The sequence below is a fragment of the Vulpes vulpes genome, chromosome X, assembly GCF_048418805.1.
Source record: "Vulpes vulpes isolate BD-2025 chromosome X, VulVul3, whole genome shotgun sequence".
NCBI classification, from domain to species: Eukaryota; Metazoa; Chordata; class Mammalia; order Carnivora; family Canidae; genus Vulpes; species Vulpes vulpes.
In genome coordinates this window covers 71,569,585-71,713,763 of record NC_132796.1, presented here as the reverse complement: position 1 = coordinate 71,713,763, position 144,179 = coordinate 71,569,585, and the positions used below count along the sequence as shown (strand labels likewise).

The following is a 144,179-nucleotide window of genomic DNA, read 5'->3' as shown; positions in this document are numbered from 1 at the left end:
CCGAGGCTCCTTCCACAGTTTGGCTATTGTGGACATTGCTGCTATAAATATCAGGGTGCAGGTGTCCCGGCGTTTCACTGCATCTGTATCTTTGGAGTAAATCTCCAGCAGTGCAATTGCTGGGTCGTAGGGCAGGTCTATTTTTAACTCTTTGAGAAACCTCCACACAGTTTTCTAGAGTGGCTGCACCAGTTCACATTCCCACCAACATTGCAAGAGGGTTCCCCTTTCTCCACATCCTCTCCAACATTTGTGGTTTCCTGCCTTGTTAATTTTCCTCATTTTCACTGGTGTGAGGTGGTATCTCATTGCGGTTTTGATTTGTATTTCCCTGATACCAGGTGATGCAAAGCATTTTCTCATGTGCTTGTTGGCCATGTCCATGTCTTCCTCTGTGAGATTTCTGTTCATGTCTTTTGCCCATTTCATGATTGGATTGTTTGTTTCTTTGGTGTTGACTTTAAGAAGTTAGTTATAGATCTTGAATACTAGCCTTTTATCTGATAGGTCATTTGCAAATATCTTCTCCCATTCTGTAGGTTGTCTTTTAGTTTTGTTGACTGTTTCTTTTGCTGTGCAAAAGCTTCTTATTTTGATGAAGTCCCAATAGTTCACTTTTGCTTTTGTTTATCTTGCCTTCATGGATGTATCTTGCAAGAAGTTACTGTGGCCAAGTTCAAAAAGGGTGTTGCCTGTGTTCTCCTCTAGGATTTTGATGGAATCTTGTCTCACATTAAGATCTTTCATCCATTTTGAATTTATCTTTGTGTATGGTGAAAGAGAGTGGTCTAGTTTCATTCTTCTGCATGTGGATGTCCAATTTTCTCAGCACCATTTATTGAAGAGACTGTCTTTTTTTCCAGTGGATAGTCTCCTCCTTTGTCGAATATTAATTGACCATAAAGTTGAGGGTCCACTTCTGGATTCTGTTCCATTGATCTACGTGTCTGTTTTTGTGCCAGTACCACACTGTCTTGATGACCACAGCTTTGTAGTAAAACCTGAAATCTGGCATTGTGATGCCCCCAGCTATGGTTTTCTTTTTTCATATTCCCCTGGCTATGCAAGGTGTTTTCTGACTCCACACAAATCTTAAAATAATTTGTTCCAACTCTGTGAAGAAAGTCCATGGTATTTTGATAGGGATTGCATTAAACGTGTAAATTGCCCTGGGTAACATTGACATTTTCACAATATTAATTCTTCCAATCCATGAGCATGGAATATTTTTCCATCTCTTTGTGTTTTCCTCATTTTCTTTCAGAAGTGTTCTGTAGCTTTTAGGGTATAGATCCTTTACCTCTTTGGTTAGGTTTATTCCTAGGTATCTTATGCTTTTGGGTGCAATTGTAAATGAGGGAGAGTTTGACTTCTTATTTGCCAATTTGAAGGCCTTTTATTTCTTTTTGTTGCCTGATTGCTGAGGCTAGGCCTTCTAGTACTATGTTGAATAGCAGTGGTGAGAGGGGACATTCCTCTCTTGTTCCTGATCTTAGGGGAAAGGCTCCCAGTGCTTCCCCATTGAGAATGATACTTGCTGTGGGCTTTTCGTAGACGGCTTTTAAGATGCTGAGGAATGTTCCCTCTATCCCTACATGCTGAAGAGTTTTGATCAGGAATGGATGCTGTATTTTGTCAAATGCTTTCTCTGCATCTATTGAATCATATGGTTCTTGTTTTTCCTCTTGCTGATATGATCAATCACATTGATTGTTTTACGAGTGTTGAACCAGCCTTGTGTCCCAGGGATAAATCCTACTTGGGCATGGTGAATAATCTTCTTAATATACTTTTGGATCCTATTGGCTAGTATCTTGTTGAGAATTTTTGCATCCATGTTCATCAGGGATAATACATTCTGTTTTAAGGCAAATGATTCCTCTAACACACCCTGGCCCCTACCAGTCCTGTTTTCCATCACATGACAAAGAGTAGGGCAGTGATTCTTTGGTACAAATCCTGGAACCTGACAAATCATTCCAACTTTCTTCTAGTAGCATTTTCCCCAGGATTAGCCCTGCAAGTTGGGGTACCTTAAGTGATCCCAAGAAAAGTCAAAACTGTGGCCAAGAGAGAAAATTTAACTGATGGGCCAACTGAAGACTGATTTAGGACTATCTTGACGGTCTTTTGCTGGGGCAAGGAACTAGGGAGGATATTGTTTTGACCAGGCTAATGGCTGTCAGGCAGGAATCTTTAACCCCATTCCTGGCTTTCATGTTTATCAAGCAACTACTCTGTACACAGTAGTGCTAAGCTTCAGATGACACACCACGGAAGCAACAAATGGGCTGCCTGTTTCCAAACTGCGATGAAGCAGAAATGGGGAAAATATTCTGCATTTTCTGCCTGTAACTGGATTCCAGACTGAGGAGCACCATGATAACAGCCTCACTAACTGATTTTATTTTACACAGAGTACTTGGAGTTAGGGCCTCTTGAACTAAATTCAGAGAGTGACATACAACCAGGCGTGGGCACTTCTGTTTGTTACAGGCTTATAGCCAAAACTGTATAATATTCTATGTTTATGTTCTCTCATTGGACGGGCATCCCATAGTCTTTATTTAAAAAAAAAAGATTTTATTTATTCATGAAAGACACACACACACAGAGGCAGAGACGGAGGCAGGGGGAGAAGCAGGCTCCATGCAGGGAGCCCTATATGGGACTCGATCCTGGGATCACGGGATCACGACCCCAGCCGAAGGCAGATGCTCAACCGCTGAACCACCGAGGCATCCCTCCCATAGTCTTTAAACGACAACCAACCCAGTGAAACATCTCTAGTCCTTTCCAGGGAAGGGCTGGAGGGCCCAAGGGCATACACACAGTGGGTTAACATCATTGGGCATTCCTGTGCTAGCTCTGCTGTTTTCTCTTAAGTCCTTTTGCCATTGGAGGCTCTGTTTTTGTTTTCCACTCCTGATGGGCTGAGCCTCAGAAACAGTGGGCTGATGAGCAACCATTTGTGAACAATCTAATTGTGAGGGAACCAGGGCAATAGCAGACTGAGCATAATGACCCCTAAGCATCAACAAACTACCCACCTACACACTGATACGCTCTCCAGATTCCTGTGTCCAAGTTCCTCATGCCTCCCACTTAGGGTAAGAAAGTTAACAGTGAGGGGAGGTACCAGACAAGGCAAGTAGTTTTCTATGATTATTTTTCTCTCCTATAAGACGTTCTCAAAAAGTTCTCCTTTGCTAGTTTGGGGTGGGTTTGGTGCAGTTCTGCCGAAAGCAAAGAGACCATTTATTTCTTCCAGCTATGTGAATCTCTGGATTTAAATCTCCTGACTCCCACAAGAGATGAGCCAGGGTTAGCACCCACACTGTCTAGTCTTTTCTGCTGTTCAAACCCAACAAGGCCAAACTATTCAAAAGATTTCTGCTTATTGAAATCTTGCTGCTACTGCCAGTACTACTACTTTTATCAGTGTTTCTCCTCTCAGGGAATTTCAGCCTGATAGCACAGATTGAGAAATTAATTCTGACCTCAAGGAGTCACTGTGAGACTTCCAAGAGGGGCTGATATTTAGACAGGTCACCAGACACAGAAGGGTGTTCCAGGCTAAGGGAGCAGCATGAGTAAGGATGCAGAGGTATGTAAGTGCATGGTATGTTCAAGAAATTGAATAGCAGGGCGGCTGGGTGGCTCAGTCAGTTAAGCATCCGACTCTTGGTTTTGGCACAGGTCATGCATGATTTCAGAATAGCCAGATCAAGCCCCACATCGGGCAACACGCTGGGTGTGGACCCTACTTAAGATTCTCTCTCTTCTTTCTCTGCACTTCACTACTCCTGCTTGCGTGCACATGCACTCTTTCTGTGTGTCTGAGAAAAACCAAAAAATTTAAATTAAAAAAAAAGAAAGTGAATAGTTGAGTGGAGTAACAGTGGATGGTATCAGAGCAGTGAGAGTGATGTCCAAGAGACTGGATCAAGGTGGGGTGCGGGCAGATTGTAAAGAGCACTGAATGCCACGTTTAGGAGGAGGTGTACTTACTCCTTTGGAAATGGGGTGTTCTAAGCAGATGAAACACAATCCGATACACATTTACAAAATAAGCTCTGGTGGCAGTATAGAGGTTTGATAGGCAAAGGTAAGACCATTTAGGAGGTTCTAGCAAAGGGCTACTTGAGAAAGAAGAGCCAGGAGCACCTGGGTGGTTCAGTTGGTTAAGCATCTGCCTTTGGCTCAGGTCATAATATCAGGGGTCCTGAGATAGAGCACTGTGTTGGGCTCCCTGCTCAGTGGGGAGTCTACTTCTCCCTCTCCCTCTGACCCTTCCCCCACTCATTCTTTCTCTCTGTCTCAAATAAATAAATAAAGTCTTTGAAAAAAGGAAAGAAAGAAGAGCCAGGTGTAGGACAGTGGTAGTGGCAATTGAAAGGTAGCATATTTGAACAACACTAAGAAGGAGAAGTATGCTGGTAAACAACTGGCTCACCAGAAAAAAAAAAAAAGCCCTGATTTATAGTGTTTGCTGATTTCCACAGTGTAAATACTTCTCCAAGGCAGATTTCAAGCTACCAACTGGACATCACTGGACATAGAATTGAGAAGAGCTCAATCAGCTCTTTCAAGCCAGTGTGCCCCTAAGAAGTGACCAGGTAGATGTGGGTGAAAAGAGAAAAATCAAAGATGATGGATGTGTTTGCTTTGGATGACTCCTTAAATGTTAAAACAATAGGGAGAGGGAACTTCAGAGGAAAAACAGATTTTGTTTGTTTGTTTGTCTGGGATGGTGGACAACTAAGAGTTAAAAGGCATACCAGGAGGGTATTAACAATGTTGAGTTGGAATTACTAGTCCTGAAACTCAATTTTCAGTGAGGCTCTGACTTATAGCAATAACTCACATTATTGGAATACTAACACTGAGAACATTCTGTAATTTTTAAATGATTTTATTTATTTATTCATGAGAGACACAGAGAGAGGGAGAGACATAGGCAGAGGGAGAAATAGGCTCACTGTGGGGAGCCTGATGCAGGACTCAATCCCAGGACCCCACGATCAAGACCTGAGTCAAAGGCAGACACTCAACCACTGAGCCATGCAGGTGACCCTATTATGTATTTTTTTAGAGATTTTATTTATTTATCTGACAAAGAGAAGCAGGGGGAGTGGCAAATAGAGGGAGAGGGAGAAGCAGGCTCCCCACTGAGCAGGGAATCCAATGCAGGGCTCAATCCCAGGACCCTGGGATCATGTGAGATCATGACCTGAGCCAAAGGCAGATGCTTAATGGACTGAGCCACCCAGGCTCCCCGAACATTATATATTTTTATGTTCTTTCCCCCTCATAAGAACCCTATGGGTCTAGCAGAACAGTTGGCATATAGTAGTTGTTCAACAAATATCTATTAATGAATGAATTAGGCACTCTTGTTTTCTTCAGTTTATAAATAAGAGAAATGAAACACAAATTGGTGAAGTAACTTATACAAGAGCACACAGCTGGACTCAAGCCTTTGTGATTCCAAAGCCACTTTGCTAGTCTATACGTGTGTTGTGGAGACAAACCATGGCAGAGACTTTTTTATCTTTCTAACTCTAGCTTATCATAATGCCTATACCTATGCTATGGGCTGAATGTCTGTGTCTTCACAAAGTTCATATGTAGAAGCCCTACCTCCCAGTGTGACTGTATTTAGAGATAGGGCTTTTGTGGAGGTCAAGACTAGGTGAGATCATAAGGGTATGTCCCTGATCCAAGGGATTCCTGTCCCTGTAAGAAGAGTAAAAGAGACAGAGCACTCTCTTGCTCACTTGCACCCTCTTTCTTTTTCTCTCTCCTCTCCCCTACTCCCCTCCTCTCCTTTCCCCTCCTCTCCACACCCCTCTCCAACCACTCCTTCCACCTGCATTCACTGAGGGAAGGCTTCTAAGGACAGAGCAAGAAAAGAATGTAGCTGCAAACCAGGAAGAAAACTCATCAGCCAGCACCATGATTTTGGACTTTCCAGCCTTCAGAACTGCAAGAAAATAAATGTCTGTTGTTTAAGCCACCAAGTCTATGGTATTTTGCTATGGTAGCCTGAGCTGACTAATACACAAGTGTAGGATCATAATGTTTGTTGAATGAATGAGGACTGATCTTAACATTTATATTTGCAATACTATTTTTCAGAGATAAGACCTAGTAGGATATAAGGAAAAAAATAGGAGTTAAAGAAGGCTTCACATGAGAAATCTTTGATGGTGAATTTTTCTGAGGAAAGATTTTCTCTATAGGGAAAGTAAGGGGTTTCTTGCCAGGGTTTACAGTGTTATCATTAGCCAAGCCTGAAAAATATATTCTCCTGAGGATTTTCATACTGTTTCCTGCATTTTTTATTTACTTATGATACTGGAAATGCAATGGGAGAATTAGAAAAGTATTTGTTATTTACAAATATATATTGAGTATCTTATGTCCTATATAATAAGCCCACTATAGTATTCATTTTTTACTACAAGCCTTGGAGGTGGTTCATATTATAAGTGAAATCACACATATAAACTCATGTCTGACTTTTCAAAAAAAAAAAGGCTCTTTCTTTACCCTCACTAACCAGCAGGGGGCACCCTCTGCACAATAATCTTTTTTCTACCTCTTGGCTTCTGCTTATTTCCACTTGGGGGTACTGTGCTGCTATTTATGCATCTTCTTATTTCCTTCTCTCAACAACCCTAGGCATCTAGCCCAGTATCTTGAGCATAGTAAGTATTTGATAAATCCTTTTTGGAAGGACGGCCATGTAACAATAATAGGAAGCAACATTTATTGATTCTTCCATGGGTCAGCATCCATTCTAAAGACATGCAGTCACTTATTTAACTTCCACGACAACACAATGAGTTAGTGACTACTCTTTTACACCTTTTAAATACATCTACTGATGATAACTTTTTGGGTGTTCCACAGGCATCTCCAGTTCAACATGCTTAAAATTGAACACCTCTTCCTCATAGCTCGGGTCTATATAGCTCCCCCCCGCCCCCACAACATCCTCCTCTCCTGAGTAAACATCTGTCTGCCAAACATCCTGATGGCTCTACTTCTACAAAATGCAGGTATCAGGATGCTTGGATGGGCTTAGTGGCTGAGTGTCTGCCTTCCGCTCAGGTCAAGATCCCCATTCCCGGGATTAAGTCCTGCATCAATCCCCCACAGGAAGCCTGCTTCTCCCTCTGCCTATGTCTTTGCTTCTCTTTGTGTGTCTCTCATGAATGAATAAACAAAATCTTAAAAAAAAAAAAAAAGGCAGGGACTGGAGGGAGGTGCAAGATGGCGGAAGAGTAGGGGTCCTCAACTCACCTGGCCCCAAAAACTTACCTAGATAACTTTCAAAACATCCTGAACACTTATGAATTCGACCTGAGATTTAAAGAGAGAACAGCTGGAACGCTACAAAGAGAAAAGTTTTCACTTCTAACAAGGTAGGAAGGTAGGGAAAAAAAAGAATAAGTTGGGGAGGGGAACTGAGAGTAGCTAGGCTAAAGGGGAGCTGTGAAATCCTCCGGGGCAGAAAAGTCCAGGCCTAGACAAGTGGAACTTTAGAAATCTGCACTGGTATTTTCCCTGACAGAAAACTGCTTAGCAGGGAAATTGGGCAGAATCCCAGGAGGGGCAGTGAAGCCTCAGGATTCCAGGAGTCTAGAAGAGGAGGGGCGCCCAGGGGAAATCTCACCACAAACCACAGTCGATATCTGACCAGCGATAGGTGGAGCCTAGGGCTGGAGCACCGCAGCCCTCCAGGGCATTTGGGAGAAGCCAGTCAGTTAGGCAGGCCAGCTCCAGATGGAGGTGGCTGTATCATGTTCCCAAGGAGAGGTGGTTCCCAGGAGCACGGGTACAGCAGGACAGGGCCCCAGATCCCAGGGCGCCCAAACGGACCAAGCCAGCGATCCTGGGTTCCCCCTGGAACAGGCGGAAGTGGGGATGGCACTGGAAAGCAAGAACTCTCCTGCCACTGGGCACCCCTGCAAGCTTTGCAGATCAGTGCACCTACACCTGCCTCGAGGAGCATCTAGACCAGTGAGGACTGGGAGACTGCGGTTAGTTACAGAGCTGGAAATCTGGCCGCCACTATTGTTGTATTTCCTCTTTGTTTCACCTTGTGCCTGGGGTGGGGGGGTAAGCGAGGGAACAGAGGCCTCACAGGATAAATAGCTCCCACTGAGTCTGGCACCTGACAGGGAGTAGGGCATCTCCACCCAGGCACAGACATCTGAGAATCAGCACAGCAGACCACTCCCCCAGAAGACTAGCTGGAAGAAAAAAGGAAGAAAAAGTTTATTGACCAATCAGTACTGGAAAGCTCCAGGAGACTGAGGGAAAATAGTACGTAGAACTAGAGGGTCCTTTTTTTTTTTCTTTTTCCATTATGACTCATTTTTATATCAAACTAAAAATTTCCAATATTTTTTCTCTTTTCCCACCTTAACTACAATATTTTACCAGCTCTTCCTTTTTAAGTTTTTTCCTTTTTGACTTTCACATTTCTACAATTACATGTCTTAGATATATTTCTCACTTCTGGATTCCATTCAACATATTCAATTTAATTTTGGTAGATATATGAGATATGGGTTTTTGTTTTTCATTTTTTATTTTTTCTGCCTCATTTTGTTTTACAATGCTGGAAGTTAGTACCTTGGAGAACACGACCAACATACACCCAGAACCAAGTGGAATACTGTATTGGTTCATTCTGTGAGATTATATTCTCTCTTCCTTCCCATTCTGCCTCCCTCTTTTATCTTGTTTATGTTTTGGTGGTCAAAGTTGGGGCTTTCTATAAGTATTGCTGGTTTATATAAATTTGGGACTGAGCATCGTCTAACAAACAGAACTTAATACACTCAGAACCAAGAGGATCACCCTCTAGGACCCCTCAGGTAGACTATATTCTCTCTCTACTACCACTTCCTCACCACAACCATCCCTCCTTTTTTTTTTTTTTTCATTTTCCTCATTTCTTTATTTTTTTTCTTTTTCTTTTTTCTTCTTTGTTTTTGGTTTTTTGCTTTTTATTTTACTACTTCGTTTTAAAATTTGTTTTTCACTTTAGTCGTCCTTTTGTTTTATTTTGTTCTGTTCTTTTTTTCCCATTATTTTCTGGTCTCTGATCTCTTCAGAATCATCTAGGGTGTATTTTACTTAGATCGTGGTTGATATTCTTGACTCAGCCTGCTCATACAGCCACTCTGCACTGGATAAAATTACTAGAAGGAAGAATTCACCACAAAAGAAAGAACCAGAAACAGTACTCTCTGCCACAGAGTTACAGAATTTGGATTTAAATATGATGTCAGAAATTCAATCCAGAAGTACAAATATAAAGCTACTGGTTCTGAAAAAAGAGTAAGGGTCTCTAGAGACTGTGTTATTGCAGAATTGAGATCTAATCGGGTCAAAATTAAAAACAGATTAAATGAGACACAATCCAAACTGGATGTTCTAACTGCTACGGTTAATGAAGTGGAAGAGTGACTGACATAGGAGACAAGCTGATGGTAAGGAAGGAAGCTGAGGAAAAAAGAGAAAAACAATTAAGAGCCCACAAGGAAAGGCTTAGGAAAATAAATGATAGCTTGAGAAGGAAGAATATACGTCTAATTGGAATTCCAAAACATGCCAAGAGAGAGAGGGGACCACAAAGTATATTTGAACAAATTATGGCCGAGAACTTCCCAAATCTGGGGAGAAACAGGCATTCAGACCCAAAAAATAGAGAGGACCCCTCCACAAAAAAATCAATAAAAACCATTCAACACCTTGATATTTAATAGTGAAACTTGCAAATTTCAGAGACAAAGAGAAAATTCTTAAAGCAGTGCAATACAAGAGATTCTTAACTTATACGGGGAGAAATGAGATTAACAGCAGACCTCTCCACAGAGACCTGACAGACCAGAAAGGGCTGGCATGATATATACCGGGTACTAAATGAGAAGAACATGTAGCCAAGAGTACTTTATTTAGCAAGGCTCTCATTCAGAATAGAAGGAGAGATAAAGAGCTTCCAGGATAAGCAGAAACTCAAAGAATATGTGAACACCAAACCGGCTCTGCAAGAAATATTAAGGGGTACCCTGTAAAAGAAAGAGGGAGCCCAAAGAAACAATCAACAAAAACAAGAACTGAATAGGTATTATGGTAACACTAAATTCATATCTTCAATAGTTACTCTGAATGTGAATGGGCTAAGTGATCCCATCAAAAGATACAGGGCAAGGGACTGGATAAAAAAGGGAGATCATCTATATACTGTCAACAAGAGACTCATTTTAGACCTAAGGACACCTACAGCCGGAAAATGAAGGGGTGGAAGACCATTTACCATTCAAATGGTCCTCAAAAGAAAGCTGGGGAAGGAATCCTCATATCAGATAAATTAGAGTTTATATCAAAGACTGTAGTAAGAGATGAAGAGGGATACTATATCATACTTAAAGGGTCTATCCAACAAGAAGACCTAACAATCATGAAGATTTATGCCCCTAATGTGGGAGCTGCCAAGTATATCAATCAATTAATCACTAAAGTAAAGAGATACTTAAATAATACTACACTAATAGTAGGAGACTTCCACAGGGCACTTTATGCAAATGACAGATCTTTTAAGCAGAACATCACCAAAGAAACAAGGGCCTTACATGATACACTGGACCAGATGGATTTCACAGATATTTACAGAACTTTCCATTCAAACGCAACTGAATACACATTCTTCTCAAGTGCACATGGAACTTTCTCCAGAATAGACCACATACTGGGCCACAAATCAGGTCTCAAACGATACCAAAATATTGGGATTATCCCCTGCATATTTTCAGACCATAATGCTTTGAAATTAGAACTCACTCACAAGAAGAAATTTGGAAGAAACTCCAACACATGCAGGTTAAAGAACACCCTACTAAAAGATGAATGGGACAACCAGAAAATTAGAGAAGAATTAGAAAGATTCATGGAAACTAATGAAAATGAAGATAAAACCATTCAAAATCTTTGGGATACAGCAAAAGCAGTCCTAAAAGGGAATTGCATCACAATACAAGCCTCCCTCAAAAAATTGGGAAAAACTCAAATACACAAGCTAACCTTGCACCTAAAGGAAATGGAGGAAGAACAGCAAGTAAAGCCTACACCAAGCAGAATAAGAGATAATAAAGATTCAAGCATAACTCAATGAAATAGAGACCAGAACAACTGTATAACAGACCAACAAAACCAGGAGTTCATTCTTTGACAGAATTAATAAGATAGGTAAACCCCCAGCCAGCCTTATTAAAAAGAAAAAAGACTCAAATTAATAAAATCACGAATGAAAGAGGAGAGATCAGACCCAACACCAAGGAAATGCAAATGATTTCAAAAACATATTATGAGCAGCTATATGCCAACAAATAGGCAATCTAAAAGAAATGGAAACCGCATTTCTGGAAACCCACAAATTACCAAAACTGGAACAGGAAGAAATAGAAAACCTGAACAGGCCAATAACCAGAGAGGAAATTGAAGCAGTCATGAAAAACCTTGCAAGACACAAAAATCCAGGGCCAGATGGCTTCCCAGGAGAATTCTATCAAATGTTTAAAGAAGAAATGTACCTATTCTACTAAAGTGGTTTCGAAGGATAAAAAGGGATGGAATACTTCCAAACTCGTTTAATGAGGGCAGCATTACCTTGATTACAAAACCAAAGTCCCCACCAAAAAGGAGAATTATAGACCAATATCTCTGATGAACACAGATGCAAAAATTCTCACCAAGATACTAGCCAATAGGATTATTCACCATGACCAAGTGGGATTTATCCCTGGGATGCAAGGTTGGTTCAATACTCGAAAAACAATCAACCTGATAGATCACATCAACAAGAGAAAAAACAAGAACCATATGATCCTCTCAATAGATGCAGAGAAAGCATTTGACAAAATACAGCATTCATTCCTCATCAAAACTCCTCAAAGTGTAGGGATAGAGGGAACATTCCTCAATATCTTAAAAGCCATATCTGAAAAGCCCCCAGCGAATATCATTCTTTTTTTTTATTTTTTATTTTTATTTTTTTCGAATATCATTCTTAATGGGGGAAAACTAAGAGCCTTTCCCCTAATATCAGGAACACGATAGGGATGTCCACTCTCACCACTAGCTATTCAACATAGTATTAGAAGTCCTAGCCTCAGCGATCAGACAACAAAAAGAAATAAAAGGCATTCAAATGGGCAAAGAAGTCTAACTCTCCCTCTTTGCAGATGACATGATACTGTATATAGAAAACCCCAAAAAAAAAAGAAACCCCAAAAGACTCCACTCCAGGATTGCTAGAACTCATACAGCAATTCAGCAATGTGGCAGGATACAAAATCAATGCCCAGAAATCAGTGGCATTTCTATACACTAACAATGAGACTGAAGAAAGAGAAATTAAGGAGTCAATCCCATTTACAGTTGCACCCAAAACCATAAGAATAAAGCTAGCCAAAGAGATAAGGGATCTATACCCGAACAACTACAGAACACTTCTGAAGGAAATTGAGGAAGACACAAAGAGATGGAAAAACATTCCATGCTCATGGATTGGAAGAATTAATATTGTGAAAATGTCAATGCTACCCAGGGCAATTTACACATTTAATGCAATCCCTATCAAAATACCATGGACTTTCTTCAGAGAGTTGGAACAAATAATCTTAAGATTATTGTATCTTAAGATTATTGATTGTATCGAATCAGGAAAGACCCTGAATAGCAAGAGGAATATTGAAAAAGAAAACCAATGCTGGGGGGAGTCACAATGCCAGATTTCAAGCTGCATTATAAAGCTGTGGTCATCAAGACAGTGTGGTACTGGCACAGAAACAGACACATAGATCAATGGAACTGAATCAAGAACCCAGAAATGGGCCCTCAACTCTATGGTCAACTGATATTTGACAAATCAGGAAAGACTATCCACTGGAAAAAGGACAGTCTCTTCAATAAATGGTGCAGGGAAAATTGGACAGCCATGTACAGAAGAATGAAAGAGAACCATTCTCTTACACCATACACAAAGATAAACTCAAAAAGGTTGAAAGCTCTAAATGTGAGACAGGAATCCATCAAAATCCTAGGGAAGAACACAGGCAACAACCTTTTTGAAATTGCAGTAAGTTCTTGCAAGATACATCTATGAAGGCAAAGGAAATAAAGGAAAAATGAACTATTATGACTTAATCAGGATAAAAAGCTTCTGCCCAGCAAAAGAAACAGTCCACAAAACTAAAAGACAACCTACAGAATGGGAGAAGATATTTGCAAATGACATATCAGATAAAGGGCTAGTATCCAAGATCTATAAAAAACTTATTAAACTCAATACCCAAGAAACAATCCAATCATGAAATGGGCAAAAGACCTGAACAGAAATTTCACCAAAGAAGACATACACATGACCAACAAGCTCATGAGAAAATGCTCCGCATCACTTGCCGTCAGGGAAATGCAAATCAAAACCACAATGAGATACGACCTCACACCAGTGAGAATGGGGAAAATTAACAAGACAGGAAAAAACAAATGTTGGAGAGGATGTGGAGAAAGGGCAATCCCCTTGCACTGTTGCTTGGGAATGCAAACTGGCACAGCCACTCTGGAAAACAGTGTGGCAGTTCCTCAAAAAGTTAAAAATAAAGCTACCCCATGACCCAGCAATTGCACTACTGGGTATTTACCCTAAAGATGTAGATGTAGTGAAACGCCAGGACACCTGCAAACCTGCTATAATGTTTATAGCAGGAATGTCCACAATAGTCACACTGTGGAAGGAGCCACGATGTCCTTTGACAGATGAATGGAGAAAGAAGATACGGTCTATATATACAATGGAATATTACTCAGCTGTCAGAAAGAACGAATACCCACCATCTGCATAGACGTGGATGGAACTGGAGGGTATTATTCTGAGTGAAGTGAGTCAGTCGGAGAAGAATAATCATCATATGGTTTCACTCATACAAGGAATATAAGAAATAGTGAAAAGAAATATAAGGGAAAGGAGGGGAACTGAGTGGGAAAAATTAGAGAGGGAGACAAACCATGAAAGACTCCTAACTCTGGGAAATGAACAAGGGGTTGTGGAAGGGGAGGTGGTCAGGGGATTGGGGTGACTGGGTGACAGGCACTGAGGAGCGCATTTCATGGGATGAGCACTGGGCGTTACTATATGTTGGCAAATCGAGCTTCAATAAAAATGAATGAAAAAAGAAAAATATTAAAAAAACAAACAGGTATCATTCTTTGGGGAAATTGGCCCTCCACCATTTCATTGGTCTTGTGGAATTATGGATACAGTACCTCCAACTTTCCACCACAGCAGTGGGCCTGTGATCCAAGCAAGATTGGATTCTCTTAGAACACTGAACCTCAGGATGCCTGGGTTGCTCAGTGGTTGAGTGTCTGCCTTTGTCTCAGGTGGTGATCCTGGGGTCCTGGGATCAAGTTCCACATCAGTCTCCCTATAGGGGAGCCTGCTTCTCCCTCTGCCTACATCTCTGCTTCTCTGTCTTTCATGAATAAATAAATAAAATCTTAAAAAAAAAGAAAAGAAAACTGAAATCTCAAGTGCATAGGGAGGTGAAAGTTGGCTAGGGTTTGGTTATCTAATATCAGCACCCTAAAGAGACATCCCTAATTTCCTGTTCTTGGAGAAACCCATAGTTGTTCTTATTCTGTCCTTTCTAAGGTCTGACCCAGCTCTTCCTTTAGTTGTGACCCATCCTTCCCATGAATTTGGTTTTTTGTTGTTTAAGTCAGAGTTTTTTCACTTTAAATTTAATTTCTTTTCTGTTTGCAACCAAAGGACTCTGATTAAGCCAAACTCAGTGAATGGTACCATTTTATATATCCAGTAGTTTAGGTTAGAAACCTGAGAATACTAGGCTGATGATACACACCTATATCATCAGTCACAGAGTCTAATATTGATTGTACCTTTCTTTCTCATCTATCTCTATATTCTTATTGCTATGGCCTCGTTTCAGGCCCTTGTCTTGCTTTGATGGCAGCAAATGTCATTGTTGGTCTTCCTGTTTCTAGCTTAGTCCCTTCCAATATATTCATGCTGTAGTGGATGCTTTCTAAAAACCCAAATCTGATAATGTTGCTCCACTATTTAATACCTTTTGTGGTTTCCCATGCCACTGAAGATGACTTTGAATTCCTTAGGTTAATGCAAAGGGCAACTTATGACTAAGCCCCTGCCCATAATTCTCCCTCTTGGATAAAAGAAAACAAAACCACTATTTGTGTAAGAAAATTCAATTGCCCTCCACCACATGGTACAAAGCATTAGGCATGAGATAGTTTCAAAATATCTCCCCAAAAGGCCTTAACTCCTGGAGGGCAATTTTATTCATCTTTGTAATCACAGTGCCTACTCATAGTTAGACACATGATAGTTAATTCCCTTCACTCTCTCCCATGCTAGATATTCTCCAACAATTCCTCAGTGGCATTATTTCATTCTATTTCTTTGTTGCTTTGACACTTCTATACAGGCCAAAATGTATACATTATTATCTTTTCTTTTTTTAAGATTTTATTTATTTATTCATGAGAAATGCACAGAGAGAGGCAGAGACATAGGCAGAGGGAGAAGCAGGCTCCCTGCAGGGAGCCCGATGCAGGACTCGATCCCAGGACCCCGGGATTACAACCTGAGCCAAAGTCAGATGCTCAACCACTGAGCCATCCAGGTGTCCCTATTTTCCTTTCTTCCCTCAGTCATCCCCCAGTGAGCCCATGCCTCTCCTATATTCATGCCCTATGGGACATATCCCATTTCCTTCCCTTTCCCTTGAATCTTGACTGGTCTTGTGACTTTTTTTAACAAATAGATAGAAGTAACTGTGTGAATGCTGAAGCAAGGTCATAAGAACCTTTACAGCTGGGGGCACCTGGGTGGCTCAGTAGTTGAGCATCTGCTTCTCCCTCTGCCTATGTCTCTGCCTCTTTTTGTGTCTCTCATTAATAAATAAATAAAAACTTTAAAAAAAGAAGCTTTACAGCTGTTACCTAAGCAACTTGGACCACTCCCTCTCAGAACCCAGCCATTACACTAAGCTCAGGACACATGGAAAAGGCACATGTTGCTGCTCCAGTTGACAGCCCCAGCTAGGTTCTCAGCCCACAGCTAGCTAGCATCAGCCACCAGTGATGTGAATGAGCTGTATCCAGCCCAATCAAGTCCTTCAATGAATCTAACTCTAGCCAAGCATAGCCCAGCTGAGCCTAGTCAGGTCACAAAAGTATGTGAGACAAAAATAGTTTGGACTTTGGGGTGGGTTCATTACACAACAAAAGATAATTAGAACACCTTTCTCATTCCACCCTGTATCTTTAAAAAATCCTCATAGGTAAACCAAGTCATGTTGTAAGACTGAACCTTCTTTCCTGGTTATACTATCATCCAGTCAAACAAGTTTTTCCTCCAAGGACAAGCACTCAGAGAAACTAACCTAGGTAATTCAGCTTTACTCTATATCTTCTACAGTTCTGAGTTTCTCTAAAAGAGGGAATATATTCATTGAGATTTTTATAGAATTAGGAATAGTACTGATTATAGAATTTCAGTAATTACAGGATTGTGATGAAGTATTCTGACATTTATCCTAAGTAATAGCCAAGAACTTTTTTCATCTCTGAATGTCTGCCCTAGAACTCATTTATTGGTAGCCATAGAGTCCACAGGCGTTTTTATCCCTATTTAACAAAAGTAGACCATTGACATCTCATTCTCACCTCCTTTCCAATGCTTCCCTTTCCTTTGTTTTCTTAGTAGGTAGTCACTGAATTGTCAATTGTATCTTGGTGCTTTTTTCTGACAATATATACCAACGGCAACCATTAATAAGAACCAAGTTAACTATTTTTCTCAATGTCACAACTTCTCCCTGCAAATCCTCAGTATCTTAAGATTCTCACTTCAGGGATCCCTGGGTGGTGCAGTGGTTTAGCACCTGCCTTTGGCCCAGGGCGCGATCCTGGAGACCGGGATCGAATCCCATGTCGGGCTCCGGTGCATGGAGCCTGCTTCTCCCTCTGCCTATGTCTCTGCCTCTCTATCTCTCTCTCTCTGTGTGACTATCATAAATAAATAAAAAATTAAAAAAAAAAAGATTCTCACTTCAAAGGAGAATTGCTAAAGAATCCTGAATCCATCAACACTATCATTTTAAGCAAAATGTTTCCTTAGGTATTTAATGTACTTAATGATGATAAATTGGGTAAAGAAGTAATAATAATAATGGTTAACATTCATCAGGTGATTATTATATACTAAACACTGTTCTAAGTGTCTTACATATATTAATTCATATAATTCTTGTCACAACCCCGAAAGGAAGGTGATATTATTATTTCTGTTTTATGGATAAGAAACTGAGACACAGAGAGATTAAATAACTTGCCCAAGGCCACATACCTAGAGTATAGCACAGTCTAGATTTGAACCTCGGCAATCTAGCTTCAGAGTCTACTCTCTTAACCACTATACTAAGTTTTTGTTCAAAGCTTTCAGATACTCAAACTTTAAAGAATGAAATAGAGAAAACAGAATTACCCAGTACCTACTTTTCTTCTATTTTCTCTGTGTTAGAAAAAGATTATTCATTGGTCTGGAAAGGGTAGAACAATTACTGGTATGAATCTTATATCCAAAAGTGAGTTAAGCAACTCTAAAGACATCTCAAAAATCTGTAAATTTAATTCTAGGACTTGTGCCAGTAATTTACCCTTGCCCTCAACTTTGCTCCTACTATTTTACACTTTGGTCTTCACGTTTACATTTGCCCTGTACATTTCCAAGGCTCTCTTACCAACTTAGCTTGCTCTTAGGGTCTGCCAGTAGGAGGCAGTAGTGGGAGATCAGAAGGCAAGTGGAAGAGAGGTGCTTCCTGCTTTTGGCTCTGGTCAGTGGCAGTTGCAGGCAGGACCTGTAGTGCCACCAACAGTAGAGTTTCTAGACCTGGTTAATGTGACACTGCTTTGGTAGATCTATACTTGATTGTAATAATGTCTCTAACAGTACAATAGTAGGTACAAGCTTCACTTCAGAAATATTAGTTTCTGATCTCTCTATCACCTTTTCCTCCTTTTTCCTCTCCTCCTTTTTGGTCTATCATTCTTTTAAAAATATTTGTAACTAATTTTTTTTTAGTAAATTTCCTGTTTGAAACACCAGGAATAATTTCTCTTTCTCTGCCTGGACCCTAGGACCCCAAAGAACTTACAGATGAGACTATTGGATCCCTATCAATGGTCTTTGAGAAAGTTACAATTATAGGAATAGCATCAGAAACCTGAAAGCAGTGAAACATTGTACTTTAAGAAACAATTTTTGTATTGTAAAGAATAAAATACAGAAAAATGAGAACATAGAAATATATAGCTCAATAGTTTATGAAGAATCAGCCATGCAACCAGCACCCAAGTCATGAAACAGAACATTACCAACACCCCCAAATCCCCCTGCCAATCACGAAGTCCTCTTTCTTCCACAAAGGCAACTATTAACCTGAGTTTTATGAAAATCATGTCATCTTTCTTTATAGCTTTATGCCTAAGCATTAGTTAATCATCAGGTAATGCCTAAACATTAATAGCTTAGTTTTTTTGTTGTTTTCTGAACCATTATGTACATGTAATCAAACAATATGTATACTTCTGTATCTGGCTTTTTTCACTCAACATTATTTTTCTTAGATTCATTCATTCTGGTGCAAAGAACTATAATTATCTTTTTAAGATTTTTGAATTGTATTTATTCATGAGAGACATAGAGAGAGAGCCAGAGACAGGCAGAGGGAGAAGCAGACGCCCTGCAGGGAGCTCGATGCAGGACTCATCCCAGGACCCCAGGACCACAACCTGAGCCAAAGGCAGATGCTCAACCACTGAGCCACCCAGGTGCCTCAGGAACTATAATTAATTCATGTTATTGCTTTATAATATTCTATTATATAAACAAACATCATTACCAAACAAGGTCTGATCTGAGGCTGTATTAATAAAGTAGATACCGTTTGGTATAATATCAATGAACTAGATAGTATGCTGTGAAGGATGACCAAGACAGTAAAGGTCTAATTGTTTATGCTGGTCTGGAAAAAAGAGAAGACTTAAGGTACAGAAGAAAAGGAGTCACAGCTGTCTTAAAATTTTTAAAGAGTTACCATGTTTAAGAGGAATTAAATTCATTCTCTGCACTTTCAGAGGGCAGAACTAGGACCAGTAGGTAGATGGTATAAATCTTTCAGCCATCTTAACACTATATTCTTGTCCTTGTTGTCCCAGAAAGTTCTTGGAGATAAATATAGATAAATTAAAATGGTCTGTATTGCTAGTTGCCTGAGCACAAGGTCTTTAAATGCAATAAAATAGTTACAGAAATAATCTATATCTCAATTTTCTCTGCAAGTTTTCTGTTGACAGAGACTTTTCAGCTGGAGCAAGCATATGCAAATCAATAGAAAAAATAAGCTAGAAACTGTAGTAGATACTGACCAATCATGAGAACTAAATGATGTGAAAAATTGGAAAATTGCCAGTTCATTTTGACACTGTTAAAAATCAATTCCTACACTTGGTAATGTTGGGAACTTTCTAACAAAAAGGTGATCTCAAATATTTAAAGTTAGAGGAAAGCCAGCAGAAATTTCTTGGAGCTTCTGTGTGTATATGTTTGTCTAACACTACCTCCCTTACCAAGTTCTAAAGTTCAAACAAGGTAAGGTAAATATAAGCACTTCATAAACTCCATGGTATATTCAACTAGAAGATGGCTTTAAAAAAACAAGATTCCAAAGAATGCTCAGAAGAATCAGCCTGAAGTTCCAAACCAGGGCTTAGTCTTAAATACAGAACCAGAGGTATTTCTTTTATAAGTTGGCCAAGGTACTAATAGAGTTGCTTAAGTGGCTATTAAGTTTTAAGTGGCAGAGATAACTAATAAATAGTGGTTTTTGCTAAAATGTATTCCCCTATTCTAAGCATGTTAAAGAAAGAGGTATGAAATCTGATATTATTGGGATGAAAAAGCTCTCTCAGAGCCTTCAAATTCTATCTTAAGATTTTTGGTGGAGAATTTCAGTCATCTGTAATGATCTCAGTTACACCTCTCTCAATTTACCATTAGCCATAGTATAATGCCTCATTGTACTTCTGTGTTGGGGGGTGGAGGAAATGGAGATAGAGAAAGAATACAATATTTAAGAAAAATTCATGTCTAACAGAAAAACTAAGTAAATGTGGTTTGATGTTTTTTGTTTTGTTTTCTTGAGATTAGCAAAAATGCTAGGACAAAATAGAAATAAAAGAATGTTATTTAAAAGTTACATAAGTCAGAAAATTACATAATATTGCTGAAGTTTTTTAAAAAACCTAAATAAATGGATTGATATACCATGGTTAGAAAACTCATTATTTTAATATGTTAATTTTCCCCAAATTGATATATATAGATTCAATACAATCACCCATGGATAATAGAGCCTTTGTGAAAGTCAAGGAGTCCAGTGAAGTTCCAGCATATCATTTAAGAAAAATTTTTTTTCTTTCTTTTTTTTTTTCTTGAACTTTATTTATTTATTTTTTTAATTAATTTTTATTGGTGTTCAATTTACCAACATACAGAAAAACACCCAGTGCTCATCCCGTCAAGTGTCCACCTCAGAAGAAAAATTTTTTTAAAAATTCGAGATTGAACACAGTGGAGAGAGTAAGATGAACAATAGGACTTTACCTGCATCATCCCTTCCTGAAGTCAGTATGGGTTAGAGCCAGGAAAGCACCCCTCAGTTTGTGATTTCTCCCACAAGGAAAAACAAAAGCATGTAAGCACTGAGCTTCCCTGGCTGTCAGGATACTGCAAAAGAGGCCCATTCCTTGCTTCCCTCACCCAGAGTACCAAGTTATGTGTTGCACAACTTGAAGTCAGTGAGTAGCTGGTAAAACAGCAGCCAGGGCTAAAAATGGAACATATCAAAGGGACATGGATCCTAATAACTATGTCAGGAGTCTGTCCCCAAACTGCTAAGGACCACTCACCTACAGATCACCCCAACTGTAAAACAGGCACCCCCATAGTTCCATGCACTCTACTCACATCTCTCCCTCACCCCGTAGCCAGCATCCTGCACAGGCTTCTGATGACAGTGAGATCAAGCTTTTGCAGACAGTGAGTGAGTACATGCAGGAAGCCAGCCTGAATCACAGAAAGACAATTCAACAAAATCAGGAAAATAACACATAAATAAAATGTGAAGTTCAACAAAGAGATAAAAATCAAAGAAAAGAACCAAATAAAAGTTCAGGAGCTAAAAAATACAATAAATGAAATGAAAACTGCAATAGAGAGCATTAACATTAGACTGGATCAAACAGAAGAATCTGTGATGTAGAAGAAAGGACCTTTGAAATTGTCCAGTCACATGAGAACAAAGAAAAAATGAAAAATTCTACTAGAACTACAGGATATCACCAAAAGAAACAATCTATGAATTATTGGAATCCCAGAAGGAGAGGAGAGGGAGAAGAGGGCACAAAGTTTATTCAAAGATCTGGGTAGACATTTGGTTATCCAAGTTCAAAAAGTACATAGGTCCTCAAATGAATTCAACTCAAAGAGATCTTCTCTAAGACACATTATAATAAAATTGTCAAAAGACAAAGACAAAATATTAAAATCATCAACAGAATAGAATTTTATCACTTATCAGAAAATCCCCATAACTCATTCAATGGATTTCTCCGTGGAAATCTTACAGGCCAGGAGAAAGAAGGATGATATATTCAAAGTGCTGGGAAAAAACCCTGCCAACTAAGAATATTTTATCTGGCAAAGTTATCCTGTAGAAATGAAGCATAGATAAGGATTTTAGCAGACAAACAAAAACTGAGGGAGTTCATCACCATTAGACCCACATTATAAGAAATGTTGAATGGATATCTTCAAGTTGAAATTAAAAGATACTAATAAGTAACATGAAAATATATGAAAACATAAAACACACTGGTATAGGCAAGTATATAGGCATATTTAAATACTCTCCTACGTTAATATGATGGTATGTTAACCACTTAATGCAAGTAAAAAGGTTAAAGGACAATAGTATTAAAAATTACTATAGCTATAATAATTTGTTAATAAATACACAGTATAGAAAGGGGTAAACTGTGACATCAAAAACAAAAATATGGGAAGGAATTTATGTAAAAATACTAACTCAAAAAGATATCTGCACCCTCATGTTCATAGCAGCATTATTAACAATAGCCAAGATATTGGACAAGACTTAGGAGACAACCTAAGTGTTCATCAATGGGTGGATGGATAAAGAAGTTATGGTAGGCATGTATATATGTGTGTGTGTGTGTGTGTGTGTGTGTGTGTGTGTGTGTGTAATTCAGCCATAAAAATGAGGAAATCTTACCATTTGCTACAACATGGATGGACCTTGGAGGCATTATGCTAAGTGAAATAAGTCAAATAGAGATGGGTGAAATAGTTGAAAGGGATTACGAGGTCCAAATTTCCAGTTATAAATCACAGAAGTAAGAAGTACAGCATAAGGAATATAGTCAACAGTATTGTAATAATGTTATATGGTGACAGATGGTGAATATACTTATCATGGTGAGCACTGAGTGATGTATATAATTGTTAAATCACTATGTTATACATCTGAAACTAATATAACATTGTATGTCAACTATATTTAAATAATAAGAAAAGGAGAAGATACAACAATCATTAATATATATGCACCCAACATTGGAACATCAAATATACTAAGAAAATACTAACAGATCTGAAGGGGAAAATAGACAATAGTACAGTAATAACAGGGGACTTCAATACCTCACTTTCAACAATGGATAAATCATGCAGACAAAAAAACAATTAGAGAACTTTGAATTTGAGCTATACTAAAGATCAAATGAACCTAAAAGACATAAAGAGAATATTATCCCACAACAGCAGAATATATATTCTTAAGTGCACATGGAACATTCTCCAGCATAGATTACATTATGGGATCTGAAACAAGTCTAAGCAAATTTAAGAAGGCTAAAATCATATGAAGTATCTTTCCCAACTACAATGATATGAAACTAGAAGCCAATTATAGAAGGAAAATTGGAAAATTCACAAATATGTGGAAATTAAAAAGCACATTCCTGAACAATCAATAGATCAAATAAAAACCGAAGGGAAAAATTTAAAATCTCACAACAAATGTAAATAAAAATACAATATAATAAAACTATGAGGTGCAGCAAAAGCAGTTCTTAGAGGGAAATAATAAATGCCTCCATTAGGAAAAGAAATGAAGGGATCCCTGAGTGGCGCAGCGGTTTGGCGCCTGCCTTTGGCCCAGGGCGCGATCCTGGAGACCCGGGATCGAATCCCACATCGGGCTCCTGGTGCATGGAGCCTGCTTCTCCCTCTGCCTGTGTCTCTGCCTCTCTCTCTCTCTCTCTCTGTGACTATCATAAATAAATAAATAAATAAATAAATTTAAAAAAAAAAAAAAGGAAAAGAAATGAAAATAATGTCCTAACCTTACACCTTGAAGAGGTAGAAAAGGAAGAACAAACTAAGCCCAAAGATAGCAAAAAGAAGGAAATAACAGAGATCAGGGCAGAAACAAATGAAATAGAGACCAGAAAAATAATAGAAAAGAGCAACAAAACTAAGAACTAGTTTTTTGAAAATAAATACAATTGACAAACCTTTAGCTACACTAAGCAAGAAAAAGAGGAGACACACACAAAAAAATAAAATCAGAAATGAAAGCAATGTTACAACTGATACCACAAAATATATAGTATCATTGGGACTATTATGAACAATTATATACCGATAAATTGGATAACTTAGAAGAAATGGATAAATTCCTAGGAACATACAACCTACCAAGAATGAATCTTGAAGAAGCAGAAAATTCTGAACAGACCAACAATGAATAAGGAGATTAAATCAGTAATCAAAACTCTCCCAACAAAGAAAAGCCCAGGACTAGATGGCTTCACTGGCAAATTCTAAAGTATTTAATAATTACATTTATTAAATTATTAAATTAAAATTATTAAATCAATTTAAAGAGTTAATGCCAGTATTTCACGAACTCTTCCAAAATATAAGAGAGAACACTTCTTAACTCATTTATGAAGCCAGTATTACCCCAATATCAAAACTAAAGACACCACAAAAAAAACTACAAACCAATATCACTCATGAATACAGATGTTGTAAATCTTCAACAAAATACTATCAAGTCGAATCCAGCCACATATAAAATACATTGCATTCCATGACCAAGTGGGATTTGCCCCAGGAATGTAATGTTGAGTAAACTACAAATATAACCAATGTAATTCATGGTATTAATAGAATAAAGAACAAAAACCAAACCATATGGTCATCTCAATAGAAGCAGAGAAACCATTTGACAAAATTCAACACCCTTTTATATAAAAGAACCCAGCAAATGAGGAATAGAGGGGAATTTCCTAAATTTTATAAAGAACATTACTAAATAGCCACAGCTAACATCATATTGAATTCTGAAAGAATGAAAGCTCTCCCCTTGAGTTCAGGAACAAGAAAAAGATGTGCACTCTCTCCATTTCCATTTACTATTGTACTAGAGGGTCTACTAGCCTAGATAATTAGTCAAGAAAATGAAATAAAAGGTATCCAGATTGGAAACAAAGTAATAAAAATATTTCTATCTGCGGATGGCATGATCTTGTGTATAGATAATCAAAATAAATCCTCTCATAGGGGTGCAGTCAATTAAACCTCTGACTTTTGATTTCGGCTCAGGTTGTGATCTCAGGGTCATGGGATCAAGTCCTGCATCAGGTGGAATCTGCTTGAGATTCTCTCTCCTTCTCCCTCTGCCCTTCTTTGCTTGTGCTCACTCTCAATCTCTCAAATAAATAAATAAACAAACAAACAAATATTTTAAAAACTATCTGAACCATTAAATAAGCTCAGCAAGGCTACAAGATACAAGATCAAAATACTAAAATCTGTTGTATTTCAAAACTGCTACAACTCAATATCAAGGAAACAAATAATCTAATTTTTTGAAAGGACAAAGAGGAACACCTGGGTGGTACAGTCAATTGAGCATCCAGCTCTTGGTTTTGACTCAAGTTGTAATCTTGGGGTCGTGGGATTGAGCCCTTTGTGGGGCTCCCCGCTCAGTGTGAGTCTGCTTGGGACTCTCTCTCCCTCTCCCTTTGCCCCTCGCCCCTCTCTAAAAATAAATAAATCTTAAAAAAATTAAAAGTAAGAAAGGATAAATAAACTGAATTGACATTTCTTTGAAAGATACACAAATGGCTAAGACGTATATGAAATGGTCATAACTAATCATTAGGGAAATACAAACCAAAATCATAATGAAATATCACCTTACACCTATACAAAAGCTATTATCAAAACAAAGGGACAAAAAAACCCAAGATAACAAGTGTTGTCAAGGATATGGAGAATTAAAAAAAGGATATGGAGAAAAAAAGAATCCTTATAAAGTGTTGGGAATATAAATTGGTGTTGCTACTATAAAAAATAGTATGGAGATTCTTCAAAAACTTAAAAATACTATATGATCCAGCAACCTCACTTCTGAGTATATATCTAGAGGAACTGAAATCAGGATCATGAAGAAATACATTCACTTCCATGTTCACTGCAGCATTATATACCATAGCCAAGACATGGAAACAACCTAAATGTCTATTGATGGATGAATTAATAAAGAAAATATGGCAAATACATACACTGGAATATTATTCAGCCTAAAAAAAATAAGAAAATTCTATCATTTGTGACAACATGGGTGAATGTAGAGGACATTATTCTAAGTGAAATAGCCAGACACAGGACAAATACTATATGATGCTTATATGAAAAAGCTAAAATAGTCAAACTTGTAGAAGCAGAAAGTAGAATGGTATTGTGAGGGGCTAGAGGGAGTGAGAATGGAAAAGCAATATTCTAAGTGTACAAAGTTTCAATTAAAAAATCAGTTGTATTTATACACACCTATAATGAACAATATAAAAATGAAATTAAGCAAACAATTCAAGAGGCGCCTGGGTGGTTCAGTATGTTAAGCATTTGCCTTTGGCTCAGGTCGTAATCCCAGGTTCCTGCGATCGAGTCCTACATCAGGCTTCCTGCAGGGAGCCTGCTTCTCTCTCTGCCTGTCTCTGTGTCTCTCATGAATTAAAAAAAAATCTTTAAAAAAATTTAATGTAAGAAGTACAAGACTTGTACACTCAAAACTATAAAACATTGTTGAAGTAAAGCATATGTAAATAGATGGAAACACATCTGGTGTTCATGAACTGAAAGATTTAAAATTGTTAAGATAGCACTACTCCCCCTTTCTTTTTTATTTTTTATTTTTTATTTATTTTTTTTTTACTCTTTTTTTTTTTTTTTTTACTCCCCCTTTCAATGCATTCTCTATGAAAATTCCAGTTGCATTTTGTTGCAAACACTAACAAGTTAATCCTATGGGACGCCTGGGTGACTCAGCGGTTGGGTGTCTGCCTGTGGCTCAGGGCATGATCCCAGGGTCCTGGGATTGAGTCCCACCCTGGGCTCCCTGCCTGGACCCTGCTTCTCCCTCTGCCTCTCTCTCTCTATGTCTCTCATGAATAAATAAATAAAATCTTAAAAAAAAACACAAGTTAATCCTAAAATCCATACGGAAATGCAAGGGACTTAGAATAGCCAAAACAACACCGAAAAAGAAGAACAAAGTTGGGGACACCTGGGTGGCTCAGTGGTTGAGCATCGGCCTTCAGCTCAGGGTGTGATCCCAGGGTCCTTGGATCAAGTCTCACATCGGGCTCCCTTTAGGGAGCCTGCTTCTCCCTCTGTCTGTGTCTCTGCCTCTCCCTATCTCTCATGAATAAATAAATAATACCTTGTAAAAAAAAGAACAAAGTTGGACTATCCATACTTCTCAATTTGAAAGCTTACCACTAAACTACACTAATCAAGACAGTGTGGTATTGACATAAGAACAAACATACAGATCATTAGAACAAAACTGGAAGTATAAACTCATACTTCCATAGCCAATTGGTTTTTGATAAGGATGCCAAGACAATTCAATGGGGGACAAAATAGCCTTTTTACTAAATGGTATTGAGACAAATGTATATCTTCATGGAAAAGAATGAATTTGTACCTATAACTCACACCATATAAAATAATTAACTCGGATGAAAGATCTAAAATAAAAGCTAAGAGGTTTATAAACTCTCAGAAAAAAACATTGATATAAATCTTCATAATCTTGGATTAGAAAATGTCTTAGACTTGATGCCTAAAGTATAAGCAACTAATGAAAAATAAATTAGACTTCATCAAAGTTTAAAAATTTTGAGCATCATGGGGCCCTGGGTGGTTCAGTCAGGTAAGCATCTGATTCTTGGTTTTGGCTCAGGTCATGATCTCAGGGTCCTGATATTGGGCCCCACATTCAGCTCTGAGCTGAGTGCAGAGTCTACTAAAGATTCTTTCCCTACCCCCTTCCTCTCCCTCCACCCCTCTTTCTCCCTTTATCCCCCATGTACCCCATTGCCCCTCTCCCACTTGTGCTCTCTAAAATAAATAAAATCTTTAAAAATTGTGTGCACTGAAGGGCACTACCAAGAAACTGTAAAGACAACCATTTGCAAATCATGTATTTTATAAGCATCTCATAATCCGAATATATACAGAAGTTTTACAACTCTACAACAAAAAGACTAACAACCCAATTTTTAAAAATGGGCAAAGGCCTCAAATAGGCATTTCTCCAAAAGATACATGTTGGCCAACAAGACACAAAGAGATGCTCAACATCATTAGTCATTAGGTAAATGAAAATCAAAGCCACAATGAGATAACACTTCACATCCACTAGCATGGCTATAATTTTTTTAAAAAGAAAAATAACAAGTGTTAGTGAGGATGTGGAACAAACGAAACCCTTGTACATTGCTAATGGGAATGTAAAATGGTGAAGACACTTTGGGAAACAGTTTGGAAATTCCTCAGTAAGTTAAACATAGAATTATCATATGATCTTGTAATTCTATTACTAGGTATATACTCCAAAGAACTGAAACACAAGTGTTCAAACAAAAATTTGAATATTCACAGCAGCACTATTCACAATAGCCAAAGGTGAAAACAACCTGAATGTCCATCAAATGATAAATGGATAATAAAATGTGGTATATCCTTACAATTGAATATTATTCAGCCATAAAAAGGAATGAAGTAGTGATACATGTTGCATAATATTGAAATCATTATGCTAAGTGAAAGAAAACAGACACAAAATGTCATATATTGTGTGATTCCATTTATATGAAATATCCAGCATATGCAAATCCATAGAAAGAGACACAGACTGGTGGTTGCCTAGAGCTGGGAAAAGAGGGAGAAATGAAGAGGAACCGCTTAAATGAGTACATTTTGGGGAGAGTGATGAAAAGGTTCTAAAATTAGATATTGGTGATAATTGTACAACATTGTAAATGTATTTAATGCCACTGAATTGTACACTTCAAAATGATTAAGATGGTAAATACTGTGTGTATATTACCAGGATAAAAAGTAGTAAAATGTAAAATAGTTGTCTTACCAAAACTAGCCTTAAAAAGTGATGAAAGAAACCTAATATAAAAAGCATATATAAAATATAAAATGATTAAGAAGTCAAAGTTAAACCTACTGGTGATAGAATAAGACAAAATGTTATGAAAAATATTTAATGTTCCTTAATGTCAAGGAAAAGTCTGAGACTTAGTTTAAAAAGGACTACCAAAAAAATAAATAAAATAAAATAAAATAAAATAATAAAATAAAATAAAATAAAATAAAATAAAATAAAATAAAATAAAATAAAATAAAATAAAATAAAAAGGACTACTGTAGTTATTAGCCAATACGTCTCCTCTTATGTAAATGGATGCTAGGGGTAGAGCTTTTTTATTTTAAAGATTTATTTATTTATTTGTTTATTTATGAGAAACAGAGAGAGAGGCAGAGAGACATAGAGGGAGAAGCAGGCTCCCCACTGAACAAGGAGCCCAATGTGGGACTTGATCCCAAGAACCCAGGATCATGACCTGAGCCAAAGGTAGATGCTCAACCACTGAGCCATCCAGGTGCCCCAGGGGTAGAGCTTCTCAAGTGTAGACCCCAGCAAGATTCAATTACTGTCTGACACCCTAGGACCGAAGTCATAGGCCAAGAATTCTCAAGTTCTTGCCTTCAGCTCAATTCACTTCCAAACACATGGGAAATGGCTTTTTGAAGTCAGGAAAAGCAGAAAACCATAACTGTCCTCTAGTTCCCCATTCAGCTAAATATATTAATTTTACCCTACTGTTAGCTTTCTCTGCACTTGTAGAAGCTAAGTTTCAGGGATTGAATTCTTATTTCCTTGTAGTGGGATAAATGTCCTGCCAGGGAGATTGGTAAATTATCCTAGATTCTGCAATAATACCATGGGATTCTAAACATGACTAAGGAATGTCTGAGTAGCTCAGTGGTTGAGCGTCTGCCTTTGGCTCATGGTGTGATCCTGGGGACCTGGGATCAAGTCCCGCATCTGGCTGTCTCTGCCTCTCTCTCTGTGTCTCTCATGAATAAATAAACAAAATCTTTGAAAAAATAAACAAGATTTTTTATACAGAGTATATTAAAAACTGGGTTAAGTTTTTAAAATAAGCCCAATTTTTATAATTCTCACCTGAAATTAAATATGTGTGTGTGTGTATTTTTTTCGATAATAATCAACCTAAAAAACCTGAGAGCTTCCCAATTCTGTTTAAAATATCATTCACTGGCTGTATCCTCATTCAGGATAGGGGAAATTAAACTATTAGAAATCTAGTTGTGCCTTATTTGTTTAAATATAGCCATTATGGCTATGTATTTTATTCTTGGTAGAAAAACGTCAGTGCCTCTATAGTTGATCAAAAACTTTCTTGAAGAGAAATAATACAATTATTTTTACCCACATGAGACCTCATAACCTACTCCTACTTATCTATCTGTATTTTAGAAAATTATCTCAGCATTATTTTTCTTGCTTACCCTAAAAAAATCTTATATAAATATGTAAATCTGATATTTACCCTAAAAATTCTTAAAAATTTGATAGTTCCACAATTCCCAAATGTAATTCTGTTTGCATATTCCTAATTTCCTAGACTGGAAGAGGACAAGGTATGAGAAGAGAAGCAAATAATAATTTTATGACTAAAATTTTTCTAAATTTTTATTATACAGTTAAGGTAATCATTATGCAAACACAATATATTAAAGACTACTCATCTCATCCTTTTCCAAAAGATTTGAAACAGTTCTTACTTGTTTTTTTTTATATTTTTTTTCCTTACATGTTTTTTAAACAGCTTTAGTGGTATAACCTAAAATTCATCCATTTAAAATTACATAAAATTAAGTGGTTTTTATTATATTTACAGAGTTAAGAGCACACTTCCATCATCCTAAAAAGAAAATCTACTCCCTATCTTAGTCTATTGGGGCTGCTAGAACAAAAACACTGTAGACTGGGTGGCATATAAGCAACAGAAATTTATCTCTCACATTTCTGGAGGCTAGGAAGTCCAAGATCAAGTTGCTGGCAGATTCAATGTCTGGTAAGGGCCCACTTCCTGGTTCATAGACAGGGAAATACAAATCAAAACCACAATGAGATACCACCTCACACCAGTGAGAATGGGGAAAATTAACAAGGCAGGAAACCACAAATGTTGGAGAGGATGCGGAGAAAAGGGAACCCTCTTACACTGTTGGTGGGAATGTGAACTGGTGCAGCCACTCTGGAAAACTGTGTGGAGGTTCCTCAAAGAGTTAAAAATAGACCTGCCCTACGACCCAGCAATTGCACTGTTGGGGATTTACCCCAAAGATTTCAGATGCAATGAAACGCCGGGACACCTGCACCCCGATGTTTCTAGCAGCAATGTCCACAATAGCCAAACTGTGGAAGGAGCATCGTTGTCCATCGAAAGATGAATGGATAAAGAAGATGTGGTTTATGTATACAATGGGATATTACTCAGCCATTAGAAACAACAAATACCCACCATTTGCTTCAACGTGGATGGAACTGGAGGGTATTATGCTGAGTGAAGTAAGTCAATCGGAGAAGGACAAACATTATATGTTCTCATTCATTTGGGGAATATAAATAATAGTGAAAGGGAATAGAAGGGAAGGGAGAAGAAATGTGTGGGAAATATCAGAAAGGGAGACAGAACATAAAGACTCCTAAAGACTCCTAACTCTGGGAAACGAACTAGGGGTGGTGGAAGGGGAGGAGGGTGGGGGGTGGGGGTGAATGGGTGATGGGCACTGAGGGGGGCACTTGACGGGATGAGCACTGGGTGTTATTCTGTATGTTGGTAAACTGAACACCAATAAAAAATAAATTAGAAAAAAACAATTTTGATATCGTGTATTACATTGATGTTAAACCAACCTTGCATGATTGAGATAGATCCCAGTTGGGTCATGGAGTATAATCCTTTTCATGTAGCCGGATTTGATTTGCTAGTATTTCCTTGAGCTTGTTGAATATATAGATTGTTTTCATCAAATTTGGCACATTATCATTATCAGCCATTATTTATTCTAATATTTATTCTGTCCCTTTCTCTTCTCCTGTGGTATATCTATTATGAATGTGTTTGTGTGCTTAATGGTGTACCAATTTCTATAAGGTTCTTTTCATTTTTCTTCACTCTTTTCAAGTCCAGCATTTTCATTTGGAGTGTCTCTGTATGCATTCTATTCTTTACTGATATTTTCTTTTTGATGTCATTATCATCATATATTCCTTTAATTATTTAAACATGGTTGAAGTTCCTTAGGCATAATTATAATACCTGCTTTGAAGTCCTTGTCCACCAAGTTCAACATCCGATGCCCTCAAAGGAAATTTCTACTTTTTTCCTTGTGTATGGGTTCCCGTTTCTTTGCTCCTTGAAACCAAAGAGTTCAGGTAATATATTGTAGCAGCTCTGGATACTGATTGTTCCTGCTCCTGGGTTTATTGCTGTTGTTTAATAACTTGGCTAGACTAATTCTGTGAAACCTGTTCCTTCACAGTGGGCAGCCTTTACTTTTTCTGTTTGGATTTTTCTTGGTTTTATCTTTAAACTTGGCATCCTAAGGGTCATCCCTGGTTCATTACAATTTAGTAGTCAGTCACTGATTGATCAGAGTTGTACTTAAGCCCCTGAGCTTAAAGGTTTTCATTTTTTTGCCATGTGATCTGTATGGCTTAGAGACTTCTTTCACATTACAGGGAGTTTAAAAATTTGTTCTACATTTAGCCAAGGACTAATAGTTTCCTCTCCAGTGGTTCCTAAGAGTGTGGCCTTACATAAATGCTGTCTCTTTTTGATCTCCCTGTTAAACTTCTGACTTGTCTCCACTAGTATCATACTATGTTTTTGGCCCCCAAAAAATGTTAGTTGATTTTTATTTTGAACAGTTCCTTGGAGGCATAAGTTGCTCCACTATCCAAATAAAGTCAGGCACCTCAGGCCAGGGCCAGCGTGTTGCCGGTCTTTGAGGTTTTCTCTGACCTCTCCCTGGCAGAACCTCTGTATTATAGAATAATATCTGGTACTGACAGGAGCTGCCACTTGGTTTCCAACCGTCCTAGAATACCTCTTCTGAAGGTATTATATATAGCCTCTACTTCAGATGTTACAGCCTCCTACTACTATTACTGAATTCTGTAGATTTTGAATAAATGGTTCTCAATTTGGTTTTTATTTTTTTATGGTTCTCAATTTGTTGTAAATCCTTTTATTATTCTCCAGAGATGTTGAATGATTACTCTTTGCTAATTTTGACCAATTAGACAAATACTTCTCTGGGGAGTTCCACTGAAGTCTTCACATTGCCATCCAGAAAACCTCTCCATTTTCATTTTTAACTGACTGTAGAAACTGGTGATCAATTTTGTGAATTTATCTACAAAGCTGATTATAAAAATGATCCATTTCTAATTTTTTGAAGCTAAAAGTAATATCCAATTTTAAAAATTATATACTATCTTCTCTCTCATTAGCCCAGGTAACAGAATGTTATCTACAAATAGATACAAGGGGAAAGTAAAGCATATAAAAATGGTAGCCATGTTCAATTTCAAGTAATATTAACTGGGTTATTGTATCCAGGATTGACCAGGATGTCAAACTTTTTTTATTTAAAAATTTGACCAGGATTACAAGTAATTACAATTTCAAGTAATATTAACTGGGTTATTGTATCCAGGATTGACCAGGATGTCAATTTTATTTAAAAATTTGACCAGGATGTCAAACTTTTAAATAAATGCTTATTCATATATTGAGCACTTTTTCCAGAAAGGCTCAGGCAACCTCTGTTCACACAGAAGGTGAAGTACAGAAAAATGCGTATTACTTCAGTAAACTACTACCTTCTGGGACAGGCTTCAATTGCATTTCTATTGTTATACTTTGAATAGACATACTTCAAAGGTAGGAAAAACTTTTATATCTTTTTCCCCTTCATGGATTTTCAATAAAATTTCACAGATTTCTATCATTTGTATACCAGACCTTTGAAAGATAGACATAAAATCTGAATTTTACCAAAGAGGGAATCAAGAGGCAAAATACTTAAGTGACTTCCAAGGTCACACAATTCATTAATGATAGATCTAAAACTAAAAGCAATGAAAGAATAAATAAATAAATAAATTAATTAATTAAATAAATAAATAAATAAAAGCAATGAAAGGACTCCTCAACATCCAGCCTCTGGCTCTGGAAAGCTGAAAATATTTGCTTTCTTCCTACATAACTTAAAAGTGGACTTTAATTCACAGGTATTTATTATGCTCCTTGGGAAGACATCCTTTTCTGAGTATGATAAAAATAAAGCATTGATGATTCAGGTCAACAATAGATTCTGTTAAACATTGCTGGCCATTGTCTTAGATCAGGTTGCTATAACAAAATACCATAGACTAAGTATCTTAAAAAACAAATTTATTTCTCACAATTCTGGAGCTGGAAGTCCAAAAGATAAGCGTGCCAACATGGACAGGTTCTGGTGAGAGCCCTCTTTCTAGCTTGTACATGGCTTGGTTATTGCTCTCTCCTCACATGGTAGAGAGAAAGATCGGTATCTCCCTGGTCTCTTCCTATAAAGGTATTAATCCCATTGATGAGGGCTCCACCTTCATGACTTAATTACCTCCAAAAGGCCCCACCTCCAATTACTATCACATTAGGGGTTAGGGCTTCAATGCCTAAATTTGGGAGAAATAAACACTCAGCCCATAGCATCCATCTTTATTGAAAATAGAATATTTTTACACAAGAAAAATACAGTCTTTTTATATTAAAGAAATAAATGAAGTAAAAATTTATATTAATTGAAAAGAGATTTTTAAAATATCAATTTTTATTTAAATATTTATTTATTTGAGAGAGTACCTGTGAAAAAGGGAAGGGGTAGAGGGGAAACAGAGGGAAGAGCAAAGGGAGAGGGAGGAGGAGAGAAGCAGACTCTCCGCAGAGTGGGGAGCCCAAGGCAGGACTCAATCTCATACCCCTGAAATCATGACCTGAGCCAAAATCAAGAGTCAGATATTCAACTAAGTCACTCAGGCATCCCAATATAATAACAATTTTAGAAAATAATTTTTATTTCTAGTAAGCCATTGTGTGATATAAAATGTATCTGATGTAAAATTTTAAGTGAGACACCACAGACATATCTACTTTCCTTTCTAGATTGTTCTCAAGACCAAGGGGAAGAAGTTATGATAAAAAGAAAAATAAAATGTTAGAAATCTAACAGTAGCTTTGTATTGAACATTATTAAGCCAATATTTATAACATCAACAATTTTACATAAATGATAGTAAAGAAAGTATTCTTTCTGTACAATTGGGATAATAAACCAAATTTTCTATTTTTCTTTTGTTGGCAACTTTTGCACTAAAGCAAAATAGCTATTCTTAAGTAATCTTGTTTTTGTTTGCCATAAACATCCTTCAAAAAGGTTTCCAAATAACTAGATTTGCACATTTAATCTTAACTGAGTTTTTTTTTTTTAAATGGATCAAGGGATGCCCGGGTGACTCAGTGGTTGAACTCAGGTCAGCCTTTGACTCAGGTCATGATCCTGGGGTCCTGGGATCAAGTCCCACATCAGGCTCCCCGCAGGGAGCCTGCTTCTCCCTCTGCCTATGTTTCTGCCTCTGTGTGTCTCTCAGGAATAAATAAATAAAATCTTTTAAAAAATGGATCAAGAGAAGAATATGAACAAAAAACGATACCTAGGGAATTATTACTAAACAAAAAGACAAACATAAGAGGAAAATGTTTTTTTTCTAGAACAAAAACTTAGGTTTAGAAACTTCTTCCATGACTGGAATATTTTTTGGGATTAAATTTCATGGAAAATAATAAAATCCCTTCTCACAAATGAAAGTTCCACATGATCTCAATGACTGAAATATCATATTCTAAATAACAATATAGAAAGTTATTCGGACTGCAAACTTAAAAACAAAAGAGAACTCTCTAAATGAGAAAGGTTATCTATTGGAGACACTGTCAAATTTACTTCAAAGCAGCTAAAACTTTTTTACCTGGGTATATAGGCAACATTCTACACCAAGAAGTACTCCCTCTCTTGTTTGAAACACTTTTTTCACTTGGCTTCTAGCATGCCAACCAGTCTCCTGACTTCCAGCCACTGGTTCATCCTTTTTTCTTCTACTTCTTAATGTTCACCTACACCACAGGGCTCAGTCTTTTGCTGTCTTTATCTTCTTTTTTCTAGCTGCACTAAATGATCTCATACAATTATCATGGCTATTCACTAATGATGTCTAAATTAATTTTGCCAGTCCCAACTTGTACCGTGAACTCTAGACCCAAATATCCACCTGCCTACTCAGCATCTCCAACCTAACATGGCCCAAACAGAACTTCTGATTCCACATTCCTCCAAATCTGTTCCTCCTCCAGGATGCCTCATCTCTGTATCCTAGAACTTATCCAGTTGCTCAGTCGAAAATCTAGGAATCATCCTTTACTTCTCTCTTTCCCTCTCTTCATATCCAAGCTAACAGCAGATCCTATCTTCTCTACCTTTAAAGTAGAGCCTAAATCCAGTATCTAACCACCTCCCCATCATCTACCACACTAGTCTAAGACTCTTTCCTGGAACTCTAATAACTTAACTGCTCTCTCTTTTAACCCTGAATCTTCTCCAGTCTAACTTTCAAACTACAGCTCCATACAGGTAAGTCAAAGTATATCACTCAGCTCTCAATTGTTTGAATAGCTTCCTTTTTTTAAAGATTTTATTTATTCATGAGAGACACAGAGAGAGAGAGAGACAGAGACACAGGCAGAGGGAGAAGCAAGCTCCATTCAGGGACTTGATCCCGGGTCTCCAAGATCACACCCCAGGCTGAAGGCGGTGCTAAACCGCTAAGCCACTGGGGCTGCCCTCAAATGGCTTCTTATTGTCTATCTCTAACACATTATAAGGGCCTTATGCTCTGGTTTCTCTATTTCATTTCTTACCACTCCTTTTTTATTTTTTTTAAAAGATTTTGTTTATTTATTTGACAGAGAGAGAGAGAGAGCACAAGTAGGCAGAGTGGCAGGCAGGGGGATAGGGAGAAGGGAGCTGGGAACAGGGAGCTGAGCAGGGGGCCCTATGTGGGGCTGGATCCCAGAACTCGGGATCATGACCTGAGCCAAAGGCAGATGGTTAACCTACTGAGCCACCCAGGCGCCCCATCACTCCTCCCCTTTAACTACTCTGTTGTAACCTTACTGGCCTCTCTGCTATTCCTCAAATGTGCTAAACCCAATTAATGTTTTTAAGCCTTTCACAACTTACCTTTACCTCTGCCCAGAATGCTCTTTCCCCAAATATTAACATGGCCCATACATTTATATCATTAGGGCTTCTGCATAGGTCACCTCCTCAAACAGGCCTTAAAGTAGCAACCATCTCAATACTCTGTCCCTACACCTGCACCCCGATGTTTATAGCAGCAATGTCCACAATAGCCAAACTGTGGAAGGAGCCTCGGTGTCCATCGAAAGATGAATGGATAAAGAAGATGTGGTCTATGTATACAATGGAATATTACTCAGCCATTAGAAATGACAAACACCCACCATTTGCTTCAACATGGATGGAACTGGAGGGTATTATACTGAGTGAAATAAGTCAATCGGAGAAGGACAAACATTATATGGTCTCATTCATTTGGGGAATATAAATAATAGTGAAAGGGAATAGAAGGGAAGGGAGAAGAAATGGGTAGGAAATATCAGAAAGGGAGACAGAACATGAAGACTCCTAACTCTGGGAAACGAACTAGGGGTGGTGGAAGGGGAGGAGGGCAAGGGGTGGGGGTGACTGGGTGACGGGCACTGAGGGGGGCACTTGACGGGATGAGCACTGGGTGTTATTCTGTATGTTGGCAAATTGAACACCAATAAAAAATAAATTTTTATTAAAAAAAATATTCTGTCCCTATTCTTTGCTTCTTCTTTATAGCACCTCATACTATATTTTTGCTTATATTTTTATTGTCTGCCTTCTCCAAAGGGATACAGTAAGTCCCACAAAAGCAGTACTTTATATTGGTCACAGCTATACAACCAACACAAAAAAATATCTGCCACATAGTAAGCAAGGTAAATATGTATTGAATCAAATAATGAATGGGATTCTAATCTGAACACTACCCAATAATATAGTTTTGTTTTGCTTTAAAGAAAAAAAACAAAAAAAAAGAAAAAACCCTCTAGAATATGCCCTTACAAACAAAAGTAAACTCAGCTTAATTTCTCTCAAATGATATGAATTTTATTAAAAGACAAAGTGATACTTAGTAGCAGTGAAGCTGAATTTTCAGCAAGATATTCTAGCTATTATAATTTTTTTTAAGTCTCAGAATTATCCCTGAAAATATAGTCTCAGTTTATTTGAGCCTGAACACTTACAAATGGGATATGTAACATATACATAATACACATACACAATATAGTACAGTTTTGTGAAATCAAACTAGTATAAATAGGAACATTTTAGATTATCCCACAATCCTTTCCACTGCCTTCTCTCTTCAAATTGCTACCAGTGAAGGCCCAGGCTCCTAATCTACCAATTAGTTAGAGCTAGCTTTCACAGTTAAACATGTTATATACAATTAACTTGATGGCTGACACTGTTGTTCACAATAAGGAAAATGGCAATATCACCAGAGGTTGCAGAGGCAGGGCATTTTACATGAGTATGTCTGTGGCTAAATTGCCACTATATATTATATATTACCTGCTCTCTTCCATCAACACAATTTACAGTCCACAAGAATGTGAAAAATCCCACCACATAACAGATGTATAATTTGGTAGAAGGCAGGGCTTGATGATGAAGTCATTATTCACTAGTGGGCTAAAGAATCTAGATCCTGAAAAATATAGTTAGCCACACTGAGGCTCTCTGGAGCCATGCATAGAAGGCCAGTTCAAGTACTCCCTGAGGATGACAGTCTATTGCTGAAAAGATTATGGAAACTCAAGTTGAGCCATTTGGCCTCTCTAGCAACAAGGAAAAGAATTTAGTCCAGTATGATCGGTTCATTTAAGTCTAAATTCATTTAATGTTGATGAGGTGGTTTATGCTCTCTGATCAGGGGACAGAAGAATGATGAATACTACTTCTTATGAAAAGTTTCAAGCCTTGTAACCCCTCTGAAAATAAATAGTCCAAATACCAGTTCCATTTCTTTCCCTGTAGGCACAAAAAAAGGGAAGATTACTTGTGAAATATTTACTGTGCTTATTCTGTCTTCTCTTCTTTCCCTAGTAAAAATTCCCAATGTCCTGAATGCACATACCAAGGGTTAGCTCAGAGGGGCCAGGTTCTTAACTGGAACTCAGGCCCTAAAGTAACATTCAAACCAGAAAGTACCCGAAGTTTAAAGGCTAAACATTCCTTTTACTTTATTGGCAAAAAGTTTTAGCTATCCAACTGAACACGTCCTATGAAATGGAAATGGGTCATCATTCCCTTGTTCTAGAAATTTAATATCTAAAATAGATAACATGGGAGCAGACATTGTTATATTACTGTCTAGATTAAATATGTACACAGCAGAGTTTCTATAATAATGAGACAACTATGTTAGGTTTTGTTAAATCAGCCTCATGGCAGTCACGCTTTGAATATATGCAACTGTACTATAAAATGAGACAATGCACAGATATAATGGCAAGAATCAAATTATGAGTAGTTCTACCTTAGAGAGGAAGTAGAGGGTAAATGCTAATAAATTCGCATAAAAGTCACTGGAATGAATTCAGGAGGCAAACATTTCACTTTGATTTTGTGGAGGCAGCAGGCTTAAGACTGGGAGAAAAGTAAAAGTACAAATTTTTCGATAAAATAAAGCTATAGTAAATTCCTGAAACATGATGAAAATAAATTTATTTACCCGAATAGAGCTCATGTTTACTGTTGTCCTTTCTTCTGGCCACTCCTTAAAAAACAAAAACAAAACAACAAAAAAAGTGGGGAGATAGGAGATAGAAATAAATATTTGGTTAGCAAAAATTACCAGAAAATTAAGATGGCTCTTCACTGACTCATTTGTTACATTTTATTCCTACTATCATTCTTGGATTCCTTTTAGGTAAACTTAACTCACTATAACCTTCCATATTTCTCCCTAATAGCACAAACAGAAGGAAAGTGAGATTACAGAGAATAAAGGGAGCTCCATTTTGCTAATTTATGGCTTCAAATCTGTGTTCAGCCACTGGAATGAAGATAGAAGATATTAGAGAAGGCATCTGCTAAGGTAAAGGACACCTGAACTGAGTTTTAAGGGATGAAGAGGAAGTCTAGTGAGGCAGTCTGTGTACACAGGAGATTCTATAAAAACTGATTATGAAAACTCAGACCTAGGCAATCCCACATATTTTCCTATCTTTAACTATCACCCACTGTACTTCAATGAAAAGTCATCAATTCTATAAAAAACATTTTTTATATATTACTAAGAAAAAACTATGCCTATTAAACTATGTATAGCACAATGTCTTCTTAACACTTAGAATTTTTCTTTTATGATGATTTTTAGATGTAGGCAGATTTTGATCATATATCATTTTTATAAACATGAAATGGTAAATATAAACAAAATTAAGTAGTGAAAAGTATTTCTAAAATTTTATATTTGGAGTCCTACTCTTCTGAATTACTTTTCTACTCAAGAGCTATAGATAACTATGTTTTTTCACACAGTATCATCTTCTGTGCCAAAGTGTTGGCAATGCAACGTTTCTCAAAAAACTAGTGTTGGGGTCCCAATTACATAAACATAACCTACTTTTGGTTCCTGCTTCAAAGGAAAGTCCATAACAAGTATGATATACTGCTTCCCTCCCCTCTTCCTCCAAGGCATTTGTTTTTTGGGGCTTAAAGGAGTGTTCCAATATTTCCTCCAAGTTATTTCCCCAACCTGCTAACAACCATCCTGCAAGGTCTGATTCTGGTAATCTGCCTGGACATACTCAAAAACAGTAAACGACAACTATATTTTCATTGCTGCCTGGCTGACATCAATTGCAAGACACGCCCTGATCTCTGAGAAGTTAAAAAGTGAAAAGAACATGTGTTTTTACTGATTAAATATACTGATTAAATATGCTGATGAATTCCATATTTATTTCTCTAATTCCAACTTTTCTCCTGAACTCCAAGCCTAGCTTCAAACTGCCTATACTTCCACTTCTTGTATGTCTACAGACATTTCAAACTTAGGTAGATCAAAACAGAATTTGAGTCTCAACTTGCCCTCCCCCCAAACCAAAATAACCTCTCTTGTTCTTTCACCAGTATTCCTATTATTAATAAATGGAACCACCATCAACTCAGTTGCTCAATTAAAAAAACCTCAAAACTGGGTGCCTGGGTGCTTAGTTGGTTAAATGTCTGCCTTCAGCTCAGGTCCATGATCCTGGAGTTCTGGGATCGAGTCCCGGGTCAGGCTCCCTGCTCAGTAGGGAGTCTGCTTCTTCCCCTACCCCTCCCCTCAACTTGTGTTCTCTCTCACTTGCTTTCTCTCAAATAAATAAAATCTTATTTAAAAAAAGAATTATATAGGGACATCTGAGTGGCTCAGTGGTTGAGCATCTGCCTTCTTTGGCTCAGAGTGTGATCCTAAGTTCCTAGGATAGAGTCCCACATCAGGTTCCCTGCAGAGAGCCTGCTTCTCCCTCTGCCTATGTCTCTCCCTCTCTCTCATGAATAAATAAAATTTGGGGATGCCTGGGTAGCTCCGCAGTTGATCGTCTGCTTTCAGCTCAGGGCGTGATCCCAGGTCCGGAGATCAAGTCCCGCATCAGACTCCCTGTGAGGAGCCTGCTTCTCCCTCTATGTCCGTCCCTGACTCTTTCTTTCTCTCTCTCTCTCTCTCTCCGTGTAACTCTCATGAATAAATAAATAAAATCTTTAAAAAAATATAGCTTGCAAAAAATATCTTCTTAAACTCAAAAGTCCTTTTCTTTCTCTCATTCCCACTTTTTAAAATTAGTTTCAGAGGTAGAATTTAGCTATTCATCAGTTGCATATAATACCCAGGGCTCAAAAAAAAAAAAAAAATACCCAGGGCTCATTATATCAAGTGCTCTCCTTAATGCCCATAACCCAGTTATCCCTTCCCTCCTCCCCCATTCCCTCCAGTAACCCTCAGTTGTTTCCTGGAGTTCAGTGTCTCTTACGGTTTGCCTCCCACTTCTAATGAAGCCATTCATCAAGTCCTGTCCAACTTTTGCAATATATCTCAAATCAATCCACTTCCATCCATTTCCACTACCATTACATGTACACAAATCTCTATCAGTATCTCTTGTCCAGACTCCACCAACAGCTTCCTAATTGGTGCCCCTGCAGCTACTTGGGCCTCTCATTATAACTCTATCCTCCACAAAATAGCCAAAGTAATCTCTGTCAATAAACATAAACTCAGGCTGTACTATGACTTTGCTTTAAAATTTTTCAATTGTTTCCCATGGCACTTCAAAGAGATCTGTAAAAGACACAGCCCCTGAATCTCTGCTCTTATTTCATTCCATTCTCACTCTTTTTCCTTAAGCTATAAACCATACCAGCCTTCCTTTTCTCCTTGAACCCCTTGAGCCAGTGTACTATTCTCACCACCTGGAATTCTCTTATTCCAGCTATTCCTAGGCCGGCTGATTCTCATCTTTTAGAAGAAATATTAGACCAAATGCCACCTCCGCAAAAAGCCTTCTTTGAACACCCATTCCTGACAATTCCCCAATCACTCTTTCTCTTACCCCACCCTGATTATGTCCTTCACAGCATTTCTCAAAATTCAAAATTATCATGTTTACTTATTTCATTACTTTTTTACTGTTCGTTCTCATTAGAACACAAACTCCATTTGGGCATAGATGGTTTCTGTCTTCTCAGGCACTATTTTCCCAGTATGAGAAGCATAGTGAACACAAAATAAGTATTTGTTGAATGAATAAAGAAACAACTACTGAGCAGCTAGGGTGGCACAGCAGTTTAGCGCCGCCTTCAGCCCAGGGCGTGATCCTGGAATCCCAGGATCAAGTCCCACATCGGGCTCCCTGCATGGAGCCTGCTTCTCCCTCTGCCTGTGTCTCTCTGACTCTCTCTCTCTCTCTCTGTCTCTCATGAATAAATAAATAAAATCTTTAAAAAATAAAAAATAATTTTAAAAAATTTAAAGAGAAACTACTGATTCAAAGGTAATTATGCTAATAAAATCTAGAGCTTCAGAATTTCCTGAAATGTAAGCTCTACAAATGTCCAAAATATTTGGACTCTTTGATACTGAGAACAGACTGGCCAAATTAAATTTACTAAATTATCTCTAAAACACTAATTTGAAATATTACAATTGTAAAATTCCATAAGATAAAACATCAGAATTAAATCATACTGCCATGGTATCAGAAGTTATTTTTACCATCTCAAAGGTAAGATATTTAGTTGGTGAGAAGGGCTCAAAAGGCACTCTCATAAAACCCATATTGACATTAAAGCCTAGTATTTTCAGAACCAACAAAAAGGGCAGTTTCACATTTTGCCAAATGCACTCTATGCCACTAGAATTTAAACCTTCCAGTAAGAACCAACCTTCCTTCAACATTTTAAAAACTTTTCTGATTTTCTGATTTAAATATCAATTCCTGATCCTCCAAAACAAGTTTGTTTACCTTTGTTCGTGTTGATAATATTTACTACTTTAGAGACTCAGTCTTCTACCACACAATCTAGATGAAAAAATTATTTGACTTAAGAACATCAATCCTACTCTATTTATAATTCATTATAAGTTTTGCCAAATAAGAACTAGAAATAAATAAATAAAATTTTAAAAGGGAAGGCGGTGGCTGGGTGGCTCAGTTGGTTGAACATCTGCCTTTGGCTCAGGTCATGATCCCGATGTCCTGGGATCAAGCCCCATGTTGGGCTCCCTGCTCAGTGGGGAGCCTGTTTCTCCCTCTCCCTCTGTCCCCTAGCTTGTGCTCTCTATCTCAAACAAACAAATAAATAAATAAAATCTTTTAAAAAATGGATGCAACCATGTTGACAAGGTATGGAGAAAATAACCATTCACTGTAAGGAGCAATGTAAATTAAAATAACTTCTACTAAAAGCAATTAATGATACCAAACAAAATCAAAAAATCACTGAAAACAATCCAGTTAGCGCAATTTTACCCACAGACACAATTATATGTATGAAATGATGTATATGGTTTAAGAATATTCATTAGAGTATAATTTCATAACAACTAGAAAAAACTTAAATGTTCAATTGACAACTTATATGCTTAACTTTAACATAGATTCATATGATGGAATACTATGGAAACATCAAAAACAATGAGGCAGCCCTTTATATACAAAAATGAAACATAAGCCTAGATATTAAGTCAAAAATTCAAGAGGCAAAAAAAATTCAAGAGGCAGAAAAGTAAATATGGTATACAGTGTTGTAAAAGATCATTTACAGAGAAATATACAGTATGTCTCTAGAAGGATATTCAAGAAACTGAACGTAGTTGCTTTATGATAAAAAGTATCCACATAGAGTTCCACTTCCAGGATGAAATCATGAGTTCTGAGGACCCACTCCCCAGAAAATGAGAAAATTTGGCAAAGACTGCTTTTTAAAAACCAGCACTTAAAGACTCTGAAGGTAGATCTAAATTCAATAATCTAACATACTGCCTTAAGAAACTAGAAACAGGAAAGCAAACTAAACCCAAAGTAAGAAGAAAGTATAGGTGACCCTTGAATAACATGTGGTTAGGGGTGCCAACCCTGGCACAGTCAAAAACCTATGTATAACTTTGGCTTCCCCCAAATTTAACTACTGACAGCCTGTTGACCAGAACATAAACAATCAATTAACACATATTTTATAAGTATTATATACTATATTCTTAGAACAGAATAAGCTAGAGAAAAGAAAATGTTAAGAAAATCATAAGGAAAACACACTTATAGTATTATACTGTATTTATTGAAAAAAAATCTGCATTAAGTGGACCCATGGAGTTCAAACTTCTATTGTACAAGGGTCAATCATAAACAATAGTGATTAGATCAAGAAATAAATGAAATAAAGAATATAAAAACAGTGGCACCTGGGTGGCTCAGTTGGTTAAGCATCTGCCTTCAGCTTAGGTCATGATCCTGGGGTCCTGGAATGGAGCACCACATCGGGCTCTCTCCTCAGCAGGGAGTCTGCTTCTCCTTCTCCCTCTGTTCCTCCCCCACAACCCTGCACTCACGCTCCCTTTCTCTTTCTCTCTCTCTCAAATAAATAAAATCTTTTTAAAAAGAATATAAAAACAAAGATTCTCATACTTCCTGATTTTAAAACTTACTATAAAGTTACAGTAATTAAAACCATGTGGTATTGGATGAAGAAAGACCTATAGACCAATGGAACAGAATAGAAAGCTGAGAAATAAACACTCATATAGGGGCACCTGGGTGGCTCAGTGGTTGAGCATCTACCTTTGGCTTAGGGCATGATCCTGGGGTCCTGGGATTGAGTTCTACATCGGGCTCCCAGCATGGAGCCTGCTTCTACCTCTGCCTGTGTCTCTGCCTGTCTCTGTCTCTCATGAATAAAAAAATAAAATCTTAAAAAAAACCCTACATATCAATGGATACAAATAACAGAATGAAAAGGCAACCTATGGAATAGGAGAGAAATATTTGTAAATCACTTATATGATAAGGGGTAAATATCCCGACTTCTTATATAAAGAACTCCTACAACTCAACAACAAAAAAATAACCTGATTTGAAAAAAATGGGTGAAAGACTTGAATAGATATTCCTCCTAAAAAGATATACAGATGACCAATGAGCACATGAAAAAATGCTCTATATCACTAATCATGAGGGAAATGAGAATCAAACCCACAACAAAATACTACCTCACATCCACAGGATGTTTATTTAAAAAAATCAGAAAATAAGAAGTGCTGGTGAGGCCATGGAGAAATTGGAACCCATGTGCCCTGCTGGTATGAATATAAATTTAATATGGAAACACTTATGGAAAACAATACAGTGTTTCTTAAAAAAATATAAGTAGAATTACTATATGATCCAGCAATTCCACTTCTGGGTATACACCTGAAAGATCAGAAAGCAAGGACTTGAACAGATGATTTTATACCCATATTCACAGTAGCATTATTTTCAAGAGCTGAAAGTGGGAAGTAATCCAAGTGTCCATCAAAGGATAAAACAGACATGGGTGGACCTAGAGGATGTTATGCTAAATGAAATAAATCAGACTGAGAAAAACAAATACCAAATGATTTCACTCATGTGGAATCTAAAAGACCAAACAAATGAATAAACAAACAAACAACAGAATTAGACCTATAAATACAGAGAACTGATGGCCACCAGAGGGAAGGGGGTTATGGGGGGATAAGTAAAATGAGTGGTGGGGAGCAGGATTTACAGGCTTCCAGTTATGAAATAAATGAATTATGGAAATAAAAGGTACAGCATAGGAAATATAATAAATGGTATTGTAATAGCATTATATGGTGACAAACAGCAGCTACACTTGTGATGAGCATTGCATAATGAAGCTGAATTACTATGTTGTACAACTAAAACTAATTTAACATTGTGTGTCAACTATACTAAAATGAAAAAAATTTAAATAAATGAGGACTGAGATTTTAAAAAAAGGATGAACAGATAAGCAGAATGTGATATATACATATAGTGGAATATTATTTAGTCTTAAAGAAGAATATCTGTACACATGCTATATTAGGGATGAATCTTGAAGAAATGCTAAGTGAAGCTACTTACAAAAGGACAAACACTGTATGATTCCACTTATATGAGGTACCTAGAGTTAAGCCAAATTCAGACTAAAAATAGGATGCAGGCTACAAAGGGCTGTGGAGTGGAGGGAATAGGGAGTCACTATTTATTTTATTTTTTGTTTCAAGCTCAGGTATTTATTAGGCACCCACTGCACACCTTGGGAGAAGGCCTGGCTGGTGAACATAGTAATCCCCAGGACAGCTCTGGCCCCCATCCCACAAGCTCTCGGACTAGAATAGGGGGCAGCAAATATTACCAGCAAAACGACAGGGATGATGGGGGCCATGAGAGCTGGGTGGCAGGGGGCTCCCTGCAGGTGGGAAGCCAGGGTGAGAAAGACCCCTCTGGCCCCCAGGAGAGGAAGAGCAGGCCCAGGTGCAGGTCTTCAGGCAACTGTGGGCTGAACAGCATGTGGAACATTTGGGGGCATTTGGGGGCATTTGGGGGCAATGCTGGTGGTCAAGGCCAAGCTCAGAGGGTGGGCTGTACTGCAGGTAGCCACAGGAGGCTTGGGGCAGAACAACAGTAGGACAGGCCACCGCGTGGGGTACTCGCTGGTGGGGGAGCAGGCTCCCCATGTCCCGCCTCCTGACAGTACAGCCCAGCCCGTGGACGCAGCACTCCTCAGAGCCCTTGGGAGTCACTATTTAATAAGCACAATTTCAGTTTTACAAGATGAAAAGAGTTCTGTGGATGGACAGTAGTAATGGTAGAACAATAATGTAAATGTATTTAATGCCATTAAATTATATACTTAAAAATGGTTAAGATAGTAAATTTTATGTTATATGTATTTAATTACAATTAAAATTTTTAAAAATTTAAGAAAAAACTTATTTAAGTAGAGAAAAAGCAGTGAAACCAAACTGGTTCCTTGAAAAGGTCAACAATATTGACAAACTAGCTAGGCTAAATACACAAAAAAGAGAGAAGATTCAAGTCACTAAAATCAAAAATGAAAGGAGGAAATCACTACCAACTTTACTGAAATAAAAGGTATTGTAAGGTATATCAACACATTAGATAAACTATATGAAATGGACAAATTCTATTCAACAACTAAATGTTGAGAATGACTCAAGAATAGCTGAACAGAACTATAACAAGAGGTTGAATAGTAATTTAAAATCTTCCTACTAATAAAAGCCAATGACCAGATAGCTTCACTGGTAAAATCTATCAGATATTTAAAGAAGAATTAATGCCAATTCTTCACATACTTTTCCAAAGAATAGGAGAAAGAATACTTCCTAACTTATTGTATGAGGCCAGAATTAACCTGAAACCAAAACCAGACAAAGATATCACAAGAAAAAATCAATATCCCTTATCATCCACAAACTACCAGGAAACCAAATCTGGCAACATGTAAAAGGGATTATTCTCCATGACCAAATACAATTTATCCCAGGAATGCAAGTATGGCTAAATATCTGAATATCAATTAATATAATATACCATTATCCTCAGAAGAAAGGGCAGGAACCACATGATCATGTTTGTAGATACAGAAAGAGCATTTCACAAAATCTAACATTGTTTCATGATAAAAACACTCAATAAACTAACAATGGAAAGTCAGTTCCTCAATCTGATAAGGGGCATCCATGGAAATTCCTAATATCATACTGCAGAAAAATGAAATTATTTCCCTAATAAGAAAAAAAACAAACTTGTCCATTCTTGCCATTTTTCTTCAACTTTAATTTTACCTGAGGTTCTAGGGAATACAATTAGCTTGCCAAGAAAAAAGAAAACAAAAGATCCAGATTTTAAAGAAGGAAATAAAATTATCTGTTTGCAGAAAACATTATCTTGTGTATAGAAAATCCTAAGGGATCCATTGAAAAGCTTTAAAAATTTAAAAATAAGTTCAACAAAAACAATGAAACAAAGGTTTCAGGATGTAAGATCAATATATACTGGGATGCCTGAGTCGCTCAGCGATTGAGCTTCTGCCTTCGGCTCAGGGCGTGATCCTTGGGTCCGGGGTTTGAGCCCCACATCAGGCTCCCTGCAAGGAGCCTGCTTCTCCATCTGCCTATGTCTCTGTCTCTCTGTGTCTCTCATAAATAAATAAATAAATAAAATCTTTTAAAAAAATCAATATACACCAATCAGCAATGAACAATCCGAACATGAAATTAAGCAAAAAATTCTAATATACTGTCTTTGAATGACACATTAGACCAGACGGACATAATAGATATACACAGCATATTCTAGCCAAAAACAACAGAATATATATTCTTTTCAAGTGCACATGGGACATCATGCAGGGCAAATCATCTATTAGGCTACAAAACAAGCCTCAATAAATTTAGGAAGAGTGAAATCATATCATGCTCCTTTTTAAATCACACTGGTATGAAACTAGAAAAAAAATCACAAGAAAACAACTGGAGAAAACACAAACACATGGAGACAAAACATAATACTAGACAGCCAATGAGTCAATGAAGCAATCAAAGAAGAAATAAAAAATACACAGAGACAAATGAAAATGAAAACATAACAGCCCAAAATCTTTGTGATAGAGCGAAAGTACTTCCTAGAGGGAAATATAGAGCCATGCAGGCCCACCTCAAGAACAAGAAAAAGCTCAAATAAACAATCTAACCTTACACATAAAAAAAAAATAGAAAAAGAAGAATAACCAAATTCCGAGGTGAGTAGAGGAAAGGAAATTATAATAAAGATGAAAGCAGAAATAAATGACACAGAGAGTAAAAAAAGGAAAACAATCAATGAAACCAAGAGTTGATTCTTTGAAAAGATAAACAAAATTGACAGCCAGACTCATCAAGAAAAAAAGAAAGGACTCAAATAAATACAATCAGCAATGAGAGAAGAACTGATACCACAGAAAGACAAAGGATTATAAGAGAATAACTATGAAAACTTAGATGCCAACAAAGTGGACAACCTAGAATAAATGGGTAAATACCTAGAAACATACAATTTTCCAAAATGGAACCAGGAAGAAATAGAAAATCAGAACAGGCCAATTACAAGTAACAAAACTGAATCGATAATTAAAATAAAAACCACCAAAAAATAAAAGTCCAGGACCAGATAGATACACAGGTGTATTCTAATAAACTTTTTTTTAAAGATTTACTTATTTGAGAGAGAGAGAAAGAAAGCACGAGAGTGAGTGCACAGGGGGAGGGGCAGAGAAAGAGAATTCCAAGCAGACTCAGTGCTGAGCCTGTCACAGAGCTGATCTCACAATCGTGAGATCATGACCTGAGCCGAAACCAAGGGTTGGACGTTCACCCAACTGAGCCACCCAGGCGCCTAGAATTCTACCAAACTTTTAAATAAGACTTAATACCTATTCTCCTCAAACTATTCCATAAAATATAAAAGCAAGGAAAGCTTCTAAATACATTCTACAAGGCCAGCATTACCCTGATAACAAAACCACACAAGCCACAAAAAAAGAAAACTTCAGACCAATATCCCTAACGTACACAGATGGCAAAAATCCTCCACAAAATAGGAGAAAATCACATATAACACATTAAAAAGATCATTCACTATTTGCAGATGACATTGTACTATATATATGAAACACTAAAGACCTCACAAAAAAACTACTACGACTAATAAACGAATTCAGGAAAGTCACAGGATACAAAATTAATATACAGAAATCCATTGCATTTCTGTACACAATAATAAAGTAGCAAAAAGCAACACAATTTCAACTGCACCAAAAAGAATAAAATATCTAGGAATAAATTTAACCAAAGAGCTGAAAGACTTATACTCTGAAAACTGTAAAACACTGATGAAAGAAACTGAAGATGATACAAAAAAATGGAAAACCATTCCATGTTCATGGATTAAAAAGAAAAATATTGTTAAAATGTCTATACTATCTGGAAAGAGCCCAGATGTCCATCAACAGTTGAATGGATAAAGAATATTTGATAAACACAACCACACACACACACACACACACACACACACACACACACACACTGGAATATTATTCAGCCACCAAAAAGAAAGAAATCTTGCCATCTGCAATGATGTGGATGGAACTAAAGGGTATTATGTTAAGTGAAATAAGTCAAAGAGAGACAAATACCATATGATTTTACTCATATGTGGAATTTTAAAAATGAACAGTTAAACGTAGGAGAGGGGAAGGAAAAATAAAATAAGATGAAAACAGGGAGGCAAACCATAAGAGACACTTAACTCTAAGAAACAAACTGAGGGTTGATGGAGAGGATGTAGTTGGGGGGGAGGAGTAATTGATGGGCATTAAGGAGGGCACTTGATGTAATGAGCACTGGATGTTGTATACAACTGATGAATCACTAAATTCTACCTCTGAAACTAGTGAAAAAATAATTTTTAAAATGTCTATACTACCTAAAGGAATCTAAAGATTTAATGCAATCCCCATCAAAATATCAACAGCAATTTTTAACGGAACTAGAATAAATAATCCTTAAATTTATATGGAACCATAGTAGACCCTGAGTAGCCAAAGCAATGTTGAAAACAAAGAATAAAGCTAGACATATCACAATTACAGATTTCAAGGTATACTACACAAAGCTACAGTACTCAAAATGAATGGTACTGGCACAAAAATAGACACATAGATCAATGGAATAGAATAAGCAGTCCAGAAATAAACCCACGATTATATGGTCAATTAATCTATGAAAAAGGAAGCAAGATAATACAATGAGGAAGACATTCCCTTCAACAAATAGTGCTGGGAAAATTGGACAGTTACATGCAAAAAATCAAACTGGGGCACCTGGGTGGTTCAGTTGGTTAAGCATGTGCCTTAGGCTATGATCCTGATGTCTCCCTCTGCCTACTGCTCATATTCTCGCTCTCAAACAAATAAAGCTTTTTAAAATTTTAAATTAAAAAATTAACTTTTGGACTACATCAAAATAAAAAGCTTTTGCACAGCAAAGGAAACCTTCAACAAAACAAAAAGGCAACATAACAAAATGGGAGAAGATATATACAAATGATATAGCTGATAAGTGGTTAGTATCCAAAATGTATATAGAACCTATACAACTCAACACCAAAAAACGCAACTAATCCAAATTAAAAATGGGCAGAGGACATGAATAGATATTTTTCCATATAGACATATAGATGGTAAGCAGAAACATGAAAAAATGTTCAACATCCCTCATCATCAGGGAAATGCAAATCAAAATCACAGTGGGATTAACACCTTACACCTGTCAGGATGGCTAAAATCAAAAAAGCAAGAAATAAGAAATGTTGCTAAGGATATGGAGAAAAGGAAACCTTTGTACACTGTTGGTGGAAATACAAGCTGGTGCAGCCACTGTGGAAAGCAGTATGTAGGTTCCTCAAAAAATTAAAAACAGAATTATCACATTATCCAATAATTCTTCTACTGGGCATTTACAATAAAAATGAAAACACTAATTTGAAAAGATATATGCACCCCTATGTTTACTGCAGCATTTACAATAGCCAAAATATGGAATATCCACAAACGAATGGATCTCTCTCTCTCTCTCTCTCACACACACACACACACACACACACACACACACCGGAACATTACTCGGCCATAAAAAAGAATGAGATTCTTCCATTTGCAATAACATGAATGACTCTAAAGGGTATAATGCTAAGTGAAATAAGTCAGAGAAAGACAAGTACCAAATGACTTCACTCATAAGTGGTATCTAAAAAAATAAAACAGAAAATAAAAACAACAAATGAATAAACAATAAGCAGAATCAGACCTATAAATACAGAAAACAAACTGATAGTTGCCAAAGGGGAGGATGTGGAGGGGTTGGGCAAATTGGGTGAAGGGAAGTGGGGCAAATAGGCTTCCAGTTATGAAAGGAATAAGTCATGTGAATAAAAGACCCAGCATTAGGAGTATAGTCAATGACATTGTAATAGCCATGTAATGGGACAGATAGTACCTACACTTGTGGTGAAGAGAGCCTAATAAATAAACTTGTTGAAGTACTATCTTGTACACCTAAAACTAATGTAACACTGTATGTCAATTATACTCAAAAAAAGAAAGAAAACAATTTCATTTATAATAACCTCAAAAAAACCCCAAAATAATCAGGAATAAATTTAACAAAAGAAGTATAAAACTTATACTATGAAAACTATAAAACATTGTTGACAAAGGCTAAATAATTGGAAAGACATTCTATGTTCATACATTAGAAGACAAAACTATTAAGATGGCAATACTATCCAAATTGATCTAGGGATTCGAGGTATTACCTATCAGAATCCCAGTTGGTTCTTTGTAGAAACTGGCAAGCTAATTCTAAAATTCATATGAAATTTCAAGAACAAGAATAGCCAAAACGACCTTGGAAAAGAACAAAGCTAGAGGTCTCGTATTTTCTGATTTCAAAGCTACAAGACAGTTTTGTACTGGTGTAAGGATAGACAAAGATCAATGGAAAAGAATGAAAGTCCAAAAATAAATCCATATATCTATGGTCAATTGATCTTTGAGGGTTCTAAGACATTTTAATAGGAAAATAATCTTTTCAAAAAATGGTGTTGGGAAAACCGAAGAGCCACATGCAAAAACTGGAGTTAGATACCTACCTGTGTCACATACTATACAAAAATTAACACAAAACAGATTTTAAAAATCTAAATATAAGAACTAAAACTGGGTAGCCCAGGTGGCTCAGCGGTTTAGCGCCACCTTCAGCCCAGGGTGTGGTCCTGGAGACCTGGGATCGAGTTCCATGTGGGGCTCCCTGCATGGAGCCTGCTTCTCCCTCTGCCTGTGTCTCTGCCCCCCCCCCTCTCATAAATAAATAAATAAATAAATAAATAAATAAATAAATAAATATCTAAAAAAATGAACTAAAACTATAAAACTCATACAAAACATAGGAACAAATTCATGATCTTGGGTTAGGCGGTGATTTCTGCTATGACATCAAAAGCACAAGCAATACACTAACAACTAACAGCTGAGCTCCTGGATGGCTCAGTTGGTTAAACAACCAACTCATGGGTTTCAGCTAGGGCCATGATCTCAGGGTCATGAGATCGAGCCCCAGGTTGGGTTCCATGCTCAGTGGGGAGTCTGCTTAGGATTTTCCCCCTTGGCACCTCCTACTTCTCTCTCTCTCTCTCAAATAAATAAATAAATAAAATCTTCAAAAAGGAAATTAAGAAAACTCTATTTACAATAGCTTTAAAGAGAGTGAAATATTTAGTAATAAACTTAACCAAAGGAGATGAATGACTTATACCCGGAGAAACTATAAAACACCAATAAAAGAATATATGCAAAAAATGGAAAGACACCTCATGTTCATGGATTCAGAGAATTAATATTGGTAAAATGTCCATACAAACCAAAGCAAAATACAGATTTAATGCAATCCCTATCAAAATCCCAATGGCATTCTTTACAGAAAGAAAAAAAAATAATGAAATTCACAAAGAACTACAAAAAACCCCAAGTAGTCAAAAAATTTTGAGCAAGAACAAAGCTAGAGAAATCATACTTCCTTATTTCAAAATACATAACAAAGCCTCAGTAATCACACAGTATGGTACTTGTATGAAAACAGACACAAACGAAACAAAATAGAGCTCAGAAATTACAAGGATGCCAAGAATATACAATTGGGAAAGAGAGTTTCTTCCATAAATGGTGCTGGAAAAACTGGATGTCCACATGCAAAAGAATAAAATTGGACCCTACCTTACACTACTCACAAAAATTAACTTGAAATAGATTAAAGACTTAAATGTAAAACCCAAAATTGTAGAACTCCTAGAAGAAAATATAGGGAAAAGGCTTCTCTGGACACTGGCCTTGGCAATGACTTCTTGGATAAAGCACCAAAAGCAAAAATAGACAAGTGGGGTAACATCAAACTAAAAAGCTTTTTACAGAAAAAGAAAAAATCAGCAAAGTGAAAAATCAGCCATACTGAATGGAAAAAAAATATTTGCAAACCATATATCTAATAAAGGGTTAATATCCAAAATACATAAGGAACTCCTACCTCAACAGCAAAAAAACCCCAAATAACCCAATTAAGAAATGGGCAGGGGAACTGAAGAGACATTTCTCCCAAGGAGACATCTAAATGGCCACCAGATACATGAAAAGATGACCAACATCACTAATCATCAGGGAAATGCAAATTCAAACCATAATGAGATTATCACCTTGCAACAGTTAAGATTAATTTCATCAAAAACAAATAATAACAAATGTTGGCAAGAATGTAGAGAAAAGGTACCCTTGCATACTGTTAGTAGGAATGTACATTGGTGCCTTGCTATGGAAAACAGTATGAAGATTCCTCAAAAAATTAAAAATAGAACTACCATATGGTCCAACAATTCCACTTCTGGGGATACATCCAAAGGAATTGAAGTTAGGATCTTGAAGACCTATCTAAACTCACATGTTCACTACAGCATTATTCACAATAGCCAAGACAGGGAAGCAACCTAAATATCCATCAATAGATGAATGGATCAAGAAAATGTGGTATATACATACAATGGAATATTATACAGCCTTTATTGTTTTTTTTAAAGATTTTACTTATTTGTTCATGAAAGACACAGAGAGAGAGAGGCAGAAACACAGGCAGAGGGAGAAGCAGATTCCCTGCAAGGAGCCTGATGTGGCACTCGATCCCGATCATGCCCTGGGCCAAAGGCAGACGCTCAACCACTGAGCCACCCAGGTGTCCCTTATGCAGCCTTTAAAAAGAAAGAGATCCTGCCATTTATGACAACATGGATAAACCTGAAAGGAATTATGCTAGGTGAAATAAGTCAAACACAGAAGGACAAATACTTCATGATACCACTTATATGTTGAATCTAAAATAATCAAACTCATAGAAGCTAAGAGCAGAATGGTAGTTGCCAGGGGCTGAGGAGACAGAGACATAGGAAATCATTTTTAAAAAGCACAAGAGACAAAATAAAAAATTCATAAATTAAAAGTTCACCAAAATTAAAAATGTTTGTCCTTCAAGAGATCAATAAAAAATTAAAAGATTGCCTACAGAATAAGAAACATTTGTAAATGATGTATCTGATAAGTAACTTGAAACTAAATATAGAAATGACTCTCAATGAGCCAATAACAATAAGGCAAATAACCTCATTTAAAAATGGGCAAAGGGTGGGACACCTGGGTGGCTTAGCAGTTGAGCATCTGCCTTCAGCTCAAGGCATGATCCCGGAGTCCCGGGATGGAGTCCCACATCAGACTCCTGCATGGAGCCTGCCTCTCCCTCTGCCTATGTCTCTGCCTCTCACTCTGTGTCTCTCATGAATAAATAAATAAAATCCTAAAAAAAGAATAACAAGTCTTGGGGAAGATACGGAGAAAATGGAACCCTTATACACCGTTGGTAGGAATGTAAAATGGTACAGCTACTTTGGAAAATAGTCTGAAGTTCCTCCAATAGTTAAACATAGAGGTACCATATAATCCAGCATTCTCACCCATCTCATATATCTCAAGTATATACCCAAGAAGTATATACCCAATAGTTAAACATAGAGGTACCATATAATCCAGCATTCTCACCCATCTCATATATCTCAAGTATATACCCAAGAGGTACCATATAATCCAGCATTCTCACTCATCTCATATATCTCAAGTATATACCCAAAAAAATGAAAACATGTTCACACAAAACCTTGGACACAAATCTTTATAGAAGCATCATTCTTAACAGCCAAAAAGTGGAAATACCCCAAAAGTCCATCAACTAATGTATAAACAAAATGGAGCACATCTGTACTAAAAAATACTATTTGGCAATAAAAACAAATGAAGTACTGATAGGTGCTCTGTCATAGATGAACCTTAAAAACATTATGCTAAGTAAAAGAAGCCAGTCACAAAATAACATATTGTATGAGTTCATTTTCATGAATTTCCAGAATAAGTGAATCTACATAGATATAAAAAGATTAGTTTTTTAAAGATTTTATTTATTCAACCACTAAGCCACCCAGGAACCCCTAAAAATAGATTAGTATTTGCAGGATGGGGGTGGGGAATGGGAAAACAGGAGTGACAGCCAAGGGGTGTAGGGTTTCTTTTTGGGATAATAAAAAACAATATAAAATATATTATGATGATGTACATCTCTGTGAATACACTAAAAGCCACTGAACTGTATATTTTAAATGTGTGAATTGTACTGTATTTTAACTGTATCTTAATAAAGTTGTTTTAAAGACAAATTTTTAAAAAGCACCCATATCTTTTAAAGGTATATAATGAAGCATTTACAGCAAAATTGTATAACATTTGGTATTTGCTCCAAAATAATTGGGTGGGGTGAGAGGGTAAAACTGGGTGGGAGTAGAGACTGAGCTGGGTGATGGGTATGTGGGGGTTTATTGTACTATTCTCTCTACTTGTGTATGTTTGAAATTTACACCATAAAAAAAAGTTTTATAATAAAAAAAGTAACAAAGACCTAACTCTATGGTAAGGAATTCCAAAATCTATGATAAGGTAAGCCAGTATCTAGAAGATGAGAACCCAGATGGGTAAACCTAATTCTCAAAGTCCCTCTTGGCTTTTGCCAATTTGCCAATCCAGAGTAATCATCTGCAAAACTGAGCTGCACTTCCTTCAACTGGGTAAAGCAACTGAAGCAAAAGCACCGGGTTTGCCAAAAGTGTGAATTCTTATAAACCATCCCCTACTTTACACTAGAAAACCTGTGGGCAAGAAAACACTGGATGGGAAAAACAAGAAGCAATAAAAATGGCTACCTAAAGAGAAGAGAAAAAGGAGGACGAGAGGAGGATGGAAGCAAGATTTCAATAGTTTAAAATTCAGAATATGGTCAACCTGTTACATTTTCTATGAAAGAAATTAAATTATAAAAAGCAACCTCTACAACATGAAAAGAAACTAAAACTGGGACGCCTGGGTGGCTCAGCAGTTGAGCATCTGCCTTTGGCTCGGAGTGTGATCTGGAGGTCCCGAGATCGAGTCCCACACTGGGCTTCCTGCATGGAGCCTGCTTCTCCCTCTGCCTATGTCTCTGCCTCTCTCTCTGTGTGTCTTTCGTGAATAAATAAAATCTTAAAAAAAAGAAACTGAAACAAACATACCTAAAATATAGTACCAAAAATATAGTACATGCACTGTACAATTTTAGTAGGGTTTAGTCCAGAGAGAAAAAGGACTAAAATTATTTCAAGTTTCATCCAGTCTCATTATTCACAGTAATATAAATACTATTGATTTGAAACAAGTTTTTATATATTATATAAATCAGACAAGTTACTATGGAAGTGAGAAAAAAGAAGAATATCAGAAAATCACTAAACTATACAGCTCTGAAATCCTTCTATGGACTTAAAAATGTAATTTTTACTGAAATGCTAAAATCAATCAATATATGTTTTTGAAGGCCTACGTAATACCTTTTTCACCATCTGGTCCCTGACTGCATTTCAAGACCTCATTTTCTATCATGCTACAGACTAGCCCAGTGGTTCTCAACCCTTATTGTATATCAAAATTGTATTTAAAAAGGAGATCCTGGATATCACTCTAGAATTATTAAATCAGAATCTCAAGGTGGGAGCAATCAAGGATGTATACTTTGGAAAAGCATCCTGGGTACTTCTCCTCAGTTAGGGTGGAATCCTTACTCAAGCCCTACAATTCTACTTCAGGTCCTCAAACATGACAAGTTCTAAATAGGGGCCAGCAAAACATAGCCCATGGCTCACACTCAACCCAATACCTGTTTCTGTAAATAAACTTTCATTAGAACACAACTCTGTCCATTTGTTTACCACTGTCTATGGCTACTTTCATGCTACACCGGCAAGGTTGAATAGTCTTAACACGGACAACATGGCCTACAAAGCCTAAATCATAGTCTAGTCCTCTAACAGAAAAATAATACTGTCCCCTGCTCTATCTTTGCATTTGTCTTCAAATATTGCTCCTGTCTTGGCAAGATCATGCTCATCATTCAAAACTCTGATTAGCATCACTTCTATAATGCCTGAATCAGGTTAGCACCCTCATACATTTTTTCATCATCCTCTGTACCTTCCCTGTATTACTCATCATTCTTTTTTTTAAGATTTTATTTATTTATTCATGAGAGACACACACACACAGAGAGAGAGGGGCAGAGACACAGGCAGAGGGAGAAGCAGGCTCCATGCAGGGAGCCTGACGTGGGACTCGATCCCAGGTCTCCAGGATCACTCCCTGGGCTGCAGGCAGCTCTAAACCACTGTGCCACCAGGGCTGCCCTCATCATTCTTTATTCTATTTAATGACTTCCACCTCAACTAGACTGTAAGCTCTATGAAGATAACACCTAGATGTGTCTTGTTCACCACAGTGCCTGGTTCATTGCGTGCACATATTAAGCAATTATTCAATGAATATCTCCCTATTCTGTACATTTCTTTTTCATTTTGTTAGATGCCTCAATGTTCCCATCTGTTGAGGGAATTCTGAATCTAGATTCTATCAGTGTATTTGTAATTCCATCATGTTCCATCATCCACATGTTTGATATGCACACCATTTGAATTCCTCAAGTCACTGATAAAGGAATGAAGTAACAAAGATCTAACACTGTGATAAGGAATGAAATGACAAGGCTGAAGACCACACTCCCTCCCTTCCAGCATATTGATATCCATTAAAGCAGCAGTCTTTGGTGAAGATTCCAATTCTAAATATAATATTATCTATCCTAGGGATCCCTGGGTGGCGCAGTGGTTTGGCGCTTGCCTTTGGCCCAGGGCGCGATCCTGGAGACCCGGGATCGAATCCCACATCAGGCTCCCGGTGCATGGAGCCTGCTTCTCCCTCTGCCTGTGTCTCTGCCTCTCTCTCTCTCTCTCTCTGTGACTATCATAAATAAATTAAAAAATTAAAAAAAAAAAGTTAAAAAAAAAAATTATCTATCCTACAGTCTTCCATCTTGTCTAAGAAGGATTTTATGAGAGCTTCTACTTCTCCACAGCCTTTCTTATCTGGTACCATTTCTACCCAAGCAGAATTGAATTATGACTCCATCTTTCTCACAACTGTACCTTTTCTTATTTCACCTCACTGTATTGTATTAACATTTACAAGTCTGTACCCGCCACAAGCCCAAGCTCTTGGGAGGATAGAAGCTTAAATTAACTGAACCCCCAAAACCTAGCACAATGCTCAAAATCTAGCTGACACTTAAAAAGGAATGACTGAACACATGTCTTACAATTCAGACACACTAAATTTATGGCATTTCCCATTACTGCCATTACAGCATTCCTATATAAAATCTAGAAATCTTTTAAATGTCCTTACCCGTAGCAGAAAGGAAACAGCATAACTCAATAGAGCAGGGTGATGAACTAAATTTAAACTGTTTTTATACTCTGCTACTCCAGTTTTTTCTAACACATCAGGGTCAATATAAAATCCTTTCTGGAAAGGTTTGGATGTCCACAGGCAACCAACCATGGCTGTCAAATAATGATTAAATTCTTGATAGGTCTTGCTGCTGAAATTGAACTCTGATTTTGTCTATTGAAAAAGAAAAAAAACATTATAATCTATTCTCCCTTTCTTTCTTATTCCCAATAGATCATATATATCCAAACTCAATTTTTAAATTTTTTTATTGGAGTTCAATTTGTCAACATATAGCATATCAACCAGTGCTCATCCTGTCAAGTGCCCCCCTCAGTGCCCGTCACCCAGTCACCCCACCCACCTCCCTTTCCACTATCCCTTGTTTGTTTCCCAGAGTTAGGAATCTCTCATGTTTTGTCACCCTCACTGATTTTCACTCATTTTCTCTCCTTTCCCCTTTATTCCCTTTCACTATTTTTTATATTCCCCAAATGAATGAGACCATATAATGCCAAACTCAATTTTTAAACAATGGTGATTTAACACAGAACTTTATCATCCATACCTTTTGTACCAACTCATTTTTCTTGGCAGCTGTCAAATTTTTACGATATCTAAAAGAAAGAACAACGAAATTTTGAACATTAAATGCTTTTGAAATGTAAACATAAACAAAAGTGTACATTTTAAATGTAATTATATGCAGATGTGCACATACACAAATACCCAGCTGTCTAGTTAAGGCTTTTATGTGCTACATTCTTCTCAAAGAATAAAAATTAATAGAGGTTCAAATAGAGTTACACATTTAAGATATGCACGTGACTGTATGTAAATTATGCCTGAATAAAAAAGGAAAAACAATGAGGGAAGTGCTTTTGATGTTTCATTATAAAAAAGTAATAGAGGGGATCCCTGGGTGGCTCAGCAGTTTGGTGCCTGCCTTTGGCCCAGGGCGTGATCCTGGAGTCCAGGGATTGAGTCCCACGTCAGGCTCCCTGCACGGAGCCTGCTTCTCCCGCTGCCTGTATCTCTGCCTCTCTCTCCCTCTCTCTGTGTATCTCATGAATAAATAAATAAAATCTTTAAAAAAAAGTAATAGAGGCTCAAGAACAGAAACTGATGGGGTGCCTGGGTATCTAAATCAATTAAGCAACTGACTTCAGCTCAGGTCATGATCTCCGGGTACTGGGATCGAGCCCCACATAGAGCTCCCCACTCAAGGGGGAGTCTGCTTGTCCCTCTCCCTCTATCCTTCCTCCTCCCCTTGCTCGTGCTCTTTTTCTCTCTCAAATAAATAAATAAAACTTAAAAAAAAGAGCAGTCACTGATTTAAAACATATTTTCTTAATGCAGAAAAAAGTACAGTAGAAAGGATAAAAGAGAAACTTATAAATTTTTTTTCTTGCCTAGGAAATATTTAATTAGTTTACAAACATTCTAACCTTGACATAATCCTACAAATTATGCCAAAAGGGTTTACAACTCTTGGGGACTACAAAGGGTAATTTCAGCCTATAAGTGAAAGAACTAGAGAAGATCAGAAATAGTACTTACAGTTTCATATAACTGGCAATAGTTCCTCCAAACTCCCAGAAAATGTTCTTTTTATCAGAGAAGCTAAGTAGACCTAAACTAGTTATCAGCCAATGACTAATTTTTCTTTAAGACATAGCAATGAGAATGAACGATGCTGAGTGCACCAGTACCATTGCACAAAAGATTCTTTTTTTTAAAGATTTTATTTATTTATTCAGAGAGACACACAGAGAGAGGCAGAGACATAGGAAGAGGGAGGAGAAGCAAGCTCCATGTAGAGAGCCTGATGCGGGACTCGATCCTGGGACTCCGGGATCACGCCCTGAGCCAAAGGCAGACACTCAACCGCTGGGCCACCCAGGCATCCTGCACAAAAGGTTCTCTCTTTTTTTTGTATTTTTTATTAGTCTGTTTTGCCAACATATAGTTTAGCAGTCAGTGCTCATCCCGTCAAGTGCCCCCATCAGTGCCCGTCACCCAGACACCCCATCCCCCCGCCCACCTCCCTTTCTACTACCCCTTGTGGTTTTGATTTGTATTTCCCTGATGGCAAGTGATGTGGAGCATTTTTTCATGTGCTTGTTGGCTATGAATATTTAATTTTTAAAAATTTTGAGTATAGCTGACATACAATGTGACATTAGTTTCAACTATGCAACACAATGATTTGACAAGGCTATACATTATGCTATGCTCACCACAGTAGCTATCATCTGTCACCACACAAAGCTATTATATCACTGACTATATTCCCTATGCTGTGCCCTTTATTCCCATTAACTATGAATTTTTTCTTATTTTTAATAGATATATTCTTTTCTTTTTTAAAGATTTTATTTATTTATTTGAGACAGAGAGAGAATGAGCAGGGAAGGGGTCGAGGCAGGGGAGAAGTAAACATCCTGCTGAGCAGGAAGCCTGGTGTGGGGCTCAATCCCAGGACTCTGGGATCATGACCTCAGCAGAAGGCAGATGCTTAACTGACTGATCCACCCAGACACCCCAACGATAAATTTTCTTAAATCCATATCCCCTACAGTGACATCTCAAAAACACAGTTAAAATAGTCCCATATTGGAAGGTCATTACCAAAAGAAAGACACATTCCCTATTTCCATAGGTTCTGGCAGAAAATGGAAATAGTTTTATTGTATTTAATATTTTATTACATTATATACAGTGTTTATTTTAGTGTATCTGTAAGTTGTTTATTATACAGTTGAAAAAGAAGTATGATATGTTAATTTATAAGACAGTAGAAATGCTTTGTACCTGTGCATGATATAACATAGCTGGTTCAGGATACTGGAATCTAGGCTGAGGAGAGCAGGATAGAAGATCCCCGGAGGAAATAATACCACCAATGGAAGGTTATAATTTATATATATGTCACACACCTTTCAGGAAGAATGATAACATCAGTATATAGATTATCCCCCAGAACCCCTCAACCAAGTTCACCCAAAGAATTATCAATAGAGAATAAGCAATAATAGAACCTAAGATTTGGACCTGCCTGATTCATAAATAGGTAGCCACAGCCTGCTTAAAAATGTACCTCTCTAATCATCAAACTTGCCATAGAGGATTATTTCTACAAGGTCACTACTAAAATATTCCATTTTTTTTTCTGGGACGAGATCTTCAAGTTGGGAAAAAAGGGGAAGGGAGCACTTCTACCTTAAGTCCTATTAATACTGATTTACCATATTAGCTGTCAACCTGCAAAACAAAAAAGCATGCTTCTATGTAATTAAATAACAGAAAGACAATTAGTGCAGGGAGGAAGCCAGGAAAACTGAGATTAGTGGGAGCTTCAGGATAATACTTCTGTTCACATCAAATACTATAAAACAATCGAAGACGAGAATTACAGGTACTATGAGAAATAAGGCAGTTAAAAGGTAAAAGTTGAGAGCTGAAGAAACAACAGCATATTTTTGGGTTTTTCCAGGGGTTTGGGATGTACAATGAATGAGCAAAAAGTGATAGTGATGCTAGAGACAGACTTCTCTCTAGGGTCAGCATTCTTCAGGGGAATGTTTTTATTAAAGCAGTACCTGAACTCTTTACAAAAAAGCATTTTGTTTCTCCACTTTATGAAAATCAGTTATTCAGGTGAGAATATCATCATTAACTTCACAATAAGTAGCTTATTTTAACTATGCTAATAAGGTCAAAACCCAACTAACAGTTGTACATAAAATTTAAATAATAGAGCAGTAACGCAGAGCAGTAAAGCAACAAAAATCTAAATAGGAAAAACAGGATATGTACTACCTACCTTCTCATAGAAATCCAAAATAAAGTGCAGCAAGAAAGTACTGTTGCTTTCCAAGCGCATTGCAGTAGTGGACAGCCACCCGACATAGTGAATCAGTTCAGACACAGAATTCATGGATCCACCTAAAGTTGTCTCTCTGCAATAAGAAACCATGACATTCAGATCCACATTTGCAAAAGTTGTCACAATTTCCAAGCTAAAGGTAAATATTACATGGCAAAAAGTTAAGGATTTCAGAAAACAATCAGTGCTCCAAAGTATAATTGACATTTTTTAAACCACAGTAATTAGCCATAAAACTATACAGCCCTCCAGGGAATCATTAACATCAACTCACAGAACATCCTCAGCAACCACTCTACTAAATAAATACCAGAGAAATAAAGGATTAAGCTCCAGACAGACTAGATAATATTACCAATGTCCAGGAATCACAGCATTTAGCAAATTAGTTTCTAAGTATACAAATCAAGACCCAGTTTTACCTGAATTCCAGAGCTAAAATTCTATTTAAAATATTTTCACTTTAACTGGAACTCATTTCAATCCTAAAACTCAATTACTCTAATTTTGGGGATCTTTCTATCTTCCACTAAAAACCACACTGTGTATATTTTATATTCTTCCCAAATCAATGAACTGTGTCTCTTTAAATCACACACGGGTATAATTGGTTCAATTCATCCACCTACTCAACCCTGTTCTTCAAACCACTGTTGAGTGGATTAGGAAAAGACCTAGAAATGTGATTTCATAGCTTTACTCTCTGATCTAGGTAGCCAACAATGGTTATGCACAAGAAATAAAGAACAGGGGATCCCTGGGTGGCGCAGTGGTTTGGCGCCTGCCTTTGGCCCAGCGCGCGATCCTGGAGACCCGGGATCGAATCCCACATCAGGCTCCCAGTGCATGGAGCCTGCTTCTCCCTCTGCCTGTGTCTCTGCCTCTCTCTCTCTCTCTCTCTCTCTCTCTCTCTCTGTGACTATCATAAATAAAAATAAAAATTTTAAAAAAAAAGAAATAAAGAACAGCATATAGTTATAAAGCCTGAGAAATGATGATGACTTACCACTACCCACCACTATGATGGCTCAGTGCCAGAGTGAGCAGGGAAATATTAGGAGACCATTCACATAGGTGGGCATCCATATATTCAGTTGGCCATTTGCAAACTATGTTTTAACTATGATTTTTGGCAGCACCTGACAAATGTGTCTGAAATAATTTGAACAATTATGACTGCTCAGAACAGCATCCTTCGAAGTCTTTCTCCACAGGACACCAGAGGCATTTTAGATGAAACAATTCACTACTCAGGATTTCCTCCTACTCCTACAGTAATACAATGATCATCCTTGGCTCCCACCTACTAAATAAGGGTAGCACTCTCTTCCCAATCACAGTGCCAACCAAAAATGCCCAATGAAGAACCACTGCTGAGAATGGCTCCCTAATCTTCTCTCCTTGTGATCTACAACTGCAATTTACTCCCTCTTTGACAGTCATGTGGCATATGGTCATATGAGAGGGACATGGCATTACATCCATATCTCCTAAATAAAAAAAGTTACTGAGAACATAAGAACTGTATTATAGACAGAAGCTCTTCCTGTCCATGGGTCCTGTCCCATTGTTTTAATAAAACCACCATTTTGCACCCAAAAAAGTCCTGTATAATGCCAAATGGTATTATGACATTAAAGTTACCTGCATTTATGTCCATTTGTTTAAGAATTTTAGAAAACAAAGTTCCTTTTAAAATGCCTCCCAAGGGCGCCTGGGTAGGCTCAGTGGTTGAGCCTCCGCCTTTGGCTCAGGGTGTGATTCTGGAGTCCCGGGATCGAATCCCAGGATGGAGACCCACATGGGGCTCCCTGCTTGGAGCCTGCTTCTCCCTCTGCCTATGTTTCTGCTTCTCTGTGTCTCTCATGAATAAATAAATAAAATCTTTAAAAAAATTAAATAAATAAATACATACATAAATAATAAAAAAATAAAATAAAATAAAATAAAATAAAATAAAATAAAATGCCTCCCAAGATTTATGGCTTTTAAAAAGGCTCCTAGGATTTTTAGAAATATAGAAATTGTAAGGCTCCTATATCAGGGTGTGTTAAGGCTTACATTGCAAATTGGTCAAAAATTATAAACACAACATACTATCCTTAATAAAATTGAAATGTTTGAAGAGGTTAAACATTTAATTTCTTCATGATTGTGGTTCTCAAACTTTAGCTAGCACCAAAATTATGAAAGGATTTGTTAAAACATAGATTACTAGGCCCTACCTCCAGAGTTTACTTCAGCAGATCTAGGGTAAGGCCTGAGACTTTCTGTCTCTAACAAGGTCCCAATAATGCTGATGTTACTGGTTCAGGGACCTTACTTTGAGAAGCACAGCCTTATAAGATGCTTTCACTACTCATAATGCTCTATTTCCTTCTAAAAGTGACCAGACAGGGGCACATGGGTGGCTCAGTCCATTAAGTACCTGCCTTCAGCTCAGGTCATGATCCTGGAGTACTGAGATTAAGCCAACTGTCAGGCTGCCTGCTCAGTGGGGAGCCTGCTTCTCTTTTTCCCTCTGCACCTCATCCCCCATGGCTCACACTCTCTCTCACTTGCTCACGTTCTCAAATAAATAAAAATCTTTAATTTTTTTTTATTTTTTAAAAATTAAAAAAATGAAAGTGACCAGATATACACAAGATATGGACACACTGCAATAATGAATATGAAGAACTAAAAACAATTTCCAAGCAACTCTCAAGAAGCTTCTATTCATCATGCTCTTCTCAAAGTAGAAGATCACTATAGGGATAAGAACACATAAGAAGGTAGGAGGTAATCTAACCAAGCTAAACACCAAACTACATACAACGGAAGCTAAGGGATCCTTACACTTATAAAGTAAGACTATGACTGATTAACATAGGGAATTTGAGGGGCGCCCAGGTGGCTCAGCGATTAAGCATCTGCCTTTGGCTCAGGGCGTGATCCCGGGGATCGGGATCGAATCCGGCATTGGGCTCCCTGTGAGGAGCCTGCTTCTCCCTCTGCCTATATCTCTGCCTTTCTCTGCGTCTCTCATGAATAAATAAAATATTTAAGAGAAAAATAAAAAAAATAAAGAGACGTGAGATTTTAAAAAATATATAGGGAATTTGCTGATTAGATATTTGAAGATATTAAGAACTATTTATTTTTTATAAGTCAGATAGAGAAAGACAGCATATGATATCACTTATATGTGGAAAAATAAAACAAATGAATAAAGAAACAAAAAAACCCCCAACAGACTGATAAATACAGAGAACGAACTGATGGCTAGCAGAAGAGATGTAGGTGTAGTGTTGGGGAGGGACGCAAAACAGGTGAAGGGCATTAAGAGATTTAACTTCAAGTTATAAAATAAGTCACAGGGATGAAAAGTAAAGCATAGGAAATACAGTCAATATTACAGCAGTAACTTTTTATGGTAACGGATGGTAACTACATTTTTCATGGTAAGTACTATGTAATATATAGAATTGTCAAATCACTATGGCGTACACTAATATAATATTGCACATCAACTATATTTCAATTAAAATATTTTTAAGGGGCATCTAGGTGGCTCAGTCAGTTAAGCATCTGACTTCAGCTCAGGTCGTGATCCTTGGGGTCCTGGGATCAAGCCCTGAGTCAGGCTCAGTGGGAAGTCTGCCTCTCCCACTCCCTCTGCCCCTCTCCCCACTCATTCTCTCTCTCTCTCTCTCTCTCTCTCTCAAATAAATAAAATCTTTGGGACACCTGGGTGGTTCAGTGGTTGAGTGTCTGCCTTTGGCTCAGGTCATGATCCTGGGATCCTGGGATCAAGTCCTGCATTGGGCTCTTCACAATGAGCCTGCTTCTCCCTCTGCCTGCCACTCCCCCTGCTCGTGCATTCTCTCTGTCAAATAAATAAATAAAATCCTTACAAAAATTTTTTTTTTAGAAAACCATGACTAAGCATTTACAAAAAGGTCTCATGCCACACTATTAAACTCTACAGGAAAAATTTTTGTACAGATCAACTCTTGTGGAGTGTTATAACTCACAGAGGACTGTTCATCACAGGTTTCATGTGAATGTCCACAGAAAGCCACAACAGCCAATTCTGCAGTAGTTCTTTCAGACTCTGGAGAACACTACTCTGAGAAAGCAAAACAACAACAAAAAAAAATCATTCACAAAATCATTCACACACTTTAGGGTTGAGAACTAACAAATTAAACCAGAAGCTTAGAGGTGGAAGGGACCATGGAGATGACTGCATCCAGCTATTGGGTTTTATATCAGAACACAATAGCCGCTGCTCCAGCCTGATCAATCTCCAAGAGACAAATGAATTTGAGTTCAAGTTTATTTTGACATTTTCTCTACAAGACTGCCCCAGCTTATCAGCCCGGGAAAAGACTCTTGTTTTGCTAAATGACATTCATTTATAACATATATTACATCTTCAAATACAGTATCACCCACTCCTTACTGTCTCCCCTCAGAGATCCTTTGAAGTTGCTAAACAAATGAGTTCCCTATCCTTTTCACCTGTGTCACAACTACATTTTGCTCCCATTTTAAAGGTCGAAAATTTATCTTACCTTCCATAAGTATAGAAAACAATTTTATAAAAAAAAAAAAAACAATTTTATTCTTTCCTTTCTCAGGCTTTGGCTTTATTTCTAAGGACCTCAGTCTTGACAGAGGTGTGCCCAGAGAATTCATGAGGATAAACCTATAAATTTGAAATCTCTCCACATCATCCCAAAACCTAATACAGGAAAACTTTATTACATATCCTTAACAAATAACTTACTAGATACTATTTGAGTATCTCCAATGATAAGCTGCACAGGTCATAGAATAGTTCAATAAATACTTTTAAAGAAACTGACAACTTGGGGGATCCCTGGGTGGCTCAGCGGTTAAGTGCCTGCCTTCGGCCCAGAGCGTGATCCTGGAGTTCCGGGATCGAGTCCCACGTCGGGCTCCCTGCATGGAGCCTGCTTCTCCCTCTGCCTGTGTCTCCGTTTCTATCTCTCTGTCTCTCTCATGAGTAAATAAATAAAATATTTTTTTAAAAAAAGACACTGACAACTTGAATTCAGATTATAAATATGTTGAAGTTGAAAGTGATTTTGAAATCACCTAAAACAATGCTCTATTTCAGTGTCAATCAAGGACTTGAACATTTGAAAAGGTAGTCAGTATTACTATATCATATGCAGAAAACTTAAATCTTTTTATTCCCGACTCACCTATTTGAATCCACTTGCCACACATTAATGAGATTTTTATGTTCATAAGAGAGAAACATGGGTTTAAAAAAAGTTGAGAAACACAGATCTACCCTACGTATGAACCTTCTCTACATAAATATCCCCAATTAAATACAGCCATTAAGCCTATGTCTAACCTACTCTAACACCAAGAAATATACTATGTCTTATATGTCTTTAAGTTCATTTATTCCATTCTGAATCTGCTCTACCTGTAATAAAATACTGCCCTATATCTAGGCAACAAAAAGAAATAAAAGGCATTCAAATGGGAAAAGAACTCAAACTCTCGCTCTTCGCAGATGATATGATACTGTATATAGAAAACCCAAAAGACTCCACCCCAAGATTGCTAGAACTCATACAGCAATTCGGCAGTGTGGCAGGATACAAGGTCAATGCCCAGAAATCACTGGCATTTCTATACCCTAACACTGAGACTGAAGAAAGAAATTAAGGAGTCAATCCCATTTACAATTACACCCAAAACCATAACATACCTAGGAATAAACTCTAACCAAAGAGGTAAACTAACTATATCCTAAAAACTACAGAACACTTCTGAAAGAAATTGAGGAAGACACAAAGAGATGGAAAAATATTCCATGCTCATGGATTGGAAGAATTAATATTGTGAAAATGTCAATGCTACCCAATTTACACATTGAATGCAATCTCTATCAAAATACCATGGACTTGGGGATCTCTGGGTGACTCAGCAGTTTAGTGCCTGCCTTTGGCCAGGGAGGGATCCTGGAGTGCCGGGATCCAGTCCCGCGACGGGCTCCCAGCATGGAGCCTGCTTCTCCCTCTGCCTGTGTCTCTGCCTCTCTCTCTCTCTCTATGTCTATCATAAATAAATAAATAAATAAATAAATAAATAAATAAATAAATAAATCATCAATCAATCAATCTTTAAAAAAAATACCATGAACTTTCTTCAGAGAGCTGGAACAAATCACCTTAAGATTTGTGTGGAATCAGAAAAGACCCTGAATAGCCAGAGGAATATTAAAAAAGAAAAACATAGTTGGGGGCATCACAATGCCAGAGTTCAGGTTGTACTACAAAGCTGTGGTCATCAAGACAGTGTGGTACTGGCACAAAAACAGACACATAGATCAATGGAACAGAATAGAGAATCCACAAACAGCCCCTCAACTCTATGGTCAACTAATATTCGATAAAACAACAAAGGCGATCCACTGGAAAAAGGACAGTCTCTTCAATAAATGGTGCTGGGAAAATTGGACAGCCAATGCAGAAGAATGAAACTAGACCATTCTCTTACACCATACACAAAGATAAACTCAAAATGGATGAAAGATCTAAATGTGAGATAAGATTCCATCAAAATCCTAGAGGAGAACGCAGGCAACACCCTTTTTGAACTTGGCCACAGTAACTTCTTGCAGGATACATCCATGAAGGCAAGAGAAACAAAAGCAAAAATGAACTATTGGGACTTCATCAAGATAAGAAGCTTTTGCACAGCAAAAGAAACAGTCAACAAAACTAAAAGACAACCTACAGAATGGGAGAAGATATTTGCAAATGACCTATTAGATAAAGGGCTAGTACGCAAGATCTATAAAGAACTTATTAAACTCAACAGCAAAGAAACAAACAATCCAATCATGAAATGGGCAAAAGACATGAACAGAAATCTCACAGGGAGACATAGACATGGCCCACAAGCACATGAGAAAACGCTCCACATCACTGGCCATCAGGGAAATACAAATCAAAACCACAATAAGATACCACCTCACACCAGTGAGAATGGGGAAAATTAACAAGACAGAAAGCAACAAATGTTGGAGAGGATGTGGAGAAAGGGGAACCCTCTTGCACTGTTGGTGGGAATGTGAACTGGTGCAGCCACTCTGGAAAACTGTGTGGAGGTTCCTCAATGAGTTCAAAATAGAACTGCCCTATGACCCAGCAATTGCACAGCTGGGGATTTACCCCAAAGATACAGATGCAGTGAAACGCCGAAAACACCTGCACCCCAATGTTTACAGCAGCAATGTCCACAATAGCCAAAATGTTGAAAGAGCCTCAGTGTCCATCGAAAGATGAATGGATAAAGAAGATGTGGTCTACGTATACAATGGAATATTACTCAGCCATTAGAAATGACAAATACCCGCCATTTGCTTCGATGTGGATGGAACTGGAGGGTAGTATGCTGAGTGAAATAAGTCAATCGGAGAAGGACAAACACTATACGGTCTCATTCATTTGGGGAATATAAAAAATAGTGAAAGGGAATAAAGGGGAAAGGAGTGAAAATATCAGTGAGGATGATAGAAGATGAGAGACACCTAACTCTGGGAAATGAACAAGAGGTAGTGGAAAGGGAGGTGGTCAGTGGGTTGGGGGGACTGCGTGACAGGCACTGAGGAGAGGCACTTGACGGGATGAGCACTGGGTAATAAGCTATATGTTGGCAAATTGAACTCCAATAAAAAAATAAAATAAATTAAAAAAAGATACTACCCTGTATCTAATCTTATCTCCTGAAGCCAAATAGGCTTCTTCTCTTTCCATGGGACAATCAATCATTTGAAGGGAACCACAAAATCATAGTCTGTTTTCCTCCAAGCAAAATATCCCCAGTTCTTTAACATACCAAGCTAGAAATCATAAAGTCATCTTGTGTCCTTCATGCTTTACTTACTTCATCACCAATTCCTATCATTTTTTTCTTTTCAAAATACCCAACTTTTCCATTTCTCCAATCCCACTGTAACTACCTTAGCCAAGGCCTTCAAATCTCTGAGATTACTTTATTCCCCTAGTCGGTCTTCTCTGGTCTCATCTCCCAGACCCCAATTCTTTCTCCATGGCTGCCAGATCCTTCTTATTTAAGTACTCTACCCATTATAGCCATCTTCCCTCAAAGAATTGTGTACGGCAAAAGAATACCAGTATGTAACAAGGTCATAAAAAATGTTCAAAATTTCCTTTCATCCAGTAACTTCGTTCCTGGAAATGTATGCCAGGAGAATAAAGAAATACGTATTATGAAGATGATCAATATAGTTCTCTATTCCTACAAAGACACAAATTAGAAATAACAGGGATGCCTGGGTGGCTCAGTGGTGGAGCATCTGCCTTTGACTCAGGGATGATCCCAGCGTCCAGGATTGAGCCCCACATTGGGCTCCTGTGGAGAGCCTGCTTCTCCCTCCACCTGTCTCTGCCTTTCTGTCTCTCATTAATAAATAAAATCTTTAAAAAAAAGATTAGAAATAATAGGAAAAAATTTAATGGTATAACATCTATGGACTATGACTAGATTTTTTTTAATTTTTATTTATTTATGATAATCACACAGAGAGAGAGAGAGAGGCAGAGACACAGGCAGAAGGAGAAGCAGGCTCCATGCACCGGGAGCCCGATGTGGGATTCGATCCTGGGTCTCCAGGATTGCACCCTGGGCCAAAGACAGGCGCTAAACCACTGCGCCACCCAGGGATCCCATATGGACTATGACTAGATAATTGACTATGACTATATTTGACTAACTTTATATTCAGATCTATAAATTTATGTTCACTGTTTTGTTATTATACAGGAAACACAAATCAATATGGACAAAAATTAGAAAATTAAGATGCCACAAAGAGAATTGCATTGTTACAGTAGATTTGTTGGATTTTCTCATTCAAAATTTAATGATAAAGCTTGTTTACTGATAGACACAATTGGCTAAACACTGAAAAGCTGAAAATATTTTAATAGATTTCTAAAAATATTAATTATTACATTAAGCTGGATATCAAGCTATACAATAGCTAAGGTAATAAGAAGTTATTTTAAAAGCCTCATAAACTATACTCCAGGTTCTCTTCAGATCATGTAAATCTTTGGCTTTTTCTTTAAAGATTTTATTTAATTATTGATTTGAGAGGGAAAGAAAGAGATGGAAAGCACAAAGGGAGAAATAAAGGGAGAAGCTAACTCGCCACTGAGTAGGGAGCCTAAATAAAGGCTCGATCTCAGGACCCCAGGATCACACACACCCTGAGCTAAAAGCAGATGTCCAACCCACTGAGCAACCCTGGTGCCCCAATCTTTTGCAATTTAAAAGCTTCATAAAAGGACGCCTGGGTAGCTCAGCGGTAGAGCACCTGCCTTTGGCTCAGGGCCTGATCCTGGAGTTCCAGGATCGAGTCCCACATCAGGCTTTCTGCATGAAGCCTGCTTCTCCCTCTGCCAATGTCTCTGCCTCTCTCTCTCTCTGTGTCTCTCATGAATAAATAAATAAAATATTTTTTAAAGGGAGGTGGGGCAAGATGGTGGAAGAGTAAGGTCCCCAAGTCACCTGTCCCCACCAAATTACCTAGATACCTTCAAATCATCCTGAACACCTACAAATTCGACTTGAGATTTATTTTTTTAAAGATTTTATTTATTTATTCTTGAGACACACACACACACACACACAGAGAGGCAGAGACATAGGCAGAGGGAGAAGCAGACTCCATGCAGGGAGCCTGACGTGGGTCGCGATCCCAGATCTCCAGGATCAGGCCCGGACTGAAGGCAGCGCTAAACCGCTGAGCCACCTAGGCTGCCCTTCGGCTTGAGATTTAAAGAAAGAACAGCTGGGGGATCCCTGGGTGGCACAGCGGTTTAGCGCCTGCCTTTGGCCCAGGGCGCGATCCTGGAGACCCGGGATCGAATCCCACGTCGGGCTCCCGGTGCATGGAGCCTGCTTCTCCCTCTGCCTGTGTCTCTGCCTCTCTCTCTCTCTGTGACTATCATAAATAAATAAATAAATAAATAAATAAATAAATAAATAAATAGAAAGAAAGAAAGAAAGAACAGCTAGAATTCACGTTTCTATCAAGGTAGGAAGACGGGGGGGGGGGGGGGGGGGCAGGGGGGAGGCATCCAAGGGGGAGGGGCCCCGCGAGGAGCGGGGCTAGGGTCAGGGCGAGAGCCCCCAGGACAGGAAAGCCCCAAGAAAGCCCTGTCCAAGAGAATCAGGGGCTTCACCAATCTTCCCCGACAGAAATGCGCTCGCAGGGAGTTAGAGCAGGATCCCAGGAGGGGCGGGGACAATCAGGCTCTCAGGGACACTAACAGAGCACCTGTGCCCCGGGGAGAGCAAGACACACACCAAGGCTGAGCTCCCTCAAGGGCTGCAGTGTGCCCACTGCTGGGCCCGGGAGCAGCTCGGAGGGGCTCGGTGGAGGCTCCGCGGAGAGGGGGCTTCCCGGCCGGGAGCGCGAATCCATCAGCGCAGCAAGGACACTCCTGCCACCAGGCGGCGAACTGAGCAGATCAGCGGACCACACCCCTGGAGCATCCAGGCCCCTGCACACTGAGAGGTCTGTAGTTACTCCAGGAGCTGACTCCAGGCCTGGAGACCTGGCCCCTGCCACTGTTGTTGTTCCTCCTGGGGCCTCCTAGGATAAACAACACCCACTGAGCCTCACAGTGGCCACACAGGATAAACAGGTTAAACAACTTTCACTGAGCCCTGCACCAGGCTGGGGGCTGAGCAGCTCCCCCAAGTGCTGACACCTGAAAATCAGCACAGCAGGCCCCTCCCCCAGAAGACCAGCTAGACCTACAGGGGAAAAACAAAATATTGACCAAGCAGCACCGGAAAGTTCCAGGGGAAGTCAAGGGATTTACAGTATACAGAATCAGAGGATACTCCCCCTTGTTTTTTGATTTCTGTCTCCTTCCTCCCCCACCTTTTGTTCATCTTTTTTTTCCTTTTTTCTCCTTTTTCTTTTTCTTTTTCCTTTCTTCTCTTCTCTCTTTTTCTCCTTTTACCAATACAACTTGTTTTTGGCCACTCTGCACTGAGCAAAATGACTAGAAGGAAAAACTGACCTCAAAAGAAAGAATCAGAAACAGGCCTCTCTCCCACAGAGTTACAAAATTTGGATAACAATTCAATGTCAGAAAGCCAATTCAGAAGCACAAACTACCAAAACTGGAACAGGAAGAAACAGAAAACCTGAACAGGCTGATAGATAACCAGGGAGGAAATTGAAGCAGTCATCAAAAACCTATAAAGCTACTGGTGGCTCTAGAAAAAAGCATAAAGGACTCAAGAGACTTCATGACTCAAGAATTTATATCTAATCAGGCAGAAATTAAAAATCAATTAAATGAGATGCAATCCAAACTAGAGGTCCTAATACCGAGGGTTAACGAAGTAGAAGAACGAGTGAGTGACATAGAAGACAAGTTGATGGCAAAGAGGAAAACTGAGGAAAAAAGAGAAAAATCAAAAGATCATGAGGATAGATTAAGGGACATAAATGACAGCCTGAGGAAGAAAAATCTACGTTTAATTGGGGTACCCCAGGGTGCCAAAAGGGACAGAGGTCCAGAATATGGATTTGAGTAAATCATAGATGAAAACGTTCCTAATCTGGGAAGGGAAACAGGCATTCAGATCCAGGAAATAGAGAGATCCCCGCCTATAATCAATAAAAACCGCTCAACACCTCGACATTTAATAGTGAAGCTAGCAAATGCCAAAGATACAGAGAAGATCCTTAAAGCAGCAAGAGACAAGAAATCTTTAACTTTAATGGGGAGAAGCATTAGGATTACAGAAGACCTCTCCACAGAGACCTGGCAGGCCAGAAAGGGCTGGCAGGATATATTCAGGGTCCTAAATGAGAAGAACATTCAGCCAAGAATACTTTATCCAGCAACGCTCATTCGAATAGAAGGAGAGATAAAGAGCTTCCAAGATAGGCAGGACTGAAAGAATATGTGACCACCAAACCAGCTCTGCAAGAAATTTCAAGAGGGACTATTAAAATTCCTCTTTAAGAGGAAGTCCAATGGAACAATCCACAGAAACAGGGACTGAATAGGTATCATGATGACACTAAACTCATACCTTTCAATAATAACTCTGAACGTGAACGGGCTTAATGACCCGATCAAAAGGCGCATGGTTTCAGACTGGATAAAAAAGCAAGACCCCCCCCCCCCCACAAAAAAGCAGGACCCATCTATTTGCTGTCTACAAGAGACTCATTTTAGACAGAAGGACACCTACAACCTGAAAATAAAAGTTTGGAGAACCATTTACCATTCAAATGGTCCTCAAAGGAAAGCAGGGGTAGCCATCCTTATATCAGATAAACTAAAGTTTATTCCGAAGACTGTAGTTAGAGATGAAGAGGGACACTATATCATACTTAAAGGATCTATCCAACAAGAGGACTTAACAATCATTAATATATATGTCCCGAATGTGGGAGCTGCCAAATATATCAATCAATTAATAACCAAAGTTAAGACATACTTAGATAATAATACACTGATACTTGGTGACTTCAATGTAGCACTTTCTACAATCGATCGTCTTCTAAGCACAACATCACCAAAGAAACAAGAGCTTTAAATAATACACTAGACCAGAAGGATTTCACAGATATCTACAGAATTTTACATCCAAATGCAACTGAATACACATTCTTCTCAAGTGCACATGGAGCTTTCTCCAGAAGAGACCACATACTGGGTCACAAATCAGGTCTTAAGCAATACCAAATATTGGGATCGTTCCCTGCGTATTCTCAGACCATAATGCGTTGAATTTAGAACTAAATCACAAGAAGTTTGGAAGGATTTCAAACACGTGGAGGTTAAGGACCATCCTGCTAAAAGATGAAAGGGTCAATAAGGAAATTAAAGAAGAATTAAAAAGATTCATGGAAACTAATGAGAATGAAGATACAACCATTCAAAATCTTTGGGATACAGCAAAAGCAGTCCTGAGGGGAAAATATATCACAATACAAGCAGCCATCCAAAAACTGGAAAGAACTCAAAAAGAAAAGCTAACCTTACACTTAAAGAAGCTAGAGAAAAATACAGCAAATAGATCCTATACCCAGCAGAAGAGAGTTAATAAAGACTCGAGCAGAACTCAATGAAATAGAGACCAGAAGAACTGTGGAACAGATCAAAAAAACCAGGAGTTGGTTCTTTGAAAGAATAAGATAGATAAACCATTAGCCAGCCTTATTAAAAAGAAGAGAGAGAAGACTCAAATTAATAAAATCATGAATGAGAAAGGAGAGATCAGTACAAACACCAAGAAAATACAATTTTAAAAACATTATGAGCAGCTATACGCCAATAAATTAGGCAATCTAGATGAAATGGACCCATTTCTGGAAAAACACAAACTACCAGAACTGGAACAGGAAGAAATAGAAAACCTGAACAGGCCGATAACCAGGGAGGAAATTGAAGCAGTCATCAAAAACCTCCCAAGACACAAAAGTCCAAGGCCAGATGGCTTCCCTGCAGAATTCTATCAAACGTTTAAAGAAGAAACTATACCTATTCTACTAAAGCTGTTTGGAAAGACAGAAAGAGATGGAACACTTCCAAACTCATTTTATGAGGCCCAGCATCACCTAAATTCGAAAACCAGACAAAGACTCCACCAAAAAGGAGAATTATAGACCAATATCCCTGATGAACATGGATGCAAAAATTCTCAACAAGATACTAGCCAACAGGATACAACAATACGTTAAGAAGATTATTCACCATGACCAAGTAGGATTTATCCCGGGGATGCGAGGCTGGTTTAACACTCGTAAAAGCAATCAATGTGATTGATCATATCAGCAAGAGAAAAAAGAAGAACCATATGATCCTCTCAATAGATGCCAAGAAAGCATTTGACAAAATACAGCATTCACTCCTCATCAAAACTCTTCAGAGTGAAGAAAAAAAAAAAAAAAACCTCTTCAGAGTGTAGGGATAGAGGGAACATTCCTCAACATCTTAAAAGCCATCTACGAAAAGCCCACAGCCAATATCATTCTCAATGGGGAAGCACTGGGAGCCTTTCCCCTAAGATCAGGAACAAGACAGGGATGTCCACTCTCACCACTGCTATTCAACATAGTACTAGAAGCCCTAGCCTCAGCAATCAGACAACAAAAAGGAAATAAAAGGCATTCAAATTGGCAAAGAAGAAGTCAAACTCTCCCTCTTCACCGATGACATGATACTCTACATAGAAAATGCAAAAGTCTCCACCCCAAGATTGCTAGAATTCATACAGCAATTTGGCAGTGTGGCAAGATACAAAATCAATGCCCAGAAGTCAGTGGCATTTCTACACACTAACAATGAGACTGAAGAAAGAGAAATGAAGGAGTCAATCCCATTTAAATTGCACCCAAAAGCATAAGATACCTAGGAATAAACCTAACCAAAGAGGTGAAGGATCTATACCCTAAAAACTATAGAACACTTCTGAAAGAAATTGAGGAAGACACAAAGAGATGGAAAAATAGTCCATGCTCATGGATTGGCAGAATTTATATTGTGAAAATGTCAATGTTACCTAGGGCAATTTACATGTTTAATGCAATCCCTATCAAAATACCATGGACTTTCTTCAGAGAGTTAGAACAAATTATTTTAAGATTTGTGTGGAATCAGAAAAGACCCCAAACAGCCAGGGGAATTTTAAAAAAGAAAACCAGAGCTGGGGGCATCACAATGCCAGATTTCAGGTTGTACTACAAAGCTGTGGTCATCAAGACAGTGTGGTACTGGCACAAAAACAGACACATAGATCAATGGAACAGAATAGAGAACCCAGAAGCGGACCCTCAACTTTATGGTCAACTAATATTCGACAAAGCAGGAAAGACTATCCATTGGAATAAAGACAGTCTCCTCAATAAATGGTGCTGGGAAAATTGGACATCCACATGCAGAAGAATGAAACTAGACCACTCTCTTGCACCATACACAAAGATAAACTCAAAATGGATGAGAGATCTAAATGGGAGACAAGATTCCATCAAAATCCTAGAGGAGAACACAGGCAACACCCTTTTTGAACTTGGCCACAGCAACTTCTTGCAGGATACATCCATGAAGGCAAGAGAAACAAAAGCAAAAATGAACTATTGGGACTTCATCAAGATAAGAAGCTTTTGCACAGCAAAAGAAACAGTCAACAAAACTAAAAGACAACCTACAGAATGGGAAAAGGTATTTGCAAATGACCTATTAGATAAAGGGTTAGTTTCCAAGATCTATAAAGAACTTATTAAACTCAACAGCAAAGAAACAATCCAATCATGAAATGGGCAAAAGACATGAACAGAAATCTCACAGGGAGACATAGACATGGCCAACAAGCACATGAGAAAATGCTCCGCACCACTTGCCTTCAGGGAAATACAAATCAAAACCACAATGAGATACCACCTCACACCAGCAAGAATGGGGAAAATTAACAAGGCAGGAAACCACAAATGTTGGAGAGGATGTGGAGAAAGGGGAACCCTCCTGCACTGTTGGTGGGAATGTGAACTGGTTCAGCCCCTCTGGAAACTGTGTGGAGGTTCCTCAAAGAATTAAAAATAGATCTGCCCTACGACCCAGCAATTGCACTGTTGGGGATTTACCCCAAAGATTCAGATGCAATGAAACACCAGGACACCTGCCCCCCGATGTTTATAGCAGCAATGTCCACAATAGCCAAACTGTGGAAGGAGCCTCGGTGTCCATCAAAAGGTGAATGGATAAAGAAGATGTGGTCTATGCATACAATGGAATATTACTCAGCCATTAGAAACAACAAATACCCACCATTTGCTTCAACGTGGATGGAACTGGAGGGTATTATGCTGAGTGAAATAAGTCAATCAGAGAAGGACAAACATTATATGGTCTCATTCATTTGGGGAATATAAAAAATAGTGAAAGGGAACAAAGTGGAAAGGAGAAAAGATGAGTGGGAAATATCAGAAAGGGAGACAGAACATGAGAGACTCCGAACTCTGGGAATCTAACAAGGGGAGGTAGAGAGGGAGGTGGGCGGGGGGTGGGGGTGACTGGGTGACAGGCACTGAGGGGGGCACTTGATGGGATGAGCACTGGGTGTTATTCTATGTGTTGGCAAATTGAACACCAATAAAAAATAAATTAAAAAAAAGAATCAAAATAAACTGGAAAAAATCCTTCCCCTCTCTACATTAAAATAAATATATCTGGGACATCTATCAGTAGTTTAAAAATAGCTGAAAGACAATTACAGGGTGTTACTAATATCTTAATAATCCACTGGTTATAACCATATCCACCCAAACAAACAATCGCATATGTGGGAAACGAACTAGGGCGGGTGGAAGGGGAGGTGGGCGGGGGGTGGGGGTGACTGGGTGACGGGCACTGAGGGGGGCACTTGATGGGATGAGCACTGGGTGTTTTTCTATATGTTGGCAAATTGAACACCAATAAAAAATAAATTTATATAAAAAATATTTTTTTAAAAAGAATAAATAAATAAAAATAAAACCCTTATAAACTTGGTGCCTGGGTGGTTCACTCAGTTGAGCATCTGACTCTTGATTTTGGCTCAGGTCATGATGTCAGGATCATGAGATAGAGTGAATTAGAGCCCCACATCGGGCTCTGTGCACAGTGCAGAGTCTGCCTAAGATTCTCTCTCATATAAATAAATTTAAAATAATAATAATTACATTATAATAATAAAAGCCTCATAAAATAACTGAAGTTTTAGCTAATTCTACTACCTGTCATTGCTATTACCTTTAGCGATCCCCCAAAATGAAGCCTCTTAGGACACTTATCCTTTCTTATACTCTATATTTCCTTCCCCTTTTCTTCAATTTCATCATTTCCAAATCTTTCCATTACAGTTCTCAGAACTTCTATTCTATGGTAATCTAAACCTATATCTCATATTCTTCAAAGTATGGTTTCTGTTTTCTTATTCTAGTCATATCCTGGCTCTCCCTCGCCACCCAAGGATGCTGTTTCCTCTGAATACATTTCCATATCCCACCCAACATCTGGAGGTAAGCACTGCCCTTGCTTTCTACTACCAACATGAGAATATAAGCTCCTTCTTTAAGAAGATAAATATAAAATCAGAATAAATGTCCCTTAAGGAAAAAATCTGAAAAAAGTAAAAATTTTAAAAATTAAAAATAAATAAAAATTTTTAATGAAAGAAAAAAAATCTGGTCCCCCCCCCCCCCCAACATTCCCCCCAAACTGCTCACAAAGGTAGCACAAAACCTCTGTATTATCAATTTCAAAAGAAACTTTCTTTGGCCCTTATCCTTCTGGATCTTTCTGGGATATATGGCAACATTTTTCCTTTACTACTTCTTGATATCCTGTATTCCCTTTGTGTCCTTTGCACTACTATTCTTCTGGTTATTTTCATACCTTTTGAGAAGGTTCTTTCATAGATTCTTCTTGTTAGCTAAGAATTCAATACTGAGTATTCCCCCTGAGTTCTGTCCTTGGCCCACCAACTGTTTCCTTTCCTCTATCCCTTTTTCTCCACAGACTCCCACTCTCAAATATATGTATGTGTGTATAATTGTGTATATACTTATTAGATTAGGCCATATGAAATTGCCATTGATCAAACATCTCTGACCTATAAAAATGGCAATTTCATATGGTTCAACCTATATTTATAGATAAACAGCTCTCTAAATTGGTGGAATAAGAAAAGAGATAAAGAATAGTCCAATCACAAGATAGGAAGAAAATCACAAAAGGCTGCAAAATGAAGTCCCTAAAAATGCATTAGCTGGGGAGAAGTGGTAGGTACTGTCATGTGAATGATGATATTGGTCAGGTAGTAAGTACAAGTAATATAAATAAACCTCAAGTCCAAGTTATTGTGACAGATAATAAAGTGCCATTTCAATATGAGAAACACTAACCAGGACAAAACATTTTTCCTATAAATGTGGCCAACAGTAAGTGATTTAAGGTGAGAACCATGTTACAAAAGAAACATTGCTTATTGCCCCCCGATGTTTATAGCAGCAATGTCCACAATAGCCAAACTGTGGAAGGAGCCTCGGTGTCCACTGAAAGATGAATGAATAAAGAAGATGTGGTTTATGTATACAATGGAATATTACTCAGCCATTAGAAACGACCAATACCCACCATTTGCTTCGACGTGGTTGGAACTGGAGGGTATTATGCTGAGTGAAGTAAGTCAATCGGAAAAGGACAAACATTATAGGGTCTCATTCCTTTGGGGAATATAAATAATAGTGAAAGGGAATAGAGGGGAAGGGAGAAGAAATGTGTGGGGAAATATCAGAAAGGGAGACTGAATATGAAAGACTCCTAACTCTGGGAAATGAACTAGGGGTGGTGGAAGGGGAGGTGGGTGGGGGGTGGGGGTGACTGGGTGGCGGGCACTGAGGTGGGCACTTGACGGGATGAGCACTGGGTGTTATTCTGTATGTTGACAAATTGAACACCAATAAAAAAATAAATTTATTAAAAAAAGAAACACTGCTTATATTGTTTTTCTTCAGGAATAGGAATAATCATTTTATACAAAAGTGGCTCTCAGACTAAGTGGGGTAAAACTCTTGGAAGCCACAGTGGTCTTTTTGAGGAATACCCCAATATAGTATTAATTTTATCATATAAGGTTAGAACAATTTTATTAGCAGAAAAAAATTTTGTTATAATTCATTACAATTTCATATAATTCCTTATAATTTCTGTTAGAAATATAGAATATGAATGTCACAGGGGGTTTTATTTGCTTTGGCCATTACTGCATTCCCAGTGACAAGAAGGGCATCTAGTACATGGTAGGTGCTCAGTAATTATGTGTAAAATGAGTAAGTGTATCTATAAACATATCAACCACAACAATCTAAGTATGGTTAAGTATTTCCCACTTTGTTTTTATTGACACTAATTTGCCACCTGTTCATTCACTTTGTCATCTGCTACAAGTGGAAATAGTTCAGGAAAATTATACGCAACAAAACTTTTAAAACAGAAAATTTTATGCATTAACTTTGATTTGAGTAATGCAGTACCTCAAGTCTAGGTCCAAGGGAATCCTGTTAGGAAACCATCGCTTTAACATGGGTTTGGAATTATGTACCACTGGCCATAAAACAATACTTGCTTAGATAGTTTTGTTTTTTTTTTACCTTGAAATAAATGGTTGATGTAAAGAAGAGCTGTGCTAGATGGTCAAAAACAAGTGGTTTCACCTCTAGGAATTGAAAAAAAAAGATTATTTAAGATTCTTTCAATTAACAATACATTGAATTAAAGGACTCCAAATTTTCAGGATACATACCAGAGAAGCTATTAAAAGGAATCCAGCTCACAAGTTGAAGGAACTGTGATCGACAACAGAAGCCATCCCAGAGAGGAAGGCTCTTGTATAGGAATGTTTCACAGGAATAAAACCCCTCCTATAACAAGCCAAGAGCAAAAATTCGTATGAAACTCAGTCCATTAACTACTCTCTAAACAGTTATACTGTGCTATAATTATTTTACTCTTAGACTAAATTTTTTGTCAGCATTATAATAAAATCCTTGTGTTAGGTGCCAGAGTTCCTCATAAAAAGGATCAGATGATTATTTGGACACATTATCATCTTCATCAACATACTTTACAAATACTATAAAACATCAATTGGAAAGAAGGTAAAAAACCAACTAATTGAATATTTTTTAAGATAAATGAAATTGTACTACTCTGGGGTATATGCAGTCCCTTGTGCAGTCAATAAAATGTATGCAGTGTTGAGGCACCTGGGTGGCTCAACTGGTTAAGCATCCAACTCTCAGTTTCGGCTCAGGTAATGATCTCAGGGTCCTGGGATTAAGCTCCATGTCAGGGTCTACGCTCTGCGTAGAGTCTGCTTGTCCCTCTCCCTCTGCTCCTCTCCCTGCTCCTGTGCTCTCCCTCTCTCAAATAAACAAATACAAATCTTTTAAAAATGTATACAATGTTATAATAGGGCTAGAATTTCTTTAGAGGCCATAGACCAAATCCAAACGCTGGACAGCTCCATCTGATGGAACACTGAGTATGTAGACTGCTTATGCTTCCACCAAAGAGAAGAAGCAAGGCTTTCCTTTTTTTTCCCGTGTTGCCCTAAGCCTTAAATAATGGCACGTACCAAGACTCCATCCTTACTTTTTTATGACATGAATTCTCTGGACAATCTCATCTATAACATAGCTATAACCACCACCTATATAATGAGAATTCCTAATGCTGTATCTTTAGCTCAAATCTCATTCCTCAGCTCTAGACTCATAATTTAACTACTTTCTGGATATGACCTTTTAGATATCTCACAGGCAAAAATCTTTTAAGTCAAATCTCTGGGGCACCTGGGTGACTCAGTCAGTTAAGCGTCTGACTTCAGCTCAGGTCATGACCCCAGGGGCCTGGGATCAAGCCATGCATCAGGCTCTCTGCTCAGCAGGGAGTCTGCTTTTCCTTTTCCCTGCCTCCCAGTCATGCGTTCTCTCTCTCTCTCTCTAATAAATAAATAAAATCTCTAAAAAAATAAGTCAAATTTCTTTCCTTTCAAGCCTGTTCCTTCTACATTCCCTTTCTTACTGAATGCCATCATCCTCCTCCCAAGCAGGAAACTCAAAAGTCAACCTGAATTTATCCCTTTATCTTCACCACCATATATATCCAACTTCCAATTCAATGGTTTCACATCAAATCCTTGAGATTTAGTCAACACATTTATTGAGCATCTCTTTTGTACCAGGTACCAAGATAAACACTTGTACATGAATGAAGACAATTAGAGGGGATCCCTAGGTGGCTCAGTGGTTTAGCACCTGCCTTTGGCCTAGGGCATGATCCTGGAGACCCGGGATCAAGTCCCACATCAGGCTGCCGGCATAGAGCCTGCTTCTCCTTCTGCCTATGTCTCTGTCTCTCTCTCTCTCTCTCTCTCTGCCTTTCATGAATGAATAAATAAATAAAATCTTTTAAAAAAGACAAATTAGACATGGTTCCCAAGGCCTGGAAGCTCATAACGTGTGGAAAAACAGATGCTGAAAGTGCCATGATACAGGTAAACACAGTGAATTAAGGAAGCACATAAAACAAACATCTAAACCAGACTAGGGGGATCCCTGGGTGGCGCAGCGGTTTGGCGCCTGCCTTTGGCCCAGGGCGCGATCCTGGAGACCCGGGATCAAATCCCACATCAGGCTCCCAGTGCATGGAGCCTGCTTCTCCCTCTGCCTATGTCTCTGCCTCTCTCTCTCTCTCTGTATGACTATCATAAATAAATAATAAAAAAAAAAAAAACAAAAAAAAATCTTTTAAAAAAAATAAATAAATAAACCAGACTAGGGTGATGAGTATAGGCTTCTTCATGGTACTGATAATTGAGCTGCAGCCTAAAGTACAACTAGGGTTACTTATGTATGTCAAATAATTAATTGGCTAGAACATTAAAATATATTTGTTAATTATGAGAACACAATTGGTAATCCTATGAGATCTATCTTACCAGCTAATTCAATTAGTTGAATTCATTCAATTACATATTCAGTTTGTTCTCTTAAATTATAGGCCTTTCTCTCTAATTTGACAAATGATTTCTTCAAATCCAACAGTATAGAAATAAACATCAACTCAACTCTATAATGAGTTTTTAATTGAGCAAATACTGTTTACAAATGATGCTGAGCACTAAAGAAAAGGTATTCACTGTATATCTCAATGAATTTTAGTAAAAAATGCTGGAGTGTATATGAAGAAAGTGAAATCTTACTTGTAAGAAGCACTGTGCCCTGTTGATAGTGGCCAGGAAGTTGGCAAATTCTTTCTCATGTTCAAAATTATTCACCTTGTACCAAATACACTCTGGAACAGAAATATTAAATATAAGCATCTGGTTGCATGACAATAAAATCTATATGAAACATAATTAACACTACTCTAAAGTGACAAATGACAAATATAAACAAGTAATCAGTCTTATATACCTAACTAACTGGCACTGCAGACTGTAACAGGTATGTGGAAGTGACAGTGAGAGGCTCTTCAAAAATTTCATGATATAAAAAAAAAAAATTTCATGATATAGAGAAAGCTTATATAGTGAAAAATAAACTAGTAAAATTGACATATAATATATGTGATTAGCATAAGTCACATAGTAGTCCAAGAGACTATGCATGTATGAATTAAAAGTTTGAGAATAGGGCAGCCCCAGCGGCGCAGCAGTTTGGCACCGCCTGCAGCCTGGGGTGTGATCCTGGAGACCCGGGATGGAGTCCCACATCGGGCTCCCTGCATGGAGCCTGCTTCTCCCTCTGCCTGTGTCTCTGCCACTCTCTGTGTCTATGAATAAATTTAAAAAAATAAAATAAATAAATAAATAAATATTTGAGAATACCCCAAACTTCAACTAGGGTGAGCTGGGGATAATATCAGAGTGGTAGAACTTTAGTAAGTGGTAATCTAATTATATCATATCCTATCTAAGGAAAAAATGAGCAGGAAAAGGAGTTAGCCTGGAACCGACTAAAACCAACTTTAAATACCTAAAGAGTCAGGAGTTGCTTACCCAGGAAAGAAACAGTCTGGTCAACAGAAATATGATTTCCAGAGAAACTGATCCCCTTAGAGGAATGAAATGATCAGGCTTTATTTACTATGGCCTGGATGAAAAACTTCCTTATTGCTTTTTCCTTCAAATCTGTAATTAAGAAATCTTCTAATGACTAATTTGGCTCCCATCTATACTGGCAGCAGAGAGGAGACATTGTTGTTGACAGACATGAATACTTTGGTCACCAAGAAGAATTACTTCTATGATGAAATAGTAAGTTGATATTCTGACTTCTATATTAGCCCTCTTTGAATATGGGTTAGCATTAATATGATGATTTGGGGGCCTGAATAGCAAATTTCTGGACAGATACAGACAAAGAGGGTTTGGATTGTGATGGTCATCAAAATGGAGCCACCCAGAGAGTTTGGGTGGCCATCCAGCAATATTTCCTTAACAACACATCTCCTTTCTTACTGTCTCCCAAAATTACAAGGGAAGTATACCAGCTCTGAATATATGATTATCAGAGAAATAGTTACAGCATACGAAGGCTCCTTCTATTTAGAATTTGTCACCCTTATAAAAGATATGAACTATCTTGTTCCTTCCTCATTCACCTAATGCTTTTAAGGATCAATTTTTACCTTCTTGTAATGTTTGACTCAACCAGTGATAGAGCCTCAGTAAGATAGACTCGTCTTTGACACAGTTAATATAGTGAAGTAACAGAGAATTGTTCAACACTGCACCCATCTGAGAAGGCAGCTGCAAAGAGAGAACAGTCAACTAAATATATGAAAAGTAGGTTATAGCAACAAGGAAATCATCAGAAAGCATATATAACAAAAATAAAGGCTATGAAGATCAAACGGAAAATACAGATAAGCACATGGTCAAGTCACATACCTCTAAGCAATGGATGTTCTTTAAGAGTTGAGGGAAGCTTTTGAGCTGTTCTAGTGGAAACAATTCACGGCTACTGAGATAATTAGATAGAATCATCCCTTTTTTCCCACATTCTTTACTGCAGCCACTAGAATTTAGCACTGGTATAACTGAGTAAGAATTCCATTTCTAAAGAAGAAACACAATAAAACAATCAATGGACTAAACAGACTACAAACTAAATGTAAAAGCAATTGCTGAGATGATTCAATTAATGAAGTCTGAATGTGATTTGCATAGAATCCTGGGCAATTAAAATATCTTTAAATATCTGTAATTTCTTCAAATATCTGAGTGGTTAATGTTTGTATTTAAGAAAAGGAAGTTGCGCAAATCTTTTTGGGTTTTCAATACTTACTCTTTTTACAGGACGGACCTTAGCAGGACCTAACATCAACTTTAGAGGCTCAGGAGGGGGTCCCTGATTCCTTTGCTTCACAGCAAGTAGAGCGGTCTTCCACAGATTCTCTGAATTCTTAAAATAGATCTATAAAAAAATTGTATTAAAGTACATGTGTAGATAACCATAACCCAAAGCAATATAAAATCCCAAACTCTACATTAATTGAAAGAATATTAATTATGAAACATTTTATAGCCGTGCAAATCCATGAAGGTCTTTTTTTCTGATCAAGAATCTATTAAATACATTAAAAAGAACCAAAACAAAGTGCCAACCCCTAAAAAAACTTTCCAGAAATAGTGCCACAATACTAGCTCTTAAAACAGTAATGCTGGGCAGCCCGGGTGGCTCAGCGGTTTAGCACTGCCTTCAGCCCAGGACCTGATCCTGGAGACCCGGGATCAAGTCCCACGTCGGGCTCCTTGCATGGGGCCTGCTTCTCCATCTGCCTGTGTCTCTGCCTCTCTTTCTCTCTCTCTCTCTCATGAATAAATAAATAAAATCTTAAAAAAAAACAGTAATGCTATAAACATTTCAGTTCAAATCTGCAAATTAATTTAACAAAAAAACATATTTCAATCTCAATATGACTTTTCACTCCTTAATCCCTTACCTTCTTCCTCGCCGGCAAAGAGACAGAAATCAAAGTAGGAGCAAAGAACTTATACAGTGACAACAAAGCCTGAAGATGAGGCTGCATTCCCTGAAATGAAATAAGAATTTTCAATTTTGAATCCTATGGAGTAAGGAAGAAAAGTAATGACAAAATAAACAGATTAAACATGTACTCAGACCCGAATTTTACTATGTGATACAGCTACAGGAAGATGCAATAGGAAATTAAAAAATAATTAACCAGACATTTAAATCAACTGTCATAAAACTACCCTTGCCAGCCTGTGGACTTCTCTTTTATGACCTTTTCTCCTATTTTACTTCTTCCTTATATTTTCTCTCCTCTTCTCTGCCCATGCCTTAGGTCTACCAGTTGTACCCGCTAGCATGGCTTACTTTCACAGGTAGCATACTCAGGACTCAAAGTTGATTCATTGTTAATTTCAACAGAAAGGGAGGAAAACAAAAAGGGAAGCTAGGAAAACAGGGCAAAGGAAATATTAATATCTTATTATCACAATCCCTGGAAAATTAACTAGGAAATCCAACAACTGGTATGCAATAGTCAAGCAGCTTAGTATAACTAAGACAAAGTCTTAACATAAACATTAATTTTGGGATCCCTGGGTGGCGCGGTGGTTTAGCGCCTGTCTTTGGCCCAGGGCGCGATCCTGGAGACCCAGGATTGAATCCCACGTCGGGCTCCCGGTGCATGGAGCCTGCTTCTCCCTCTGCCTGTGTCTCTGCCTCTCTCTCTCTCTGTGTGTGACTATCATAAAAAAAAAAAAACCTTTAAAAAAAATAAATAAAATAAACATTAATTTTATAATGATAAAAGTCATTACTGCTGGATATTTATGTTAATTATATCTGGCTATCCAGAGAAGCATACCACTAAAATTAATTCTAAGAAAATAGGGAATCCCTGGGTGACTCAGTGGTTTAGTGCCTGCCTTTTGCCCAGGGTGTGATCCTGGAGTCCCGGGATTGAGTCCCACATCGAGCTCCCTGCATGGAGCCTGCTTCTCCCTCTGCCTGTGTCTCTGCTCCTCTCTCTCTCTGTGTCTCTCATGAATTAATAAATAAAATCTTTTAAAAAAATTTCTAAAGGCAGAAAATGGAACTTAGAAATACAGTATTCCTTTTTTAAAGATTTATTACATCTTAAATCTTCCAATCGCTGTATTCATTGTCAATTAGTATCAGTGATTGCTTTGAGTTGGAATGTTTTTTGATAGAGCAAATATTTAGTAGAGGAGAGACCTTTAAAACTTATTGTCTAGTTAACTAAACATATCTTGGTTGTTAAAAAGTTAACACTCTCTTCTTTTTTAAAAAGAATGCCAGTTAAACACGGCATATTGAACGTATATAACTCTGGGTCCCCCCAAAGCCCCACTGAAAAGTAATAGCATAAAAAAGGCAAAAAGCACAAGATCAAATGAATAAGTGAGGACACAACAACAAATGAGAGATCCCAGTAAGATTTTGGAACCCAGAACAAAACTGGACAAATAGTAACCAACTTAACAAAACAGAAAATAAAACCTAAGGTAGCAACAGAAAAAGGCTTAAAAGCAGCAGATTCATGTTTGAGAATTCTCTAAAAGGCTCAGGAATTTGAGGGACCAGATACCTCTGAAAAGTGGAGGTAGCAGAACTACAAGAAGGACAAAAAACAGGATTGGTTGAAAACCTACGTAAGAAGCAGTTAGAGCCCCAAATTCCTTCACCACACTAACATGAAGGTTTTACTTCTGAAGATGAAACTGAGTTTAGACAACAAGCACAGCTGAGGAAGGGTACCAGGACCCTTCCTCACCCTTCCACTGCTTATATCCCAGAGTGTTAGTAGCCAAGTTTATAACCCATGATGGTTAATTTTATGTGTCAAGTTGGCTGGGCCACAGAGTGCCCAGATATTTAGTCAAAGATTATTTTGGGTGCTTCTGTGAGAGTGTTTTAGATGAGATTAACATTTAAATTGGTGGACTTTGAATAGACTACCCTCCATAATGTGGGTGGCCCTCATTCAATCCGTTGAAGGCTCTCATAAAACAAAAAGACCAGCCTCCTCCAAAGCAGGAGAGAATTCTCCAGCAGCCTACCTACAAGACTTTATCTGTAACAGCAGCTCTTTCTGGTTCTACAGCAGACTGCCTTTGGACTCAAAGTAAAACATCAGCTCTCCAAGGTCTCCAACCTGCCAGCTCCCCCAATTATAAACTTGCTAGCTTCATAATCATGCAAGTCAATTCCTTATAATAAATATCTTTCTAGGGCAGCCCAGGTGGCTCAGCGGTTTAGCGCTGCCTTCAGCCCAGGGCCTGATCCTGGAGACCCAGGATAGAGTTCCACATCAGGCTCTCTGCATGGAGCCTGCTTCTCTCTCTGCCTGTGTCTCTGCCTCTCTCTCTCTCTCTCTTTGTGTGTGTCTCTCATGAATAAATAAAATCTCTTTAAAAAATGAATAAATATCTTTCTATTTATCTATACACACATCCTATTGGTTCCATTTCTCTAGAGAAGCCCAATACAACCCCCTAGGCAGAAGACAAGAGAATTTCTCTCTGGGAAAAGTGACATAGCCATCTGTGAGGCTCCCCAACAAAACATCAAGATCCAACAATAAGCAAGTCCTGCTCACATGCAAAAGTTTCCAATCACCATTTTAGTTCTTTCCTATTAAATACGGACAAACAAGGTTTGCCAGGCATTTGAGAAAAGCCTCTACTGTGAAAGACCAAACTAACTAAAGAAAGGAACTCTGAGGAAACAGAGACAAAGCTGGAAATAGGGAAAAAACCATAGTCCAGGTCAGATAGGCTCATGCCTAGCAGAGGAGAAAATTCTAGAAACCATCCTTATCAACCCTCAGACAAGACCTAACTCCCCAACTCTGTTCCAAAGACTGGTCTAACAGTGCCTGGTGTATATATGACAACAACATGCCTGCTCCATTTCCCATCATTCATGGTTGCCACCAGAAAGACAGTTTCTGTATTTTGTTTCCTTCATGGATGTATAGAGGGGATACATGCCTTTGCAGGTGTCAGAATTTCATATATTCAATTTATTTGTTCCAACACGCAGATTATGCCTGTTACCATTATACATGTTGGGTTACATGTAAGCACACTATGCCTTCTTGGTGTATGCCTTCTTGGTGTATGCCTTCCACTATACTCGACTTGACCAAAATTCAGCTAATCAAAAACAAATATAAATGCATCTTTTTTAAATTTAATTTAATTTAATTTAATTTAATTTAATTTAATTTAATTTATTTATTTATTTATTTATTTATTTATTTATTTATTTAATGATAGTCAGAGAGAGAGAGAGGCAGAGACACAGGCAGAGGGAGAAGCAGGCTCCATGCACCGGGAGCCCGATGTGGGATTCGATCCCGGGTCTCCAGGATCCTGCCCTGGGCCAAAAGCAGGCGCCAAACCGCTGCGTCACCCAGGGATCCCTACAAATGCATCTTTATGGGGGCACCTGGGTAGCTCAGTCAGTTAAATGTCTGCCTTCGGCTCAGGTTACAATACCAGGGTCCTACGACTGAACTCCAAGGCAGGCTCCCTGCTCAGTGGGGAATCTGCTTCTCTTGCTCCCTCTGCCCCTCCTGCCTGCTCATGCTTTCACTCTTTCACACGCTTTCTCGTTCAAATGAATTTAAAAATCTTAAAAAAATAATACATCTTTATAAATGGGCATTGTCAAAGATACAGATGCAGTGAAATGGCAGGACATCTGCACCCCAATGTTTACAGCAGCAATGTCCACAATAGCCAAACTGTGGAAGGAGCCTCGGTGTCCATCGAAAGATGAGTGGATAAAGATGTGGTCTACGTATACAATGGAATATTACTCAGCCATTAGAAATGACAAATACCCACCATTTGCTTCAACGGGGATGGAACTGGAGGGTATTATGCTGAGTGAAATAAGTCAATCGGAGAAGGACAAACATTATATGGTCTCATTCATTTGGGGAATATAAAAAATAGTGAAAGGGAATAAAGGGGAAAGGAGAGAAAATGAGTGAAAATATCAGTGAGGATGACAGAACATGAGAGACTCCTAACTCTGGGAAATGAACAAGGGGTAGTGAAAGGGGAGGTGGGTGGGGGTATGGGGTGACTGGGTGACAGGCACTGAGGGGGGCACTTGATGGGATGAGCACTGGGTGTTATGCTATGTTGGCAAATTGAACTCCAATAAAAAAATATACAAAAAAATAATAAAATAAAATAAAAAATATGTATATATAAATAGGCATTGATAATGGAATAATTTAATAATGTACTATTTAAACTGTTATCAATGAAGCCATACATTTAATGTCTGTATTTAAATTTTTTATACTAAAAACAAAATTTTTATACTAAATAAATAAAAATAAAATAAAATTTTTATACAATCATGTACTAAATTATTCTCTAAACTTGAACATATGCTGTTGTTTCAGTTAATACAAATCAGTAAGATCTTATTTATGCTAAGAATTTTCGTATTCCTTTGAAAGGCTTTGCTGTTAATGTGGGAAAATGTACTTTTTCACAATTTATATTATTGTGAAATAAAACTCCATTTGGACAGAAACATGATCATTAATATCTTCAGAAAACTAAGAGAAGATATTGAACTGATAGAACCAAAACAGAGTGTAAAACAAGAACAATCATTGAATTGTACTAACAGGAAACCTCACACTGGAGAAGCATGAATGTGCACGTGTTTGTGTTTTTCATTAAATTTGAATGCCTTTAGGTAAATCATGCAGGGCTTCAGCAGTTAGAATAGACACTATAACTTCCTATTGTTTTATATCCAAAGCTACACAGACTTCTATTACCAGACAAGTGTAGTGGAAATAACAATACAAGAGAACTGTAAGGACAGAGATAATGGTCAGAGAATATACTGAAGTTTATGTGTCCAGAAAGGAATGCTTTCCTAGATCACATCCACAAAAATATAACCAAAAACACAAACCAGCCATTTTACTTTAATAGAGTGGTAATTTTTGACTACTCCTCAACACTTAGTTTCTAGCCTTAGCAACCCAGTTCCCTAAACAGTTTTGCTATTTGCCATCTACATGTCTTTGCTTATGCTGTTCCCTCTGCCGAGGTACCCTTCTCTTCCTTCTTGGCCCAGGCAATTCCTATTAATCTCTTAAAATTTCTCTCAAGCATCATCACTCCTCCTTGACCCCAGTCTTATTCTGATTTTTTATTTTATTGACTAAGCTCCCCAGACAGTAAGTTCCTTGAAGATCATGACTCATTTAATTTTATATCCCCAAAGCCCAGTTCGGTACCTAACACAAAGTACCAATTTTAGGGCTTTTCAGTACTCACCATTTTGGCCTGAAGATCAAGCAGTTTTCTCACACGAAATGGTTTGACTAGAAAAGGTAAAGAAAAGTACAATGAATGGGGTTCAGAATTAAAACGAATCATGTGGCTCATACAAGCATCTTCTTACAACACAGCAAAAATATAAACATCTTGTTCAGTTAAAACAGTAAGCAGATGCTCTAAGATAAAAGTATTAACAAACAAGTCCCACAAAATCTTGTCATAGAACTAATACTACTAGTTAGCTTTATAAAGGCCAATACAAATGCTAATTCCACAGAATAATTGTAATACAACTGGAATAAAATACTCACCATTCTCTTTTTTGGTAAGTAAATATAACAAATGGCAGGCATAAGGGCACTGTTAAAATATAAAAATTTTTAAAAGAGAAATGACAATATATCTTGAACAGAGTGGCAACACATTTTCCTCGAATGTCAATCTTAGACTGATTAAAAGTAAAAAGGATTTCATTGAACAATAGTTCTAAAGCTTTCCTTTTTCATATGACAAAATAGTAGTAAAAACCAATAGTGTTAATTGGTATCTCATTATACCATTTTTAAGTACTTTTGGAATACAGAAACACTGCAGACAATTTGAAAAACAGAAAAAGAAAAAAAAAGAAAAACAGAAAAAGATCCTCCTACCTAACAAAAATTCATGTCTTCTTTCCAGTCCATATTTATTAAGATACAAACTTAAAACTTTTATCTTGATTCCCCACTTAAAATCATTTTCCCATGTTGTTTGGTCTTCAAATGATCATTTTCAATGATCTTAATATTCTAAGGAGTGGACATAAGGAGTGGTTAATTTAATTAACCACTTAGCTCTGTTTAGCAAATAGCATACACTCAATAAATTTGTTACAGAAGTTATTGAATGAATGGTTCCTTTATACCATCTCATTTTGAGGGTCCACTTGTTCAGGTTTTATTCTAGACCAGGGATCAGCAAACTATAGTTCATATGTTTTAGTAAATCAAGCTTTATTAGAACATAGCCATGCACATTCATTTATGAATTATTTATAGCTGCTTTCTCACTACAATAGCAGAGCTGAGTAGTTCCGACAGAGACTTTATGGCCCACATACCCTAAAATATTTACTATCTGGCCCTTTACAGGAAAGTTTGCCACAACCTGTTCTAGAAGAAACCATAGGAGAAAATCTTTATGCGGGATCCCTGGGTGGCGCAGCGGTTTGGCGCCTGCCTTTGGCCCAGGGCGCGATCCTGGAGACCCGAGATCGAATCCCACATCAGGCTCCCGGTGCATGAAGCCTGCTTCTCCCTCCGCCTGCGTCTCTGCCCCTCTCTCTCTCTCTGTGACTATCATAAAAAAAAAAAAGAGCTCTCTCTAAACATTTAAAAAAAAAAAAAAGAAAATCTTTATGCCAGAGTGGCATTTTTTTTCTTTCAGAAAAGAAAATAAAATTATAGCCACAAAATAAAACATAAAAGAAAAAGACTCCATAAATTGGAAATCATTAAATTAAGAACATCTGTTTATCGAACAAGGAAATAATCTATCACAGAGATGAGTAAACAACAACCTGCAAGTCAAATCCAGCTCACCACTGGTTATTATAAATAAACTTTTATTGGAACACTGCCACAGTCATTTGTTTATATATTGTCTATAGCTGCTTTCACAGTACACCAGCAGAGTGAGCAGTTGTGAGAGAGACAGTATGGCCCTTACACCTATATATTTAGTACCTGGCACTTTATGAAAAAATTTGCTAACACTTGCTTCAAATATTAGGAAATCAAAAAAGTAAATTATGTAATGGAACTAGATAAGACAACAAAAGCAAAGATTTTCTCTAAACAAATTTGCATTTGGTAATCATGAATCTAAACTGTAAAGTCTAAAGTACAGCATTCCATATTGCCTATCCTCTACTTAGAAATAGGTTCAGATTCTGGACATACTTTTAAGAAGTATGAATTTAGATACAGGATTTTTTTTAAGGAAAGAAGACATACTATGACCAAGTCTGATATATCCTACACAAAGTACAGTAACTTTCAGTAAAAAAGTCAGCACCTCACATCCCTAGGATATAAAATATCAGCAACACAATTTGTCATGCTGGGTATAAAATGAGCGTCACACAATCACTTGCTCTAGGCCCCAGCATTATAGTAGATCTGATATTCTCTTTTAATCACATCTAGAAAGGAAAAACTCTTATGTATCTAAGATTTTACAAATGCCTTTCTGACAAATAGTAACCACTTGCCTCTTGAGTCACTAAGGAGTCAGGCTCCCATCAAATTATATGAAAATGACTTGTTGAAGTAATGCTTTTAAAAGTTAGGTTCCTTATTTCTTGATCTGGGTGATATTTACACAAATTTGGTCAGTTTATGAAAATTAATTGAGCTCATCACTTATGATATAGGTTATTTTCTCTACGTATATCATACTTCAATAAATATTTTTAAGAGACAAAAAGGGAGGGACGCCTGGGTGGCTCAGTGGTTGAGCATCTGCCTTTGGCTCAGGTTGTGATCCTGAGGTCTGGGGATCAAGTCCCGCATCAGGCTCCCTGTGAGGAGCCTGCTTCTCCCTCTGCCTATGTCTCTGCCTCTGTGTGTGTGTCTCTTATGAATGGATAAAATCTTAAAAAAAAAAAAAAAGATACAGAAAAAAGGAAAAAAAAGTAGATCCCCTTCCCTCTTGCCAAGATGAGCAAGAAACCCATCAATATCATGAAACTACTCAAGTATACTACAATTGATTTGACAAATATTTATGAGTACCTTCTATTCATTCACTCATTCATTCATGAAACAAATATTTATTGAGCAGTGTCCAAAACAGACCAAAAAAGCCTGTTCTTATCAAGTTTACATTCTATGTGCTATGAACAGTGTTACTAAATTGTTGGTTTGTAAAAGGCTCAGCTCCTGCCTGGAAGAATTCAGTCTCAGTCTATTAATCTATTACAAGAAAGGGGAAAGCATGTTTTAGTATTTTTAACTTTTTACAAAGTATGTTTAAACATAGAATTCATTTATTTTACAATTTGGTTGGTTTATGAATAAAAACAATATAAGGTTAAGAGAGAGGTCAAAGGTAAGGGGGAGTCATACTAATTATTCATCCACTCCTATGTACCACAGAGAAAGCAAGAGGGATGAGCATTCTTACTTTCTCTTGTTACTTCAAGGTACAACTCTTTCATTCTTATACAGAGACTTCCTTGACATTTAGTTCATCCAACCTCACTATCTCCAACTTACCTATATTCACTACTAACCTCTTATTAACTTCCAAAAGTTCACAGAAGACTTAGGCATCTGATTCAGTCTTCCACTCCAACCGTATTCCCAATAACATGCCAGAATATTTTAATGTTTACATCAACAAATCATCTTGGCCTTAAAGCTTATTGACCTTCTCAACTCCAATAACCTGATTACCATTCATAGAAACATTATATATTAGATACCCTTAATGATCCTGCCTGCTTTCTTGCCAACTCAACAATGTTTCCTTACGTTGTATCCAGCTGTTTAAGTACATTTCTGAGCTGGCATGAAAGCAAAGAAACTGCAATTCCCAAAAACAAAGTTTAAGAGGAAACATTGAATACTGAACAAGCTCTCTCCCCAAGATTTCTGCCAAACCTTAAAAATCTTGAACTTATAACTTTAATAGCTACAAAGGGAGGTAGGAACCAGGTAGGAGATGGTAAAGCTGAGGGCCCACTCAAAGTATGGACTATGCAAGGGATCAATTAGAAAACTGGGAATAGAGGTACCTGGGTGGCTGTTAAGTGACTGCCTTCAGCTTGGGTCATGATCTCAGGGTCCTGGTATCAAGCCTCACATCAGGCTCCCTGCTCAGTAGGGAACCTGCTTCTCCTACTCCCTCTCCTCTCCCCTGACCCCTCTCCCCCTGCTCAGGCTCTTACTATCTCTCTCTCTCTCTCTCTCTCTTTATCAAATAAATAAATTAAATATTTTAAAAACCTCAGAACTTCAATAGCTACATCTTAAGTGTATGGATATGAAATAAAAACAAACCCCACTGTGCTGAAGGGGACAGCAAGTAAACTTGTCTGTTTTAGTCTTGAATTTGGATGAAAGGAAAATAAAGCCTCTCCAAATAATATGCAACCACAAACCAGTCCTATATAGGTCTACAGCTTGAACTTACACTAGTGGTATGACCTGGAAAACCTCAAGTGAAGAATTTAGAGTGCTTCTACCTTAGTTGTACTTCCCAGAAAAACCAGATTGGAGATTTGTACCAAAAATACAGAAAGAACGCTTACAACCCAGTAATAAAGATAACCCAATTTAAAAAATTGGCAAAGGATTTCTCCAAAAAAGATACATAAATGGCCAATTAGCACATGAAAAGATGTTCAACACCACTAATCATTATAGAAATGCAAACAAAAACCAAAATGAAATACCACTTTACATTCAGTAGGATTGCTGTAGTCCAAAAGTCAGACAAATAACATGTGTTCGTGAGGATGTGATGAAACTGGAACCCTCATACACTGCTAGTGGGAACATAAAAAGGTCCAAACTATAGAAAACAGTTTGGCGAGTCCTCAAAATTCTAAACATAGAATTAATATATAATACAGCAACTCCACTCCTAGATATATATATACAAAAGAACTGAAAGCAGGGACTTGAATACTTATATGCCAATATTCATTGCAGCATTATTCACATTAGCCAAAAGGTGGAAACAACCCAAGAGTCCATCAATGAGTAAACAGATGAAGAAAATGTGGTATATACATACAATGGAGTATTATCCGGTCATAAAAATTAATGAAAATCTGACACATGCTATAAGTTGGATGAAACTTTAAGACATTACACTAAGTGAAGGAAACCAGATAAAAAAATTGTATGATTCCACTTATAGGAGGCACCTAGAATTAGCAAATTCAGAGACATAAAGTAGATTATCAGTTACCAGAGGCTTCGAGGGAGGAGGAATGTGTAGTTACTGTTTAATGAGTAGAGTTTCCATTTAGGATAAAGAAAAAATTTGGAAACAGTAGTGACACAATTAATGCTAATGAATTATACACTTAAAAATAATTAAAGTGGTAAATTTTAAGTTATGAAAAAATATAACAGGTTAAAAAATGAAGCACTGACACGTGCTACAATATGGATAAACCTTGAAAACATTATGCTAAGTAAAAGAAGCCAATCATAAAAGACCATATAGGATTTCATTTATATGAGATGTCCAAAATAGGCACATCTCTGAAAACAGAAAATAGATTTAAAAATAGGCAAAACTTTATTTACTTATTCATGAGAGACACACACACACAGAGAGAGAGAGAGAGAGAGAGGCAGAGACATAGGTGGAGAGAGAAGCAGGTTCCATGCAGGGAGCCCGATACAGGACTCAATCCCAGGACTCCAGGATCATGCCCTGGACCGAAGGCAGGTGGTTAACCCCTGAGCCACCCAGGTGTCCTAAAAATAGACAAAACTTTAAAGACAAAAAATAGATTAGGAATTATTGAGGTGGGCAGCCCGAGTGGCTCAGCAGTTTGGCGCCACCTTTGGCCCAGGGCGTGATCCTGGGGTCCTGGGATCGAGTCCCATGTCAGGCTCCCTGCATGAAGCCTGCTTCTCCCTCTGCCTCTCTTATGGATAAATAAATAAAATCTTTTAAAAAACAAGGAATTATTGAAGAATCCCTGAATAGGAAGATGAGGGAATGCTAATAGGTATGGGATTTTTGAGGTGATGAAAATGTCCTAAAATGGACTATTCTCATGGTTGCACATATCTGTGAACATACTAAAAACCAGTGAATTGTATGCCTTGAGTGGGTAGACTGTATGATATGTGAATTATATCTCAATAAAACTCTTCTTTAAAAGTATACAAAGTGTGGGATGTGTGGGTGGCTCAGCGGTTGAGCATCTGCCCTCGGCCCAGGGCATGATCCTGGAGTCCCGGGATTGAGTCCCACATCAGGCTCCCTGCATGGAGCCTGCTTCTCTCTCGGCCTGTGTCTCTGCCTCTCTCTGTGTGTCTCTCATGAATGAATAAATAAAATCTTTAAAAAAAACTTATCCAAAATGAAAAGAAGAAATGACAGATTACAATTAGACTGACTCAGCAATGGAAAGGAGCCAATGGAATACTGTCAATGTCCTGAGAGAATTTAACTGTTACCCTAGTTTTACACACAGCAAAACCAACTTTCAAGAACAAGAGCAATGTAAAGACATTTTCAAACAAAGACAATTTACTATCAAAAGATTCTCACTGAAAGAATATTCTAAAGGATACATTTCTACACAGGAAAATGATCTCAGATTGGAGGTCTGAGATGCAAAAACAAATGGTGAGCATGAGGTAAGTATGTGGGCAAATTTTTTTTTATTGGAGTTCAATTTGCCAACATATAGCATAAAACCCAGTGCTCATCCCATCAAGTGCCCCTATGTGGGCAAATTCAAACAAATGTTTGGGACACCTGGGTGGCTCAGTGGTTGAGGGTCTGCCTTGCACAGAGCCTGCTTCTCTTCCCTCTACCTGTGTCTCTGCTTCTCTCTCTCTCTGTCTCATATGTCTCTGAATAAATAAATAAAATCTTTAACAACAACAACAAAAGTCAACTGTGAAGATAATAACAATGCCTACTTCACATGTATGTGAAGAATGGAGAAGAACAAGCTAGAACTAAAACCAGATAATAGTATATAATCTAGGAGGGCTATGATCAGAGCTAAAGCATTCTAAGGTCTTTGCCTCATTTAAAAAGAAGGTAAAGATACTGGTTACCTTTAGACTCTAAGAAAAACCATATTGGCAATTAAAACTGAGGGGCGCCTGGGTGGCTCAGTCAGTTAAGCATCTGCCTTCAGCTCAGGTCATGATCCCAAGGTCCTGGATAGAGCCCCATATCGGGCTCTCTGCTCAGTGGGGAGCCTGCTTCTCCCTCTCCCTTTGCCCCTCCATCTGTTTGTGCTCTCTGTCACTCTGTCTCAAATAAATAAATAAAAACCTTAAATAAATAAAATAAAACTGAGAAAATTTTAAATGCTTATTAATTCATTAAAAAATAATATACCATTACATGGTAAAATAAATAACATATTCTATGAAAAATAACTATATTTGCCAAAAGAAAAATAGCAAGACGAGTGACACTGTTGTACACTTTTACACTAAATATGCATGTTAAAAATAGGTACAATAACACCTAAAAGAACATACACAGAATGTATAACTAACTTTCAAACAAAAATAGGAGGAAAACCACAATCAATCCAAAATGAGAGAAAGAAGGGAAAACAGTAGATCATTTAGAAAGCTCAAAATAAGATATTTGAATTTACTCCTATTATATGTATAATCACTACACAGGTAAATAAACTAATTCTTCAGGTTAAAGAAAAAAGCATAAAACAGGATTTAAAAATAAAATCTAGCCCTTTCACGAAGATGGCGCCAAAGGCAAAGAAGGAAGCCCCTGCCCCTCCCGAAACCGAAGCTAAAGCAAAGGCTTTGAAAGCTAAGAAAGTGGTGCTGAAAGGCGTGCACAGTCCCAAAAAACAGAAGATCTGCACATCACCTACATTCCCACAACCCAAGACCCTGCGTCTCTGAAGGCAGTCCAAGTATCCTCGAAAGAGAGCCCCCAGGAGAAACAAGCATGATCACTGTGCCATCATCAAGTTCCCCGACTACGGAGTCAGCCATGAAGAAAATAGAAGACAACAACACACTTGTATTCATTGTGAATTTCAAGGCCAGTAAGTACCAGATCAAACAGGCTGTGAAGAAGCTCTATGACATTGATGTGGCCAAGATCAACACCTTGATCAGGCCTGATGGAGAGAAGAAAGAATATGTTCGACTGGCTCCTGACTATGATGCTTTCTTTGGATGTTGCCAACAAAATTGGGATCATCTGGGCAGCCCCGGTGGCACAGTGGTTTGGCGCTGCCTGCAGCCTGGGGTGTGATCCTGGAGACCTGGGATGGAGTCCCACATTGGGCTCCCTGCGTGGAGCCTGCTTCTCCCTCTGCCTATGTCTCTGCCTCTGTCTCTGTGTCTATGAATAAATTATTATTATTTCATTCCCACTGCCACATCCTTAGACTAGGACAGTAATTCTCAAACTTTTTGGTCTCGAGACTCTTTACAGTCTTAAAATAAGAGGATCCCAAAGAGCTTTTGTTTATCTGGATTATATCTAGATATTTACCATATTAGAAATTAAAACTGAGAAACTTAAAAATGTTTATTAATCCATTAAAAAATAAAGCGATTACATATTAACATAAATGACATATCTTATGAAAAACAACTATGTTTTCCCAAAAATGACTAGAGTGACATAATTTTATATTTCTAAATTCTATTTGATGTTTCTGACTTAATAGGATACAGCTGGGGCATCTGGATGGCTCAGTGGTTGAGTGTCTGCCTTTGGCTCTGGTCATGATCTGTGATCCCAGGGTCCTGGGATCAAGTCCTACATCAGGCTCCCTGCATGAAGACTGCTTCTCCCTCTGCCTTTGTCTCTGCCTCTCTCTCTCTGTCTCTCATGAATAAATAAATAAAACCTTTTTAAATTTGGATACAGCTAGATTCCCTACTTTAGCACTAAACCTGTTGTTTTAACTGAAGTACATGAAGAAAATCCAGCTCACACAGATATGTAATTGGAACAAAAGGAATATTTTAGTAGCCTTTTCAATAAAGTATTTATTAGTCTTGATAAGTAGTCTCTTAAGGGTTAGCTGCAATGTAGAATCTGAAGCCTTACCAATGAACTCTGTTTGTACTGTTCCAATACAATTCATTGCTATATAAAAACTATTGAAAAAATGTTTAAAAATTAAAGTCTGCTGAAAGTGTTAAATAAATAAATATATATACATATATATATATGTATATATATATATATATGTACACACACACACACACACACACATAAAATTGATATATCTTGGGCAGCCCGGGTGGCTCAGTGGTTTAGCGCCACCTTCAGCCCAGGGCATGATCCTGGAGACCCGGGATCGAGTCCCACATCGGCTTTCTGCATGGAGCCTGCCTCTCCCTCTGCCTGTGTCTCTGCCTCTCTGTTTCTCTCTGCGTCTCTCATGAATAAATAAATAAAATCTTTTTTAAAAATTGATCTATCTTGCAGTTTTTTTAAAGAACTTGAGAATTTTATTTTTTATTTTTTTTTAAGATTTTATTTATTTATTCATGAGAGACACAGAGAGAAACAGAGAGGCAGAGACACAGGCAGAGGGAGAGGCAGGCTTCCATGCAGGGAGCCCGACGTGGGATTCAATCCCAGGTCTACAGGATCACACCTAGGCTGATGCAGCACTAAACCACTGAGCCACCCAGGCTGCCCATATCTTGCACTTTGAATGGATCTTTTACCCGTGCATAATTTTACAACATCATACTTGGTCATCTGGAAAATATTGGTTCATTGAGTTATATCAACCTTCCAAATATTGACACATTTCATTATACAATATCTAAAAGTCACATTCATTTATATTGTTACCAATCTCATCAGAAAAGTTTAAGTATTGGGAAGCTGTCAAGTTCACAGTGGTAGATACAAATTTTCCCCATACTCATAATTTTCACTTGAAAGCTCAAACCTTATCATTGGCAAAAAACACTGTGAGTTGTTTTCTTTGAAATGACAGGCTGGCTTTTCATTTTTGAGAAAATATCTGCCAAATAACCATGTCTGAATAACCATAGTTTATATGTCAGTCATTCTTTTAAGTAAAAATGGTATTCCATGAAGAAAGCAGCTAGTTTAGCTCACAACTCAATGATACAAGTGCTTTTCCTGAGGACAACTGCAGTTTAGTATACAGATTTATTTGTACTTTCTATTTCAAGACACAGAATATTAAAGACATGTCTCAAAGGTTGAAATTTGATAAAATTAATGTATTAATTTTTACTGCTTCATTTGGGACATTGGAGAAACTAACATTTTTGTTTTTTACTATAGCAAAGAATAAAATGACCATTAATACAGTGTGGTCCCACTGCCTGATATTTGCTAAGGCACCAGCAGTTTTATTCACCGTTACTTTAGCACCATCAGTGCAAATGTCAGTCAACTCAATGAAAATAGCAGGTAACAATCTTGATATTACTATGAAAATAATTCTGACCTCTCATAACCCCTGGATCAGGGAGCCTCAAGGGGTACACAGGTCATATTTGAGAATTGCTAGTCTAGAACTTCATGATGGTTATATCTGGATTATCATGTTAGTCTCCTAACTATTCTTCTTAACACTTTGCTTACTCATATTGTTTGACATTACTAAACACAACTTTTATAATTCTGCTTTCAACATGTTCTGCCCAAAAATTATCAGTGATTTCCCCATTGGATAGAGGATAAAGTCCAAATTCCTTAGCATCACCTTCAAAGATCTCTACAATCTTTCCTTTATCTAACTTTTTCAGCCTTACCTTCCATCACTCCCTGACACAACTGTAATTAAGTCAGTTTCATCTATTTAAGGTCTCTGAAAACAAAATTTACACAGCTCACAACTTTGCTTGAAATATTCCTGTCATGGGATCCCTGGGTGGCGCAGCAGTTTGGCGCCTGCCTTTGGCCCGGGGCGCGATCCTGGAGACCCGGGATCGAATCCCACATCGGGCTCCCGGTGCATGGAGCCTGCTTCTCCCTCCGCCTGTGTCTCTGCCTCTCTCTCTCTCTCTCTGTGACTATCATAAATAAATAAAAAATTAAAAAAAAAAAAAGAAATATTCCTGTCATATAAGATATTATTTTCTTAGGATGCTTGGGTGGCTCAGCAGTTGAGCGTCTGCCTTCGGCTCAGAGCGTGGTCCCAAGGTCCTGGGATCAAGTCCCACATCAGGCTCTCTGCATGGAGCCTGCTTCTCCCTCTGCCTGTGTCTCTGTCTCTCTCTCTCTGTTTCTTATGAATAAATAAATAAAATCTTTAAAATATATATATTATTTTCTTTCATCAAATCTCAAATCCTATTGTACCTTCAAGGCCAAGCTCGATTCCCAAATACTTTATTTATGATGCTTTTTCTAATCACAGGTTTACAGTTTAGCAGAAACTCTCTGCTAAACTTTTTTTTTTTAACTTTTTTTTAAGTAGGCTCCACACCCGGTGTGGATTCCAATGTGGGGCTTGAACTCACAACCCTGAGATCAAGACCTGAGCTGAGATCAAGAGTCTGACACTTAAACAACAGAACCACTCAGCACCCCAAAACTTTGAATCTTCTACAGCACCTAATACAATGCAACAAACAGTGAAAACATCAATTTTTGAAAATGAAACCAATGAATGAATTTCCTTTCCAAAGGCAAGAGGAATTTGGTTAAATGAATGATTCACATGGTATATGAACTACTGATGGCCCTTGAAAGTCTTCTAGGTGGGTAGTAGATTGATTTCTTAGAGTTATTAATGTTTTCAATGGGAATAATTATGCTATTTAATCAAAATCAGTCCACTGGCATCTCATCAAAAGCAATCCTCTCCTTCTCATTAATTCTGATGAGGTTTTTGCTGTGTTAATCAAGAAAATGTAGAATAAGTGACCCATAGGACCGTGCTGAAGTGGTTTTAAAGGGAAAATCTGGCAACCACTGCTCTAAATTAGCAGAGACTCCAATGTGGAGTCAATTCAATCTGTAACATTTTTATTTTCTTAAAAGATATAAATCAAATATGGTAAAAATGTTATATTTATTAATATGAAAGACAGGTACAAGTGTGTTTATTATGTTATACTTTATACTTTTCTATATATCTGAGGTATTTTAAAATAAGGAAAAATACATCATGTGGCATTTTGAAGCAAAAATGGTCCATCAATATATAAGAGCATACCATTTGATTGATGCATGATGTCCAATTTTTACTTACCAGTGCATCATCTTGCAATGAAGCAAAAAAGAAGCCATAGAGCAAGTTAATTTCCTCCTTGTGATCAATGAAGTCAAACATTGCAACCAGCCAACGATAAAAAAGTACCTATTGAGAGACAAAAATGCTTATCTTTAGAGAAATATAACTGGCATAGGGGAGAGCTTAATTCCCCACTCAGGGCTGTTTTCGAAGCTTCTAGCACAAAGCAGGATAACAGATTTTATTTCACAGTAAAAATTTCTGCTTGAGCCAAATCCTTGCATCAAGCTATATTGTTCCAAAACTACAGGCTTTGCACAAAAGGTCACTGCCATTACTCCATAAGTGGCTCTTCCTTGCCAGCCCTTAAGTGGTTCTGAAGGACTTATCAACAAACTGTTTAAAAAGATTACCTTGGTGCTACCAGAACACTTGCCAACACAAAGCCAGGAGACTGCCTTAACCACAGAATGTTCTGATATCAGAGTTGTTGGAATCATACACTTCAATATCCGAGTGTTTACAGCACTCCCTAGAAAGCAGAAAAACTCCAAATTAAACTACATTTTAGAATCTTGATTGTTCCTTTACTATTGTTCACTCTTAGTCCTAAAAATCTCACTTTAGACTGAAGGCAATAAAAAAGTGAATAATATTTGACAGACCTCTATCATCAGTACAAAACATAGTTTCAAACAAAAATGTAACTTTAAGTTCTAATATAAACTATACAGCAAGGATGCCTGGGTGGCTCAGTGGTTGAGTGTCTGCCTTCCACTCAGGTCATGATCCCAGAGACCCAGGACCGAGTCCCACATCGGACTCCCTGCGTGGAGCCTGCTTCTCCCTCTGCCTACGTCTCTCTGCCTCTCTCTCTCTCTGTGTGTCTCTCATGAATAAATAAATAAATAAATTTTTTAAAAAATTAAAAATAAATTATACAGCAAATTCTTTGGCCCTATATTTCTATTTAAAAAGGAAGGATGAGGGATCCCTGGGTGGCTCAGTGGTTTGGCATTTGGCTTCAGCCCAGGGCGTGATCCTGGAGTCCTGGGATCGAGTCCTACATCGGGCTCCCTGCATGGAGCCTGCTTCTCCCTCTGCCTGTGTCTCTGCCTCTCTCTCTCTCTCTCTCTCTCTGTCTCTCTTGAATAAATAAATAAAATCTTGAAAAAACATTTTTTAAAATCTTTAAAAAAATAAAAAATAAACAGAGAGTTGTGATGGCTGTACAACTCTGAATATGCTAAAAAAAAATCCTGAATTGCATGCCTTAAAAGAGTGAATTTGGGATGCCTGCTTGAGCCACAGTGGTTGAGCCTCTATCTTCGGCTTAGGGCGTGATCCTGGAGACCCGGGATTGAGTCCCATGTTGGGATCCCTGCATGGAGCCTGCTTCTCCCTCTGCCTGTGTCTCTGCCCCTCTCTCTCTGTGTCTCTCATGAATAAATAAATAAATAAAGTATTTTTAAAAATAAATTAAAAAATAAACTAAAACAGTGAATTCTATGGTATGTGAATTATACTTCAAAAAAAGCCCTAGGAAAATTTCAAAGATTATTTTTTAAAGATGTATTTATTTATTTCTGAGAGAGAGAAAGCACCTGTGAGTGGGGGAGGGGCAGAGGGAGAGGGAGAGAAATACTCAAGTAGACTCCCTTTTGAGGGCAGAGCCCTACACAGGGATCAATCCCAGGACCCTGAGATCATGACCTAAGCCAAAACCAAGAGTCAGACACTTAACCAACTGAGCAACCAGGCACTCCAAAATTATTTTTTGTTACTTTTTTTTTTAATGGCACAATAGATTCTGACTTATTCAAAGCTTCCGACAAGGGTGCCTGGGAGGCTCAGTTGGTTAAGCATCTGATTTTGACTCAGGTCATGATCTCAGGGTCCTGGGATTAAGCCCCGACATTGGGCTCCCTCCTCAGTAGAGAGTCTGCTTATCCCTCTCTCTCTGCCTGCTATTCCCCTTCTGGTTCTCTCTGTGTCAAATAAATAAATAAATAAATAAATAAATAAATATCTTTTAAAAAAAATAAAGCTAGTGACAGCTTGCATGAGCTGCTCCATTAAAGAATAAATAACTAAATATATTTGTAGTCTCCATCCCTCCCAAAAAGTGCGGAAGAGAGTAGAATAGAATAGCTATTCTTGGAATTAGCTGGCAGTAATATCATTCTATCCTGGTCCAATCTTTCCATCATATTCTCTGGCTTCTATGGTATTCTCCCATCTGATAATAAAAGTGATGCTGCAAATAGCTTTGTATACACCCTATATCAATTTCTGCTTATTAAGGCTTCAAGAATTAAATGTCTACCTCATCTATTTGTTTTGGTATGTAAACATGGTTTCATTTGCATTAAAATGTGGTGATCACAACCGCTCACTGAAAAAACAGTTTTCAACTTCTCCTGCAAATAGAATTCTCAAAACATCTTGGATCCATGGTCTTTAAACCACCCTTTTACATGCATTGCAGTGTGCTGATCACATCCATTCACTTTAATACTGTTCTCAACTTCTGCAAGTAGCATTCTTAGAAACATCTTACACATGTCTTTATTTCTTTACACATATCTTAAAACACTTTTATATGCATTATAGCATGATGATTACATCCATTCACTGAAATAACACTGATCTTAACTTGCCTGCAAGTAGCATTCTCAGAAACATCTTACAAACATCTTTTTCTTCCTGAGGGTAAGGAACTCTCATTCTATTTTTTAAATAAAAAATGTGTATAGGGATCCCTGGGTGGCGCAGCGGTTTGGCGCCTGCCTTTGGCCCAGGGCGCGATCCTGGAGACCCAGGATCGAATCCCACGTCAGGCTCCTGGTGCATGGAGCCTGCTTCTCCCTCCGCCTGTGTCTCTGCCTCTCTCTCTCTCTCTCTATGACTATCATAAATAAATAAAAATTAAAAAAAAATGTGTATATTTAATATGTATAACATGATGATATTATATACATATACATAGTGAAATAATTACTGAAGTCATGTTGATTTACATATTATCTTCTCACACTGTTACCATTTTTTGTGTGTGGTGAGGGCACCTGAAATCTACTCTCTTCCAAACTGCAGTATTCAATGCAATATCATTAACTATAATCATTATGCGGTACATTAGATCTGTAAATTTACTCATCCTACATATATCTCAATTTCTATCCCATTATTCTGTGGAGAAGGAAGGAAGTTGTGATGGCAGGCAAAGAATTGTAAGAATAAATATTTCTGTATTCCACTATGGTTTCTTGTTTTCATTTTCTTTTCTCCCCCACTCCCATCCCCTAACCGTTCTAAAGTTTAAGAGTCTCACCACTAAGACTTCACACATGTACCAAACTCAAAGGGTGAATTCAGTACGGACTCAATACTTATTTCCAAGCGACTTTTTAATTTCTAAATTGTCTGAAGTCTTTTTGTACTTGGTTATGACATTTCAAGCACACCTGCCCCTGAATATGAATTTCAATTTATCAAAAGAGCTACATGTAAACATATAGTAGTGATGGAATATATCACAGAAATAACTGAAAGGAGAAAAACAATTAAGGTCATATTTGACATCACCAATTCCAGCTTAACAGAAAAATGAAAAGTTAGAATAGAAAGCCAGAGATTATTTTTAAATTGTTATACACAAGTTTCCAAGGCTGAGGCATGCGTTTGCCACAGACCTGGCAAACATCACGAAAACCTTTTAACCATTAACTTCTGAGATGTCAAAAAAGAAAAATTCCAAAATCAAAAACACTTGTACATTCCATATATGTTTTAAGAGGAGAAGGGAAGAGAGAGAATTCTTAATAGAGAGTGATCAGTTAAACATAGGTTCTGGAAAGATATTAGAACCAAACAATCTGAAACCACCTAATAGAAGAGCAAATTTTATCAGGTCAAATTTCACTTTGTAGGAAAACAAACAGATAACTAATCAGGTAAAAGTAGAGAAATAAAATACCTGAGAGTCATATTTTGAATTTGGCCAGTAATGTGTTGTTGCTTTAAAATACACACCCATGCAAAACATGATGCCAGAGTATACACAAAGGAACCTAATATGCAAGGGCCAGGAAATAGTATATAAAGCATCCAGTTTTTTTTAAGATTTTATTTATTTATTCATGAGAGACACACAGAGAGCCAGAGAGAGGCAGAGACACAGGCAGAGGGAGAAGCAGGCTCCATGCAGGGAGCCCGACTCGGGACTCAATCCCAGGACTCCAGGATCACGCCCCGGGGTGAAGGCGGCGCTAAACCGCTGAGCCACCCAGGCTGCCCTAAAGCATCCAGTTTTGATGGATGTCTTAATTATTTAAAAAAAAAAAAAAAAAACGAAAATCCAGTAGCAGTATGTGCGGTATTAAACACTAGAAGGGGAATCAGGAGATCTGAGTTCCCCAGTTCTAGCTCCGACACTAAACAAGTCTCTAGGGATGCCTGGGTGGCTCAGCGGTTGAGCGTCTGCCTTTGCCTCAGGGCATGATCCTGGGGTCCTGGGATGGGGTCCCACATTGGGTTCCCTGCATGGAGCCTGCTCGTACTTCTGTCTGTGTCTCTGTCCCTCTCTCTCTGTGTCTCTTATGAATAAATAAATAAAATATTTTTTAAAAAAATAAGTCTCTATCCACTCTGGGTCTCAGTTTCCTCACTTTAAAATGAGGATGTTCAAGGTCTAAAATACCTTCCGCGTCTGAATTTGGATTGGAGTAGGTTAAAAGGTTCTCAAGTAAAAAGAATACTGGCCAGGTTTTCTTTCTTTATAAGAACCTCCTCCCCTCCATTTGAAATGCACTTAGAACAGGAAAGGAAGCATTTCCACAAAAGAAAAAGCATTTTGACTGTTAAGGTCATAGAAACTGGAATGGAGTTTCCAAAGGGACTTGCCACAGGTAAGTTAACCTAAAAGCAATGAAATAGACTAGTGATATCTTAAGCTGCCTTATCTATGCTTAAGAGAAATACTAAAAATGACTCCCATGTATTTGGTGTCAAGAGTCTATATATTCTATTTGTAAAGATATGTGATAACCATTCTCAGCATATGTACACAAAAACTTTTGGTCCGTAAGGGTAGCCTGAACACAAGAAAGGCTCATTTTATAATCTTACCAGATTGATTTATGAAAAGACTAGTACAAATAAAGAACTGCAACTGATTCCAATAAATAATCTATTTCAAAGTCTGGAAGGCAAAACTAATAGCAAACTGATAACAAATGTATCCCCTTGACATACCAAATTTGCCACTGAGTGCCACATTTAATAGAATGTCAATTCCTTCTGGAGCTAACCCATTCTTCAAAGCCACATTTTCCACAGTTTTCAAGTGTTTTTCCAAGATTTTATCTTTATTCTGTGAAGTTTTAACGGGTCCTGGAAAAAGGAATAAAAATAAATAGTGGGACCTTTAAAATTCTTTCAGTCCTCAACCCCAACAGTTACAACTTGGGATACTTCAAAGAAATTGCTTTTTTTTCTTTAAGTAGGCTCCACACCCAACTCAGAGCCCAACAATGGGCTTGAACTCAAAACCCTGAGATCAAGACCTAAACTGAGATGTAGAGAGAGCCGATGCTTAACCAACTGAACCACTCAGGTGCTCCTAAAAGAAACAGCTCTATGGTAAAAATGCCTTCCCCCAAACCCTTCAAAGTCTTTAAAATTGTAGAATACTTAACAGCAATAGAGCAACAGCACCTTCAGTGAGGAAAACTGAATCATGCCTTGGCATCATCTCTGCTCTAAACTAATTAAAAGCACTGAACTGAGACTATAAGCCAATTCAATACTAAGACAGTAGTTCCCAAACTTTGCTGCAAAATGGAATCACCTAGGGAGCCTTTTAAAAATCCTGATGCCAGACTGCATTCCATGGCAATAAATCAGAATATCTAAGAGTAGATGCCAGGCATCAGTGTTTTTTAAAGATTCTCAGATAATCCCAATGTGCAGCATCTTGGAAACCACGCTGCCAAGAATTTGCTTTGTTGTATCCCTAGTACCCGGCATACTGACTGATATTAGGAAGTGCTCAATAAATGCCTATTAAATAAACAAAAGCATGAATGAGCAAAAATATGCTTTCCTTTAAAATCCATAAGAAAAAGTCTAACATAGGGACGCCTGGGTGACTTAGCAGTTCAGAGCCTGGGTGACTTAGCAGTTGAGAGTTTGCCTTTGGCTCAGGACATGATACCGGGATCCAGGATCGAGTCCCACATTGGGCTCCCTGCGAGTCGCCTGCTTCCTCTGCCTGTGTCTCTGCCTCTCTCTGTGTGTCTCTCATGAATGAATAAATAAAATCATTAAAATAAAAGAAAAAGGGTGGCTCAGTGGTGGAGCGTCTGCCTTCGGCCCAGGGCGTGATCCTGGAGACCAGGGATCGAGTCCCACGTCGGGCCCCCTGCATGGAGCCTGCTTCTCCCTCTGCCTGTGTCTCTGCCTCTCTCTCTGTGTATCTCTCATGAATAAATAAATAAAATCTTTTAAAAAAATAAATAAATAAAAGAAAAAATTTAAAAAAAGGGATCCCTGGGTGGCGCAGCGGTTTAGCGCCTGCCTTTGGCCCATGGCGCGATCCTGGAGACCCGGGATCGAATCCCACGTCGGGCTCCCGGTGCATGGAGCCTGCTTCTCCCTCTGCCTATGTCTCTGCCTCTCTCTCTCTCTCTGTGTGTGTGACTATCATAAAAAAAAGAAAAGAAAAAATTTTAAAAAAGAAAAAGTTGGGATCCCTGGGTGGCGCAGCGGTTTGGCGCCTGCCTTTGGCCCAGGGCGCGATCCTGGAGACCCGGGATCGAATCCCACGTCAGGCTCCCGGTGCATGGAGCCTGCTTCTCCCTCTGCCTGTGTCTCTGCCCCTCTCTCTCTCTCTCTCTCTGTGACTATCATAAATAAATAAAATTTAAAAAAAAAAAAGAAAAAGTTGAGGACATTTTTACAGAAATAGAACTTTCATATGGAAAATTATCTGTCTTACCTTTCTCAAAGTATCTCACTGCTATTTGTAGGGCATCTTCTGCTTGATCATCAGCATGTCCATAATCTTCCACTGGATTGTTTTGTCCACGTTTCAAGCTGTACTTTGAGTCATTCAGGTCCTCTTTTTCTTCCCAGGCCAAGAGATGAGTCGGATAATTACCACTAACTTGTGAAGTCCTTTTTTGCACCTGAGAGTTCTTAACTCTCTTTTGAGGTGACATTATTGCACAAGTTCTATACAGAAACAAGTATCAAGTTACCATTAAATAGGCAAACCATCCCTTTTTACTCCGTAAATACAGGAACCATATCTGCCTTATCTAGTTGGGAATAGCATACAAACAGTATGTACACACACACACACACACACAAACCCTGACAACAATCCAGGCAACAAAAAGGCTAACTTTAAAAAAAAAATACTTTAAAAAAGGCTAACTTTCACAGAAGCCTTTGACATAAAAAGAAAAAGGGAGAAACAACGCTCCAGCATAACCTTCACCAGTTGAACTGGACTTCTTGTGGAAAAAAAAGAGTACAAAGAAAAACAGCAAGTTTTCTTAAAGTGGTTCTATCACATAATCAAGCCCAAAACTAATCCATCTCATACATTTAATCTATCTTTTCCCAGTCACTCCTTATTTTTCAGCACCTTCCTTGATTTTGCTTTTAATCTTTTATGCTCTCCACTTTGTGAGTGCTAAGTTAAAACTGCATAGTTCAAAAGTCAAACTGGTGACCAAACTAAGGATTCTCACAATAGAATCATTCTTCATTAGTTAATTCACTAATTCGATAAATAATCATCTATAAGCAGAGCATGGTTCTAGTTACTAGGGATAGAATAACCAGTCAAGGTTTCTTGAAACTCTCATGAAACTTATGGGGGGTAGGGTGGGAAGGAGTGTGAGACAGGGGAGTGATATCATCTGATTTAAGATCGTTTTCTTTTTTTTTAAGATTTTATTTATTCATGAGAGACACACAGAGATAAAGAGGCAGAGACACAGGCAGAGGGAGAAGCAGACCCCATGCAGGGATCCCGAGTCTCCAAGGCACTCCCTGGGCCGAAGGCGGCGCTAAACCACTGAGCCGCTCAGGCTGCCCCATTAAGACGGTTTCGCTGCAGGGTAGAGAATAAAAGGTTTGGGCAGTCCGGGTGGCTCAGCGGTTTAGCGCTACCTTCAGCCCAGGGCATGGTCCTGGAGACCCAGGATCGAGTCCCACGTCGGGCTCCCTGCATGGAGCCTGCTTCTCCCTCTGCCTCTCTCTCTCTCTCTCTGTGTCTCTCATGAATAAATAAAATCTTTTAAAAAAGAGAGAATAGAGTGTTAGAGGCCAAGGAATGAAAACAGATGAATTTAAAAAAAAAGTCTTGCACAAGTCCAGAAGAAATAGGACTGTAGCCTGAACTAGGCCTAGAGTGACGGTGGAAGAGGCAGAAAACGACTGATGCGTTTTGGTGGTAGACTGGGCAAGGCCGTGATAAAAGAACTGGGTGTAGGGAAAAGGAAAGAGAGGAACCCAGAAAGACTTTTTAAGTTGTGGCTTCAAATGGGAAAAACTAAGGAAATGGTTGGATTGAGTTACTCAATCCCATCTCCCTGGAACATACGAGGCCAAAGCAGGAGAGCAATATGTATATCTAACCCAATGGTTCCGAGTAGTTTCCTGGGGTGCAAAAAAAAAAAAAAAAAGGGCGGGAGAGCAGCTTCTAACCCCATCCGGTTGAACCGTCCCATCGCTTCCCAAGAACACAGACCTTCTCGTTCCGCCCTAGCTGAGAGCGAAATCGGACACGACGAAGGACCCACTGCGCAGATTCCTAAGCGGAGGAAAAATTCGACCTCGGCCACATCTTGCAGGAGAGTCCTGCTCAGAAATCAAGAGCCCCCATTTCTCTGAGAGCCCCCATTTCGCGCGGTCTTTAAGAGTACCTCACAGAACACACTCCACCGTCCCAAAGCCTCCGAATCCGGAATCCAAACACCGCCTCCGGGATTCAAATGAATGAGCCCGCCCCGCGCATGCGTTTCTGCAGACACCCAGGTTGCACTAGGCAGAACTGCTCGCCCTGCCGAAACTTGATTGGTTGGGTTACAACTCAACAGCGCAAGGAGGCGCGCGCGCGTCGACGCTGACGCAGACCCAATCGTGGAGAACCGCTTGCCCCGCCCGCCTCCCGCAGGGGACGGCCTGTGGGCCGTTGCTGCTGGAGCTAGCTGATTGGTTGGGGTTCCCACTGTCCTAATTATGTTTGCATTCGACATTTTGCGAAAAACCTAACTAGTGTCTTGATTCCTGAATTTAACAAGAGTATTTATAGTGATAATTCTGCCCAAACTGACTGCAAGTGTCAGGACTTTGAATCCATAGGAAAATAGGAAACTGCAAACTTCGCAATAAGGGCTTATAACCTTGCTGGACAAGAGACTTAGGTTATTGAGTCTATGACTTCTGAAGCTGTTGCTTTTTCCAGGTGAAGCTCTGGGGTGGGAGGAAAGGGTGGCTGGATCTGCCCTTTTCCCGAGCGTGAGCATTCATATCTTCCAGAGTTTGCTAGAAAGCTATGTCCTAAGCTAAATGTGGCACCTTGCATGTAACCCGCCAGGCAACACGTAAAGATTTCTAACTTTAAGGAATCCGTGAGTCTTAAAGAAACTGGCTAAAACAGCAACAAGGGGTTAGTATGAGACCTGAGCCTAGTCCTAGTTTAATCTCTTACTAGACTAGGAATTAAAGTGGAAAGGTAAATTGAATGGCTCTCACTGATTTTTTGAGGCCAAAACATACCCATAAACTGGGCAAAACTCTGGAAGGAAACGGTGCAATCTTAGGGAGAAATGAAGAATCAAAGATTAAGTTGATGTATTTGGGAAAGACTACACCAGAAATTATTATTTACTACATCTTGTATGATTTTCAGAGTACTTTGATGAAGTCTTGTTTAAGCGTGCATAAAAACGGAATGTTTGATATTTTATCTGGTAAATAAGCTGCTCTTATCTAGTAAAACTGAAAATTTCTCGAGGTATTTTCCACACTTTTAATAATTTCATAGGCTCAAATGTCAATTGGAAGAGATTTTCAACCTTCAGTCCCCTTCTCTTTTGTAGATGAAACTAGGGATCTGACTGGTAAAAATAACTGTGGCACTGAAACTTGTGCCACTTTGTGGATACACATAGTGAAAGAACACTGGTTCGCCTTTGTTTCATATACCTGCAATTTTCTCTGAAATCACTCTTCCACCTTCCCTTGGCATCACTTAGTGAAGCAGAACTCCTAAAACCTGAAAACTGTATCGATCCTAATTCTATGGCTTTCTGTCTTATGTACTGACATTACTGAAGTGTGGGGGAACTTAAATGAGATTGGAAAGTTGGTAACCTCATTAGTATACTGATTATACTGCTCCTCTTTCTTCTCCCTCATCCAGGATCCAAATTAAAAGGGCCTGAATTGCTTCATAGGACCCTTTATTCCCAGATTTTCATTATTTGTCTAGACAATTTCCTCCAAATTTCAAAAGTTTTTATTTTGAAAGAATGAGAGAAATAAGACAGAGGTATCAATTAACAAGAACAATGTTACTGAAGAAAATACAATAATTTGTACTCCCCCCCACACACAAAGCCCCCACCCATCTCCCCATCCCTGGTACAATAATATTAAAACCATCAAAGTACATCTAACAAGGAGAAACAGCAGTATGGAATGAATAAAGCAAAGTTTCATACTGCTCAGTCCAACCAACCCATATCAAATGTCCTTCCCTCAAGCTCGACTCCAGCCACCATAATGATAAAGAGGTGTAGAGGAGACAACCACAGGAGTGACTTGGATCTCTGCTTACACTAGCAAAGTTCAGTGAAGATTCAATAGGAGTAATGATTCTGTTTCTCAGGGAAATACTGGGTACAGTTCCTCTGTCAAGTTTCAGATGATTTAAGAGAACAGCTAGAGTTTGAGATTCACAGACTTCTAACAGGACTAATCCCTGCTCCCTCAACTGCAACAGTGGAGCAGCTGACAAATCCTGGTTAGCTGCTGAGAATAGTAGGAAGTGAGGCAGCTCTTGGCTTAAAGAAATCCAAAAGAAATGTCTGGTAACAAGTCTGCTTCAATTTCAAACTGTGAGCAAAGGAGCTTAGTAGGTTGGGTTGGGGCAAAGGCAAGGTGAAACTTTCAATTGTATCAGTTGAATAATTATATTATGTATTGACTGCATATATTCCTTATTTTGATTAAATTCAATATGGAGTATTTACAATTTCAACAACTGTTACAGCAGAGGCTAATCAGTATAACTCAGTGTCTCAAATTGAAGGAACTTTCTCCTAAGGTGGTAAATTTAAGTTTTCAGCTTGATCTATTGAGGGAATTTCCTTCATCCCACAGGAATACATCACTCGATTTATACCAGAAGTAGGATTCTCTTTACAGGAGGATTATTTTATTCTGCCTTCACTAGAAGCAGTCTATAAAGGGAAGGATACCGGTACAGGATTAGTTCAAAATCAGAGCCTTCTCGCACCTGCATGCGTGCACACACACATACACACACAAACACACACACAGTAAATACAGTTTCCCACACATAATCTTACAGTCACATGCTTGCTGGAGTCCATCTCACAAATACACTTCAACAGTTAGCCATATACATGTACATGCAGCAAGATGTGAGAGTTGCCCCAGAGTGATTAAAGGTGGTGCACATATGTCTATGTGGGAAGGTCATTTTAGGGTACAGGTGTACACAAGCCAATAGGGCCATTAACTTGCAGATTATATTTTCCCTTTCCCTCAAGATAAATAAATAAATGAAATCAATTGAATTCATGAAAAACACTGACATCTTCCTGGGTGTCATGGAGGCAACTGCCTGGGAGGTCCACTTTTTGCACTTCTGCTTTCCTATGACAACTTCATTTTGCCCTGAGGGACCTTCTCATATAAAGAGGGCTGCTCCTCGGCATTCCCCACTTGCCCTGACATTGGCAAGGGCTTCTTCTCTGAAGACCGGTCTTCAGGCTTGCGGGCAATCAGCAGGCGGCAGGTGAGCAGGATTCCAAATACCAGAGCATGGGCATAGCGTTTGAGAGGATCACCGACTAGCTGATGGAAGAAGAGCACAGCCAACACCAGCAAGAGTAGGAAGAAGTTGGCCACATCTTTGGGACGGCCAGGCACAAGGGTCATGACAATGCCACAGGCCACCTCAAGAGCACCAATGCTTTTGCGGAGGAGAATGGAATTGATCCCCATTTTCTTCAGCAGAGGGAGGGCTCGGACATAGCTCTTGTAAGCACGTTTCTAGAGTGAAATACCACAAAGAATGTCACATTAACCATGATTTTAACATTACAATGAAGAACACACAAAGTCCTTCCCCACCATTCCCTTTATATGTCCCCACCAGATCCCTTTTTTTTTTTTACTGTGGCCCCTAAATAAAAGCCTTGTAATTAAGATGAGAAAAAAGCAAGCAATCTTCTGAGATCCCTGTGATTTAAAACTTTAGTAACAAAAAAATAAATAAATAAAAACAAAAACAAAATAAAACCCTTAGTAACACAGCAGCCTGGGTGGCTTAGCGGTTTAGCGCTGCCTTCGGCCTGGGGGCTGATCCTGGAGACTGGAGATGGAGTTGGCTCCCTGCATAGAGCCTGCTTCTCCCTCTGCCTGTGTCTCTGCCTCTCTCTGTGTGTGTTTCTCATGAATAAATAAATAAGATCTTAAAAAAAAAAAAAAACCTTAGTAACAACGGAGTGTCTGGGTGGCTCGGTTGAGAAGGTTGAGCATCCGACTCTTGATTTTTGGCTCAGGTTGTGATCTCAGGGCCCTGGGTTTGGGCTCTGCACTAAGCATGGAGTCTGCTTGTCCCTCTCCCTCTGCTCCTCCCCCTACTTGTGCTCTCTCTCTCTAAAATAAATAGATAAAATATTTTAAAATGAATAAATAAATCTTAGTAACCAGCACCAAAGAGAATTTGGCTTGATAGCTAAAAATTATTTTCTGATTATAAATCATAAACAACGCTAAAAGCATCTAAAAGAAAATTTACTGGCCCATAAAATCTGGTATGAATTAGCCACAACCACATTTTCTAGTGCCTGCCTTGTCCAAACCCAGATGCATATGAATACCAACAAAAATGAAATGAGGGCAGCCCTGGTGGCGCAGCGGTTTGGCGCTGCCTGCAGCCTGGGGTGTGATCCTGGAGACCGGGGATCGAGTCCCACATCGGGCTCCCTGCCTGGAGCCTGCTTCTCCCTCTCCCTGTGTCTCTGCCTCTCTCCCTCTGTGTCTATGAATAAATAAATAAAATCTTTAAAAAAAATGAAACGAGGCGGGGTGCCTGGGTGGCTCTGCCTCTGCCTTCAGCTCAGGTCATAATTTCAGGGTCCTGGGATAGAGACCCCACATCAGGCTCCCAACTCAGTAGGAAGTCTGCTTCTTCTGCTGCTGCTGCTCCCCCTGCTTGTACACTCTCTCTTACTCTCTCTCTCTCTCTCTCTCTCTCAAACTATAAATAAAAAGAAATCTTTAAAAAACAAAAGAAAAGACCATGTGATCCTATCTCCTTATCACAGTTGATCAAAGCCAGGGTAAACATGACTTTATTTTTTTATTTTTATTATTATTTTTTTTAAACATGACTTTAGGAGGAAAAAACTGAAAGAGGGTAAGGCACAGTATGGTAAAGCCTCACTAATTTTTTAAATATTTTATTTATTTATTCCTGAGAGAAAGAGAGAGAGTCAAAGACACAGGCAGAGGGAGAAGCAGGCTCCACGCAGGGAGCCCGACAAGGGACTCGATCCCGGGTCTCCAGGATCAGGCCTTGGGCCAAAGGCGGCGCTAAACCGCTGAGCCACCAGGGATGCCCAAGCCTCACTAATTTGGACTTCCCTAACTTGGAATCTGTGATGATTCAGAAAAAAGCTGAGCAGAAGTTTACATTTGTGGAATTTGCAAAAATTCAAAAATGAGTGCTAAGTAAATAGAAAAACAAAGATGTGTATAAACATTAGCCCCTTATATATCTTTAAAATATAGTAAGATAAAAATCATTCTTACGGTCAGTGAGATAAATCCCCAGGCCTTTACAAGACACTACTCTGATTAGCCTGGTGTAAGTTCATTAATTTTAATTTAACAAATATATATTGAACACCTACTATGGATTATGTGATGGAGATAAAAAGGTAAGTAAGACAGGGTCAAGAAACTTTTGGTCTAGTGGGGGAAACAGATACATAAAACACCATTATAAAGCAACATGGTTAGTGACACATAATAGAAGTCTGTACGAGATCTAATTATAGCCCAAAGGGACACATCATAGAACAGAGGAGGAAATCACTGGATATATCACAAAGTAATAAGATTATATTGACCTTAGAGTAATAGATAATCATATTTTTCACTGTATTCAGATTGACCTGAGCCTCATTTTGTAGTAAATCGATGAGATTTTATCAAGTGTCTTATTAGTTTGGCCCACTGCTTTGTTTTCAGTAAGTATCCATTAATTCGTTCGATATTTATTAAGTTCTTCCTGGTGCTAGGCACTGTACTAGGTACTTTAGATACAGATACCAATCATTCAAAGGCCTTGCCTCCCTGAAGCTTGAGTTTATATGAAGAAAAGTTATGGATGCTGTATAAAATTATGTGGAGGCACACCAGAGTGATCAAGTCTCCGTAGATGGAAACTGAGAAAAGCTAAGTGGAATATTAAAGGAAGAGCAGGTGTTTGCAAGATAACTAAGGGAAGGGCACTGCAGAAGAAACCAGATGAGCAAAGGCCCTGAAGCACAAAAAAGACTTGTGTGTTTCAAACACTGCCCCAGTTCAGCATAAGTTGGGAGAAGGAGGGGTGAGAGTGAGACATGAGACAGGGGAGGTAGATATGAATCATGGATCATGAGAATTATATATGTCCTTTTATATATGTCTATATATGTGTCACCATGAGATCATGGAGAACTATATATGTTGCATTGTGGAGGTGGATTTTTATCCTATAAGCCAGGGGGAGCAACAAAATTTGCTTTTGAGGAAGGTCCCTCTGAAAATAGTGTGGAGGATGGATTGGGAGAGGTATGCCTAGAAGTAAGGAGACCAAGCAAGAGACCTACAGTAATGACATAGGAATAGAGGAAAGGGGACAAGAGTCAAGAATACTTTTAATGCAAAAGCAACAGAATTTAGTGTTATATTGAATGTGGACCCTGAGGGAAAGGGATTACATCAAGAAAGATTCTCTGGTCTCTGGCTTGGGTACCTGGGTAGAAGAGTGCTAGTATTATCCAAGTTTGGGCATGCATCTGGAAGAAGAGGTTGGAGTTGGAACATGAGGTATGAAGAAATAAGGGACTCAGTTTGGGTTTTTTAGTTGAAGTATCTCTAAGACATCTAAGTGGAGATGTCCAGTAGGCAGCTCAGTAAGAGAGGTCTGGAGTAAAGATACAGGATGGATAGTCATCAGGATCCCAGGTAGAATGTATACAGTGGAATAAATTGTGTGACAGACATTTAAGAAATGGAAAGAGGAAGATAGTCCACAACATAGGCAGAAGAGAGCGTGGTCAGAAAAGTAGGGAGAGGGACACCTGGGTGGTTCAGTGGTTGAGCATCTGCCTTCGGCTCAGAGCGTGATCCCGCCTGCAGTCCCGGAATCGAGTTCCACATTGGGTTCCCCACGGGGAGCCTGCTTCTCCCTCTGCCTGTCCCGGCCTCTCTCTATATATCTCTCATGAATGAATAAATAAAATATTTTAAAAAAAAGAAAAGTAGGGGGAAAAGCAAAAGAGACAAGGTCATGGGGGCCAAGGTTTTCAAGAAGAGACTAGTCAAAAGTTCCAGATGCTGGGACACCTGGGTGGCTCAGTGGTTGAGCATTTATCTGCCTTTGGATCAAGGAGTGACCCGGGGTCCTGGGATCAAGTCCCATGTCAGGCTTCCCACAGGGACCCTGCTTCTTCCTCTGCCTATGTCTCTGCCTCTCTCTCTGTGTCTCTCGTGAATAAATAATTTCTTAAAAACAAAAAGTTCCAGATGCAAGGCAAATATAAGAATCAGGCAGAAAGCCAACTTGACCTCTCAGAAACATCTGGCACTTAGAATAGTGTCCACACACTCTAGGTTTGGAACAAATGTTAAGTCATTTCTCTCACTACTGGATAAGTGAATGCACCTTAATTATCATGAGTGGCACAAGATAATCCTCTGTGAGGAGTGTTAAAAGACCAATGGTTTAGTGAAAAAAAAAAAAAAACAACCATGGGTTTTGACTCAAAAAGACTTGGCTTTAAATCCCATCTTTGTCACCTTCTAGTTGAGTGTCCATAGGCTAATTATTTGACCATTCTGAGCCTCCTTTTCCTGAGCAGGGTTAAGACTAAAGTGAAATGAGCAAGGCTATTTGCCTTGAATGCAAAATTTAAGAGGGCACCAAAACACTTCTTGATTAAGGTAAATAACATCAATAATGAGCAAAATATCAAAGCTTTAAATAAAGGCAGGATCCAGCTCTGTGCTTATACAACCCTGCCTCATTTATCTCTTCCCAATCCTGGCCCTGCCAGATCCTGTCTTTAAAATTTCACTTCAACTTAGTCACTATCCTGTTCCTGAGCATGTAAAGAAATAGTGTTTGTCATTCTTCCTCCCTCTTCCCATTTTAGGTTAAATGAGGGACTTTCAGAGAAATTAGGAGAGAGGTTGACCAGTAAAACCCTGGCAGAGTACTCTGGGCTGAACTGAGCCAGACCTAAATGGAGCAAAGCAGAAATGAGGGTTGGGGCACCTGGTGATGGGGAGAAGCGTGCCCATTTCCTCTCACTAGTAAACTAGATGCCACCTGCCCACTCTCTCCCCCTCTGCACTCTAGTGACAGTAGCAGGGCAACATTAGGGAAATCTAGACACAAGAGGCTTCCTTAACACTTTTAAGTGAGGACCATTTCTAATTAACAACACAAAGCTTCCCAAGAGGCAGTTCCTAAATCCTAAATGTAAGCTTCTGACATGATGAATGCAGGACTCAAGAGTTTCTTAGTTCAGAGCCATTTCCAGATGCTGGCTGAGTGGCTTCTAGAAACACTCCTTTTTTTGGCTAAGGCTAACCACCCATCATTCAAGAATAGATTATTAAACTATACTATAGTAGAATCTGTAGCCGGGGCCAAATTCCAGGTGTTTAAATCAAGTTCCTATGACTCCAGTGATCTTTTTTTCTCTACATTTGGTGTAACTCCATATTACTTTTTCAGTTGTTTATCTAACTTCTTAAACTACAGCTGTGGCTCCTTTATGCAGCTGTTGCCCCTTTTTTACCTTCTTTTCTCCAGAGGAAACTGCACATCAATAAGCCATTTCATCAAATTTTTAGTTCAAAGCTGAGTAGATACAGATACCATCTATTCTCCAGGACTCCAGACAGGGAATGTTTAATTTCTTAGAAATGGGTCTAAGCTTGCTTGGATGGAGTCTTGACATTATAGGAAGCCCTTTATTCTTTCTCCTGTGGAGCAGGATGGAGACATCAAAAGAATGCTAGTATTGCCAACTCCATCGATGTTTGGTCTGGTCCACCTCAGTTCTCACAATAGAAGGGTCACATGTCTCGAATCTATAGTGACTAGATCTCTAAAGACTTTAATTGTTCTGATAATAAGAATAAAGAGAGTTGACTGAGTCACTCTCCCAAAAGGCTCTCACAATTCACTTTGTTAGGTCTCTTTCCTTACCATTGCAATGACCCAGACCCTGTAACCATAGTTTCCTTATAGGGCAAGGAAGCAAGGAAGAGGAGTGTTTAGTCAAATGTTTCAAATCTCTTTAATCAAAAGCAATCATCCAACAATATCCTTGGCCTGAGATTCTTAACATAAGCTAAATTTCAATTTTAGCTTTGCCCCTAATGTTGCTTAGAGAAAATTACTAAATATTCTATTATCTGGATTTTCCCTTTTGTAAATTAAATGAGTATTTTGGACATAGAGTAAAAAAAATCATAACTTCATGGCATCAAACGAGGGCCACACACACATACACGCACACATTTCATTATTAACGAACCATACAATGAGAAGTGCATATGTTTGCAAGCCATGGTGATTATTTTGATGATAATAGTGCTGAATCAAACACGATACGAGAAGATATGATTCTGACATGAGTCAAAAGCATATGGAGCCTTTCTTTAGTCACACCTTTTTTCTTCTTGTCATTTACTCTTCACAACACCCCAGGGTTCATGATCTTATATTAATGACATTAAATTTGAACAGCTCAAAATGGTCTAATTATATTCACCTTCAATTGCAATTAATAACTGATCCAAGTCAGCTAACAGGACAAAATGGGAACAGAGGCCAAGTGGTTTGGTCCATTTCTGTACACTTATGCCAGTTAGGTAAAAGAAAAAAATGGCTAATCTAACTGTTGAATTCCATTTATAGAAAGTTCAAAAACAAGTAAACTAACTTACATTGTTAGAAGTCAGGAAAATAATTACCCTTGGGGAGGTAGTAATTGGAAGGGGTCATAAGGGGGGGTTTCTAGGGAGCTGGTAATGTTCTATTTCTTGATATGGGTGCTGGTTATACAGGAGTATTCTGAAAATTCCTTGAGCTGTAAGATGCACATTTCAGAATATGTTACACTTCAATAAAATTTACAGAGGAAAAAAAAACAATGAAAGCCAGAGAGGACACTGACAAAAATATATTTTGGTTAAAAATCTCAGCCTCGTTGCTATCTTATACCATAAAGGCTACATACATAACAGCTGCAAAATTTACTGACTCAAGTATGATTTTCCTGCATCTTTGTAAGGGAAAAAGCCATATGTGAATTATAGATTACTTCTTAAATGCAACAAATGCAATAAAAAGCCATCACATGTTTAATTAACAAATATCATTCAAATGTGAATGATAAACGCATTTAAGCAATTCTACTTTCCACTGTCATATAGTACCTACCTAAAGAGGAAGCTGGCAAACCTTGTCCTAGTAACCAAAGTGGATTCTTCCCAGATTGCATTTTAGGGCAGAAGAGTCTGACTTCACCCGTGAGTCAAAGGTAGCTCTGAAACAAGCATAGTTCTTGGCCATTGAGAGCCTACACATTCTCTGGCATCAGCTCCAACGTGGTTTAGCTTGGGATGGTTAGCTGTATGAACTAAGCAAAGTCACTTCACATTTCAGGGTCAGTTTCCTCTCTGAGGGAATAAATGTACTATACCACCTCAGAGAGCAGTCTAAGCATCAGTGAACTATTATCTTATTACCTAGCTGGAAAGCAATTAATGGCAGTGATTGGAAGTATAAAAGATTACCTAAGGACATTAAATAAACTGCCCAAACATATCTGGAGTGTTTCCCCAGGGTTATACAAACAGGAGGGCATTTAACTATAGGTAAGCAAATCAACCAAATCAACAAACCTTCCCTATGAGGGGATGCAAAGAAGCAGAGACTTGCCCTGTTTTCCTTAGGGCTTAAATCCCTTGGCTTCACTGTGACAGGATTTTGGTGTTTTCTCACCATTCTACGTGTGGCCCCTTTTGATTACAGAATGGAACCACTGCTGCAAAGAGCTGAATACCAAATTTAGAGCAAGTCAACCATTTGTTTGTTCCCCATCGTTGCACAGGAAACTGCTCAGCAGCATTTGTAAGTGCTGTCTCCCAATTTCAAGTGAATTAATGAAGGCATTTAGTCAAGGGAGTGATCAGTCATGTTGAATTCATGTGGGCTTTAGAGTACTCTATAATGACACTTGCTAAATCTGGAGGAGGTATGGGGCAACACAGACCAAATGGACAATTCAGAGAGACATCCGGAAGTTCTGCATGGAATCCACTGTGCAGGGATCCCTGGGTGGCGCTAGTGGTTTAGCGCCTGCCTTTGGCCCAGGGCGCGATCCTGGAGACCCAGGATCGAATCCCACGTCGGGCTCCCGGTGCATGGAGCCTGCTTCTCCCTCTCCCTCTGCCTATGTCTCTGCCTCTCTCTCTCTCTCTCTCTCTCTCTCTCTCTGTGACTATCATAAATAATAAAAAAAATAAAAAATAAAAAATTGGAATCCACTGTGCATTAACCAGCAGCAAGTGTAGAGTTTTCAATATAAACTAATTGCATAGGGATCCCTGGGTGGTGCAGCGGTTTAGCACCTGCCTTTGGCCCAGGGCGCGATCCTGGAGACCCGGGGTCGAATCCCATGTCGGGCTCCCGGTGCATGGAGCCTGCTTCTCCCTCTGCCTGTGTCTCTGCCTCTCTCTCTCTCTGTGTGTGTGTGTGACTATCATAAATAAATAAAAAAAATTTTTTAAAGTAAATAAACTAATTGCATAAAAGTCTGTTCACCAGGGCACATGAAAATAGCATCTTGCTCTTCTAAATACCTGATTTCAATCCCTTAAACTGACCATTCAAAGTAGTCAGGAAGCCACTGCATAATGTAGAATCAATTATCATCATCACTTCACCCAGAGCATTTCTTGAACACTTACTATTTGTAAACACTGTGCTAGATGCTTCCATATATAATCTCAATTAATATTTATAACAGCCTTCTTAAGGAAGTATTATCCATATTTTCCAGATGAGGAAACTGAGGCACTAAGAATGTTAAGATTCAAGCACAAACCTATACGACCAAAAGCCTGTGTTGTTTCCATTAACTTTTCCTGGCTTCTGCAGTATACAGGAAAGAAGTTAATACTCATTCGTCTGTTTGGCTTTTAGCAATGATTCTTCAGGGAGAGGACAATATGTAAGAATAATGCTAATGGTTTTAGAATGAAAAAAAAAGAGTGGCAGAAAAGAAACAAAACAAAAATTTAAATTTGAAATTGGTTTCAAAGTAAAAGCAAGGATTGGTAGCAGTTGAACTGTTACAGAAAAAGAAGCAAGAACATGCCAGGTATTTTCAAGATTCAGTTGCAAGGGATGCCTGGGTGGCTCCGTGGTTGATCGTCTGTCTGCCTTTGGCTCAGGGAGTGATCCCTGGGATCCAGGATCGAGTCCCACCTTGGGCTTCTTGCATGGAGCCTGCTTCTGCCTCTCTCTCTCTCTCTCTCTCTCTCTTTCTCTCTCTCTCTTTCTTTCTGTGTCTCTCATGAATAAATAAATAAAACCTTTTTTAAAAAAATCAGTTGCAAGTTCTGACATCCAAAAAGGCAGTTGTAATCATTAATGACTCCTATACTGAGAATATTGAGTCGCGAACTTGGTTTCTAACCTCTGTTCCCACAACAGCTTACCCTATGATATTGAATTAGTTTAATCCATTAGAAAATAAGAATAAGTAATAAAAGGAATTTACCCCACTGATATGTTTTAAAGAACAAATAATCTTTAAATAACAACACTTTGAGATCTTATAAGAAAAGCCACTGCAGGCAATGCATGACTGTCAATGCAGAGGAATCACTCCTAAATCAAAAACAGAAAATCCCAGACAATCATCCTAGCTGATGTAGAGTTGGGATCCTAAGGGGCCATACCCGCTTTCTAGGAGCAAGAAATGACTCCTGAACTATATAATCAAGATCCAACCAGAGAATTCTGAAGGGTGGTGACCAGCCAAGACAATGCTCCAATGACTCATTCATTCACTCATCCATTCAACAAATATAAATTGAGCACCTTCTTTGTACTAGAACTGAATTTTTCCCATTTCTTATGGACTCAAGAATAAAGCTTGGCCGGCCCAGGACTGGTGCAGTGGGCCCTGTGCTAGACAGCCATCCCCAGCCTGGGGCCCAATATTCAATGCAGGAGGGGACCCTGGAAAAGTCAATCTGAAAATCCTCCTCAAGTCTATCTCCCAGTGAGATGTAGTTCTTCCATTCTTTCCAGATGCTCCTGAACACATAAGCCCAGAATTGTGCATATACACACACACTCACACACACAGGCACAATGGTTCTATACTGCTGTATTAGCTCATACCTATTTAAGTATGTTCGTTTGTATGATATGAAATCTTGAAATTGGTTTCTTCTGTCTTTCAGTAGACTGCAATAGAAAGCTCCACTCCTTAGGAAGAAACCTGCTGTAAACCCATTTGTGGCTGGTCCTCCTCGTGAGCTTCTGCCTGCCGAGCTGATAGAAAGCTTCCCGGTGACTCCATTTTAGTTGGATTGCCTGCAGAACCTTATATTGTACTTAGGGTGCAGCTTGGGAGGCCTCTAAAACAGCTGAGGAGGGCCTGGGGGACAGGGAATATACTGAAGAAGGGTACTATGTCCTAAGGAAAGGGAAAGCTCAAAAATACCTAAGGTGTATACACAAACATATTAATACATGGATATATGTAAAGTAAAGCAAGAGCATACTCATTTACTTGTAATCTAACACCAAACTACTACCACCAAGACAGAAATAGAGTGGCATTTCACCTCCACCCTGTCCCTCTGCCTTTGGTGGCTTCTGCTACCCCACCTCCCCCTTCCCCTCCCCAGGGCAGGGTGCCTTGGATACTCATTTTGACCTGATTTCAATTCCATCTGGTCAAACATGCTGGGAGGAGGGGAAGGAGGAAGGAGAAATACATTAGTATTTGCCACTGGGGCCAGGCTTAGGCCCTTGAGTCCCAGGCACCCTCCCGGCACCCCAGGGTAATCCCATGGTGAGGGAGACATGGAAAGCACCAGCCCAAAGCCTGAGACAGAAGCCAGCACTGCCTGCAAATATTTTCTGAGCATCTACAATTTGCCGGGCTCCATCTATTTGCAGCTCACGTTGAGGGGCCCTGGAATGCTCAGCAGTGGGTTCCAGGAGAGCTATTTATTTCTGTCAAGGTTGGGGGCTGGTCCTCCTTGCTTCAGCCCTAAGGGGGAAACCCTCTGGCCTCTTTTCTCTCTCCCTCCCTGTTTTTCCCCTAAGCTCCTTTCTTTCTTGACCTTGAGAGACCAGTAAGGGGTTTCCTTCCATTACAGGCAGTCAGGCAAAGGCAGTGAGAAGCAGGTTCTCTTCAGCTGGGGCGGGGAAATGAAGAGGAAAAGTGACAAGGGAGAGACCCGAGACCGAAAGTGCTGGAAACATCCCCTGCCATCTCCTCACACTCCACAGCGTAGGAACAAGTCTTCATGCCCAACTGGGGAAAGCAGCCCAGCCCCCAGGTTGCAGAGGAAATGTTTTGACCAGTCACCTTCGATGATTCCAACTCTGCAAAGGGGAAAACCTGCAGAGGACCTGCCCTCCCTCCCCTGCATCCACAGGAAGCTAGGTGAGGATTATAGACTATTTTGCTGGAGAGAAGAGGCAGACTTTGCATATTTTGCAGATTAGCCCACAAACAAAACAAAACAGCCAAGTCTCCCTTGAGAGAAGGGGTAAGAAGCAGGAGCTCGGTGACCTTTATTTGGGCCAATACTGCTTTGTCTCAAGGATACAGACACACACGCCCAGGCAGCTAGGGGATTAGCTCTCCGCCAGGGATGAGGAATACCTTTTCCCGCCCCTAAAAAAAAATTGCTTGTTTTAGTAGCCCATTCTCCTCCAGCTCTTTCCCTCCTTCCCTTTTGTTCTTCCCTAAGATAAACAAACTCTCCAGCTTGCTAAACTCTTAGCTCCAAGGGAAGGAATCGGACTTGCAGACTGATTGCCCGTACTTCGGGTGTGCTAGAAGGAGGGAAGGATTCCTGCCAAAGACAGGTGTTACGCAGGTCTCAGCCTTTTGGTTTACTTGGAGATGGGGGTGTACTCGCTGGGCAACCCCTCCCCCAACTGGCATCCAGAGGTTCAAAAACAGTTGCTCCCAGCATAGCCCACAGATGAAATCGCTCTAGTCCAGCTGCTCTTTCAGAGCTGGAAAGTTGTTGGGGAAAAGGTATGGTCCGGGGTGGGGGTAGGAGTTAAGGGGAAGAGACCAGGGACTCGGAAGGAAAGGAGCGGAAAGGTACTCGCAATCCCTTGGGGGGTGCGTCCCTCGTCACCCGTTCGCTTCACTTACCATCTCAGTGTAGGCATCTTTGCTGAGCCTGGGGGTCAACTTGATAGTTCCCATGAAAACAAAGAAGAGTCCCAGGGCCACTGAGAGGGCCACGACGGTTACTGTTCTGGGGGATGCCATGGGGTCACCAAGGCAGGTCCCAACTAATCCTTCCGCTTTGCGCACCCTGTCTAAGGCGCAGCAGTTAGCACAGAGAGAGCTAGAGGGACGCTGCAGAGGCTGCAGGCAGCTAGAATGACAAAGGGAGAGGAGGGAGCTGGAGAGAAAAATTGAGAGATCGAGATTCAACCTCTCTCACTACAACAGTCTCTGGGTCCTAATGCCCTACGCTTACTCCTCACTGGCCAAAAGCACAGCCTGGAAGTTAAAAGAGGACCTAAACCGAGGTGGAAACTCCACGTCTTAAAATGGGGGGAAAGTAGATTATGCTTTCGTTGGGCCCCTGGGCTGCCTCTAGAATGAGGAATCTGGGAAGACCTCCTTTCCAACCACCTTCCCGCCAGGCTCACTTTTCATCTTTATGGTCCTCTATAGTTATTCACTCCCTCTTTACCACCTCCCTCCTTCCCTCCCCTTTTCCTTTCCCTCAGTCAAAAAATTTGTCCTCAGTTTGCTTGTTTCTGCAGTGGGTAAGGCTCAAGGCTAAAACTCCCAAGTTATCAGGCTCCATTGCTACTGAAGAAAGCTTTATCTTTCTCTTCCTGGAAAACCTTTAAAGGCTCCCATTGACCAGTGGTTAACTCCAGAGTTTTAAATCTGGCATTCGAGGCCCTCCACATTTTGACCTCTGCTTCTCTTTGGAGGTTTATCTTCCAAGAGCTCCCAAGCCACCCATCCTCTCCTATCTGCTCATGGACCCATTCAACTGGAGTTTTCCCACCTCTCCTACATTTCCTTCCCCTACTCCATCACTCTTCCTTAACATTTAACATTTTCTTCAATATCACCTCCTCCACAAAGCCTTTCCTGATCCAGTCCCAGCTGGATATGGTTTTTCCCTCCTCTTATATCCTATAATAATAACCAGTATCTGTTTACTAAGTGCTAGGCATCACCCATTACTTGTATTAATTCATTCAATCTTTACAGCAACTCTGTGAGCTAGGTATAAGCTCCCATATTACGGATAGATCATTGAGGCACAGGGAAATTAGGTGACTTGCTCAAGAGTATATGCTAGTAGTAGAGAGACAGAATTCAAACTTAGGCAGTCTAAACCTGGGTTAAGAGCCTGGTTCTTAACCATTGTTCTATTACCTCTCCTTACTTGATGTTTGCATCCTAAGTATGGCACTGATCTGATTGTGCTTTGCACTGTAATTACACACACACACACACACACACACACACACACACCTTTTTGATGAGGCAGTGTTCATTAAGAAAGATAATAGTCTTGGGACGCCTGGGTGGCTCAGCGGTTAAGTGTCTGCCTTCGATAAAATAAAATCTTTTTTTAAAAGAAAGAAAGGTAAAAGTCTGAAGTCAGGGACTGTGCCTGGGTGGCTCAGTGGTTGAGCTTCTGCCTTTGGCTCAGGCTGTGACCCTGGGTCCAGGGATCGAGTCATGCATCAGGCTCCCTACAAAGAACCTGCTTCTCCCTCTAGCTGTCTCTGCCTCTCTCTGTGTGTCTCTCTCATGAATAAATAAATAAAATCTTTCTAAAAATAAAAAATAAAAATTTAAAAAATAGTCTGGAGTCAGGTCCAGAAGGTCCAAGGTTTATTTATTTTTTTAAAGATTTTTATTTATTTATTCATTAGAGACACAGAAAGAGAGGCAGAGACATAGGCAGAGAGAGAAGCAGGCTCCATGCAGGGAGCCCGATGTGGGACTCAATCCTGGGACTCCATGATCACGCCCTGGCCTAATGCGGGCGCTCAACCGCTAAGCCACCCAGGCAACCCTAGGTCCAAGGTTTATTTTATTTTTATTTTTATATTTTTTAAAGATTTTATTTATTTATTCATGAGAGAGAGAGAGAGAGAGAGAGAGAGAGAGGCAGAGACACAAGCAGAGGGAGAAACAAGCTCCATGCAGGAAGCCTGATGTGGGACTGGATTCCTGGTCTCTAGGATCACACTGTGGACTGAAGGCAGCGCCAAACCGCCGAGCCACTCGGGCTGCCCTAGGTCCAAGGTTTAAATGCCAGCTTTGCCACTCTGTGAACTTGTCAGTTAACTTCTCTGAGCCTCCATTTCCACATTTATAAAACATATATGAAAATTCTGCCTCAGGAGTGCCTGGGTGGTTCAGTGGTTGAGCATCTGCCCTTGGCTCAGGTCGTAGTCCCAGGGTTCTAGGATTGAGTCCTGCATCAAGCTCCCTGCAAGGAGCCTGCTTCTTCCTCTACCTATGTCTCTGCCTCTCTCTGTGTGTCTCTCATGAATAAATAAATTAATTAATTAAAAAAAAAGAAAATTCTGCCTCAACGGTTTGTTGTAAGAATTTGATATAAGTAAATTGTATAGCGCAGTGTGCAAACTATAATGATGGAGTTCCCTTTTTGCTTCTTTTGCCTTCCTAATCTACTCCACAGTTGGTTTAGATTATAAGCATTTCAAGGGTAGGAACAACTTCTATATATTGCCCATGGTACCTAGAACAATGCCTTTTGTGCACCAGATCCTAATAAATTTTCCTTGCAAAGAAAACTGATGAATTTATTTTTTAAAAGATTTTGCTTATTTATTTATTTACTTATTTGGGGGAAAAAGAGAGAGAGAGAGCATGGTGGGGGAGGGCAGAGGGACAAGCAGACTCCCTGTTAAGCAGGGAGCCCGATGATGTGGGGCTCAATTCCAGAACCCTGAGACTATGACCTGAGTCAAGGACAGATGCTTGATCGACTGAGCCACCCAGGTGCCCCCAAAACTGGTGAATTTAAATGCACATGTTATCCCTGGGAGTGGTAACACTTTAAAGCTTAGTAATCATTACATCTTATTGCTGAAGTGTTCAGTCTTTTGTGATTATGATTCAACCTATAAATTACTGAGTGCCAATAATGCGCATACAAGTGAATTAGATACTATAGGAATTTTTTTAAAAGATTTTATTTATTTATTCATGAGAGACACACAGAGAGAGGCAGAGACATAGGCAGAGGGAGAAACAGGCTCCATGCCCGAAGCCCAATGTGGGACTCCATCCCCAGTCTAGGGATCATGCCCTGAGCCGAAGGAAAATCCTCAAACGCTGAGCCACCCAGGCCTCCTGGCACTATAGGAATTATATGCCATTTTGCTTTCAAATTGCATAATGGGAATAATAATATTCATTATAAAATGTACACAATACTGAATAATAATAATAAATATAAGGAAAAAATAACTCTTGATCCCAATGTGCTGAGATGAACATTTTTATTCTGATTGATCACTATTCTAATTGACCTTTTTCTTAAATATCTCTCTATGTACAAAACATATATAAATTAGTTTTTCAAAATTTGATCCTACTATAGAATCAGTTTTATACCCTGTTTTTTTTCACTTGTTAGCATTTTTTCTGTATCATTAACCTGTCTTCAAAAACACAATCTTGGGCAGCCCGAGTGGCTCAGCGGTAGCACTGCCTTTGGTGCAGGGCATGATCCTGGAGGCCTGGGATCAAGTCCCACGTCGGGCTCCCTGCATGGAGCCTGCTTCTCCCTCTGCCTGTGTCTCTTCCTCTCTCTCTCTGTGTGTCTCTCATGAATAAATAAATAAAATCTTTTAAAAAACCCCACAATCTTTCCAAAATGATTGTATAATACTTAAGCATCATTTGAATGTATTATGTATAATTCATTTGAGTATTCTATTGCTAGATATTGTTTTCATGGTTTTTGCTTCTGCATAAAAAGGTGCAGTGCACATCCTTGTATATCAATCTTTGTGAAAAATCCTGAATTTTTCCTTAGGATAAATTTCTAGAAGTTGGATGGGTCAAAATTACGAACTTTTTATACATACATATTCATTTTCATACATATATATTTTACAATAGCTAACATTTACTTATCACCTAGAGGATATCAGACACTATGTTAAGTCACTTGCATGTATCGTGAGATTAGTATTATTAATTCCCTCCATTTTATGAATGAGAAAATGGAAGAAAGAGTGACGCAGCTCCTCAGTTCCAGAACAGAGCCACTACCTATTGGGGTATTCCACTTAAACCTGTATTATTCCTCCATCTGGTGCTGCTGCTCCTTTACATCATTTAAAGACATGAATGTTTAAAAGACTCTTGATACATATTACTAATGTGATTTCCAAAAAGGAAATTAACTTTCCCATCAGCAGTATAAAAGTATGTACACATCTCCACATCTGATCTGCATTGTGAATTTCAGTGTTTTTCATCCTCACCAATTTCATTCATAAAAATTTCTATTTTGTGAATTACTAGTATTAGAACTTTTTTTTTAAGATTATATTTATTTATTCATAGAGACAGAGAGAGGCAGAGACACAGGCAGAGGGAGAAGCAGGCTCCATGCAGGGGGTCTGATGTGGGACTCCACTCAGGGACTCCAAAATCACGCCCTGGGCTGAAGGCAGGCGCTCAACCGCTGGAGCCACCCAGACGTCCCTCAATTATGTTTTAAATACCTTTCCCACTTTGTGTTTGCCAATAAATATGATGGAGTCAAATCTGGCAATACTTGGGACGCCTGGGTGGCTCAGACGCTTAATCGCTGAGCCACGCAGACATCCCTGCTTATACTTTTTAAAGTTGTATTATGTTTTCATTTTTGTTTTACATTTTTAAAAAATATTTTATTTATTTATTCGTGAGAGACACAGAGAGACAGCGGCAGAGACACAGGCAGAGGGAGAAGCAGGCTCCACGCAGGGAGCCCGACGTGGGACTCGATCCCTGTTCTCCAGGATCAGGACCTGGACTGAAGGTGGCGCTAAACTGCTGAGCCACCCGGGCTGCCCTGTTCTACATTTTTAAAAGATTTTTATTTTTTTATTCATGAGAGACATAGCGAAAGAGAGAGGGAGAGACATAGGCTGAGGGAGAAGCAGGCTCCCTCAAGAAACCTGATGTGGGACTCCATCCCGCATCCCGGGATCACGCCCTGGGCCAAAGGTAGATGCTCAACTGCTGAGCCACCGAGGCATCCCTCTTTTTTTTTTTTTTTTTTTTTTACATTTAATATGTTGATGAATTCTGTCCTTGTTGGTTTGTGATGCTTCTTTTATTATATACTGGGTTCTTATCTTTTCATTAGGTCGGTCTCAAGGCTTCTATTCCACTGATTTGTCTGTTGATTCTTGAGGCAATATAATGTTTTAAATATTATTTTTTAAAAGATTTTATTTATTTATTCATGAGAGACACAGAGAGACAGACAGAGACACAGGCAGAGGGAGAAGCAGGCTCCATGCAGGGAGCCCGACGTGGGACTCATCCGGGTCTCCAGGATCACTCCCTCAGCTGAAGGCGGCGCTAAACCGCTGAGCCACCCGAGCTGCCCTGTTTTAAATATTATGTATACATTTTAATAACTTATAAGCCCAGTATCCCATCATTATTATTCTTTTTTGAACATTTCTTTGCTATTCTCTCAATTTATTCTTTTAGGTGAACTTAAAATGACTTTATCACAGTAAAATAACTTTGAATCTTGTCTAAATTGAATTAAACAGGGATCCCTGGGTGGCGCAGCGGTTTGGCGCTTGCCTTTGACCCAGGGCGCGATCCTGGAGACATGGGATCAAATCCCACGTCCGGCTCCCAGTGCATGGAGCCTGCTTCTCCCTCTGCCTGTGTCTCTGCCTCTCTCTCTCTCTCTCTCTCACTGTGTGCCTATCATAAATAAAAAAAATAAAAAAAAATTAAAAAAAATTGAATTAAACATATAATTAATTTTTAAAAGCTATCATGATGGGGAAGTGGGTGAGGGGGATAGGATAACTGGGTGACAGGCATTAAGGAGAGCACACAATGGGATGAGCACTGGGTGTTATACTTTGTTAGCAAATTGAGTTTAAATAAAAATTTTAAAAAGCTGCATCTTTCAAAATTTAGCTTTCCTATCCAGAAATTGGCATCGATTTCCATTTATTCAAATCCTAGTTGCTGAGAGATATAGAAATATTCTTGTTTTTTTTTTTTTTTTTGTTTAGAGCATATGCATTTTTTAAAGTTATTTCTAGGGATGCTATGCTATTTTTTGTCATCTTCACAAATGGATTTTTTTCTCCATTATATCTTCTAACTGGTTGTTGCTGACTTAAAAGAAAACTATTGATTGCTATTCAGCCACTTTGTCGAACTCTTTTTCTGAACTCTCTTTTCTGAGTTAAATCTGAGTGTTTCAGTTGTTTCCCTTGGGTGTTCTGTGGAGCAACGAACGAAGCAGCTACAAATAATGATGATTTTTGTTTCTTTTCCAATAGTTATACCTCATTCCTTTTTCTCATCTTACTGTGTTAGCTACAGGCCAGCTTCTAACGTTTGCATGGCCTGGGGCAAGAGTACAAATGGAGGCCCACTTAACACATGTCAAGGAACCATGAATTGGAACACAAAGAGAAGCAAGAAAGCCAATGCTTGTTACTACTGGGAAAGGATCATTGTTATGGAAGAATCTATTGCTATTGAGAGAGAAAAGACTTGACAAGTTGATTTATCTTTTCTCTTACTAAGCACTTCTGCTGCTCAAATTCTCCCTGCACACTAAAGCAGTGTCTGATAGCAGCAGCAGCATAACTGACAACCCTTCACGGGATTCTGATGCATTTGCCTTTTGTTTCCAGTACACAGGGCAAGCAATATGAAGCATTCCCCTTACATTTAAATGATGTTAATTATGAGAGCAGAGGATTAGGGTCATGTGTGTGCCACACTGAGCACTGGACCCCAAGTGACACAAATGCCCCTGTCTTACTTAATAAATTCATTTTTGTATATTTGTAATATGAAGAATCCTCTAAACTGTAGGTGCCAGAGCAGAAGCCCCTCTTGTCCAGGTCTGAGGATAGTACTGGTTACTCAGCACATGTCTAAGCACTTTTATTTTATTATTTTTTAAAGATTTTATTTATTTATTCATGAGAGACAGAGAGAGAGAGAGAGAGAGAGAAAGAGAGAGAGAGAGAGAGAGAGAGGCAGAGACACAGGCAGAGAGAGAAGCAGGCTCCATTGCGGGAGCTTGACATGGGACTCCATCCAGGGACTCAAGGATCACACCCTGGGCCGAAGGCAGATGCTCAACCTCTGAGCCACCCAGGCGTCCCTCTAAGCACTTTTAAATGGCAGCCACCTAACTTTGTCTTCAATCCTAGTAAGAATGCTTTTAGTAATACAGAGTTATCATTTACTGAGGGCTTACCATGTGTCAAATGCCATTATAAGTGCTTTACATACATTATCTCATTCATTCCTTACAGCAACACCCCAAAATAGGAACTATCATTAGGTTTTGTTTCGCTAACTTTTTTTTTAAGATTCTATTTATTTATTCATAGGCACAGAGAGAAAGGGGCAGAGACACAGACAGAGGGAGAAGCAGGCTCTATGCAGGGAGCCTGACGTGGGACTCGATCCCAGGTCTCCAGGGTCACACCCCAGGCTGCAGGCCGCGCCAAACCGCTGTGCCACCAGGGCTGCCCTGTTTTGCTAAGTAACTTGCTCAAAGTCACATGTCTGTATGTTACTGAGCTGGGATTTAAAACCAGGTATGAAAAAAAAAACAGGTATGTCTGGAAAAAGTCCATTTTATTAACTGTTACATTACACTAACTTCTATTTTGTCATTTATAATAATATTAGTTGTTGGTTTCAGATGAGTTTTTAACTTTATTTGGCTCTGGAGGCAAAATAGAATACCGGATTTTTATTTTTTTTTAAGATTTTAATTTATTTATTCATGAGAGACACAGAGAGAGATCCCGAATACTCTCAGGGACACAGGGATCCCGAATACTGGATTTTTAAACCTGAACTTGAGAGATGCCTGGGTGACTCAGTGGTTGAGTGTCTGCCTTCAGCTCAGGTTGTGATCCTGAGGTCCTGAGATCCAGTCCCTCATCAGGCTCCCGGCAGGGAGTCTGCTTCTCCCTTTGCCTGTGTCTCTGCCTCTCTCTGTATATCTCTCATGAATAAATAAATAAAATCTTAAAAAAAGAGTCTCTTAAAAATAAATAAATAAACTTGAACTTGAAACTGAACTGAGATCCAGTGCCTGGTTCCTACAAAGAGGTGACCCTCCTTGTTGTCTCTTGGGGCATGAGAAATTCTATTCATTTTTTAAAAAAGATTTATTTACTACTTTTTAGAGAGAAAGAGGGGGGCAGAGGGAGAGGGAGAGAGAATCTCCAGCATACTCCCTGTGGAGTGTGGAGCCCAATGTGGGGCTCCATCCCAGGATCCTGAGATTATGATCTGAGCCAAAACTGAGAGTCAGATGCTCAACCGACCAAGCCACCCAAGCACCACAAGAAATTGTATTCTTGATCCATACCATTCTGTACATCCTATCATTTGCATATTTGCAGATTTTTGCTCCAGTTGTAGAGGTCTCTGGTTGGTGACTACACCAGAGGTCACAAACTTATATGCCTACAGAAGGTGAAGAGTTCATGTAAATGTGTAAATCCCATGAAATATTAGGCAACAGATACTAAATTTTTTGTATAGTGATCCCTGAATGCTCTTAAAATTCTGGGGTAACTGCTAATGAGGCCACCATCTATGTACACTACAGATCATCCTTCATTCTGAAATGATCAAAATTTTGTTGATTTTCAGTGTGGTCTGAGAACCCCAACTGCTATAGTATTTCCTTTAGGTACTTTGTCAGCTTGTCTCGTAGAGTATCAATGTTACTTTGTTTCTGGCTCACTTTTACTTGTTGTCTTATTCAAAGAAACATCATTTCCCTTATTTGTTATGGGAGAGGTTTTCTGTGACATGTCCAAGGTAGATATTCTGCAAACTTATTTGCCTTGTCATAGTCATTCCATAGTGGTCCCAAAATACTGTGAGATTCTCAGTAGAGTGGGTATAACACCCATATCTTCCATAGGGTCATAACTTCATGACTTGCTCTGTAGGCTGCAGTAAGATGCCCTCATGTTATCACTAGCTATCACATGCAGAGCAATCACTCTGTGCTAGGTATTGTATAATTACAGGACATTATGTACATCAGCCCATTTGAGCTTCAAGACATCCCTGGGAAACAAGTCCAATGAGTTCTATTATAATAGATCTATCTATTTTTACAGATGGGGAAATTGAAGCTCAAAGAGGTTAGGCCATATGCCCAAGGTAATCTCATGAGTGGTAGAGCTCAAAATAGAGTATGCCTAACTGCAGAGCCTACTTTTTGGACCACTATTGGTTTTTAACCTTGGCTGGCATTAGAATCAACTGGAGGGCCCCTGGGTGGCTCAGTGGTTGAGCATTTGTCTTTGGCCCAGGGCATGATCTTGGAGTCCCGGGATGGAGTCCTGCATCAGGCTCCCTGCATGGAGCCTGCTTCTCTCTCTACTTCTCTCCATGTCTCTCATGAATAAATGGATGAAATTTATAAAAAAATAGAATCAACTGGAAATTTCTTTTTTAGGTCATAGAAGCAGGGCCCATCTGTAGAGATTCTGATTTAATTGGTCTGGGGTGGAGTCCCCAGCACAGGTATTTTTAAAAAGCTTTTCAAGTGACTTCCAATGTGCAGCCATACTAATGAACACTGGACTCTGGTTCTCAAAGCTCAGTGACCTCAACTGTATCTCAGGGAAACACAAGGTGGGCAAAGAGTGAAAAGTGAAAAGAGAAACAAGGTTATAGTGGGGTGAGTGCTTTTGTTTACCATAGGTGACATATGTTCTTTATAAGGTAGGTGTGAACAACAAGCTCTGAGGACAGCTTGCACAGTAATGGCTCTTTCCTCAGCTTCACAAGTAGTGCTAATTGAGATCCTCTACCGCATTGGACTGAATGTGTCAGTTATATCAAAATCCCAACTACCAGGGAGCTATACTTGACAAATACTGCTCTTCAATTTTAACTTTTAGTTACTTACAAAAGAGAACCAGCTGTGGGGACCAAGTTAGAAACTGAGCCTAACTCAGCATGTGTCCATTTCCAGAAATACCGTGTTCTGTGAGCACAGCCTATGCACTGTGTTCTTTCCTGGGGTGGAATCTCCTGTCTGGTCTTCCTGGAGAGGCAGAGACTGTGACTGGAATCTGGGTTCAAAACATCTGCAGGGTCCCTGAGCACTGAACCATGAGGAGAGTGCAACCTTTCTGCCTGTCATTATAGCTGGAGGCTCTTCTGTCCTTGATGGAAGCCAATAGAGTACAGAGTACAGGTCCTCTGCTCCAGCAACAACAGCATCACTTGGGAACTTGTTAGAAATGCAAATTTTCTGGCCCTATCCTATACCCACTGAATCAGAAACTCTGGAAAGGAGCCCCAGCAATCTGTTCTATCAAGTCCTCGAGGGAATTTTGATGCAGACTAAAATTTGAGAACCACTGATGAAAAGCTAAAAGATTAAACGTGGAGACATGGGCATCAGACAGCTGAATTCAAGTTCTGAATCCACCAGTGACTGTGTGACCTTGGGCAAGTTATTGATCTCTCACTAAATGTCAGTTACCTCATCTGTAAAATACAGCTACCAACTTTCTTATCTGTAAAATAGGTACCTACATGGGATAATGCACATCGAGCACCAAGCACAGTATGAGGCACAAAATAAGGATTCAATACATGCTGAATATGCATTGTCATCATTATCATTATTATTAATTATTATTATGAGAGTTGTTCTGGATAACCACTTTCATTTCCAACATAATTGGATTCCTTTGGAAAAGATCTTAGTTACAACATCAGAAACTAAACAGAGTATCTTAAACAACTTAGTGGGGGCAGGGCAGAAAGTATTTCATTTATATTTCTTCCCAGAATCATGGCACATGAAAGCATAGGGGAGCATCTTAAAAACAATCTAGTCCTACCATTCCATTCAAATTGAGAATGGCTCTTAAAAGAAATCCAGGTGTACAGCATCAGGAACAGAAAGTAGAGATGAGTGCCATTCTTATTAAAGATTTGCTGGTGATGGTGATTTGGAGGGGATTGAAACTGTAGCTTCTCGGTTGTAGAATTTGTGCCCTTGGGCTGAGTACCAGGCATGAAACAGAGGCTCATGTACTGATAGTATCCAATGTGGAGCAGGACTTGGGATAGATGTCTCCATGTTATTTCTCTACGTCTAACTCTAAGGGAAGAGATGCCAGTGTTGGAATGCTATTAATATTAAACTGCAAATGTCAACACTATTAAAAGCAAGGGTTGGGACTTTATTAAGTGAGAAAATGAACATCAGCACCAGCCATGCAGATGTGAAGTAGTAAATATCTGTGTTACCCTAGAAACCAGAACATAAAGGTAGCTAGGTAGTTTGGTGACAGTTTCCAGGGTAATTCCTCCCACATACAACATAAAAGCTTCCCTATTATGTTAACTCTTTCTCTGCATGCCCACTGGACCCTCACTGAATATTCCACTATCATCTCTCTCAAAAAACTCCCTTTCTGATGATTTCCCTATTTTTGTAAGCGTCAATGCCATTCTCCTAAGTACTCTCTTCAAAAACCCTTGATATTGATCAGTGAACTGAAGGGTCCCAAATGTAATATGTATCTCCAAACCTAAGAGATACAGCTTAGAAAAAATTAGAAACATAGATCAGGAAACGATAGACTCCTCAATTGAAAAAAAATGTTTTAAAAAGCTCACAGTGAATGAAACTAGCCATCTGTGACTCTTCCCTGAAGCAACTTCTTGTAAATATAATCTGTAGATATACTGCAGATGAGATTAAGATGCTTCCCAATATCTCACTTGGGAGCTACCAACCTAGAATGTAATTCATGTAAGATGAGCTGTTACCTTGGCAACTGTGACATGAGGCTAGGAGGCAGGTAATATTGTAATGACAGAAAATTCTGGTAAGCAGTTAGAGGTGATGGAAAAAAAGAACAGTGGAGAGTCAGTGTTTACCCAACACTGTTCAAGTAACAAGCACACGGGTCTGGTAGGCATGTTACAATTAACCCAAAGAGCTCTCTCAAATCCTTTCATCTCTGTCTGTTTAAATTTCAAGTGACCTTCTGATTGCTAGTTTGGTTTCTCCAGTCCATGAATAGCTGGTAGGTATGATCCTAGGTAGGAGATGAGAATATTTCAGTCACTAGAAACTGGCTTGTAAGCCAGTATCCTATAAATCTGCTTCGTGTTAAGTTAGTCCCTCAGAGTCTAAATCACTTCCACAGGAACTGATAAAATCTGGTTCTCAGTTTCACTGAGACTAAGGAGGTTCTCAGTTTCAGTCTGGACTAAGGGGGCTTTACCAAGATACGCCAATTCACATTTCTTCTCTGATATTTATTTTATTTTATTTTATTTTATTTTATTTTATTTTATTTATTTATGATACGCACACAGTGAGAGAGAGAGGCAGAGACACAGGCAGAGGGAGAAGCAGGCTCCATGCACCCGGAGCCTGACGTGGGATTCGATCCCGAGTCTCCAGGATCGCGCCCTGGGCCAAAGGCAGGCGCCAAACCGCTGCGTCACCCAGGGATCCCTCTTCTCTGATATTTTACTATTTTTCCTTATCATCAATGTAATGGCTGCCCATTGTAAAAAAATTTTTTTGAAAAGTACAAAAATGAAAAAGAAGCTGACAAATGAATCATTCTTAAGCTTGCTATCTAGAGGCAACAACTATAAACAGTTGGCGTATTGCCTTCCAATGCATTTTTTGCTTTACACATATAGGATCATACTGAATGCATAATTCTTTATCCTGCCTTTTGCATTTCGGGTGCCTTCCACACATATTTCCATGTCATTACAAACTTTTCAAAGACACAATTTTAAGTTAAAATTTTACTAAAGTGTAACATACATTCAGAAAAGTGCACATATCAAGAGTTCAGATTGCTAAATTTTCGGAGTGAACACGCCTCCATAACCAGCACCCAGATGAAAAAATAGAATATTATCAGCACCTCAGAAGCCCCCTCATTCCCCCTGCCAGCCACTCCCCACACCCCAAAGATAATGCTATTCTGACTTCTTTCTGTTGTTGTTTTTTTAAGATTTTACTTATTTATTTGACAGAGAGAGAGAGAGAGAGAGAGAGAGCATGCACACAAGCAGGGGCCCTGCAGGCAGAGGGAGAAGCAGACCTCCCCACAGAGTGGGGAGCCAGATGTGGGGCTCCATCCCAGGACCTTGGGATCATGGCTTGTGCCCAAGCAGATGGCCAACCAACTGAGCCACCCAGGTGCCCTGCCATTCTGATTTCTTTTTCTTTTTTTTTTTTTAAGATTTATTTATTTATTTATTTATTTATTTATTTATTTATTTGTTTATTTATTTATGATAGACACAGAGAGAGGCAGAGACACAGGCAGAGGGAGAAGCAGGCTCCATGCCGGGAGCCCCATGCGGGACTCTATCCCAGGACTCCAGGATCGCACCCTGGGCGAAAGGCAGGTGTCAAACCACTGATCCACCCAGGGATCCCTTCTTTTTGTTTTTCAAAGATTTATCCATTTATTCATGAAAGACACAGAAAGTGAGAGGCAGACACAGGCAGAGGGAGAAGCACACTCCCCACAGGGAGCCCAACAGGGCCAGATCATGGGATGACGCCCCAAGCCAAAGGCAGATGCTCAATGCTCAACTCCTGAGCCACCCAGGTGTCCCTCTCATTTCTAACACACTATGAGTGTCATTTTTAGTGACTCTTGACCACAGGTTTCCAGGATCAGATCCTGGGCTGAAGGCGGCACTAAACCACAGAGCCACTGGGCCTACCCAGATCTTATTTTTTAAAAAAGATTTTATTTATTTATTCATGAGAGACACACAGAGAGACAGAGATATAGGCAGAGGGAGAAGCAGGCTCCATGCAGGGAGCTGGATGTGGGACTCTGGGATCACGCCCTGAGCCAAAGGCAGATGCTCAAACTGTTGAGCCACCCAGGCGTCCCCTAATGTTGGATATTAAAGATGCTTTTTTATTCTTAACTGTAAGACCCTTTGAGTGTATACCTTTGTTTGCATTTCCATCTCCTTAGAATAGAATTCCAGGCGTGGCATTTTGGGGGCAAATGGTGTGATATTTTAAAAGATTCTTTTTTTTTTTTTAATTTTAAAAGATTCTTGATTCTGGGCCCCAGAATCAAGCCCCAGTGGCACAGCAGTTTAGTGCCGCCTGCAGCCGAGCGTGATCCTGGAGACCTGGGATCGAGTCCCACATCCGGCTCCTTGCATGGACACTGCTTTTCCCTCTGCCTGTGTCTCTGCCTCTCTCTCTCTCTCTCTCTCTCTCTGTGCCTCTATGAATAAATAAAATCTTAAAAAAAAGATTCTTGATTCTAATAACTTTCCAGGAACTTTATATCA

The 144,179-nt window shown here is 38.8% G+C and overlaps 2 protein-coding genes across 4 annotated transcripts; both read right to left on the bottom strand.

The window, feature by feature from the left end:
• Positions 1–37,977: 37,977 nt before the first annotated feature.
• CENPI (centromere protein I) lies at positions 37,978–114,831 on the bottom strand. Of its 3 annotated transcripts, none has more exons than XM_072743434.1 (21): positions 114,693–114,831; positions 112,754–112,989; positions 111,010–111,147; positions 106,167–106,285; positions 105,772–105,879; positions 94,148–94,196; positions 93,834–93,880; positions 88,463–88,552; positions 87,805–87,933; positions 87,408–87,575; positions 87,146–87,266; positions 85,716–85,807; positions 83,253–83,370; positions 83,101–83,165; positions 67,889–67,983; positions 63,810–63,945; positions 62,798–62,922; positions 60,552–60,600; positions 59,939–60,157; positions 39,630–39,674; positions 37,978–38,926 (listed from the first exon to the last, which is right to left on the bottom strand). In XM_072743434.1, the coding sequence occupies exons 2-21, from the start codon at positions 112,974–112,976 to the stop codon at positions 38,825–38,827; spliced, it is 2,238 nt and encodes a 745-aa protein (XP_072599535.1). In that variant the 5' UTR covers positions 112,977–112,989; positions 114,693–114,831; the 3' UTR covers positions 37,978–38,824. The 3 variants fall into 3 exon arrangements, with proteins under 3 accessions (XP_072599535.1, XP_025862373.1, XP_072599534.1); XM_026006588.2 differs by having other exon boundaries at positions 114,518–114,792; XM_072743433.1 differs by lacking the exon at positions 37,978–38,926 and having other exon boundaries at positions 39,412–39,674; positions 114,693–114,792.
• Positions 114,832–116,272: 1,441 nt separating this feature from the next.
• On the bottom strand, positions 116,273–130,089 carry TMEM35A (transmembrane protein 35A). The gene is made up of 2 exons (XM_026006587.2): positions 129,738–130,089; positions 116,273–118,074 (listed from the first exon to the last, which is right to left on the bottom strand). Exons 1-2 carry the CDS (start codon positions 129,855–129,857, stop codon positions 117,676–117,678), a joined length of 519 nt encoding a protein of 172 aa, XP_025862372.1. The 5' UTR covers positions 129,858–130,089; the 3' UTR covers positions 116,273–117,675.
• Between the last annotated feature and the right edge of the window lie 14,090 nt (positions 130,090–144,179).

What these genes read in the sequence shown, in the direction of transcription:
- TMEM35A (XM_026006587.2), bottom strand. Translation starts at nt 129,857, where the DNA reads ATGGCATCCCCCAGAACAGTAACCGTCGTGGCCCTCTCAGTGGCCCTG. An exon ending in AAGATGCCTACACTGAGATG is followed by an intron (nt 118,075 to 129,737) that starts GTAAGTGAAGCG and finishes ATTTCACTCTAG; the next exon opens with AAACGTGCTTACAAGAGCTA.
- CENPI (XM_072743433.1), bottom strand. Translation starts at nt 112,976, where the DNA reads ATGTCACCTCAAAAGAGAGTTAAGAACTCTCAGGTGCAAAAAAGGACT. An exon ending in ACTTACCAAAAAAGAGAATG is followed by an intron (nt 93,881 to 94,147) that starts GTGAGTATTTTA and finishes TACCTTTTCTAG; the next exon opens with TCAAACCATTTCGTGTGAGA. An exon ending in AGAACATCCATTGCTTAGAG is followed by an intron (nt 87,267 to 87,407) that starts GTATGTGACTTG and finishes CTCTCTTTGCAG; the next exon opens with CTGCCTTCTCAGATGGGTGC.